The 144,179-nt window shown below is 36.4% G+C and overlaps 1 protein-coding gene, 1 long non-coding RNA gene and 1 pseudogene across 6 annotated transcripts; 1 reads left to right on the top strand and 2 right to left on the bottom strand.

Moving 5' to 3' along the window:
* Positions 1-22,701: 22,701 nt before the first annotated feature.
* LHCGR (luteinizing hormone/choriogonadotropin receptor) lies at positions 22,702-98,237 on the bottom strand. 5 transcript variants are annotated; one of them, XM_074205634.1, is made up of 11 exons: positions 97,879-98,237; positions 70,596-70,667; positions 68,307-68,381; positions 63,559-63,633; positions 59,704-59,778; positions 59,538-59,615; positions 43,453-43,521; positions 37,046-37,120; positions 33,213-33,398; positions 26,116-26,192; positions 22,702-23,664 (listed from the first exon to the last, which is right to left on the bottom strand). In XM_074205634.1, the coding sequence occupies exons 1-11, from the start codon at positions 98,064-98,066 to the stop codon at positions 22,778-22,780; spliced, it is 1,857 nt and encodes a 618-aa protein (XP_074061735.1). In that variant the 5' UTR covers positions 98,067-98,237; the 3' UTR covers positions 22,702-22,777. The 5 variants fall into 5 exon arrangements, with proteins under 5 accessions (XP_074061735.1, XP_074061703.1, XP_074061710.1 ...); XM_074205602.1 differs by having other exon boundaries at positions 22,702-23,930; positions 26,116-26,196; XM_074205609.1 differs by lacking the exon at positions 68,307-68,381 and having other exon boundaries at positions 22,702-23,930; positions 26,116-26,196.
* LOC141501563 (uncharacterized) lies at positions 40,701-75,097 on the top strand. Its single transcript, XR_012472269.1, has 3 exons — positions 40,701-40,834; positions 42,860-42,969; positions 74,600-75,097. It is a non-coding gene; the product is annotated as an uncharacterized LOC141501563 (long non-coding RNA).
* A 9,024-nt stretch (positions 98,238-107,261) lies between the features above and the next one.
* On the bottom strand, positions 107,262-108,217 carry LOC141513674 (protein CutA pseudogene; annotated as a pseudogene).
* Between the last annotated feature and the right edge of the window lie 35,962 nt (positions 108,218-144,179).

Below are 144,179 nucleotides of genomic sequence, written 5' to 3' on the forward strand. Positions count from 1 at the left end.
TTTCAAAAGACTTCATACCTAACTTTTTATTTATCTATTTATTTTTTTAAGGTTTTTTTGCAAGGCAAATGGGGTTAAACTGGCTTGCCCAAGGCCACACAGCTAGGCAATCTTTTAATAGCTCAAGTTAATAGATGGGGGAAAAAAAGAGGCTAAGCATTCATGATTTTCTAAGAGTCATACAGAGGGGAAGTTCAAAGGTGTACAATGAGGCTAAGTCACTTGCCAAAGGATAATTTTTTATTAGTAGCATCAGAGATGAGTTTTTAACCCAGAGCTTTCAATGCGAGTGCCAGTGTTTTTTCTATTTTGCCATGTGTCAGAGGCAGAATTCAGGTCTTACTGACTTTTAAATTTGTTGGCTTTGTTTTATTTAAAATAATATTTAGGGGCAGCTAGGTGGTGTAGTGGATAAAGCACCGGCCCTGGAGTCAGGAGTACCTGGGTTCAAATCGGGTTTCAGACACTTAATAATTACCTAGCTGTGTGGCCTTGGGCAAGCCACTTAACCTCGTTTGCCTCGCAAAATCCCCCCACCCCCAATAAAGTAATATTTAAAATTAAACTGGAAATTGTCTATTAATATTATGTATCTAGAGGAGGATATAGTATATGATGAGTCTGGTAAACTCCATTCAAGTGGGTTTTGTTATTGGAGTATGAAAAGTATTACTTGGAAAAAAAGTCATACCCAGGAAAAATCTCATTTAGGCTTAAAAAAAAATAAAAAAGATCTTGGTGACACTACTAGTAATCATCTGTTTGCCCTCTGTCAGATATATTTTTGGTACCATATTTGTTTGAAATGATTTTTTAGTTGTTTTCACTCATGTCTGACTCTTCTTGACTCCTATTGACAAAGGTCCTAGAGTGATTTGCCATTTGAGATTGGATTTAACTTGGGTCTTCCTGACTTCCAGCCAGCTGTGTGTGTGTGTGTGTTTATAGATATCTATATATCTATAAATACATATTATACAGTATACATATTTAAGTTTATACAGAGTTTGCTATGTTGCATTGAATGTCATTCCTTGAAGACAGACTTATTTTTTTTTAAAAAGTAGATACTAATGGATCTCACTCAAGAACAGCATTTAGGATTCCTTTTTCACATTGTGTAAAATATAGAACCTCATTAGTCAATGGATTGTCTGTCTAGACACTATATAGATTTAAGAAACTAATGAAGGAATCATTTTAGAATAAAAATGATTATATAATCAATATGGTATTGATAATACCTACATATATTTTGGTTTTGAAAATGAGGAATTTGAGCAGGTTTTTATTTTTTTTTTTCCATCTCAATGAAGAATGACTATCTAGATGATGACCACAGACAAGCATTAGTAGCTTCACTTTTGTGGTCTCCATGGTCTCCCAGATTCCCAACCTTGAATTCATTCTCATTTTTCACTCTCTTCACCCACAATATCTAAGAAGATTCTTTCTCCATGGCATCTCTTATCTTTTTTCTCTTTTCTCTATTCACATGAAAACTACCTTCCTTAGAAGTTCAAGTCATAAGTGGACTCATCAAATTATATGTCCCTTCTCCTTCCAACTCATTTTCTGTTCTTCTTAAGGACAAGTCTAGTGATTTTACTATCTTGATGAATACCTTCCAGTGTTCAAGTGATTCCTTGTTACCTTTAAAGTAGTTTCCAATCTGATTCTAGTTACATTTTCACTTTTAAAAACTTACTCCTGCTTTACATTTCAGCCAAACTGATCTACTTGCTATTTCATGTTAATGTCATTGTTTGGATTTTCTCCAATTCCTGGAATTCCACTTTGTTATTATCCTTTCCCTTCTCATCAATTTATCTTCTCTCTAATTTCTGTTTATGGATTATATCTCCAGAGAAAAATGCAAGCGCCTTTAGGACAGGGATGGCATTTCATTTTATCTTATGTATCTTCCACCCATAGCAGAGAATATGTTAAAAATGTTTTTTATATTGGTTTAAATAAATACTATGAAATTTTGATTTCTGAAAGGTGGGCAGGTGACAATTCTAGATAAATGACAAAATTTAATTTTTTAAAAATATTTTTCTTCTGAAATTAACACCAAATAAAATGAACATTTCCATGTATACTGTAGTGTAGGCCAGAGAGGTTATAGATGAAATTTCATCTCTATCATGTATAGCCTGCTTTTCTTTTTAAGTGTGTAATAAACAGCCTGTAATATTCAAAGCTGTGCTGATTATCTGTGCTTCTTTCTGGTCTTTATCCTCTGTATTTTTTTTAAAAGAATCCTTAATTTCTTTTTACTCTATTTCTATAATCCTTTATCTTCAATTTTTTCCTCCGTGGAAAAAAAGAAGAAAAAGAATCAACATTTATTAAATGGTTAAGCAAAACAAATTCCCACACTGATTGTGTCTGAAAAGGTGTTTTATTTTGCATCTTGAGTTTATGATACCTCATTCTATAGGTAGGTAGCATGCTTCTCCAGCAGTCCTCTGGAATGATGGTTGGTCAGATAGATGAAGTTTTCAAAGTGGTTTTTCCATTTGATGTTATTGCACAAATTACATTCCTGATTCTGAACACTTCAACCTGCATCACTTCATAAAGTCCTTTTCTTACGATACTATAAGATGGTAGATTCTATTTGTATTCCTATGCTAGAACTTGTATGGCCATTTTCTCAGTGGATAGGCACTTCTTGTATCACAGGTTCTTTGCAATGAGTACATACGTGTGCACACCCATGAATGTGGATACAAGCATACTGCCCCCCCATGGATATATGTGAATACGGATATGTACCCCCCACCACACACACACACATACACGCACATGTGTGAACATGGATATACATGACTCCACCACACACACACATAAATGCAATACACCCCCCACACATGCAAATGCGGATAGGCACACCCCACACATGCACACATGTGAATGTGGATAGGCACACCCCATACATGCACACATATGAATGTGGATAGGCACACCCCCCCACACACCCTACACACGCACACGTGCAAATGTGGATAGGCACACACCCCACACCCCACATACATGTGAATGTGGATAGGCATACACCTTCCCACCCATGCAACCCACGCACATATATGAATATGAACATACACACATACCAAACACCTGAATGGGAATATATTCACACAAACCACACATATGATTGTGAACATATGCACACAAACCACACATGAACATGAGTACATGCACACATGCATGAATGTGAATACACACATGAATGTGAATATATGCACACACCACACACTAATGTGAATATATGCACACACCCACACACACAAATGTGAATATACGCACACCACACACACACACGAATGTGAATATATACACATACCACACACACACAAATGTGAATATATACACACCACACAACACACACATGAATGAATATATACACACCACATACCACACACACGAATGTGAATATATACACATACCACACCACACAAATGTGAATGCATACATACATCACACACATGAATGTGAATATACACATACAACACACATGAATGTGAATATATACACCACACACATGAATGTGTATGTATACACACACACACACACACACACACACCCCACACATAGGAATGTGAACATATACGCAAACCACACACGCGAATGTGAATATACACATACACCACACACATGAATGTGAATACATACACACACCACACACTAATGTGAATATATACACACCACACACATGAATGTGAACACATGCACACATGAATGTGAATATCCACACACCACACACATGAACACAACTTGAACACAAACATACACACCATACATATGTATGTGAATATGCACACACATATTAGTGTACATACACACCACACACACAAATGTGAACATGCGCATAATACATACAAATGTGAACATGCACACACCACATGCATATGAACACAAATATGCACACACCACACACATGAATGTGAACACGCACACCACACAGATATGAATGTGAGCACGTACACACCACACACATGAATGTGAACATGCACACACCACACACATGAATGTGAACATGCACACCACACAGATATGAATACAAACATGCACACACCACACATATGAATGAGAACATGCACACACCACACAATGAATGTGAATATGCACACATGCATGAATGTGAACATACTACACACATATGACTGTGAACATGCATATACACCACACACAGATATATGTATATATGAATGCTAATATGAACATACCACACACAGATATTTGTGTGTATATATATGAATGTGAATATACACATGCACACACCACACCCACCACATACACACATATACATATATATGTATGTATATATGTATATATACATACATATATGTATGTGTATATATATATGTGTATACATATATACACATATGTATATATACACACACACACACACACATATGAATGTGGATATACACCTGCACACATGAATGCACGAATGTGAATATATATCCCCAAAGGTTTTATAGTTCTAAGCTTTAATAGCTTAAAACAGTTTAAGATTTAATAGCTCTAGACTGCACTAAGACTTTTAGGACACTCTTTGATTTATTTGGGGTATATTTCTTCCTTGATCTAGTTTATGTAACCATTTGTTGCATACCATGTGAGATGATAATCTACATCTAATTTCTTCCATACTGCTTTCTTGTTTAATCCCAGATTTGTAGTCCTTATTCCAGTAGTTGAAGTCATTAGATTTATCAAGCACTCTGATACTGTGTTCATTCTACTTAATCTGTTCTATTGATTGACCCATCTTTTTAAAAATCAAGTATGAAATAGTTTGATGGTTACTACTTTGTAGTATAATTTGAGATTTGATATTTTTAGTTTCTCTTCTTTTTTCATGATTACTCTTGAGATTCTTGACAATTTTTTTCTTCCAAATGAATTTTGTCATTATTTTTTTCTCTTTCTAAAATGTTATACTTTGGTAGTTAGATTGATATGAACTGAATAAGTAAATTAATTTAGGTGGTACTGTAATTTTAATTATATTATCACAGCCACCCATGATAAAATTATTTCTCTGATTATTTATTCTATCTTTATTTGTGAAAGTGTTTTATAGTTATGTGTGATTCCCATTATGTCTTGTCCCAAATATATATTTTATAGTTAATTTGAATATAATTTCTCTATTTCTGTTTACTGTATTTTATATACAAATGCTGATGATTTTTATTTTCTGCAATTTTGTTGAATTTATTTCCAGTTAACTTTTAGTACAGTCTTTGGGGTTTTTAAGAAAGACTATTATGTTTTTTTTTAAAAAGCTATAGTTTCATTAATTAATTCCTTGCCTATGCTTTCTTTGTTTCTTTTTCTTGTCTTGTTATAGCCAGAATTTCTAACATTATTTTAAGTAATAGTAATGGTAATTCTTGTTTGTATTATACTTGATGTTGAAAAAGCCTCCAGCCTTTCCCAATTATATATGATGCTTGATTATAGTTTTAGATAGGTAGTATTTATTGCATTAAAGGAAAACTTTGGTTATGATTTTTAAATATTTTAAAAATAGAAACCTGTGTTGCATTTTTGTTAAAGGCTTTTCAACATCTATTGATATAATCACATTATTTAAAAATATTTTGGGTATTAATATAATCTGTGATGTCTGTAGGTTTTTGGGAATTTTTTTTTTTGGTATTGATCCAAAATTTCATTTCTGGTGTAATTCCAATATATAGTAACACTGGATAATATTTTAAATAATGCTCTTTTTTTAAGGTTTTTGTAAGGCAAACGGGATTAAGTGGCTTTCCCAATGCCACACAGCTAGGTAATTATTAAGTGTCTGAAGCTGGATTTGAACTCAGGTACTCCTGACTTCAGGGCCGGTGCTCTATCCACTGTACCACCTAGCCACCCCAAGTCAGCAAGTTTTTATTAATTATTTTATTGTGCCAGGTGCTCTGTTAAGCAGAAGGAATATAATCTAACAAAAAACAGATGGTTTTTTCCCTCAAGGAGCTGACATTCTAATAGGGAAGGTATCATTGAAAATGAGGGGGAGGAAGCTATGCACATAGAAGTGGATCTAGGGAAAGAATAGCTGTCCTGGGTAAAGAAATCTTCAAAATGAGGATTCTGGGAGGAACTCAACAATAGAAGAAATGGGCTACCAAATTGGAAGGAATCTTCCAGATGAAAAGATTGCAAGGAAGAAGAGATCTGTGCTTTGTCTCTCCCTGATTTAGCCATCAGATTATTTGTATCAAAGAAAGATATTGCAATGACTATTTTTCAATTTTTGCAAACTATATAAAATTGAAATTATTCTTTGAATATTTTAATAGAATTCACTTGAAAAATCCATCTGGCCTCATGTTTTTTCTTTGAGAGTTCATTTATATCTTGTTCAGTTGTTTAATAATGGATTAGTTAATTTATTTCTTCATTTAATCTAGATGCTTTATATTTTTAAGGTATTCATGTTATTGAAATTATTGACTTTGTTGGGCAAAAATTAACTGGGTAGTTTCTGATAATTGTTTTTACTTCCTCTTAAATTGTCATGAATACACGTTTTTCATTTTTAATATCATTTTAAGTCCAGATTAGCTGTTAATTAAAAAAAAAGATTCTAGATTTTTAAAATTGTTTTTGCTTTTAATTTCATTTCTGATTTGTTTTTTAGAACTTCTACTTAGTTTTTTAGTTAAAGAATTTTCATTTATTGCTTTTCTAATATTTTAGTTGTATGTTCACTTCATTTTATTTGTTCATTCTTTTATTAAGAAAGCATTTAGTGATTAAAAATATTTCCCCTAAGGGTAGTTTCAGCTATCTCCTTTAAGTTATGGATTATTATTTCATTATTAAAATTTTCTTTGGTAAAATTTTTTATTGTTTCTATGATTTGTTTTTTGACTCATTTATTTAAGATTAAGTTATTTAGTGGGCAGCTAGGTGGCACAGTGGATAGAGCACCAGCCTTGGAGTCAGGAGGACCTGAGTTCAAATATGACCTCAAACACTTAATTACCTAGAAGTATTTAGTTGCTATGTAATTTGGTGCATTTGTATATTAAGTTCTGATTATTATATATACTGCATTTAATAGTAATGTTAGTTCCCTGTTTTTTAAATTTTCTTTATCATGCTCGTGTTTAACTCTGTCTGAAATCATGATTGTTATTTGTGTTTTTGAGTTCACCTGAAATTTTTTAAATCCAGAACCAGCTCCTCATTTCATTTCTTTGTGACTCTTTAGTTTTTAAGTGTAATTTTTGTAAATCATATATATTGGATTCAGTTTTGTAATCCATTTTGCTATCTTTTTCCATTTTATGAGGAAGATTATCCCATTCACCTTCAACATTATGATTGTTAATTGTAAATTTTTCTTCTCCTCTTAGATTTTTTTTCTCTCTTTGCCTTCTATCTTTACTTCACAAAGTCAATTCAATTCAACAAGCATTAGTTAAACATTTACTATATGCTGGGCATTGTATAAGAAGAAAATGGTAAAAGAATAATTTGCTCAACATTTGTGATTTTTAAATGATATAATGTTTCCATTCCATTTCCCGTCTTCTCTTCCTTTATCCTGTCCTGATCACATTTTTTTTTTACTATTTCTTCTCCTTAAATTTCTCTTTTCAAGGTCTCCTCTCTGATGTTAGTTTGTTTTGCTATGCCTCCTCCCTCACTTATTCTGTTCCTTCTTTTACTTCTTTTCCTTCTCCTTGTATATTTCCATATTGCATTTAATGCATTTTTATACCATGTTCTCTCTGTATGTCAGTGTGTATGCATGTTCAACCTACCTTTGGTTCAAATGAAAGAAAATTATGGTATATCTATTCACCCTACCTCTTTAACCTTATTTGCATATTCTTCATATCATACACTTCTGTTATGTGAAATTATGATATCTCTCTGTCTTCTTTTATTCCTCCCTGGTATAGTTCAATATGTTTTAGTCCCTTCTTCTCCTAAGATACATCAGATTATTCAAGGTCCTCTGCCTTTGTAACTTCCTCTGTGACCATGAAAACTTTAGGATTCTGAGAAGAGTCCTAAAGCACATTTTTTTCTTTCATTATTAGTGTATAAACAATTCATCCTCATGTAATTTTCCCCAATTGATCAAATTTGTGTATCTTTTCATGTCTCTTTTATCCCCTACTTAATTCTGGTCTTTTCAACAAGATTTTTTTTTATAAAAATTCCATTTCATTAGCATTACATTTTTCCACAGTAGAATTATGCTTAATTTTGCCAGACAGGTTATTCTTGGTAGTAAGTTTTTATCCCTTACATTTTGAATAAAGAATTCCTTGTTTTCTTTCTTTCTTTTTTTTTTATTAGTGACAACTGTCAAGTTTTTTGATTCACAAAAAATTTTGGTTGGGTCAGGATAAGGAGAAAGAGAAGGGTGGAAACATGTCATTTTTAAATCACAAACTATTCTTTGACCATTTTCTTGTGTCTTCTTTAGTTAAACTTTTTTTTGAGCTTTCATTATTTTTTCTTTGTTCTGAAAGAGCTATGTATGCCTCTGATAGTCCTAGGAGTTTTCATTTTGGAGTTTCTTATAGAGGTGACCAGTATATTCTTTCTGTTTTTCATCTTGCCCTTTGATTCTAAGAGATCAGGGCAGTTTTCGCTTGGGATTTCTTCAAATGTGGTTTATATTTTTATACTTTTATTCATAATTTTCAGATAGTCTGATGCTTATATCATTTATCTTTGACCTGTTTCTCAGGTAAGTTGTTTTAAATATATGACTTGCATATTTTTCTGTTTTTAAAAATTGTTTAGTTTTACTATAACTTTTCTTTTTATCTTATGCAGTTGCTTTCTCTTTGGCATGTTTTAATTTTGAGAAAATTCACATCTTTGATAAGGTTTGTTTAATCTATTAGAAGTTGTTGTTTCTTCTTTTCTCTAAATATTCCATTTGTATCTTTTATTTCATTTCTTTCAGCTATGTTATATAACCTATGTGACTAAGAAATTCTTTCTTTGAATTTGTTGTAGCATTACTCACTTCTTATGAATTTACCCCTTGGATTTTTCTTAGTATGAAGTATTTATTTCTTTATTGCATTTGGTGTTTTTCTCCAGCCTTAATTTCTGCACTGGGGGCTTGTGCTTGGGTTAAACTTTTCTCCTGTATTTTTAATTGGTATGAATCAGCCTTTGCTTGATTCTGAGTTCATTATTAAGATAAAAGTCCTACTTCCTGAAGAAATTGTCTGGTCTTGCCTCCTGCTATGGATCAGACTTAAAGCAACCCAGATGCTGGCTCAATCACAGGCTTTCAGGACACTGATATGACTCTTATCTCCTACTGTAATTGGTTTCATTGAGTAACCAATGATGAGCATTGATTTGATTTTCTCTCCTACTATGGGATCATATTGCCCTGTACTTTGCTTTCCTTTATCTACCAAGTTTGGCTCTGCTTTATACTTTAGTATTCCCACATTCTTTTGGAATGTTTGTAGGAATTAATGGCTGATTCTCTTTGGTTTTCTTTATTATTATTTCTCTGAATACATTTTTGGAGGTTTACTGGCATTTTTGTTGGTGTTTGGAGATCATCTACTTTCTAATATCACTTTCTCAGTTCTCTCAGGGCTTACCATCAATACATTGAAAGGAAACAACTTTGTAAGTACAAAATATTTATGACTCTTATCTACTTTATATGTTAACAAGTTTTAATAGGGAATTGCCATTAAAGTTCATTTGAAAATATCCCTTATGCTGCTGTTAATTTGAATGATATGGTCATTTCTAGTAATATGTTACTGCATAGTTTATACATGCATCTGGTACTTCATTCTGAAGCTTATCTCTTGTAAAAAGTATGTGCTAGTAAAAGCTTGCACTTGGACAAGTATCATTTATTCTTGAGTTTTCTCTAAGAGTGACTTCCTACCCTTTTTATGTTGCCTCTTTCCCAGAAACTCTTATTTTTCTTGAGAGGATACCTCAGTTAACACTATCAATAGTCTTGGCTACCTAGGTAGCAGGAGCATTCTTCTTGAACTTTTCATTGTCTCCTAAAGAGTTCTTTTAATAGCCAGGGGTTTCTGTGGAGGGAAAATGTATTATTACATAAAAATAAAATAACCCAATTGCAGAGCAGTTTTTTTTCACTTTCACTTTCCCCCAATATCCCCAAGTCCCTTCTCAAGTACTTTTATTATTTCCATACTTTTTTCTCTACTCACCATCTCAACTAGCAAAAATTGTCAGCTTTCGTATACTTGTTTGATTTGCCAGGCAGTGACAACAACATATTCTTTGTGATTGTTCCTTGTATTTGTACAGTACTTCGTACTTTTTGAAGTTTGTTTCATATAATTATTTCCTGTTCTATCTAGGAATGGCTGCAAAGATTTACTTCCAAAAGGGTCCCCAAGTTCCGTGCCTCTACTTGGTCCTTAAGTAATAACTATAAAAATAAAAAGACTGAGGGGATGAAGTTACTGAGTCACAGACACTTGAGAATTGGAAGGAAGCTTGGGGGACATTTAGTTCAGCTAGCATTTAGGAGCTTCCATTAACGTAGAGATTGCTTTAAGATTGGCCAAGTCTTTTACATATGTTTACTTGTTTGATCCTCCATGCCTGGAAGGGAGCTGTTTTATTATCTCCATTTCATAGAGCTAGACAGTTAAGGGTCTTGTCCTTGGTCCTGCCTTGTTGCCTCTAGTATATTCAGAAAAGAAATCCCCATTTTAACATACCCAACAAATGGTCATAGAGTTTCTGATTGAAGACATAAATGGAGGGGGATCTGCCTCTGGTGGAGGCACTCCACTTAGGACAGCTCTGATTGTTGGAATTGTTCCTTATGGCATCCACCTCAAAGGAAACCCCTTTTTACATTCCTCTCATTGATTGTGATTTTACTCTCCAGGCCCAAGTTGTACAACTCTCCTCCTCCTTCTATGATAGCTTTTTATACACTTGGGTTTTCCATGAGTCTTCTCTCTTCTTTAGACTAAATATACCTAATTTTTCATAAGATATGACCTGTAGGCCCTTCATCATCCTGGTTTCAAATTCTAGAAATTCTATTTCTTATCAATGTCTTACTAAAACTGTAGCTTCAAGAACTTCAGAGAACAGGTCTCTACTACCTCCCTATTCTTGGAAGCTGTGCCTTTTCTTAATGCAGTCCTAGACTTCATTTGCTTTTTGGGTGTCAAATCTATTGCTATTAATTCATCTGATCCTCCATACTTGGAAGGTAGGGGCCATGAAAAGGAAAACTCTCAGCTCTTCTTCAAAACCACTGTCTAACCATTCCTTCTACATCCTGTCCTAACAAAGCAGATTGTTTTATACCCCAAAGTCAGACTTTACATTGACCCCTACTGAATTTCATCTCATTAGAATGAAATCCAATGCTGTGACCTCACAAGACAGTTCTGGGCTGACTCTGTAATCCAGTGTGTCCCTCTCAGATTTGTGTCATCTAAGAAACCTAATGATAAATCCATCCTTGTCTTTAGCTAAGTCATAGGCAAAGATCCATTTGCTTCATTCTATGTAAGACTAAAACCAGATATTTTTTGTAAAGAATTAGAAGTTCCAGAATCATCATAACCTCATTGCCAGTAAACTCTTCATATTTAACTAAATATATACAATTTCATTTTATAATTTAGAAAATATGGGCTTTTCATACAAATTTTCCAAGTTGCTTGTTTATTAAATGCTATGTGTCAAGCAACATGTTACTTACTGAGGAGACAAGAGTGTAAAATTAACAGTTTTTGCCCCCAAGAAGCTCACATTCTAAAGGGAGAGACAACATGTAAGTAATAAGTGATACAGAAAATAATATACAGAGTATTTACATCATACTCTGTACATATTTTCTCTTTAACATTATTTATATTATAATCAGTTATAGAGAAAACATATACAGAGTATGTAGGAGGTCATCTTAGAGGGAAGAGGTAGGGAAAATCACCTGAAGAAGACAGAATTGTAGTTTAGACTTCCAGAATGTCAGGGGAAACTGAGAAGTGGAAAGGAGGAAGGAGCCTAATTCAGGCCACTCAGTGTGAGATGGAGGTGGGGTGGAGTGGGTGGGAGATGGAATGTGATTCTGGGAGGAACTGAAAATGGGACTAGAGAGAGTGTGGAGAAGAGTAAGAACATAGCAAGAAACCAGGTTACATAAAGCTTTAATGGAGGTGCTTATATTTGATCCTCTGGAGCTTATTGAGTAGGTGGGTGATAATGTGGTCAGATCTATAATCATTTTGGTTGGAGAATTGATTAGAATGGAAAGAGTCTTGAATCAAGAGTATCTCTTAAAATGTCATTACAGTAATTCAGACAGCAGGTAAAGATGATCCGAATTAAGGTGGTGCCATGAATAAAAGCAGTTATGCAAGATATGTTTGGAAGGTAGGAAAGAGAATTTGGCAACAAGTTAGATATATAGAGCCAGCAAGAGATGGGTGTTAGAGATGGTACTGAGATTATGATCAAGCATATCCATAAGGATGATGGTGGAGTACTTCTAAAGTGAAGTTTGGAAGAAAGATAGATATGAGTTCTACCTTGGATACATTGACTTTGCTATTCCAGTGGGAATTCTAGTTTGATACAGTTCCTGAGATATATCATCATTTGTATGTATCTCAGGAGAGAGACTAGAGCTGGATATAGAGATCTGGAAGTTATCTGCAGAGAGATAGTAATTTGAACACCATGATAGATGATGAGAACACCAAGTATGATTGTATCAAGGAAAAAGGGAAGAGGGCCAAAGTCAGAGACTTGGACAAGAATTCTCATGGTGGGTGGGTGTGGCATGGATGAAGGCCCCACAAAGGAGAGCTAAAAGGAACAGTTAGGAAGAGAACCAGGAGAAAGCAATGGCATGACAAGAGAAGATGAGAATCAATAATGTCTAGGTATCACATTGGTAGTAGGCATATACCCCCATTTTAGAGATGAGTTGAATGGGGCCTGTAAAAGTTGCATTTTTCTCAGTGAGAGACAACATGGCAAATATTCTTTTATCCTAATTATCCCTTCTCTATCTAAAGCTTCCTCTTTTGGACTAGGTTAGCCACCATAGTACTAACACCTGCTTTGCCTATTTTATTTGATATGTAGAATAACTTAGGCTGCAGCTGTAATATTTACACATAATTATGTATGCAGCTCAAATAGTCTTCATAGGGTAATAAGACTCAAATTCCAGTTGATACACTCATTTTCAGAAATTTAAGCTATGTAGAAAACTAATAACTTTCAAGTAAACAGCATCAGTTAATTGGGGTGGTGAGGTGGGAAATTTAGAGGGGGGATTTTATTTTGACTGTCATGTCAGCAGGTTAATTTTATGCTGTTTTTCAGGTAAACACACTCCAAAGCAGGTGGAAAGAGTGATTTATAATTGAGAAGCTAAATTATAAGTAAGATGCCCATGGTGGTACCTTTACTGAAAAATTGAAATACTGTATAATGTTGTATGCCCTGAATACGACAAGATAAACTTCTAATTGCAATGTTTATGAACACTGTTATCTTGGAAATTTGTGGTTTAAAAATTCTTAATTTGTGTGTGTGAACTTAAGAATAGATGTTTTCAGGAACTAAAACAAGTTTTCCAAATTGTTTTACAAGTATTGAGTGCAGGAATTTAGTATCTGTGATATTCCATTTCTATAGCACTTAGTTCAGATTAATAAACTCTTTTGAGTTACATCACATCTTGTCAGGGTTAATATTTTATGAGACAAAATAGTAGTATGAACATTCTTGTGTACCAAACATTGTATACTTTGTATACAGGAACTAATATTTTGTAGAAATTCTATTGTTTGAGAAAATTCATTTTACTTGTTTTAATTCCAACTTGTGGGGATGGTGTTGAGCATAGAGAAATCTTTTTGCAAGGGTTTTTTGATTTTGTTTTTTTGGTATTTTAGAAATTAAAACTCATTTAATTCAAAGATATTAAGCATCAATTGTACACAAGGCACCATGGTAGATATGGAAAAAATATGATACCTACACTGAAAGTTTATTCTCTATTCAGGAAGACAGATATATATATATATATATATATATATATATATATATATATATATATATATATAATTAAATACAAATCAATGTATGACAAATGCCCGTTGATAATATGTTAATTTTAAAGAATTTTAGAGGAGAGATTACTATGACTTGGGGTGTTTAGAGAAGTTTTAATTGGGCTTGATCTAGGCTTTGAGGATGAATGGGATTCATATGGAAAAAAAAGCAGGGGATGGTATGCCAGGTGAAGAGAATGGAATGAATAAAAATATTCAGCATCTAGAAGCTGGATCTGACTGGAAGGGTGGCTTTATTTAGGGGAATAAGTGAAAGTTAATGTTGGGGCTAGATTATGAAGGGCTTGAATGCTAGCATAAAGAGTTGGGGATGGGGTGCCTAGGTGGCGCAGTGGATAAAACACTGGCCCTGGAGTCAGGTGTACCTGGGTTCAAGTCCAGTCTCAAACACTTAATAATGACCTAGCTGTGTGGCCTTGGGCAAGCCACTTAACCCCATTTGCCTTGAAAAAAACTAAAAAAAAATAAAGATTTGGAGACAACTAGGTGAACTGAAGTCAGGAACACCTGAGTTCAAATCCAGCTTCAGACACAAGTTGTCTCTTTGCTTCAGTTTCCTCATCTGAAAAATGAACTGGGGAAGGAAATGACAAACCACTCCAATATCTTTGTCAAGAAATCCCCATGTAGGGGGGTGGAATCAAGATGATGGAGTAAAGACTGGATTTTCTACAAGTTCTCTCCCATACTACTCCAAATTACTTTAAATAATGATTCTAATCAAATTCCAGAGTGGCAGAACCCACAGAAAGACTGGGTGAAGCAACCTTGTCAGTTCAAGACAACCTGGAAGATCTTTGGGAAAGATCTCACTTCTCAGCCCAAGGATTGCCAAAGACAATTGGAAAGGTCAGTGGGAGAGCCCTGCCATACCAGAGTGAGAGTGGAGCCCAGGTCAGTATAGGAATTAGTGCAGACCTGGCCCAGGGGATGAGGGGCAGGCCTGGGGAGCCACCCAGCAGCTGCTTCCAGAGCTCTCAGCCCCATTAGGTGGTCAGAGGAGATCATAGAGGTCTCTTTGCTATCTATCCCTGAGACAGGACTCTGTTGCTTTGCCCATACTCAGATCCAGGTCACAGTTTGGGGCCCCTGTCTCAGGAAAAGGAACCTTACTGTCATAGCTGAGCATGGACTCTCCTCATGGTTCCAGGGCAGAAAGGATGACTTGTGGTCATCCAGGACCAGAACACATGCCAGGAGAGCAGTCACAGCTTCTCATAAGACCTTGGAGGAATTGAGATTCCCTAGGGGCAGTCCCTGAAAAATAGTTGCAAAAATCCTCAAAAACTTGGGACAGTGAGTCCTCCACACTGGAAGCAGAGCTCCACCTTGACAAGAGAGTTAAAATCAGGTCCTGGGATGGGGAAAAGAGCAAATAATAGAAGGAAAAAATCTTATCATAGACAATTACTTTGGTCCCATGGAGGATCAAAATACTTACTTGGAAGATAACAAAGCTTCCATATCCAAAGCCTCTAAGAAAAATATGAATTGGTCTCAGGTTTTGGAAGAGCTCAGAAAAGTTTTGAAAATCAAGTGAGGTAGAGGAAAAATAGGGAAGAGAAATGAGTGATACTGGAAAATCATGAAAACCAAGTTGGCAACTTGGTGAAGGAATTGCAAAAAAAATTGAAGAAAAATAACATTTTAGGGTCAAATGGAAAAAGCAGTCCCAAAGGTCAATGAGAAGAAGAATGCCTTAAAAGCAGAACTGGCCAGATGGAAAAGGAGATACAAAAATCTTTAAAGAAAATGATTCCTGGGGCGGCTAGGTGGCATAGTGGATAAAGCACCAGCCCTGGAGTCAGGAGTTCAAATCCAGTCTCAGATACTTAATAATTACCTAGCTGTGTGGCCTTGGGCAAGCCACTTAACCCTGTTTGCCTTGCAAAAACCTAAAAAAAAGATTCCTTCAAATATAGAATGGAACTTAGGAAAGGGGATGACTGTGAGAAATCAAGGAAAAATTAAACAAAACCAAAAGATTGAAAAACTAGAAGAAAATGTGAAATATGACAACAGATCCAGAAGAGATAATTTAAAAACTGTTGGGCTACCTGAAAGTCATGACCAAAAAAGACCCTAGACTTCATTTTTCAAGAAATTCTCCAAGAAAATTGATCTGATATCCTAGAAGCAGAGGGCAAAACAGAAATTGAAAGTATCCAACAATCACCTCCAGATCCCAAAATGAAAACTGCCAGCAATATTATAGCCAAATTGCAGAAACCCCAAGTTAAGAAGAAAATAATACAAGCAGCCAGAAAGAAACAATTCAGATATCTGCAGTCAGGATAACACATGATTTAACAGCTTCTACATGAAGGGTTTATAGGACTTGGAATATGATATTTGGAAGGCAAAAAAAAAAAGCCTGAATTACAATCAAGAATCTATCCAGCAAAACTGAACATCCTCTTTCAGGGGAAAGATGAATATTAAATGAAATTGGGAACTTTCAAAATTTTCTGATGAAACAACCAGAGCTGAATAGAAAGTTTGATCTTCAAGTATATGACTCAGATGAAGCATATAGAGGATAGATGGGAAGGGCTAATTGTGAGGGATTTAAAGATTTTGAAATATGTGTATTCCTGCATGGGAAGATGATATTGATGATTCATATGAACCTTCTCATTTATTAGCTTGGTAGAAGGGGCATATATAGACAACGCACAGGAGGGAACTGAATATGAAGGTATGATATATTAAATATGGAGTTAACGTGAGAAAGGAATGTATTGAGAGAAAGGGAAGGAAGAGGTAGAATGGGGTAAAATATTTCACATAAGAGGTAAGGAAAAGCTTTTGCAATGGAGTGAAAGAGGAGGGACATTGAGGGGGAAGTAAATGAGCCTCTACTCTTATTGAAAGTGGCTCAGATAGGAAATAAACATAGTCAATTGGGTATAGAAATCTGTCTTTCCATAGAGGAAAATAGGAAAGGGATAGGAGAAAGGGGACAATGGGAGGGGAGGGGAAGTGTAGATTATAGAAGAGAGGGAAGATTGTGGGAGAGGGTTCAGATACAACACACTTTTGAGGGACAGGGTGAAAGAGAGAATAGAATAAATGAAGGAGGGGAATAGGATGGAGGGGAAATACAGCTAGCAATAGCAACTGTGGGAGAAAATACTGAAGCAATTTTTCTGATGGGCTTGTGATAAAGAATGCTCTTCAACCCAAAGAAAGAGCTGTTGGTGTCTGAATACAGACTGGAGTACACTTTTTTGTCATTTTATTTTTCTTGGGGTTTCTTTCTCTTCATTGAGGTGGGAGATTATGTTTACTTTTACAACATGACTAGTGTAGTATTGTGTTTCATGGCCACACATTTTTAACCTAGACTAAGTAACTTGCTTTCTCATTGCAGAGGGTGGGAAGGGAAGAAGGGAGAACATTTGAAACTCAAGGTTTTTGAAGTGTGTTGAAATTTGCATTTACATGTAGCTGTGATTACAAAAAAGAAAAAAGAAAACCCCATATAGGGTCACAAGGAGTTGGACACAACTGAAACAACTAAATGACAACATGCCCTAAAGCTAACCTTCCTATATGTGCTCCCAATCCCATAGGGAACTGGTCATCCTCCCTTTCTTCTGTAACATCAATTTCTCCTTTTCTGGTTTTTCTTTTCTACTTACTAACATGTTCAGTCTTGCCTTTCCTAAAAAAATACAAATCCTCAAATGAACTAATTTTTGAATTATCCTATCATGACCCTTTCATTGCCAATATCCTATAAACTTCAATAAAATACATACTGAAATCACAGCCCTTGCTTCATCTCCTCAGCTCCTTGTAATGTTGTCTTTGACCCAGACATTTTACTGATTATGGACTCTTAGAGGTCACCAGTGACTTTCTCACTACTTCTTCATCAAGGCTAGTAAGACAATTCTTCATTCCTTCTCTTCTAGAATAGCAACAACTATAATGGTGAAGAGTCTTAATTAAGTATATGACTGACTAAAAGTCTAAAACTGATGGAAGGAAATGGAAATATTTAGTCTGGAAAAGAGAAGGTTTGGAGGAAGGGTAATAATGCTGTCTTCAAACATTTGAATGTTCTCATATAGCAGAAGGACCTGGCTTGTTTTATTTTTTCCCCAGAGAATGAACAATGAGGAGGAGAAGCTGCAATGAGATGCAAATCTAGACTTGATATTGGAACACAGACACCACACAACCTTCCTAATAATTATAGCTATGCCAAAGCTATAAAAATGGATTGTCTGGAAGGTAGCGTGTTCTTCCTCATTGGAGGTATCCAAGCAGAGATTGGATGAATATTTCCTTGTAAAGTTGTGGTGGGAATTCTTCAGATATGAGTTAATCTAGAAGGCCATGGAACTAATTTCTAAACTGAATTCCATGATTCCTTGACCTTTCTTCATGGAACAATGTTGATCATTCCTCCATAATGAATATGGGAATACCTCCCATGGTTTTATGACACCATTCCATCTCTCTAATTGCCCTTTCAATGGCTCTTATTCCTCTTCCCTACCCCTTGAATTTGACTTTTGTTGTGACCCTTTCCCCCTCTATGATTTCTTTCTTGGTGGCCTCCTTCATCCAGTAGTTTCAACTTTTGCTCTTAAAGGGATGACTCCCAGATGTTTATCTCTAGCCCTGAATATCTTAGCCATGCTCCCTCTTTTCCCATCTTGTCAAAAAGAGGATATGATCAAGTCATTTTCAGAGAATTTTTTGAGGTATAACTACATCAAAGGACTGGGCAGGAGTGATAAAGGAGTATGTATATAGGAATCTGTCCTGTGTACTGTCCAAAGATGGTAATTGCAGAGCAGCTCAAGATAAAAACACTATGGAAAGAATGAAGCAATGAGGGGAATAACATTCTCATAGAATGGGATGCTATGTTAGTCACACCCCTCCTTTGTTCTGTGGTATGAGATTACTGTGGGTCTAGACTATATAAATGTAATATATCTTGATTTTTACCATAGGGATCTCAAAGAAGAAATTTTTTTTTGTTTTCACTATAACTCCCACAAAAGTATCTTACTCATGGGGGCGGCTAGGTGGTGTAGTGAATAGAGCACTGGCCTTGGAGTCAGGAGTACCTGGGTTCAAATCCGACCTCAGACACTTAATAATTAAGTGTCTCAGACACTAATTACCTAGCTGTGTGGCCTTGGGCAAGCCACTTAACCCCATTGCCTTGAAAAATCTAAAAAAAAAATATTAACTAAAAAATCTTACTCTTCCTCCCAATTGGCTTTTTTTCTCTTAATCATATCATTATTTTCCCAATCACCTTTACTTGGTTGGAAACTTCAGTCATCCTTAATTCTACTCTGTTCCTAAATCTAATTAGTTGCTGAGTTTTTCCAAAATTTTATCTACTTCCACAGTATCTCCTTTAGCCACTCTTCCATTCCATTGCTGCTACTTCTACCTCCATTCTAAATCAGGACCTGCTTGCCTTTTGCAATCAATCCCAATTTCTCTTCCAATCACAGGATCATAGGAACATTGATCTATTTCATTTTACAAATGAGGCCAAGAGAGAGGAATATTTTTTTAGGTTTTTGCAAGGCAAATGGGGTTAAGTGGCTTGCCCAAGGCCACACAGCTAGGTAATTAAGTGTGTGAGAATGGATTTGAACCCAGGTACTCCTGACTCCAGGGCTGGTGCTTTATCCACTGTGCCACCTAGCTACCCCGAGAGGAATTTCTTGATCAAGGTCACACAGGTGGCAAGTGGTAGAGTCAGGATTCGAGCTGCTATTCCCTGATTACAGACCTGGTATTCTTCCCACAGTCCCACCTTGAATCCATCCTATCCAGGTCTTCTGGATCACTCTTTGAAATGCATGCTAGCCACTTCAACTGATGGTTTTAATCTCCAGATCCATTTTGACTCCAGAAGATTTTCTTTCACCCATAATAGATATGAGCTAAACTGAAACACTCTTTCTTAAACATAGTCCAAGTTTTCCCACATCCATCCACTCTTCTCCAGAGTCTATTCTTCACTCTCTGAACTTTAGTCCTGTGCCCAGCAAGAGGGTTTTCTTTTTTTTTTTTCCACCTATGCAAACACTTTGGAAGCTCTGTATCTCTGAGCAGGTCAACCTCCCCCAGTCTTGGTAAAATGGGGATAATATACCAGTGTTAAAGGGTTTTGAGTATTAGACAAAATTTTATATACATATATATATATATATATCACTTGACAAACATCAAAGTTCTATGTTAATGCCATTTGTTATCATCAACATTAATTTTATTGTTATGCTGTTCCTTTCCCAGAATATTGTTCCCAATATCCTTGTGGGTTGAGGTCTTACTAATCCTTCAATTTCCTCCATAAAAACTTCCTTGCACCCTCAGCCAGAAGTGGTCCTTTCAGGGGGTGGCTAGGTGGTGCAGTGGATAAAGCACCAGCCCTGGAGTCAGGAGTACCCGGGTTCAAATCCTGGCTCAGACATTTAGGAATTACCTAGCTGTGTGGTCTTGGGCAAGCTACTTACCCCCATTTGCCTTGCAAAAAAAAAAGTAATAGGACAGAAGTGGTCCTTTCCTCCTTTGAACTTGTACATTTTCTTATCTTTATGTCATAGAAAATTAAGAAGGGAAAGTGTATTTGTGTATATATTAGCGTGTTCCTAGTACACCTTGAGTCTTAGGCATCTCTACATTCTCTTTGATACCTAACTCAGAATCTTGTATATAGCAGATACTCAATAAATGTTTGCTAAATTTAATGAAAGTAGAATTTTACTGAGATTCTGGTAGCAGTGTATAGGATAGATTGAGGGAGAGAGACTAGAGATAACAAGAGTACTTAGAAAGCTTTTGATAACAAAAGTCCAGGGGTGAGGTGAAGGAATGAACAAGGGTGGAATTTGTAGGAAATAAAGGGATATTTTCCAATAAGTACAAAGGAAGAATCTCAAGACTTGATTTGAGAGGGTGAGGAGAAAGAAGATACACACACACACAGAAAAAGACAGAAGAATGGGGTAGTGATGAATCAGATTTTTTTTTTCAGAGATGTGTTGGAGAAAATGATATATTTCTTAGAACTGTTATAATATAGCATAATATAATCAAGATTAATACATGCCAAAGTGTCATCAAAATAATTTTCAGTGCAGGCATACAGATTTCTGACTAAATCCATATGTGTTCAACTTATAGTGAATTGAGACCTATTTCAGGTGGAATACCTAGAGAAGAATAGGTATTATTACATTTTCTACTTTCTTTCTTACTTTGTTGTTTTGGGTCTTGAATTTATAAATGAGTCAAAAAGTTTATATGCACGGTTATAGAGGTCTGAAAAATTAGCATTTTTTCATATTTCAGGGAGAAACTCAAGAATGCTAGCTCATGAGGGAGGCAGATAAATTGAGTAATGTATTTGCTTAAAGGCGATAGATTGTTAAAGAAGCAGAAAATATGAAGAATAATAACAGAAGAGATTTAAAAAATCTCAGTATTGATTTTTTTCAAAAACTATAGCTCTGGGCTCCTTCTTTCCCTTCCACAATAGTAGCTTCTCTTATAAGGAACAATTGCACTTAAGTAAAACAAATCCTTTACATGCTCCCCACCTCTTAGCTGAAGGGCAGCTGTTATTTCACTCTCAGACCTCTAAAAGATTGATTACTGCATCATCCAGAACTCTGAAGTTGCTAAGTTTTATTTTCCTTTATGTTATTGTGGTCATCATGCAAATTGTTCTGGTTCTGCTACTTCATTCCATCTCAGTTACTCTACAAGTCTTCCTGAGGTTCTCAGAATTCATCACATTCAAAATTTTTAAAAACTTTTTTATTGATATCTTTTATTTTTGGATCATTTAAGTTCCTACTGAGTTCCCTCCACCCAGAGGGCCATTCCCCTAACAAAGAATTAAAAGAGGAAGAAAAAATTCAACAAGTTAATCAATATATCAAATCTGAAGATTTTTTTGGGGGGGAATCTCTCAAGACGAGAGATTTTTAATAAGTATACCATGTATATAAAGAAACAATTTTGGTGCAATCAGATAAGGATGGGGGATTAGAATAGATGTTGAGAACTAAATAGTGAAAACTGTAATGTATGTAATGAAAGGTCCAAAGAATCTACAAAAAATATAACATTTCCATTTCCTCAGGGTTCTTAAAAACATACTAAATAAGAGATGTTAGATGGTTACATTATTGGGAACATCTTAGAAAAATAGTATCCTATGGAAGGAGAATGGATATGATGTTCTAGCCTTCTGAGTCTTAAGAACAAGACAGGCAAGAATAGGGACTGGAGCTGTTATTTCAAAAGTAAAGAGATCTCTCAGGTGAAGAAATTCCCTTCCCTAATGTAGGTCAGCCTCCTCTTTGTATCTTACAGCATTGTCCATTGCATTGAGAGGTTAAAAGATTTGTCCAACCTACCAATGCCAAACTGAATCAGAGGCAGAGCTTGACCCCAGATCTTCCAGAAGGCTTCAGGGTCAGATCCTTATCCACAACTCCATGTGACCACTTAAGAGCAAATGATTATGCAATAGAAATCCATTGTGTAAACATCACTGATCACTAATAATAAGTAAAATTGTAGAAGCATACTTTAATTTTAGTAGTATTACACAGCTATAACCCTGTGGATTAACAGTTACATGATGGTTAGCATCCTTTGCTACAAGTTTCTTCCTGGACTGTGGTGTACTGGCATTTGAAAGTGGACAATTTCAGTGTGTTTTGAGGAGCCTTATTTGCTCCATGGGAGCCATTTTTGCAGTTGGAGGTATAAGCTGAAAAGTTCTCCATTCTGTAGAGCTCTGCTCGATTTTTACAGTAGCCAAACTTGCTCAGTAAAAGGAAAAAATCCCTTCGGAAGGCCTTTGTGAAAATTGCATACAGAAATGGATTTGCACAGGAGTTAACTGGATAAAATAACACTAGTAAAATTTTGGAGTTGGTCACTGTGATGAGGGGAACTTTGAATGCAGCTGAGATGGCAAAGAATGAGATGGGGGCCATGCAGGTGAAGTCGGTGAATATGAGGATGGCCATTTTCTTGGCGATCTTTGTATCTTTGTTGGCTGCCACAAGCTCGGGATTCTGGACTGCAAAGTAAATTTTGATATAACAAGCACAAATGACGATGAAAGCAGCCACATTGATTACCAAGATGATGAGTATGTATGCTTGGGAGAGGGTGGTCTCAATGTCCATTGGGAGACAAATGCTGACCTTCATGTAATTGCTAACACCCAAGAGAGGCAGCACCGCAAAGATAGTGGAAAACAGCCAGCCCCCGAGCATAATGAGCACGGCGTGCCTCAGCTGAAGCTTTCGGTCTAGCTGCATGGCGTAGGTAATAGTGTGCCACCTTTCGAGAGTGATTACGGTGAGTGTGTAGACAGAGAGCTCACTCGCAAACACAGTGAAAAAACCTGCAGCGCTGCAGCCACTTCCCGTCTGCCAATCAATGGCGTGGTTATGGTATTGACCTTTGGTTTTAGAATCGACTGAGGCGATAAGCAGCAGATAGAGCCCCATGCAAAAATCTGCAAAGGAGAGATTGCACATGAGAAAGCGGGGTACGGTCATTTTATAATGACTGGTCAGCAGAACAAAGAGGACAATGACGTTTCCCATGATTGCTAGGAGATTTATGAGCCAAATCAGGACTCTAAGGAAGTCATAGCCCATGATATCTTCACAAGGATTAAAGGCATCTGGTTCAGGAGCACATCGAAGTACTTTAGGTGAGCAGAAGCCATAGTCATAATCCCAGATACTTAGTTCAATCTCCGCAAAGATGGCAGAATAGCTGTAAGAAGAATATCTTAATTGGTTGTAAACTTGAGAAATTTTTCTTTGGTTCTCAATATAAAAATGCAAGAATTATCTTTAGTGCTGTTTTTTTAAAGCCAAAGAAACAAAAGGAAGGAAAACCACAACAATCCCTGGTCTCACATTTATTTGTTAAATTCTCTCAGAACTCTGAATTGATGTAGGAGTTCTTTAAGAAAGAAATAAAACACCATTTAGATTTTTTAAAATAGATTGTGCACATTGATGCGAAGACTTAATGAAGCTGTTTACAGAGGATGATTTTCTTTGGAAAACAAATTTAGAGATACAATATATGCTTGCTAAACTCAAAAGAATCCTTTCTTGGCATTTTCTTAGCTATTTATCTCATTTATTTGCCAGCCAAACTACTATCAAACTGTTATTTTATAGTTGAGTACAAGCCTCATTGCAAGGCTTACATTGAAAATCTACAACAGTTCCTGGTAGACTTGTCTTCCCTCAAGACTTCAGACTTGAACCAACAATAGTGTAGTATGTAAAACTAGGGTCAGCAATAGATTGGGAGATATAAGAGGCTTAGGGTTTGAGGGAAGGGGTAAGGGCATAGATGATGAGATATAAGGAAAAGGAATGGTGAAGAATGTGTTAAACAAAGGAACACATTTAAATAGAAGGAAATTTCTCATTTGGACCAGGTAAAGAAGATAGTTTTACCTCTGAAAGAGCTGCTATTACACTCAGTTTCTGGGCAAGATTGTAATACTATGATATACACAGGCCCAAGAAATAATCTTTTTGGTGGGGAGGGATAGATTATTATTAAAATAGCAGGGGCTACAGAAACTTATATTATCCTGTCAAGATCCTTGCAAATATTTTAAATAAGAGTTAATCACTTACACTTTTCTTCTTTCTCCTGCCCCCACCCAGGAATCTGCTTTATGAAATAAGAAAATGATGGGGGGGGGGAGTCTTAAGAATGGACCTTCAAAGAAGTGTTTGATGTGAATAATATAGAGAACAGTTTGGAAAACAGATGTTAACACATGAGAGAAGGGATATGCTCACCAAAGGGATACTGCTTTCTAAATGTAGTTATGAAGATGAAAATAACTTGATATAGGAATCTTTGCCTCTATTAACTGTGTGATGTATCAGTTCCCATCTCATGCATTTCAATTTTAATATGTTTTCTGCCTTTAAAGATGTGAGACAGGGATAAAAAGTGAGATTAAAAAGGTAGAGAAAAATGAACTGAAAGAGAAGAAAATTAACGATATGGAAGAAGAAACAGTAATTCTCTTGGAGGTACTTGATTTTGCATATAATAATTATAAACCTCAGGATGAAGCAATGATGAGTTTTTTTTGAGACACAGCTATATATAAAATTAATCTATTAGAAATAGTTGAGATATGCCAACAAGACAGACATATAGCTAAAATATAGTAAAGGTAAGGTTGGAGGGCACACTTTATTAAACTAAGGGTGCTTTGAAGATATTTCTTCCACATACAGATAACTCTTAGTCTCTCCTTTCTCCCTAAATTTCTTCCTATATGGCACTTAGACTCCCATTTTGATCCATTTTCTCACTGCTTACAATGATTTTTGGGGGATGGGGAGGATGAACCTTTGGTGAATGGGGAAATTTGGTTTTGCATTCAACCATGAAACAAAGGGAAAACATGTTTCTTCTGCTTGTTTTCCTCTGCTTCAAAATATTAAGACCCTAGGATTAGGCACTGTCATGACTTTAAGGATCTTGGTGATTTAGCCAGCCTAAATCACTATTCAAAAAGATGAATCCAGGATGTTTGTATTGATGACTTTGAAAACAGTCTAGAATTCATCAAAAATAACTTAAAAATTATCTGTTATAAACAACAAATGGTGAAAGGTCTCTCTTGTATCAAATAATCACAAATTAAACTTATCTAGCTATAGTAATCAGTTGAAATATATATAACTAAGTTGTAATCATTTAAATACAATGTGCCATTTTTGGGGGTGACACGAGAGGTATCACTTAATAGAACAGGTGACACGAAAAGAGAAATTCCCATTTTGCAACCATTAAAACATTCTTTGTAACATTCTTCCCTCCAAAATGAATCTGATATTTAAAAAAAAACACCTTTGTATCAAAAATAATGAAGTGCATTCAGAATTGTATTTCTTTGCATGCAAATACTTACAATGTTTCATTATTTGGTTTCCTTGCTGTGCTTTCACATTGTTTGGAAAAGTTTTCAGAAATGAAAAGTGAAATATTCTGGCTAAAATAAAAGAAAAAAGGAGTTAAGCTTTTGGTCTTTAAACGAAATCTGATCATGTCTATTTATGCTTTGTTCCTCCAAATTCTTTACCTATTACACCAGCATCTATGTTCTGCATCATTGTCCTAACTGAAATGCTTCCTGGTGGGAGACTAAAGGCTTCTGAATTGTCATTATAGTGTTCTCAGCTTAGATAAAACACTCCTGAATGCTAAGTATTTTGTGTGGGCTCTAGAGAGAAAAAAAATCTTATATTTGTCACAATGAAGCATGGCTCTCTCAATGCTCATTAAAAGCTTCCTTTGTAGTGTATTAAGGCTTGCTGTTCACTGCTGTCCTCTCTACTTTGGCCTTGGTAAGTAGGTAACCTGTAAAACTTCATGACTTTGAATCATATCTTAAGGTCTGTTTCGCAAAACTGAATGAAAGTTGAGGATTTGAGACTGCATTCTAGATTGGATATAGTGCTTTTATATCTATGGACCAAAATGTTTTCACCTCCATCTCCTAAGTTTCTAAATGCATCAGTCAATAAGCATCTGGAAATATGGAAAGAATACAAAAGAATATCAGCATTTTCACACCTAAGGCTAGGGCTAAGCACAAAAGGAAAAATTAACAAAAAAGCACAAAGGATGGTAAGATGTGAGAATATCAGAATTTCCTGCAAGAAGTATGAGACACCTTTACATCTTTTCCAGTCATGTGGACTAGAGAAGTCCTTTATATAAACCTCCTTGTATGAATGTGGGAAGTGGGTTAAGACTCAAGAGCTGGGGACTATCTTTTATAAAACTGAGTGGTTGCCTTTCTATGTTTACTTGCAAGATTAAACTTTTATCGATGCAGAATCACAAAGTTGGTGCAGAGGATGGAACACCAGTCCAGGAGTCAGGAGAACCTGAGTTCAAATCCAGCCTTAGATACTCAATACTTGCTTAGCTGTGTGACCTTGGGCAAATCACTTAACCCCATTGTCTTACAAAAATCCCAAACCAAAAAAAAAAAAAACCCAATCACAGTATCAGTATAGAAATGGATTAAAAATCATATAATCTGATTTCTGGATGTGGACACTGAAACTCAGAGAATAAAGCAATAAATAATAAAACCTCTGCCAAGTACTGTGGTAAGTATTGGGAATTCAAGCACAAAAGGAAAAAAAAATCCAAAAACCCTTTCTCTAGGAACTTAGAGATAAAGGGAGTGTGGGAGTGTGGATACCAATGTTGGGTGAGTTCACAGGAGAAAAGACATATTCCATCCAGGGACAAGAGTTGATTTGCTCATGGTTTATGGTTCCAGAACTGAAGTGGGGGTGGGGGTGGAGCAGCAATAAGATTATCAAAGAAACTGAGGGGGAAGATAGCCAGAAAGGAGACATTGATGTGTAATATCATTGGGAGAACAGTTACCAACAGGTAGGTTGGAGTTCAAGGCCAGAAGTTCCTCCAGAGCATGGAGAGTAATGGGGAGGAGATGCTCCAAACCCAATCTAAAATATGATGCATCTCCCTACTTTAATTCTCTTTCCATTTAGCTGTGATCTTCCTAAAGTGCTGATCTGACCAGATTCCTCCCTATTCGGTAGATCTCTATAAGCTCTAAGATCAAATATAAATTCCTCTGTTTAGCTTTTTAAATCCTTCATAACCAAACTTCATACCTTTCCAGTTTTCTTATATTCTGTTCCCCTCCACATATCTTTTTTTACTTTAAGCCCAAACACCTGAGAACACTTTTCCCTCCTGATTTTCTTGATTTCTCAGCTAAGTGCCACCTTTTGCAAAAAGCTTTTTGCTAATGTCCCTTAGCATTAACTACTTCTTCCTGACAATACTTTTCAATTTACCCTATCTATAGTGACTATGTAGCTATTTGTATGCTATTTCTCCAATTAGAAAGTAAGCCTTTTGAAGAGAGGAACTGTGCTTGCCTTTCAAAGACTGCTGTGTATAATGCGTTAAATGCCTTTTGGGTGACTAGAAATGGGCATAACCACCAAAGTAACAGAGTCAGTGAATGTCAGCATCAGGACTTGAGCCCAGGTTTCCTGATCCCACTTCTGATCTTTTAGCTATATTCACAGCTGCTTCCCCAAACCTTGGACCAATCATATGTATGACTGTATGACGCAGGTATTGTTGTGGAAATGTGAACGTTCTTGACTTTTGCATGCTATCTCTTGGCATCACCCCCCTCTAGCTTCACAAAAACCTCAATAAAAGATACTTTCAGGCCATCTGCTCAAGACAGATGTATGTTATCTAGTCCACTGAAGCCATAGGTCAGGGTTGGGACACTAAATTGCACAAACATTGTTCGGCATCTAACTTCAGCCCTTCAAACCCCATCAACATCTAACAATCTGAGCCTTCAGAAATTGGAATACTAAAGAATTTTTGTCTGAAGCTAGTTTCTTCTCAGTCTGACAATGCATTTTGTATAGTACTTTATTTTGCAGAGCTCTACATATTTGATCCTCACAGCAACCCTGCAAAGTAGGTGCTATTTCCATCTCCATTTTACAGAAGAGGAAATAAGGGCAAAAGGAAGGTTTGAAGCTTGATCAGGGTCTCAGAGTTAATGTTTGAGGCAAGAGTTGAAACTGGAGCTTCCTCACTCCCAGGCTGGTGATCTATTACTGTATCAACCAGCCTCTTAAGGGAATGCTTGTTGATTTGTATCACTAAATCGGTTTCTCCCAGAGATAGCATTTCTGCCCCCCCTCCCCCCATGGAACCCAAAGCACCTGAAATGAATTTTTAGCCTTGTTGCTCAGAAGGTTCATTAACATTCCTTCCATGGCAGTTTAGGTTTGGAAATAAAAGATTATTGGAATCAGCACCATCAAAAAGCAAGTGGTCCTCTGCTAAGTATTGTCTTCCCCATCTCCTTAAGGGCAAAGATTCTTATATTTGTGTTGCCAGCACAAAAACATTCCCTTTTCCACAAAACTGACTCATACAGTTTTCCTTGAAGACCTCAGGTGGAGAATCTAAAACACACTAATGCAGCCCATTCCACTTTTGGATAAGTATGTTTTTAAGTTTTTCCTCATATCAAACATAAATTTACTTTCCACTATTGCTGCTTGATCTGCCAATATGAAATATTTGTTACAGACTTTGTTATAGTCAGGGCCTGGCAAATGTTGGTTCTTTTGTTCTCTACTTATTCTAGAACTCAGAAAAAAATCTAGTCCTACTTTCCCATGACAACACTTCATATATTTGAAAAGAACTTTAGTCTTCTCCAATTTCAACATTATCGTTTCCTTCAATTAATCCTCATGACCATTCATTGTCTAGACTACTCTCCTGTAGTCATATTAATAGGGATAACTAGGTGATGTTATAGTGCTTAGAGGCCCAGGTTCAAATCCAGTCTCAGACATGTAATAGCTGTATAACTTGGGCAAGATATTTAACCCTATTTGCCTCTGTTTTCTCCTGTAAAATGAACTGGAGAAGGAAATAGCAAACTATTTTAGTATTTTCACTAAGAAAACCCTAAATGCAGTCACAGAGAGCCAGACACAACCGAAACAGACAATATTAATATTCTTTCTATAGCGTGATACTCAAAACTGAATATAATCTGATCTGATCAGGACCTAATATGGTACCACTATCACCTATCTAACCCTGGGCACTGTGCCTCTTAATTCTAAAAGAAGGCTAATTTCTTGGATTCCATAATATATTGTTGAGCTTGCAGTCAACTACTCTAACCCTTTTTTTCTTTTTTTTTTTTTTAGGTTTTTCTTTTTTTTTCTTTTTGCAAGGCAAAAGGGGTTAAGTGGCTTGCCCAAGGCCACACAGCTAGGTAATTAGTGTCTGAGACCGGATTTGAACCCAGGTACTCCTGACTCCAAGGCCGGTGCTTTATCCACTACGCCACCTAGCTGCCCCTCTAACCCTTTTTCTTACATCTAGATTTTTTTTTTAAGATGAACACCTTCATCTGATAATTGTCAGACATTGACTAAATGAATATCAGGGGCCAGACACTGCATTTAAAACTGGGGATCTGAAAAAAAAGTCAAAGTCCCTGTTCTCAAGTTGCTCATAGTCTAATGGGCAGGAGGCATGCAAACAACTATAAACAAGTAATTGGTAATACAAATTTGTGAAGTTTTTTTTTTTGAACTAAATGTGAGACTTTCCGTTTATACCTTGTAAATAATTTGCTTTGGTTCACTATTGAGCTCAGATATTTTAAAATCTTAACCCTGCCATCTAATGTGTTGGCAATTGCTCCCAAGTTCGTGTTAACAGATCATTAATACAAATATGAAATAGCTCAAGGCTAAGCCCAGACTCTAAAGACATTCCACTGCAGATTTCTTTCCAAGTTGATACGGAAGCCATCTCTCTAGCTTAATTTTCAAAGACCAACTATTCCACACAATTATACAATCTATACACAGCTCTGCAACTTTCAAAGGAGAACAGACATCCTTAAATACTTCACTAGGTAGATAAACTTTATTTATAGCCCTCCCCTGATCTACCAGTTAAACAACCCTATCAAAAAAGGAAAGAAATTCCTCTTATTGATGAAGCCATGCTGGCTCTTTGCTTCCACCAATTCTTTTTCTATAAGTTCATTAACCCTCCTTTTAATGATATGTTTAATGTTTGTCTATCAAATTCTCAGTGGCCTATAGTTTGCATGCTCTATTCTTTTTTTTAAAAATTGAGACAAATCTTCCCTTTTCCAATCTTACTAACCTTTCCCATTCAACATCTTTCCAAGAACATTGGCATCAACTCATTAATTGCCCTTCACCAGATTACTCAATAAGTGAGATATAATTTATCTGGGTCATATAATTTGCACTCATCAAGGTCAAGTAGGTGCTCTCAGCATTTCTATAATAATCATAAATGTTCATTGGTCATTTTTGTTGGGTCCTTTTTAGTATAGAGATCTTTCTTGGTGGAAAAAAATAGAAGCAAAATGAGAACTGACCATCTTTTGTCTTTTGTATTGTTACCTTTACCCTTTCCAATGATCCTCTTTCTTTTTTATTTCTTCCCTCTTTCTCAATGTGACTAAATTTTTTTCTGACCTACTTATATAATCACAATGATGATCCCATGTGACCAATTATTTTTATGGAAATGACTCCTAAATCTATATCCTTTCCTAATTTCTCTAGTTCCATTTCTACTAATTGTCCCAAAGGCATCTGAAGCCAAATATATACAAAATGGAATTCATTATCTTCTGTCCTAAATCTAACCCTTCTCCAAAATTCCCTATTTCTGTTCAGAGAGTAATCATCTTTCCAATTGCTCAGAATAGCAATTGGAAATCATCCTTGACTGAAAAGTAATTCCATTCATTTCCCTGACCCATTCAATTAGTTGTCACTTCTTGTTGATTTTTCTTTCTGCACCATCTCTTATGTCCTCCCCTTTTGTCTGCTCATAGTTATCACCTTAGTTCAGGTCCTCATTACCTTTTGCCTGGACTATTATAGTTTCTTCATCAATCCATCCACCATACAAAATAATTTTCCTAAGACATTGAAGACCTTTTTCTGATTTCTTAGGCCTACTTCAACAAAGTAGAAACTTCACTGTGGGATTTAAAACCTATGAAGTTATGACTCTAGCCCACATTTCTAGACTTTTTATATCACTTTTTTAATTAAAATTTTTTTTCCAGTTAAACTAGCTGCTTTGCTGTTCCCTGAATACAGCATATCATCTCTTGCCTTGGTGCTGTCCAACATTCAAGGAATCCATGCCTTCATCTTGGCCTGTAAGAAGTCTTAGCTTTCTTCAAGACTCAGCTTAAGTTCACCTCCTCAAGGAAGCCTTTCTTATACTCCCAATTTTTAGTACATTTTAGGAACATATTGTATCCTTTCAGAAAATAAAAGTCCCTTAGGTTAAGGGCAGTTTTCAGTTTTGTTTTTGTATTTCCAGTATCTAGCACTGCTTCAATATTCCTAGAAAGAGCTTAATAAATATTTGTTGATTGGCATTCACTTAAATCTATTTCATTCTCTATATAATTTCTGATTCCCTCCCAATTTGGTCCAGAGTTCTTTCCAGAGTCAAGAAGGAGCAGATCTCAAGTCTAGGGAATTAACATCCCAAGATAGAATTTCTTTCTCATTGTGTTACACATAGGGTAGCAGTAATAGGACAATACAATTCATTCCAAAACCTGTGAACATGTGTTCCATATTATGGATGGAGAGAGAGAGAAAGAGTGAGGGATAACTGATGGCAATGGTGGATTGCTGTAGAAAGTGTGTCATGATCCTGGTCTTTTCCACCCTCCACACTATCATTTTCTTTTGCCTCTCTGAGTCCTGTGTTTGGTCCCTGAGAATGGGGGAAAGAAGCATAGAAACTTCCTTTCCCAAGGGATCTAGAAAGGCCATGGCAGTAAGGGGTCCAAAATTAGAACAAAGTAAGTTGGTGGCTCTTAATTTTTTTTTACTTATTAAGAGAATTAATCATGGGTGAGCTTCTCTAGACTCCTGTCCTAGGGTTTAAAGAAAAAAAAAAGGAAGACCTCACTTAGGCAAGGAATAACTGAGGAAATCCCCTTGCAGTATTATGTGTCTGTTTTACATAGAAGATTAAGACACTGTGTTAATTTAAGCCTCTTTCCCTGCACTCTCCCTGTTCCTCTCCCCTCCATCCCCCTAGGAAATGATGAACTCTTTAGGAGGCATGGGGCTGATTAGACTTTGAGGAGCCAAGTTATGTCCTCAATTTTGCAATGACTAAATTAGGTTATAATTCAATTAGCCTAGAATGGTGACAGAGACATTGCAGATGCAGGGTGAATTAACTATTTGGCTATAGTGTTCCCTTAGGGAAAAAGTTCTTTTCCTTCTCTTATTCTCTCTTTTGAGAGATCCCACTCACATGCAGCTAGCTAACACACTCTAGGGGGTTGACATTGGCTACTCTGAAAATGTGAATTTTTGGAACTGTGGTTGGTGTTCTTTTCTTCTTAAAAAAACAAACAAACAAAAAACTCACTCCTTTGTTGGCAGGTTTATAAATGCACAGCAGTGGCTTGGGTAAGTTAAGGTGGCTTCCTGAAGATTGACAAATTTCTCCCGGGGTGGTAATTTCTTTAGGGAATAGGATGATGTAGCAATTAACACCTGAATGGATTCCAGCCCATAGCTAGGCAGGGCCTCCAGCTTGGTAGAAGAAATATCCCTGTGGAAAAAGAAGATAAAGTGTTTGTTTTATCTCATTAAATTTTCTTATATCTCACACCTTCCCAGGGCAATGACATCATTCTAATTTTTTTTTTAAGTTTGGGAATTTGCCTTTTTTTATTCATATTGTCTCTGACTGGGTATCTAACTTGGTATCAACTCAAAGCAGTGCTATCTTATTTTCAATTGTTGTTAAGGAGCCATTATTCTGTCCTTTAAGCTTTTGTCTCAATCCCTTGTACCTGCCTGTGTCTGTGTCAGCATTTAGGAGAAATGAAATTACTTGTATTCTGAGATGGCTGGTTCCTGCAATGACATCATCTTTTGTATACTACCCTAGGAGAAGTCGTTCAGGGCTTCTGAAGCCTTGTTCCATGATTGATAAAGCTCAGTGGGATAGGTTTTCATGAAGTACAGTTTTGTTATTCTATTAAGAACCATTGTGTGGCATTAGCCATCTTCTACCCAGGAAGCAAGATGCAGTCTCCAAAGCAACGGCTCCCCTAAACTCTCTTTTCTCAACCAATGCTTCCCTCCCAGCTGAGCTATGTGAAAGGTTCCTAAATAGGAAAAAAACAGACTATATAATCAGGTTTCTGATTCTCAAAATTTGTTAGACTTGTGAAAATATCTAAATTTCAGATATTCAAGTCAAACAGATTTCAAATCCTATCCATACTTAAAAACGCAATTGAGTTTCCATCTTCTATATTGATGGCCTTCAATATTAACCGGCCTAGCTCAGAAGAATCTCTCCCTCATCTGAATTCAAATCCTGAATGTCCATACCATCTGCATTAACTTAATCACATACCCCACTGTGGCTTCTTATGTTTTTTGTTTATATGTGATTAGTGGGTAGGATGCTGGGCATGGAGTCAGGAAGATCTGAATTCAAATCAAACCTTAGGAATTTAGTAGCAGTATGACCTTGGGCCAATTATCTAATCTCTCTGCCTCAGTTTCCTCAATTATAAAATATGGATCATAATAACACATACCTAAAAATTTGGATCAGATAAGATTTGCAAAATTCTTAGCATGTTGAACACAGTAGGTATTAATTTTTTCCTTGCATGTCCAACTAGATAACAAATTGCTTATGGATAGCATACTTTCTTGAAATGTATATCAAATTTCAAAAAACCTTAAAATGTTATATAAATGTCAATAATTTTATTGTCTAATTTATATTCCCTCATGATTACCTTTATAGTGTAACAGATGTGGATGAGAGAATTTCAGAGACAATTTGACTAATTCCTTAACTTTACAGAGGAGGAAACTAAGGCCTAGGAAGGTTAAGTGACTTGCCTATGCAGGTAGTACTGGGTAGAGGTGGGGTTGGAACTGTCAAAGTATTTTGGAGATACCCTGTTTTCTAGAACTAAAATCCAATAAGAAGGCTATACTTTTGCTCTCTGGATGCTCTCTCCCTCTGGCAAAGTGTATTGGTGTTCACTGTGAGATTTATGATTTTAGCTCCCCCTATTTCCCAGGGATCTGAGAGCCAATATCCATCAGATCTGTTGTCATGCTCATAATCCCTGTTCTTTGTAAGTGCCAAGCAAACTGAATCACGGACACTACTCCTAACTGAATCATGTATTGTACTCCTGTTCCCATCATAGAACTCTGGTTCTGTACCCCACAGAGCAATCATGACCCCCTAAGCCCTGAGACAATCAACTTAAGAACGGTTTCCATGAGACCCAGGCATGTCTTACATGAGCCTGTCATGTGAATACCAACTGAAGATGGTCCAGACCACTTGTGATTTTTATGAATATAAACTCTATCTTTTCCCCAACAAGATAAGCCCTCTGTGAGGAAGACTTCCACTTGCAAACATCATTTTCCTCACTCTGAAATTAATTAACCTTCTACTTGTGTCCTAACTCTCCTGTCTCCAACCTGCTTTGTGCAGCTCTGGTCACCCACAGGTTCTAGACTGGTTCTGGTCCAGTTGACAGAACCCACCTTCTCTGACTCCAGAACCAGGTTCTCTTCACTGTACCTTGAATGAAGAGGGGTCAGAGTCTCTCAAATATAAGAAGTTTGACTGATTTGAATTAGGGAAAACATGCAATTCAAATCTGAGAGAAGGCATTAGATTATTGGAAGCAGAAATCTTAAAAATGATTATTGTAGTTTTCACAAAAATAACAAGTCTTATACAACTACTCACTTTTTAAAAATTTCATGAGTTGCTAGTGCTATTTTTCATTCAGTGTTCTAGAATTATCATGAGCAAGTCCAGGATCTTAAATAGATAGGACCTTGGCTGATGTCATTGTTAACATTTTTGGGGACCAAGTTATCCATTTGTGTTTTAAAGAAGATAACATGTTTTCCACTGACAGTTTTTTCACTAATTCTCATCAGTCACAACCAAGAATGAACATATAGAAGAACCAAGATCATGTCAGTATGCATTTCATTTCCTGCAACTTGGTTACATTTAGTACCAGGACCAGGCTGGTGGACCTCCATTTCTTAGCAGGCACTTCCAGGATGCTGTAATGGAGAAGATATGGAGAAAAGTGGCAGAAGAGAAGTAGGTCCAATGTCTGCTTTGTACACAGGAAGAGGAGGAAGCTGTTCATGTGATGTGGTTTGAGGATATTTCCTTTGCTGACATCATATTTAAATGTTTCACCATTGGGATCATTCCTTTGTTAAAATCTTGTATTTTGCTAAAATATGGAAGCCTCTGGAAATGGTACCATATGAAACTATTAGACACTAACACTTTAGGAGAGCTAAGTTTATTGTGAGCCTTATCAGCTTTTAAAGTTCAAAAAATTTTAGATGATTTGGATAGGGAGATTTAGACATTGGAATGGGGTTTCCTGGGCAACAAGAAGCCTTGAGTACCTAGAATCGGTCATTCAGCATTTATTAATGTACCAGGCTGAGAGCTAGGGTTATAAAGAAAGAAAAAATTTGGTCATTACCCTTAAGGATCTTACATACTAATGGGAGAGACAACATGTAGACAGCTATGTACATACAAGATATAGGCAGAGTTGATGGAAAGTTAATATTATATTGAAGGTGCAAGTGGGATTTGGGAGACTTAGTGGAGGAAAGTAACAGAACATGGAATGGAGAAAAATAGCCTAAAGAGAGGCAAGACCAGATTTTCCAACTCCACAATTTAAGAGATTTTCTACTTTTTTTACTTTTTGCCTTCCCAAGTGTTTTTTCTAGTCTCTATTCCAGCTCGCTCTCTCTCTCTCTCTCTCTCTCTCTCTCTCTCTCTCTCGTACATGAAAAGAAAACAGAATGTTCCAAATGTAATGAGTGACCTACATCTGGTCCCGTCTAGTGGTGGAGATAATTTTGGACAGGAGGAAGGTGGTCTTGATGTTTCTCAAATGTTCTCTGTCTACTCCAGTGATGTGTATTAGATGATGCACTAGAAATATTCTTATGCTTCCATGACACATTCCTAATAGAGTTGACTTTGTCAACAGTTGCATGTTTAAATTATATATTGACAATTGTGAAGATAGTTTCATCAACAACTTCAGGGCAAAATGATGGGGATGGGAAGGGGAAATATTAACAGCATCTCTCTTGGTGTGGGAGCAACCAAACCTTGATAGAGAATGTGTGGGAGTGATATTCCACCATACTCACAAAACATTGGGTCCTGTGGCCCCTCTCAAGGCATCATTGTGCATTTTCCTCAGGTTCTTATTCTCCTTTAATTCCCTATGGAAGAGAATGGTGTTTCCTTAAGACTTAAACTTTTTTTGGTATTCTTGAGAAATGCTAGGTGTTTGTTGGGCCAACAACAGAATGTGAATATATGTACTCATACCCCAAATTATGCTTGCTTTTAAATATAAATATAGAAATAGAATAGAATAGAATTATCACCACAGTTATCACTTTAATAGTTGATATCTCCTCAATATCATAAATAAGTAGTTAATACCAATGAACAAATTGCTTGTGAACAGCATACCTTCTTGAAATGTGTGTAAAATTTCTAAAACCTTAAAATGTTACATAAATGTCAATAATAGAATAGAACAGAAAGAAAAAAAAATCAACCAGTACAATAAAACTCTTCCTCTGCCTGTTTCACTTTCTCAGAAAGGGGACGGTCTGATTTAGCATTCAATATAAACTAGTAGATGCCTAGAAAAGCAGATGATGCTAGGGAAAGCAGTAGGGCCTAGACTGAGATACTCAGTTACTTGTTTTGGACAGACAAGACCATTCTCCTTCACCATTTTTTTCCCTTCTTCATCCTGCTTGACTTATCTTGAACTTCTGGTTCGTGGACTAGAATGATGGCATGGGACAGGATCTTTTTCCATCATGTCAAGAATTAACCAAGAGCAAGCATGATGTAATGGAAAGAACACAAGATCTGAAATCAGAGCCCTTGATTTTGAATTCTGTCTTTCCCACTGAATACCTGAGTAAACTTGGGCAAGTCTTACAATTTCTCTGAGGCTCAGTTACCATATCTCTAAAATGGGAAAATATCATTTGTGTTACCTACCTCTCTAGCTCACTGGATCAAATAATAATCTATAAAAGTCACTAAACATGTAAGTTATTAGTATTACTAATACTAATTTGAAAAATTAGGAAGCCCTTTGAGATAAATCTTCTATACCCCTAGTCTCCCTCCAATCTTTTCAATAGTCTGATCCCTTGGAAAACATTTCTTACAATGTCAGGCCCCAAGTTTCTCCTTTCCTTATTCTCCAACTTTGTTTATACTTTATTGAAATTTTCTTTCTGCCTTTCCTTTCTCATGACAAGAGGAAATTTGCATTATAAACCTGATCACTCTTTAGGAACCTAAAAGCTTAGTCCTCTGTTAAAGATATCTCAAACACCATAAAGATCTTTTTGAGGCAAGGGTTTTTTTTCCTGAACCCTTGAAATATGTATATGCAAATAGTTGCCTTTTTGTCATTGGCTAGGAGAAATCTTCAAGTTACTCCTGATAAGGGAAAGATCGAGAAATGAATAATAGAAACCAGATTTTTTTTTCTTGATGCTGCTCTTTTAGTGTTTTGTGTCAACAAACTGGGGCAACAGGGCCCAGTCTTTCAAGTATACAGAATCTGCTCTGTCTGGTGCCAACTCACATGGATGCCTGGGGAACTTGTTTGGAAATACATGATGGCACATAACTGGGGACCACTTCCCCATGTTAGAGCATGCACTTAGACATTCTGTGACTGTTTTTTTATCTACTTACTGAGAGGTAAAAAAAAATTGCCTGCTAAACTGGAACGTATACAAAAGGCACCAATGGAAGAAGTCAAACTCAATCTCTGTCCACTCTGACGAGAGACCCTTATTTCCCCCACTTTGACCACCATGTGGCCTTGAACACATGGTAATTTTATATTTTCTCTCTCCTTTGCATTTCATCTTTCCCCTAATCAAAAATGAATGAAGGTAAGAGATAAATAGAGTCAGAAGAACCAATAGAAATTAAAGAACTAAGTTTTTCAGTTCTGCCTGGTAACGTACAAGACTGGAAGTTAATTTATTTCACCCAGTAGAGCAATGAATCAATCTCACTTCCCCAGCACCATATTCTGTAAGCAAGGGAGCAACTCAACTTTTGACTATAAAATACTGAGAAGGGCATTAGGTGGGGGGAAATATTTGTACCAGTTATATTAAGTTTGAGCCTGATCTCTCAAGGGTCAAAGATGGTAGAGGGAGAATGTGATTTTAAGGGGGAAATATTTTTTTTGTTTTGTTTTTTGCAAGGCAAATGGGGTTAAGTGGCTTGCCCAAGGCCACACAGCTAGGTCATTATTAAGTGTCTGAGACCGGATTTGAACCCAGGTACTCCTGACTCCAGGGCCGGTGCTTTATCCACTGCACCACCTAGCCGCTCCAGGGGGAAATATTTATGTTTCTTCTTCCTATATCTTCTAAGTAAATATTCCTTTGTAAAAATTAATTGGTATTAGCTACTTATTTATGATATTGAGGAAATATCAGTTATTTAAATGATACTGTAGTGATAATAATGGCATGACAAATAATATTGGGATAAAAATTGGTTTTGGATTTGGGGAAAATGGCCCAATAGTCTAGCTCTGGTGATTGGACCTGTTGGCGTCAAGGTAGAATTGGGAGATTGAGCCCAGAGCCTATAACAGCTTCTTCTGGTGGTTTTATCTCATCTTTTTTCTAATCTCTTAATGTTTTAGGAGGTCACATCAGAAGAAATATTAAGATCATAAGTCATTATTCCTTAGTGGCTGCTCCTGTGCCTCAATGGTTAGTCTATCTGAATGAGATCACTCAGTAAATCTTGAGGCATCAATTGGGAGGTGAGATATCATGAGGAGGAAAAAAAACAAAACCCAGAGTCCCATATCTCTTCTTTCTGGGTCATCTAGTGAATTCAGGGAACTCCTTGAAAGTATAGATTGATTGATTAGACAGTTTTATTGCACCTGTGTAATTTTTTGAGCAAATTCACTTAAGTGACAATTATGTATCCCAGATTGCAGATAAAAGTTGTTTAAAAACACAAATCAAGGGAGATCAGTTGGGTAAAGAAAGATGTCTAGATGAACCATAATTCTGTCTTTTGTATCAGGACCAGCCTTGAAAAGCAATGCTATTACACAACTCCTATGTTGTTCCAGGGTCAGCTGATGAGTACTGCTGCTTGAGGACTACCCAGGTTCAAGATGTCTGGGCAAAGTGGTCTGGGCTAGTCATGATAAATCGAGTCAACCAGGCAAGAGGAAAGTCCTGTTCTGAGGTTCCAGGGCAGTGTCCAGTAGGTGTAGAGGACAGCATCAGGAGCTGAGAGAGGAGTGCCAATAGCCAATGGAGGTCTATGGCAGTAGCTATTTGGGATAACTGCTTGAGGATTTTTATTGCCTTTTAAATTAAACCTTTTACTCTTAACTTCTTAGTGTTGACTTGTCTAAATTGGCCTTGTGAGTTTAAAAGGCCTTTTTGCTATCAGCATATCTTCTATGAAGCATTAGCAAATGGGAATCTGACTACCCTAGTAGTTCAAGCCTGAGCTCTCCAATCTTATAGATGGCAGAGAGGATGAAGTGCTAGGCCTGGAGTTAGGATGACCTGAGTTCAAATCTGTCTTCAGACACTTACTAGCTATGTCACTCTGGGTAAGTCACTTCATCTTGTTTGTCTTAGTTTCCTCATCTGTAAAATGGGGATAATACCACCTACATCCCAGGTTTGTTGTGAGAATCAAATGAGGTAATAATTGTAGAGCACAGTGCCCAGCAACAGTAAGTTCTGTATAAATGTTAACAGCTATTCTACTTCTCCATACTAAAGTCATATTTCCAGAGTAGGAAAGGGGACAGAATCCCCTGGATCCTGATTATATAATCCAAGGTCCCTCAGGAAGACAACTGACAGCCTTCGAGTAATTCTACCCATTATCATTAGGTGATCAGCTCTCATCTAAAACCTTTCTTTCGTTCTTTCTTTGTTTCTTTGTTTCTTTCTTTCTTTCTGGAAATGGGGTTAAGTGACTTGCCCAAGATCATACAGATAGGCAATTATTAAGAGTCTGAGTCTGGATTTGGACTCAGGTCCTTCTGGCCACCTAAGCTGTCCCCTAAAGCCTTTCTATGATATCTCAATACAGCAAGAAACAAGTTGAAATGACTTTTAAATAATTGTCCTCATGATGACTCTAGTATTTTTCCTATGAGAACCAATGTGGTGAAATTCCCAAAGATTGGGTTATTGATCAGATATCAAATCAAGTCATTAAGATCCTCTATAAGTGTGCAGAAGAGGGTTGAGGAAGTTATATTGTTGGAGGGTAAGAAACCAGGGGGCTTTGGAAGGCTTGAAGTAATTCTAGGCTATTTAACTGGGCATTAGTCTTAAATCTTATCTCTTCTTCCCTGTCCTTCTGATGGTCTTCAAATCATTTTTGTCATCTTAAAATCATCAATACCATGGCAGCCCACTCCCCCAGGGACTGTTTTTTGGAATGCCTTTCCTAAGTGGGTTACTGTGAAAACCTTCAGTCTTTTCATACGTATCTCAAACGCACACATTTTGCACATTTCCATCCCTTGAGTATATTTTGACTTTCAAAGAGATCAGGTTGTCAGAGTCAATTGCTATTTGAAATCTAAATCAAATGGAGTTTCCTTTCCTAAGCTGCCACAGTTCTTCCTCAGGTTTCAGTTTGTTTTAATTATGTTCAGTGATGATCGTAAATCTTTCAAATTGGGCTATGTGAGTAAATAATACCCGTGACAACCAGTTCAAATTAATTGTTCACATTTTCACAGGAGAGAACTTTGCATGGTTTATTAAAGCCCAGTTCTCTTCCATCTACCATAATCTTTTTTTATCTACACATTTTGTAATCCAGTCAAAAACCAAATAAATCGACTATATTTTCCCTGCTTTTTGGCTTTGGGGAACTATTCTGAATGGAGGGGTTTTCAATATGCCAGCACACACCCATGTGACTACCTTTTAAAATTTAATGGAGAGGCTAAAAGAAAAAAGTCAGAGTCACAAAAACCGGCAAAATGCTAGGAATAGTAGATTCTGGTTACCTGAATTCTCTAGATAACAATACCACCACTAAAGAGTAACAACACCAATAGACATCACAGTGCTTGGCATGTAGTAAATTTAGCAAATGCTTCTTGACTGACTAATAATAATACATTTCTACAAAACTAAGATTTATAAAGTTTTCTCTTTTTAAAATTTTTAAACTTTTCTAGTGAAAATGTTCTTAAAAGCTTCTTTCTTCTAGTGAACTCAACTGAGCACATACTTGCTGGCCTCAGTTCTTACTTAGGTTCATTGTCATTGGTTCCAAATGTTACTGATTATTAGAAAACTAGAAACTGAATTGAAGAAGGTTTTTTTCCTTTCTTTTTTTTAAAACAAAATCCTTACTATTAACTTTCTTCTTTCTCTTCTACCTGTGATACAGGTGGAAATTAAATTCTGATTGAGATTTTGTTAAACAAAATATTAGACAGGGCCTGAGTATTTATGCCTATTTATGGCAGAAAATGATCTAAAGAACCCAATTGGACTATGACTTAGGCATGTCAACTGAACTGCTGCATAAGTATCTCTATATATTCAAAGTATATTATCTGTAGATTCATCCAAATAGAGCATGAGACAAAAGTTATCATTAGATATGGAAAATCACATAAAGAGATATTTGATTTACATCTGAGAACAAACTAAATTGCTTCTTTTAAGGAAGTTTAACTTGTCTTGAGGTCAAGAGCTGCATGATTTGTTTAGTAATATAGTTTCCTTAATTTGTTTTATTTTTGTTTTTGAAAATAGTCAAGCTCTTTTATGAATATACTTGCTACAAGACAGATTTTTAAAAATACCTTCCTGTAGACATTCAGTAAGGAACTGCTATTTTTAAACAGCTTTTGTTTAACCTACCCTTCATCTCTGGGTCTTCAGCTGTACATGAGATCTATCACTGCATTTGACATGAGGCCATGGGACCAAAATAACAGTGAAAAAGAAGTAGGAAGCATGGTTGGGGCAATGAGTCTCCTACTGAGTTAAAGGTGAGTGAGCTCTCTCAAAGCAAGGGTTGTTCGAGGAACAAAGTACTAGGGTGGGAACTTGGAATTGAACGTTAGGACCCTTGGCCAGCAGGAAGACCAGTTTTTGAATTCTCTATAGTGGGATCTATAAAGTAAGCTTTTAAGAATTTTTTTCCCCTTTAAAACTGTGTCTTCTTTGAAGTGCTATTTGAAAATGGGGTTATAAAGGGAAGTTTGAGATGAAGAAGGTATGAAGTGGGGTTGCTGAATATTTAGCAAACTGTCAACCTCTGTGTGGGGAGGCAGCCTGCTCTGTCTTTGAAAGTAGGGTGCTTTGGGGTTTCCAGCCAGTCAGTTGCTTGGTAACATATTGAAGTGCTGATGACTAACCACTTGAAAGTTTATTTTTACCTAGAGTTAGTTGTTGAAGATTGAATTTGATCTGGTCGCCAGATTAATGTTTCATTTTTATTCATGAGCTGTGGGAATAAGGAGAATACTTACAGTGAAATCAGTGTTGTCCCATTGAACGCGTGGCTTTGTATTTCTTCAAATCCATTTCCATATAGTTTTCTGCAGAACAGGGGGAGGCAAGATGGGGAACAGGGACAGAATAAAACTCAAAGAAATGAGATTAAGAAGTGGAAAATGATTCTTCCTTTGGGCATTTGGTACTAAGGAAAATTTCTATAATTCACACATCTCTTGCTATATGTCTTACTGATGGGGTGAATTTTTTAAGATTGTCAGCTTCCAGAGGCCAAGGAATATCTTGTACTTTATTTAAGTTTCTCTGTGTTGTGGGAATGTGGAGATAGGTGAGAATCATTTTGAGATAATTCAATGAATTGGAATCAAATAAGCTTTCAAAGATAAAAAAAAATGAGACATCAACATAGTTCCCCAGTGGAAAGACTTGGAGACAGAGGACCGACCCTGTGATCAAATCTTCGTTTTTCTTTACTTTGTAACTTTGGGGAAAGTAACATGCTAGGCCTCAATTTCCTTATCTATAAAACAAGTGTTCTGAAGATGAGGTACATAGATTTTCTAAGGGGTTCCTAGATAGATTTCAAAGGTCCATGAACTTAGAAGGGGAAAAATTACATCCTTATTTTAATTACCTGAGATTTGCATTTCCTTAAAATATTGAAAGACAATTTTCTTAGAAAAGATTTATAGGCTTCACTAGGTTGCCAAGGGTTCATGATGCAAAAAAGGTTAAGAACTCTAGCTATAAAATTTGAGGCTTGGACTTGATGACCTCAAAGATTTTTTCCAACCCCAAATGATAACTCTAATTCTTTTATTTTACAGATAGGAAAATTGAAACCCAGAAGAAGGAAGTGACACAGCTAAGTTTTTGAAAAAAAAAGTTTCCAAAATAGATAAATTATGAAGGAGTTATTTGCATTACAAAATATTTCATGATTATCAGTTAGAGTTATGAAAAGGTTGCTGACTATCATAGGAAACTTCCAGAAGGAGGTGCAGCTAAACCATATATATGTGTGTTAGGGGTATTCTTTAAATCACCTGGCTGGTTTCCCTATTCATCACAAGTTCAAGTCCCATCCATCATCCCTAGGGAACTTCCCCTGCTTCCACCAGTTCTCCATGTGTTCTCCTATGAACTCCTATAGAACTGTGCTACAGAACAGCCCTTAGATAGTATTCTGAGTTGAGTTCCCTGTTAGCTTATTTGAGCTATTTTCTCCCCTCAATTAGACTGTAGGACTCTTGAGAGGAAGATCCATGTCTTTCTGTAATTCCAAAGGACCAGGCTGATGGCTGACTTGATAGTCAAGAAATATAAGCTGCTGACTCAGGCTGCCATGGGTCAGATATCTCATCACTGAGGTGATGATGGTGATGAATCTTGGTGAATTTGACTTGACTGATCCTGGGAAGGCATAAATAATCTGACCCTGTTTAAAGTACTATTTAAAGATTTTCCAGTCCATTCCTCTAGTGGAACAGATGTTCTTTGAGGATAGGGACTATTTTTATTTTTAAATATCCATGTTTTATGTATCCTAGGACAGTGCTTGTTACCTAGTTAGTGCTTAATATTGTAAATGCTTATTGATAGGTCAGACTGATTAGGTGGACCTCCTATGGAAGATTTATGGGAGAATATAGATAAGAGTGGCCCAGAAGGTGATCAGAGAGATCCATCTAAGTTGTTTAAGGTTCATTAGATATTTGGTAAAGAGGATGCAGGAGAAATATAAATCTAAAGCATTTAGGAATTAGTTGGAAATTAGAATTACAGAAATGATGAGCTTCCTGAGAATAGGGATTATTTTTTCCCTTCTTTGATTCTTTACCACTTGGTATAGTGCCAGGTTCATAATGAGCACTTAATATACTAGCATGAGTTTGTTGGGGTAGTTTTTGGCTAGGCTGTAGGGTTAAGTGAATTGCCCAAGGTCACAAAAATAGGTAATTATTAAATATTTGAGGTAAGATTCGAATTCATGATCTCCTGACTCCAAGGCTGGTGCTCTATCCACTGTGCCACCTAGCTGACTCCACATTTTTTTTTTATATAAGCGATGCTACCATGTTCATAGAATTCATAAGATCATTGATTTAGACATGAGGAGACCTTAAAGCTTATTTATTCCACTTTTCACCCCCACTCGTTTACAGATAAAGACACTGAGGACCTGAGTACTGAAAACTATATGAAGATATGAACCCTGAGTGGTTCATATAGTTTTCAGTACATAAAACCTTGGTCTGTTCCCATGTAAATTTCTAACTAAGCCTTTCCCTTTCTGAAAGGTAGAATAGATTTTTTTGAGACTTAAAGGAAAGATTTGACATTTATCTTTGTTTAAATGTTTTTAGTTCTAGGCTGTCATTTCTGAGCTGCCATAATCTGACATCCAGTATAACTATCTCTTCCAACTTTATATCATCTGAAAGACTAAATGAATATTTAGAAGAAATGAAGTAAGAGATTGAATATTGAAACAAAAGAGCTGGTATTAATATTTGTAAGAATAAATAGCTTAATTTCTGAGGTACCACATCACACCTCTCAGACTGGCCAATTTGACCAGAAAGGACAATGATCAATATTAGAAGGGATGTGGGAAATCTGGGACACTAATACATTGTTGGTGGAGCTGTGAACTCATCCAGCCTTTCTGGAGAGTGACTTGGAATCATGCCCAAAGGGCAACAAAAATGTTTTTTGATTCTTTGATTCAACAATGCCACTACTGAGTCTATACCCTGAAGAGATGATGAAAAAGGGTAAAAACATCACTTGTACAAAAATATTCATAGCAGCCCTGTTTGTAGTGGCAAAGAATTGGAAATCAAGTAAATATCCTTCAGTTGGGAAATGGCTTAACTGTGGTATATGTATATCATGGAACATCATTGTTCTATTAGAAACCAGGAGGCATGGGAATTCAGGGAAGCCTGGAGGGATTTGCATGAACTGATACTGAGCAAGATGAGCAGAACCAGAAAAACATTGTACACCCTAACAGCAACATGGAGGTGATGATCAACTTTGATGGATTTGCTCATTCCATCAGTGCAACAATCAGGGACAATCTGGGGCTATGTGCAATGGAGAATACCATCTGTATCCAGAGAATTGTGGAGTTTGAACAAAGACCAAGGACTATTACCTTTAATTTAGAAAAAAAAAACCTAATATTATATAATCTTACTATCTCTTATACCTTATTTTTCTTCCTTAAGGATATGATTTCTCTCTCATTACATTCATTTTGGATCAATGTATACCAGGGAAACAATGTAAAGACTGGAAAATTGCTTTCTGTGAGGGGTGGGGGAGGGAAGCAAGATTAGGGGAAAATTGTAAAACTCAAAATAAATAAAATCTTTAAAATGGGAAAAAAAGAATAAATAGTTTAGAAGAGAAAATAGTAAAGCTTAACCAAATGATGGACTCCCTGAACACTAGAAGAGTTCAATTAGAATTCAATGATTCCATGAGATATCAAGAAATATTGGAACAAAACAAGAAGAAAAGTAAGTTATCTGATGACAAAATTGAAGATGATGACTAAGTTGCAAGCCTGGGTAACTAAGAGAATGGTGGAACTTTCAACAGTAATAGAAAAGTTAAGAAAGGAGTTCTGTTTTTAGGATATTTTAGACGTGTCCATTAGGCAATTGTAGATATAAGAATAGATGTCACCAGAGAAGTAAGGGCTGGATAAGTAGATCTGAGAATCATTTAAAAAAAAGAGACAATCAGGGGGGCGGCTAGGTGGTGCAGTGGATAGAGTGGATAGAGTACTGGCCCTGAAGTCAGGAGTACCTGAGTTCAAAGCTGGCCTCAGTCACTTACTAATTACCTAGCTGTGTGGCCTTGGGCAAGCCACTTAACCCCATTGCCTTGCAAAAAAAAAAAAAAAGACAATTAGGGGCAGCTAGGTGGCACAGTGGATAGTGCACTGGCCCTGGAGTAAGGAGGATCTGAGTTCAAGTCAATTAACCCTATTGTCTTGCAAAAAAAATTGAAAAAGAGATAATTGAATTCATGGGAACTTATGGGACCACCAAATGAAGTAGTACATAGAGAGAAGAGAAGATGACACAGGACAGAGCCCTGGATGAAGTTTGAACAAAGGAGACTGAGATGAAGCAGTCAGACAGATAGGAGAAGATCCATAAGGGAGCAGAGTTGCAAAAATCTAAAGAGACAAGAGATACTATGGAGAAGAGTATTCTTAACAGGTCAAAGGCTTCAGAGAGGTCAAGAAAGATATAGATAAAGAAAAAATCATTTGATCTGGTAATTAAGAGACGGATAGTAACTTTGGAGTCATTTCAATTGAACGATGAAATCAGAAGGCAGACTGAAGAGTAGGAGTGAGAGGAAGGGCAGTGGAGGCACTTATTGTAGATGCCTTCTCAAGGAATATAGCCACAAGAAAGGAGCAATATGGGAGAACAGCTAGCAGGGAATGGATGGACCAAATGACATCTTTTTTTTTTCATTAAAGATATTATTTGACTTTTACAATTTTCTCCCCTTACTCCCCCCCCCACTGAAAGCAATCTGTCTGTCTTTACTTTGTTTCCATGTTGTACATTGATCCAAATAGAGTGTGATGAGAGAGAAATCATATCCTTAAGGAAGAGACAAAAAGTCTAAGAGATAACAAGATCTGACAATAAGATATGTTTTTTTCCCCTAAATTAAAGGGAATAGTCCTTGAACTTTGTTCAAAATCTACAGCTCTTTATCTGGATACAGATGGCACTCTCCTTTGCAGACAGCCCCAAATTGTTCCCGATTGTTGCACTGATGGAATGAGTGAGTCCTTCAAGGTTGAACAGCACCCCCCATGTTGCTGTTAGGGTATACAGTGTTTTTCTGGTTCTGCTCATCTCACTCAGCATCAGCTCATGAAAATCCCTCCAGGCTTCCCTGAAATCCCATCCCTCCTGGTTTCTAATAGAACAGTAGTGTTCCATGACATACATATACCACAGTTTGCTAAGCCATTCACCAATTTGAGGACATTTACTTGATTTCCAATTCTTTGCCACCACAAACAGGGCTGCTATAAATATTTTTGCACAAGTGATGTTTTTACCCTTTTTCATCATCTCTTCAAGGTATAGACCCAGTAGTGGTATTGCTGGGTCAAAGGGCATGCTCATTTTTGTTGCCCTTTGGGTATAGTTCCAAATTTCTCTCCAGAAAGGTTGGATGAGTTCACAGCTCCACCAACAGTGTAATATTGCAAATGACATCTTTTTTGGAGACAAGGGAGACTTACACATCACAGTAACATTCTATTCCATTAATTTGTTTAGCCCTTCCTCAAAAGATGAACAACCTACTTTGTTTTCAATTCTTTGCTTCAAGAGAAAATATTGCTTTAAGTATTTGTGTGTACATAGACTCTTTTTGGAGTAGATTTTTAAATAGCTCAATATTTTGGTCACACATTATTTACATATTTCCAAATTGCTTTCCAGAATGATTATACACAATTGCATCAACAATGAATGAGTGTGCTTATCTTCCCAAAACTTCCTCAACACTGACTATTCAGATTTTTTGTTATTTTTTCCAATTTTATGGATATGGAGTAAAACTTCAAGGCTATTTTGATTTGAATTTCTTTTATTGATGATTTGGAGCATTCTTTCATATAGCTGTCAAGAGTTTGCAATTCTTCTTTTGAAGATTATTCATATATTTTGATTACTTATCTATTGGGTAGTACCTTTTTTGACTAATATATTTCTCTTTGTTGTCTATTTATTTTGGTTACAAGATCTTATCTGAGGAATTTAGAAATTTTTTTGTCTATGTGAATTCTTTTCCCATTTTACATGCACTAATTTTATTTGTAAAAAAGGCTTTCAATTTCATGGAATTAAATTACTTAATTTATCTTTTGTAGTTGCTTTTATCTTTTTTGGGAGAGTTAAAAATTCAGTTCTCCTAGCTGCTTGTCTTTCAATTTTTTTCATAATATGACTTTTAATATGCAGGTTGTATATCATTTTGAATTTATTGTGGCATATGGTGTAAGGTATTGGTATAAGCCAAATTTCTGCCAGACTGATTTCTCATTTCTTCTTAACAGTTCTTAACAGATAAGAATTTCTTTTCTAAGAAATTGATGTTTTCAGGTTCATCAAACATTGAGTTACTGAGTTCAATGATTTCCTCTTCTCTCTTGTCTAGTCTGTTCCACCAAATTATTTTTCAAATTTTTAACCAATAACAAAGTATTTTGATAACTGTTACTTTCTAATTCACTCCTCCTTCATTTCTACCTTTTTTCATTATTTCCAGTGATGGCCTAGATCTTTTGCTTCTCTAAATGAATTTTCCTCTCATTTTATTGAATTTTATAAAGTATCCCTTTGATTGATTGATATAGTATTAAAATTATAAATTAATCTTGGTAGTATTATTATTTTTTTTATTTTCCAGTCATGAGTGATGAATATTCCTCTAAACTATTTAGATTGTTTTTTATTTCTTTATGAACATTTTTTTAGGTTTTTTGCAAGGCAAATGGGGTTAAGTGGCTTGCCCAAGGCCACACAGCTAGGTAATTATTAAGTGTCTGAGACCGGATTTGAACCCAGGTATTTCTGACTTCAAGGCCAGTGCTTTATCCATTATGCCACCTAGCCACCCCTCTTTATCTATATAAATCTATATAAATGTTAAGTATGTGTTGGTAGATTGACTGGAAAATATCTCATGCATTGTATACTTATTTTGAATGGGATTTCCCTTTCCATGATTTCCTTCTGGATTTTGCTATTATTATGCAAAAATGCTATTAGTTTTTGTGGGTTTATTTTGTATGTTGTAGACAGGATTCAAAGTTTTAGCATCAGGCTAAATTTGATAAAATGCCATTCAATAGAAATAAATATAAAATTCCTCATAGGAGTTCAAGAAATATAAATATAAGATGGAAGAAGCACAGCTGGACAAGAGCTGAAAAGAAAATCTAAGGGTTTAAGTGGACTTCACTCTCAGGGGGAATCAGAAGTGTGATGTGGTGGCCAACATGGGCAACCCACTCTTTAGCAGCATTAAGAGAGACATTACTTTCAGGAATAGAGAAGTGACAATCCTGCTAGCCTTTGCCCTTGTTAGATCAACTCCATAATTTGTTTGATTCTGGTTGCCTCACTTGAGGAAGAATATTCTGAAGAGGGAGGGGGGGCCTTCAGTACACCACCTATGAAGATGGGATATGTAGCTTAGAGAAGACCAAGGGGAGATATCATGGTTGTGTTCAAGTATTTGAAGGAATCTTATGTTGAAGAGGGTTTAAACTTGTCTGTTTAGTCCCAAAGAACAGAATCAGAAACAATGGGTAGATATTATTATGATGAAAGCTTCAGTTTGATGCCAGATAACCCTTCCTAACAATAAGAGCTCTCTTGTTCCAAAGTATAATGGGTCACTTCAGGGATGAGGACTCCCTAAACTGGAAGGCTTCATTGATAGGCTGTATAACTATTTATCAGCTATATTATAGTGGGAATCCCTTTTTGTGAATGCAATGGACTAGATGACCTCTGATCTTCTTTATAACTCTAAACTTCTCTCATTCATGTTTACAATTCTCCAGGGCCTCCAAAAGTGACCTGATAGCTGGAATAACATGACACACTGGTTTAGATATTAAAGCCTAGATTATATTTTTGTAAATATATTTTCATACTTGACACAAATATATTTTTCATACTTGCACACATTTATAAACAATGAGGAGCTAGAATTAACTCTTCTTGTTTATGTATAACATTGCTTAAGTTTCCCAACACATCAGGGCTCTCTTTAGACAGACCCAACTTCTTAAATGAATAAGCTGATAATGTCTGTGGGTTTGTGATAAGTCCTCTCACCCTTGCTCCCCCTTTCTTCCAGAATGTATTCCTTTTTCCCTTCTCCCTCTACATAACAAGAGCATTTCCAAGACTTTGTTTTGTTTAATCATCCCCTCTGTCTCCCAGAGACTTTTGGAAAACCACTACAAATTCAATTAGAATATTTATCTATGAAAGGTCCTTGCTTTTTCACATTAACTATGGGTATGAAAAGTTGTGGTTAAGTCATATTTTTATCATCCTGAAATTATATATATAGACTGTGGGTCTTCAAGTTAGGAAGACCTAAATTTCAAACTTGCCCTGAAAATTTCCTAAACATGTGATCCTTGGAAAGTCACTTAAGCTTTCTCAGTATCAGTTCCTTAATCTACAAAATGAGGAAATAATATTTAAAGTACTTATTTCAATGTTGTTGGATCAGATAAAACATGTATTTAAAGTGCTTTTCAAACATCAAAGTGCTATAGAAATTTAAATGCCCAGGGGTATTTAATTTTAGGAAATCCTAGAAGGACTCTTGCATCATTATTGCTCAACCAATCCAGTGGGCAAGTATAGTGCTTTGCACACAGTAGGAACTTTATACTTGTTTACTGAATTGATTTAAACTTTATAAATCCAGATTTTCATATATCAGAGCTGCTTTCAATGAAGCTTAGCTATTTGTATTGAAGGTAGGGAGAAATAGGGCTTCTGACCAAATGCAACTATTTACTTGCAGGTATATATTGAAATGAAAAACTTGATTTTGTTAAATTAACTTGAGTGAAACAAACATCTTTTATGCTTGCTTGAAGCTCCTTTAGAGGATGAAGGACAAACATAATCATCATCATCAATGGTAAAGGATTCTTTTCCCCACCCCCTCACTCTTGACCCTTGGTAAATGCTTTCTTCTTCACCTTGGGCCTCATTGAGTTCAACACTGGAATGTCCTTGGTCACTCTTTAAACAGTGATAATAATAATGCTTCAAGTTCTTTTAGCAACTATTCTTATGATCTGCATGGCTCTGAGAGGATCAAGGACAAATTCTGGTTAGGCTTGCCCAGAATTACATAGTTATCAAGAAGAGTCAGAAAACTTCAAACTTTAACATGAAGCAAGGGAAAACTGTCTCAAAATTTAAGCTATCCAAAGTTCAGCTTGGGCTGCTTTGAGAGACAGAGATTAATTATCCTAGGAGGGTTTCAAGCAAAGGATGGATGATCACTTCTCTGCACCACAAAGGATTTTTGTTCAAGACTAGGTTGGACTAAATGGACTCTGTGGTCTACTCCAAGATATTGTGATTCATAACTAAAACCCAGATTTCCTGACCTTTTTGTCTGGTCTCATTTGCTTCTTACAGAACTGTAAAACGATATTAAAAAAAAACCCTCAGAGTTCTTAAGATGCTCCAAGTCAAGTTTCTTGGAACCAGAACTCTAAGTAGGGGTTCCTTTCATGTGGGACAAATACAATTGAGAAGAATGGGGTGAATAGGCTTCTCTGTGATTGACATAGTTTGGGGACAGAGGTCCTAGTTTGGAGAGGCTGAGGAAGTAGAAGGTCAAAGTATTTGAAGGTGTAAGAGCTTGAGGGCTAGAAGAGAAAAGAGTCAGGTACTGAACTTGTTTGGAAGGAAGAAGAATGACTTGGAAGTCCTTAGATGACCACAAATAAGATCCTGGAAAGGATGAAGTAAGCCTAAAAGGAGATGAGGCGGTGGCTTAGTGCCAGTCACTAGGGAAGGCATGTTTAAAAGGAGAGAAGGAATAAAGAATATGTTGATACTGAAATGTTGTATCTCGAGTCAGGAAGATGAGTTCAAATCTGACTTCAGACACTTAGCTGTGTGACCTTGGGAAAAATCACTTCATCCCTATTTATCTGTTTCCTCATCTATAAAATGAGCATCATAGCATCTCATTCCCCAGATTGCTAATAGGATTATTGTATTTGTAATGTGCTTAGCACAGGATATTATATAAATGCTAGGTATTCATAACCATCATTCCTAGTTGTTTATTGGAGAAAAGGGGCATCCAGACTCCAAGAGTATACCATGAAATGCAGTAACTTCAGGTGAAGTCTAGTGAACAGCAGGAAATGGAGGGAACTGATGTGCGAGGAAAAGGTCTAGGGTAAAGGAGGAAAGTATTGGAGTGGATGCCATATGGGACAATTGACAATAATGGTCTAGGATTGGGGAGAGTTAGGGAGGGCTGAGCCTGCAACTGATTATCTAGTCCATCCCCCTTATTTTACAGAAGAAGAAACTGATTCCTAGGGTACCTACATTACACAGCCAATCAGTGGCAGAGCCAGGACTCAAATCCCTGTCTCTTGGCTCCCAGTCCCGAGCATCTCAGGCTCAGGGCAGATGGCTTTAGTGGTGATGCGGCTCAGTGACTCCTGATTAGTCTAGGAGATCATTTAAAGGAATCCTCTTGAGATGGCTGAATGAAGAGCAAACATGGCCATATAGGAGCTTTAGCACCGACTTGCACAGCTCTGGCATCCATCCTACAGGGCTACTCAAGCATTCAGTGAAATGTTTTGTTTTTAGCAAATGAGCTTGGCGTTGGTATGGATTTGGGTGAAGGGAGGGGAAGAGGGGCCACATAGAGTGCACAATCTCAAATACCACTAATAATGAAACGAGAAGGTTTGCTCTTATTATTTTCTAATTATGGAGTTGAACTTTAGAGCTGAGAAACCCATGCTTTTCTCCTTAAGTATAATACCATTACTTCACTGGGGTGCACTGCATGATCCTTCACTCACAGAAGGGCTCATTCAGCTTAGAACAAGAGGACTGGCTAGGTAAATGACTAATCTCTCCCATTCCAATTGATTTGCTAACCTCCGAGGAAAATGGGAGCCACAGTGCCACTGTGAGCCATGATGAATATGGCGGAGTTCTCATTAATTTCTGAGGCAGGGCAATTACATCCCATAGGGCACACTGATAGCCTTAAAATAATAACAATAACAAGTTAATGGCACTACAATAAGAATATTGTGCAGTGTTTATATGGAAGTGGGGAATTTTATCATAAAAATAATTTCCCATCACCCCTTAGGTCTGTAGGATTGGCTATTCTGATGAGCTGATCCAATTCCCCTGGGTTTCTTTAATTTGTGCTAGTGCCTTTCCCCTCAATTATCTTGGTCACATATCTATATCTGTACATGTTGTCTCCTCATGCTATCCTGTAAACTCCTTGAGAGCAGGGACCATTTCATTTTTGTTTTGTAATCCCAATACAGAACTTGGGACATATTAGGTACTTACTAGATGCTTACTGATTGAATTAATCTCTGACAATCTACTACTATCTTCCCTTTCTTTCATTTTCTCCTTCCCTTTTCTCCCTCTCTTCTTCCACCCCTGCATCAAACACTAATCTCCTTAAGTTGCATTTTATTAACTTGCACTATATCCCCCCTTTTACTGTTATCCCTTTCACATTGTGGGGTTAGGGGTGCAGTGACTCAGTCATCTAGAAAACCTGTGCAAAATTTTTTGACCCTCTCTCTATACCAAAGAAGTCTGAACTTTTTTCCTTTTCTTTCATAATAGTGTTTACAGATCCTATTGTAAAATTTGGGTTAAGAATTTTGTCATAGGCTCTGTGTCCACAAAACTTCCCCCCAAATTTCATGCTGACCTGCAATATGTTGAAACCACAATGGGGAAAGTCATAGTCTGTAAAGGATAGCTGTATACTTTATATCCCTTTCTTACTTTTTTAAAGTTTTTATTCAAAATCAGATGGGCTAACATAATCAGTGGGACTGGGTTGTTTTGCTGGGAGAACAAGAAGGGAGCAGTTGTTTCCAATAGAATCAAAGCGAGCTTTAACCTTTTTTGCATGAAAGCTGTTTGTAGATAGTTAATTAAAAATAAAGGGATGAGGAATTTCTGATCTAATATCCTTAAACTGACCCATATCCTCTGAGTATTGAGCTAGTTGTATTGATAGATAAGTGAGAGAGAAAGCAAGAGAGACATATGAAAACTCTATATTCAGTAATATGTGTGTCTTTCAAGACAACTTGTGTCCTGGACTGTGGTAAAAGCAGCCTGAGGTCTTGTGAATGAAGACAGTGTATTACAAAGCTAGTGACAGCTGAGCCCTGGATGAAGCTTCCTGAGAATTTCTCTATTCTCTATGGCAGTAGTATTAAATTCAAATAGAAACAAACAGGGACCTCTAAGTTGTACAAAAGGATCCTTAGAGGCTTCATATTGACTAAGAAAAGTACATATTAACATTTTTATTGTTGTTGTTCAGTAAATTCAATCATGTCTGACTCTTTGTGACCCCTTTGGGGGTTTTTCTGGCAAAGATACTGTGTGGTTTATGATTTCCTTCTCCAGTTCATTTTGCATATGAAGAAACTGAGGCAAACAGGATTAGTAGATTTGCCCAGGGTTAGATAACTAATAAGTGCCTGAAGTCAGATTTAAATTCAGATGATGACTCTTCCTGATTTCTAGCCTGGCATTCTGAACACATTATCTATATTTTATTGTATTTTAAAATTTGTTTTGTTAAATATTTCCTGATTACATTTTGATCTGATTTGGGTCACATTCAGGAGTATCCCATATAGTCTGCATGTGTTGGACACCTCTGCCCCAGTCAGAGTTAATGAGACCTGGTAAAAGGTGGATGGAAGGCATTTTTGAGGTTTGAGCTGGAAAAGCTTTGAATGTTATCCCAGTGAAAACTTGTATTCGATTGAGAATTAGAAGGTCTCTTATAGGCAATATAGGTGAAGTCTCTTTAAAGTTGAGGAAACTGTGGTGCATAAAAGTCAAATGATTTGCCCAAGATTATGGATAGGACCTAGGTGTGCTTTCTACCAAACCATTTCCCCTGAACTACGTGTATTGGACCAGTTTACTTAAGTATGAAAGGTTTATCATTACCAAGCTAGCCATTTGGTGACAGATTATTTGGCTATATAAAAATTCAACCTAGTCCTTAACTTTGTACAATTACTGTCTGCTTATGCAATGATGATGTAGAATGGTGGAAAAGGAGAAAGAGATAGTTTATTAAAATTGTCTTTGGGTACTGACCTAATTCTTGATTCCCTAAATATGAGATCCATGTCCAGGGAACAATGAGTGGACATACTGTTGAAGGAGTTTATTCAAATTAATCTTGATAGTCTTGCTATAAATGAAACCAGAAGTCATAATGGAAAGATGGAGCTTAATGGATGACTCATAAGTCTTTCTTGGAGAGGCAAAAAAGGAGCTGGAGGAGTTATATCATATGTCCAAAGACAACAAGAGGCATCGTTTCACAAGATACTTCACTATTTTAGTTGGAGTACTTATGATGAGCACTTATAAAAAGACCACCAAGAAGATAATTGTAGCTTATATGCTAACATTTAATGTAGATCATGAGGAGGTAGAATTCTAAGACTTTACAAATTGAATCCACATTTCAAAATTTAATGACTTCAATGCAAAAATGGTAATGAAGAAAAATGGAAAATAAGCTGGAAAATGTGGCTTAAAATAAGTAACAAAAACACATATATTCATCATAACTGTTTTCTTCAAGAGGAGTTGGAAGTCTTTAGACTTTATAGGTATTACATCACAAAAATGAAATTGATTATATCTTAATGGACAGGAAATTACTAGTTTCTGATGTAGGAATTATTTCTGAATGATCAATGAACATACAATCAGATATAGACTTATTAGCACAAAGACAAAAATAATGCAAAATTAGAAGGATTAAAAATTAAAAGAAAATAAGATATATAAATGAAAGAACTATACTTAGCCTCTTTGAATAAACTTTTAATACCACAAAATGGGAGGTAGTGAAAAAAAACAGACACAGAACCATACTATCACCATTCTCTAAAAAGTTTTAATTGTTAACCCATCACCATACTAAGGAGGCCATAAGGGAGCCCAAACTGTCTCAACTAGCAAAGAATGACTTTTGTGCCAAGTAGAAATCTATGGTATTCAAAGACAGGACTACTTTAGAATATAAACTTATTTACAATGTTTTGTGGAAGAAGACACTGGAAGATTATATGCAATATAGTATCAAATAATAGCCATAAATACTGTAGAAGTAGATTTTCAGAGGTAGGATGTGAACTTAGCTTCTTAAACTCTAAAATCCATGGCCTCACTGTACCATGTAGCCTCTTTCTCAAGAAGCTAAAACATAAGTATGGATTCTTTTGAACTCTTTGGAAAGGGTCTATACCCTAGACTTCTCTTGTCTTCACTTTAGTGCTTACTTAATACAGAATACATGTAACTGATAATCAAGAATTTCATTTCATGGATCTTCATTGTGAAGCTCTCATAAAAGGCATTATAGAATCTAGGTTAGATCTGAAAATCTCTATCCCCACAAGTTCCCTGTCTTAACTGTTCACAAGTTGCTTTGACCTTTCATTGAAATGCATGCAACTTGACTTATTTCAAAAACAAAACAAAAGTACGTTCCATGGTGAATATAATTAGTTCTCTCATTAAACATATGCTCACTCCTGAAAAGTAATATTTAAGTAACCCTTGTTTTACTCTTCCAACATATTGTCCCTAGAAAGTAATCCAACTTGTCTATTCCTACTACCATTCTGGACATGCAGTTCTATTCAATTAAAGACCTAGAGGTGGTAAATAGAAAGCTGTGAACTGGGAAAAGCTAGAAGTCCATTTTGATTTGAAATGGATTATGTGTGATTGGAAGTAATATGAAGTAAAATTGTAAGGAGAGTTGGAACCCTGATAATGTAGGGTCTTAAATGCCAGGCTGAGGATTTTGTATTTTTGTCTTCAAGGTAATAAGGAACTGTTGCAGATATTTGTTTGGGGAGTGGGAATAGGAATACAATGATCAGATGTGTTTTAGGAATATTGTTTTGCCAAATCTGTGGAAAATGGGTTGGAGAAAGGGAGAGATTGAAAGCAGGGAGATTATTGGGAGGCAAAGTCCAGATGAGAGGTGATCCAGGCTTAAATTATACTTGTGTGAGAGAAGAGAAGGGAATAAAAGTCACATATGCGGAGGATATTGAATCTGTAATATTTGTCAACTGATTGGATCTGGATGATTTAGAAAAGGAAAGTTCAAAGCTGAGTTAGGAAAACTGGTTCTCTGAGGATAATATTGCACTCAAGAGAAATAATGAAATTGGAGAAAATATAAGTTCTATTTTGAATTTATTGAGTTTGAAATTCCTATAGAATGTCCAGGTAAAGATGGCCAATAGGCAGTTTATGATACAAGATAGTTCAGGGTATATAGAAAAAGAAATGAACATATAGATCTGTGACATCTACAAAGACATCATTACTGAACCCTTGGGAATGCATAAAATCTCTAAGAGAGAGAGAGAGAGAGAGAGAGAGAGAGAGAGAGAGAGAGAGAGAGAGAGAGAGAGAGAGAGAGAGAGAGAGACAGGCCAGGATAGAGATTTGAGGATGCTTTTGTTTAGTAGGTGTGTGAATGATGATGTTCCAATATAAGAAACTGAGAAAGGGTTGGTCATATAGGTAGGAGAACCAGTTGAGAGAATTGTGAAAGAAATGGGATTTAAGATTGACAGAATTTAGGTAAAAATAATATTCAAAGAATAAGAGAATTGTCTGTGATTACTTTAGTGTGGGGAAACTACTAGATTTCTGCAGTATTAGGTACTGCAATGACTTTCATGAATATAAATATCAATTCATATTTATTTAGTAGATAATTTATAATAATAGAATATTAGGTGGCATGGTTGATAAAATGGTAGACCTGGAGTCAGGAAGATCTGAGTTTAAATCCTACCATTACTAGTTGAGTGATCTTGGGTAAATCATTTAACTACCTTAGTTTGTTTATCTCCATCCTAGTTAAACGTGAATACACAAGGTTGAAGCTGTGCCTATTCAGTATCCAAACACCTCTCCAGTGAAACAGAAAAAAAAGTCAATGAGCCAAATCACTCCTTTGACTAAAATTCACACAACCCATTATCTTGGGATCATTTGACATTGTGCACAGTTTGAAAAAATCATTATTCCTATCCTTTGTTCTTAACTTCATGTGAGGGCAATGTCAATAGTGATTGTGAACTTTAGTTAAGGAACAGAAATCTTCCAACTAGTGAAATTCTTTGAGCTAGAGGTGAGAAAAGTACTTATAATTGCCCAAGAAGTACTAGGTTTTGGAGTTTACTTACAGTGTTGCAGATTCATTATTCATCCCTTGAAAAGCATTTCCTGGGATGGTGGTTATGTGTAAGTTATCACAAATTTCCCTTGAGGAAAGAAATGAGAAATATTTACTTTCCAAATTTTGACGATAAATGTGAATCTGTTATGCATAGCAATTAGCCTAGTACTTACAAAATAAAATTAAATTCAACTGAGAAAATCTTTGTAACATCTGGGAGCTTTTGTATGCCTGTGTTACAGATGCTCCTGCAAGAGAAAGGTGAAAGGGTGGGGGAATAAGGCACAAATGTGAGAAAATGAAAAGAAAACCCCACAAAAGACAACTTCACATGAAGTAAAAGGGAAAACCAGACTATGGAATTTGGTTTTTGTTACTACATTTGTTTTATGAGATTCTCTGAGCCTAAAAGCACCAGAGCATTGATGGAAGGTAATGATCAGATAGACACTGCAGAAATGAAATTTCATCCTGGATTTTCTGGCTTAGAATGATTGTAAATAGAAATTATTTCTGTTTTCTTTCTGTATTGGTCAGAAATTCTGAGGGTCTTCTGTGTCCCCCATATCCACTGACTTTTCTTTTTGGACTAGGTAAAAGAAGTTATCCTTTGCCTCATTTCTTACCTAGCCTTAATCTTTGAATGGGTGTTGCCTCAGTCAGCTTGAGAAATAGGAAAGACCTTAGTTTAAAAAGATCAAGGTCTCTTGTTGCATACAGCCAACTCCAGTCATCCTGATCTATATTTTACCACTGGACTGAGATGGCTCTAGAGAAGGTGAGGCTGGTGACTTTGCACAGCCTTAACTCATTTAAATCCAATTCACTTGCTAGTCCCTAGTGTCAAGGTCTTCTTTGAGTACAAAGGACAAACAACTGGCCTACTTCAGAGGAAAGTAGATTATAAATGGTCATATACTATATAAATCTGAACTATTACTATGAATAACAATAATCATTGTGATGTACTATTCAAACAAGTTTTGCCTAGTGCAGAGTGTAACTGAGAGATTACTTTTTTTTCCCCTTTCCCTTACCACCCAGAAGGAAAAGTGCTTTGTCTGGTTTTAGCTCACACAGAGCTATAATTTTACAGGTCTGCTACATAATTTGCATTTATGTTTAGCTAGACTTTTCCCACCTATCTATATTATAATGCCCTCCTTCATTTTCAGTTTACTTATATATCTACTTATATATCTACTGCTCATGGAACCACAGATCATTAAATAGGTGTCATTGATATCAAGGCCCTGTGTCAATAATCCCTTATCAGATCACAAATGTAAGAAAAACATGGGTTCCCAGAAGTCATTAGAAATCTCCCCTAAATCATACTAGAGATGAAGTTCCTTCTCCAATAGTAAACTGCTTTTGTGCTTATTTCTGCAAATTTCCATTCTTTTCTCCTTTACTTGCTCTCTTCATTGCTAAATCCAAGGACTTTTCTTAATCTTCATTCTTTTTGTCCCATATCTCCTCTGAGATTTTTTCCCCCCCTGGAATTTCATGACTTCTTTCTTCTGGTTCTCTTTCTAACTAACTAGTTAATTGTTCTTCTCGGTCTCTTTTGCTGGATTATCATCCACATCCTACTCCCTTTGTCCAGATAGGAATAGCCTTTCTCAGGCCCTCTTACCTCTTTATGTATACTCTCTCAGGGATCTTATCTTCCTATTGGTTGGATTCAATTATCAAGATGATTTCAAAATGAGATAATCTAAAAATCCTTATTCTCCTGTAATCTCATCCCAAATTGTCTATTACCTAACAGCTCTCTCCAAGCTCTCCCAAATTCCTTATCTTCCTTTCAAAGCTATCCCTTCTCCAAAAGTTGTTCTTCCTAGTTATTTAGATTTACAACCTTGGAATAGCTGTTGCCTTTTTTACTCTCTATTGCCCTTATCTAATCAGTGGCCAGATTCTGTTTATTCTACATTTATGACACATTTTTTTATCCATCCTTTTCTCTCCATATATGTGGTCACTATCCCAGTTCAGGTCATTATCATCTCTCACCTAGATAATTGCAATAGCCTTTTGATTGGTCTCCCTGTTTCAAACTCTTAACTGTTCAATTCACCACCCACAGCTACAAGATATTTTTGAGACATTCTCTGAACATGTCACTTCACAACTCAAGAAGCTTTAGTGACTTATTACTCCTAGGATGAAATGATAATTTAAAGCACTTTATAATTTGGCTTCAACCTAGTTCTCTAATTTGTCTCAAACCCCCTTTTGTGGTCTTTATGTTAGCCAGACTGGTCTAGTTATTGTGCCTAGCATTATGTTGTTTTTCACATCCATGACTTTGGAAAGACTGTCCTCTAAGGCTGTAATTCTGCCCCTCCTCATCTTCAGTTATTGAAATCCCTGCTCCCTTCAAAGTTAAACTCACTCAATCTTATCAATAAGACCTTCTCTGTTGCCCCTGGATATTACTACTCTCTTCCTTACATATATTACTCAGGTATATCTTGTATTTACTTTCTGTGTAGGTGTTTTCTCCAGTAGAATATAAGTTCCCTTTGGGCAGGGATAATTTTGGTTTTTGAATTTATATCCCTGGAACCTAGCACAAGGTAAAGAGCAAATGCTTAATAAATGTTTCCTGAATAAGTGAAATCTTGCAATGATTGAGAATATGCTTGAAAAATTTTAAGTGAAGCTAGGCGGTACAGTGACTGGAGTACTAAACCTGAAGCCAGGAAGACTCATCTTCATGAGTTTAAATACACCCTAAGACTTCACTAGTTGTATGACCCTGGGAAAGTCACTTAATTCTGTCTTCCTTAGTTTCCTTATCTGTAAAATGAACTGATGAAGGAAATGGCAAATCATTCCACTATCTCTGCCAAGAAAATTCCAACTGGGGTCATGAAGAGTTGGACATGACTAAACAAACAACCCAGTGTTCTAAAGAGGTCAAAGTGACTCTTTTTTTTCTTCTGCAATGCCTTTGCTCAGTGCTTCTCTACATTTAGAATGTACACCCTAACTAGCAAGAATTTGTTGAGTGTCTATTCAGTCGGTGCCAGGAGCTAGAGAATATTCATATTCCTTTGAAGACTATTTTCTTTCAAATACAACTCCAATGTTATCCTTCTTCATGCTAGGTTTTCCCTGATTCCCCTATCTCTTAAAGCTTTTACCATTCCCCTAAACCCCCAATTATTTTCTTTTATATTTTATCCATATAATTTGTATTAACCTACTTATATACACCTTATATCCCTTGAGAAGAGCATAAGCTCCTTGAGGGCAAGGATTATTTCATTTTTTACCTTGGCATCCTGACAAAATACAGACAGTAAATGCTTGTTGAATTGAAATGAAGAAAATCTAACATTAAAAAAATTGAACTTAACAAAAAAATAGGGAGTGATTATCCACATAGCAAAAACATTATTCTCTTTAACCAAAGGATTCAACATAGATCTTTTTTATCCCTTTTCCTCAACCATAAAATGAGAACCATAACAGAATCTATCTCACATAATTATGTTGAAATCCAGTGAAATCATATTTGTAAAAAGGCTAAAAATTAGCACAATAGTAGGTCCTGTACAAATGTGGTTAATCTTATTTTCACATAACTGGCTTCTGTAGTGAATTGAAGATAGTCTTGAATTGACATCCAGCTTTTTAGGACCAGGTATATGAATTAAATTACAGTATACCTGTCTAATATTATAGGGTAATAGAAAAAAGGACTAAATTTGGAGTCAGATGACTTAATTTCTAGTCACTTTGGCTCTGTCATTAATTACCTGTAAGACTTTTTGTTAAATCATTTTAAATTCTTTGGTCTCATTCTCTTTTCTTACAATATGGGAATGGGACTCAATAATCTTTCAAATCTTTTCCAGTGCCAACATTCTGTGACCATGAGCCTATAAATAAAGGTCAAACTTACAAGCAATTATTATCATTATGAAATAGCTTCTTTTCAACTTTTTAAAATGATTTAATCTTTATTGAAAAGCTAAACAAATCCTATTTCTGAGAAAATGAAAATTCCTTACAGATATTTTAAACGTGGAAGATTTGTAAATGCTCCAGGTCCAATATACACCAGATTTTTGGTATTCTGGATCAATCTGTGAAGAGAGAGGGAAAAGGCACCATTACCTAATTGACACTTGAATACCTGAGACTCCAGAGTACCCAAGGCAGCTGGCTAAAAAGTACAGGGAATAATTTAGCATTTTTTTCATATGTCTAAGAGGAAATGAGATTCTGGAGATAGCAAAAGACATTAATTAACACATTTTCCAGTAAACTCTCCTCCCATTTTCTTTACAAGGCAGGTGGAATCTCCAGTGCTTTGCTATGCTGTGGAGGGAGATGTTGCCCAAAATTTCAGCAGGTAATTTGTTTTGTGGGAAATAGTTCCAGCCCAAAGGATGACAGGAATTAGTTAAAAGATTGGGGCAATTCCAGGGCTCTGTAACAGAATAAGTGTTGTTTATGTTGTATTGAGCCTGCACACTGAGGGTTATAGGAAATTCAATGAGTCCCGGAGGGACCCACATGTTAACCATTTTCTTTTCCAAGGCAGGATGCTTAAGGGATTTATATGACATGATGAATCCCCTCTAGCAGCAGCTTTCAAAGACTGGTGGTCAGGGACCTCTGAGAGGCACCAAGATCTTTTCATGGGGTGCATAAAATCAAAATTATTTTCATAATAATAGTAAGAATTTTACTTTGTAGTCCAGTAAATATCCATAGGTAAATCCTACATAAACAAGGTGGTGATAGGGGATTCCTTAGTAATTTTTAGGAATTTAAAGGAGTCCTGAGACCAAATAGTTTGAGAATGTCTAGGCTAGAGGAAAGGAATCTGTATTGATATTCTATAAACCTGGTTCTTAATTAATTGTGACTTTGCAATTAATTAGCTTCATGTCTCCTGGTAAAGTCACCCATCCTTTCTATTGATGACACAAACTATCACTCATGTTTCAGAGAGTTGTGAAAGCCAAAGGCAGCTGGGACATAATGGATTTGGAATCAGGAAAAACCTGATTTTGAATTCTACTTTAGACACTGGAGTCAGTGTGTCACAGAGGCAACTAAGTGGTGCAGTGGCTAGAGCTCCTTGAGACAGGACATTCAAATTTAGCCTAAAAAACTTAATAGCTCTAAGACCAGGAGCAAATCATTTAACTTTTGTTTGCTTCAGTTTCATTATCTGTAAAAATGAGAATAATAATAATAGCAGTTATCTCATGGGCAGCTTAGTGACACAGTGGACAGAGCACCAAGGCTGGAGTCAGTTATTTTTCTGAGTTTAAATTCAACTTGGACACTTATTAGCTGTATGACCCTGGGCAAGTCACTTAATCCTGTTTGTCTCAGTTTCCTCAACTATAAAATGAGCTGGAAAAGAAAATGACAACCACCCCCATATCTCTGGCAAGAAAACCTCAACTTGGGAGGGGTGGTCCCAGAGTCAGACTGGACTAAAATGAATGAACAGCAAAACATAGAGTTGTTGTGAAGATCAAATAAGATCATATTTGTAAAGAATTATATACATGCTAACTAATTTTATTATAATGCCTGTAAAAACGTGCCTTGGAATTTAAAAGAATTTAAAGAATTTAATAAATAAATCTAATAAATTAATTAATAAATGAATTTAAATGTGTAGGATATTGGATTATTTTGCCTACCTTGGACTGGTACTCCCAGAATGACTCTTCTCTGTGAAAAGTAGTCAAAGTCACCAGATATGGCCTTTCTATTTCTCTGTGCCTTCTTTCAGATACAATTATTCCATTCTAAGATTTCTCATCAATGTGAATCCTCTCATGTTGATTAAGGTTTGAACCATACTGAAGTCTTTCCACAATCATTCCCTTTATAAGGTTTCTCTCTGGTATGGAACCTCTGTTGCATAATAAATTGTGACCATTGACAGAAGACTTTTTAATATTCATTACATTTCCACACTGAGCAGATTAATCTGACCTTGACCTTCTACAGGATCCAAGTGATCTCACTGTTGAGGACCCTTCTATGATTATATTTTGTGAACCTGAGCTTAGACTGCTTTCAAGAGTGATACTCTTCAAGCTTTTTTGATCATATATTTCATCAATAAAATGTATGTGTAATATGTATATTTACTCATTTATAAATGATATGTGTTTACACACATCTATATGTATACTACTACTACTACTACTACTACTACTACTACTACTATACTAACAGATATGTACATGTTGAGAGACACATTTCTCATCTAACTGTTCTGCTTTGAGGCTTCTCAAATGATTTCTTTACCATCACCCTTTCCCCATATCTTGTTTTCCAATTTCCTCATTCTTCTTAGCTTTCTTTTCTGTTTGTCTCCCACATTAGATTAAAAGCAATTTGAAGGCAGGAAATGTCTTATTCTCCCCATATTTGTAACTCCAGTTCTCAGCACTTTGCCTGGCACATTACTTAATAAAAGATTATTGATTGATTGACAGATACAAAAAGTGGTATATTTAAAGGATACAATAAAGATGAAATAATAAGTAAGGAAGGAACCTTTGGAGTCTATTAAGTAAGAGAATGTTATGGCTAGATATGTGCTTTAATAAAATCATGTTCACCTTTGCTCAGGGGATAGTTTGGCTAGTGGAGAGATATGGCAGGAAGAACAATTAGGAGAAATAGTTGACTTATAAAAAGTACTGAATTATATTGGTGGCTATGAAAGTAAAATAATTCTGTTCAGTCAAATGGCCTGAGAGACAAAGATAAAACTTGACTTTGAACATGTAGTAATTCAGCATCTGTGTGGTCATGTCTTATCTGCTAAGGTCTAAACTCCCCAAATTCATAATGAATGAGCTCTTGTTAAGATGCAGTGGTTACAAGTTGGAAGCTCTAGGGGTATTTAGTCCAGAAAAGAGATGGTGAGGTTGAAGGGTGAGGGGAGGAAAATGAAAACTGACTTCAAGTATTTGAAGAACTGTCATGTGGAAAAGGGGACAGACTCATCCTGACAGAAGTGGGAACAACAGGTGGAAGTTATTAAGAAATTAATAAAGGAAAGATGTCAAGGAAAATTTCCTACCAATTACAGCTATCCCAAAGTAGATGAGTGATGGTGAGATCCTGTTCAATATAAGACTTCAAGGATGAATTAATTCATGGTAGTTAACTTTATGTAGTTCTTTAGGATTTGTGATTGTCTCATTTACTCTTCACACCAACCTTGAAACACAAGTGCAATCATTCTCCCCATTTTATAGAAGAGGCTGAGAGGTTAAATATCCAGGATCATAACTAGGGGATATTTGAAGGCATAATTCATATTCAGATCTTTTTGACTCCATGTCTAGCACTTTGTTTATTGTGTAGTCAGATGCTAGATGATGTCCTGTTGAGTGTGTTTTGTATTATAGAAGGACTTCATTTTCTGGTATGGTTTGGACTAGTTGGCCATTGAATTTCCTTCTTAGTTTTGATATGCTATGATTTTATGACAGCAACTTACCCTTCTCTCCAGTCCCTCACAGTCTGGCAGCCAGTTAACTAAGTATTTATTAAGCACGTGCCAAACTCTGTCCAACAACCAACTGACTCTCATAGAGCTTATAATAAAACTGGAAGCATACAGTCATTTATGAAACATCTGTGAGATGACTGATCTGATCATTTTTTAAAAACGAATGTCTAAATTTTCACAAATGTTAGTGGAGAAGGATCATAGATATAGAGCTGGAAAGGACTTTAGCAATATCCCCAAAAGGTAGGACCAAGATGCCATTTAAGGTTTGGATTCATGAACAAGAGAGTAGAAAGATCAGAATTCTTGGAGTCAGAGGACTTGAATTCTTATCCTGACTTTTCTACCAATTAGCTGTTTGACCTAAGGTCTCTGGACCCTAGTTTTCAAAACTATAAAGCATGAGATATCAATGAGATTATCTCTAGGGTCATTTTTTATGCTACATTTCTTTTGTTCTCTTTAGGTTTTTACAAGGCAAATGGGGTTAAGTAGCTTGCCCAAGGCCACACAGTTGGGAATTATTAAATGTCTGAGGCTGGATTTGAACCTAGGTACTCCTGATTCCAGGGCCAGTGCTCTATCCACTGCACCACCTAGCCACCCCCTATGCTCCAAGTTTCAATATGAATCTATGATTTTGGAATACAAAGATTTCATTCAATATTACCCATAAGACAGGAAGAAAACCAGAAAGTGACCCTTAGTTAAAATTCCACATTGTCTGTAGCATTCCAGACCTAGAAGGAGAGGCAGCATGGCATACTAGATATGGCACTAGACTTGAAGTTAGGAAACTGTGGGTTCAAATCCTGCTTCAGACATTATCTTTGGGCTGCTGGGCAAGTCATTTTACATCTCTATATGCCTCTGTTTCTTCATATATAAAATGAGGTTTTGTTTTTGATGGTCTCTAAGATTCTTTCCAGATCTAAATCTGTTCTCTATTCTATGACCCCTTCACAAAGAGATGAAAGCTGCAGGCTGGACTCTGACATGCCAATTTTAATTTCCAACTTTGTGTTGTGATGTTTCAGAGTTTCTACAGCACCTAGGGAGAAGCAGTTGTCACCATAGCAACCTCTAGGCCACTGTGGTGAGAGAAATTAGTGCTTGCCCAAATCTAGTAATTGTGCTAGTTTCTTTTTTTCCCCTTTCTCCTGGATCCTTGCAGCCTGTGCCTGAATACAAATATGGAGTGGGCTCTAGTGAGGCTACTAGTGTACAGCAATAAACTATCTGTTAGCCGATGCTTACATTTCAGACAAATTGAGGAGGCTGTCAAAGGCATTAGCTTCTATCCTTTCCAGCGAGTCACTCTGAGAGATTTCACTGGGGGGAAGAAACAAAAGAATACAACATGAAATAGATAATCATGTCTACATGAGAATGAGCTGTGCGTGACATGTAACAATTGGGGTAAAAGAAGCAAAAATGTAGTGTGGTTTTTTTTTTTTGAAAACAGAAAATTCGTGGCATCATAAAAGTGCTAATGTCTCCCTTTAGGAGCTTGGCTGAATGAGAGCCTGCAGTACAGGTATAGTTAAAATGCACATTTTTCAGCTCCCATTGCAGCTGTCAACAGCCCGGCTTTATAGGTGATTGTGTTTTTGGCTCTGCTATAAATGAGTGAGTATTAAAATTTTGTCCAAATTAATCAGGACACAACTTAGGACTGAGTCTTTTAAAATGAAGCCCTGATATGCATTTAGATGACAATGTAGGAATAAGATGGTTGTTCCTCAGATACAGAGATTGATGAAACTGGCAAAGTGCTTCAAAACCTGTGTTTAGGCATTTCTTATGAATAAAGACCAAAGGCAGGATCATTTCTGCAGCCAGAGAGAAAATAGCAAACTGATGTAATTATACTTTTGTATATCTTTGTATTCCTAAAGCTAATGGCTCTGGTAAAGGCTTGTGCTCTGACCAGAATCAGCTAAGGTCCACTGTGAACAAGAGAGTCTGCACTGAACCGTTCTCAGACTGTTGGTTCATTTATGGAACTAATGGCTGCTCTTCTGATTAAGAATTTTGTTTTTGTATTTCCAGCGCCTAGTTCAGTGCCTGGCTTACAGTAGGTAGACAATAAATGTTTGTTGATTAAATGACTAAAAAAGAGTGATTAAAGTGTCATTGGCAGCTTTGGGTGTGGGTGTGGGGGTCATTGCCTGCCTTAATACAAAACTTCAATCTATGCTTACTCCTTCCAATTTGTACGCTTTCTAATAGTTGGCATTTCTTTGTGGAGATATTAAAAAATAATTAAGTATTACTGGAATAGTAGAAAGACAGCTCTTAGATTTGGGATCCCTGAGTTTGAATCCAAGTCACTTAAACTCTAAACTCAGTTTCTTCATCTAACATATGGCAATAACTTTGCTTGTGTTATACATTTGTATGGTCATTATTAATGACCTCCATGTTTTAAAACTACTTTTCAAAGGAAGATAGACATTTCTACTGAGGCTGCCAATGTGGGATTTTCATTTTCTATGGATATGCCTTCTTTACTTCCTCTATATTAATCACATATACTACCTTATGGAGATGAATTCTAGATTGCTCTGATTGATCGTTGTCCTGAATTGATGTCATGAAGACCTGACATTAGATGAATGCTGCTGCTGCTAAAACTATCATTAAGAGGGGAGGTAGAAAAGTTTACTTCTCAAGAAGACTCCATCTACAGCAGTCACTTGAACCACATTATAATGTAGTTTATTATTATTATGAATATCAACAAGGTGCCTGCCTAGACCAGCAATTGAAGAATCCTTTTCTTTTGAATTAGCCTAGTCAGTTTACAACTTTCTGTTTCTTGCAATATTTCTTCCCGATCCCATACAAGGACAAAATATGGAGTTTGACTCTTTTCAAAATTCTAAACCATTGGCTGTGCCATTGCTTGGGAGGACACTTTGGTCCTAGAAGGCCTTTATATGTGGATGAAGGCTTGAGCCTAGAAAGATGAGGCACAGGGGACAGAGGAAGAAAGGTCAGATCTGAGAGGATACCAGATAACATGGCATTATCAGGCTGTATTACACTTTTGATAAATTTCTTTCATCAATATGGCTATAAATATTGTGTTTTTGTCATAAACTTATTATATTTTAGATACAAAGATTATCCTCAGATGCACAATAAAATACCAGACACATTTTCTCTGATGTGGGTGTTATCTAAAAATGTGTCATGGGGGAATAGCTGTTCTATTGCAAGAGAAGAATTTTTATGATTGGAATCTATCTCTTTTTCCGCTTGGGAAGTTTATCATCACTTATCAAAATGCATTCAGTTCTCTGAAGCGAGGTTAATTATCTGGATTTTAATGACTCCTGAAAATCATACCTTTCTTTCAAAGGTCCCTAGATGCTAGCAAGATGGATATAGACAGAAATAATAAGGCTTACTTTCCTTAAACACATTCCCTCCCCCCAAAAAAAAATTATCCCCTTTCATCTATGATCTCTTATTGCTTTAAAAGAAAACAAAAGAAATAATTTTTGCAATATATCATTTCACATAAGGGAGCCAACTTACATTATTAAGACATCACTAAGTCCTCTGAATGCTTGTGAAGGGATGACTTTGACGGGGAGATAGGTAAGTGATCTGGAAAAGGAAAAAAAAGCAGGAATTTCAAGATTGGGTGCTTTTAGATTTTTATGTAAATGTGTGGCTTTGTGTTACTTCCTTCCATTTACCATTACCCCCATCAGACTTCATTGGTCTGATTTGCCATTACAAAGCTGATCTTCCCCTTTAGAGTAGCAGTTGAGACTCTAGACTGCTGTTTAGATACTGCTCTCTATAGGGACCATGAGTCTAGCTCAATCTCTTTTGAAGAACCTGACATTAGGTTACTTCAGGGAGGGAAGGGTGATTGGGAGGGGATGGTGATTTTTGATTTCTTAGAGGGAAGGTTGGAGAAAGGCAGGCAAGAGTATAGAGGAACCAGGGATTTTGGACAAAATTTCTCCTATATTTGAGACTTTTTATATACCTCTAGGAACCCATATTATCACCTAAAGTGACCTTAGGTCATTTTGACCCTGGAACACCTTCATGGAGGTGACACTCAAGAGCTATATACATTTGTATTGTCATTATTGACGACCTTAGTATTTTGAAACTACTCAAAGGAAACTAAAAATTCCCACCAAGATTACCAATGGGGGCTCATCTTCCACAGATATGCCTTGGAAGACAAAATGAGAGGCAGTATGCTGTAGGGACAAGGATGCTGGCCTTGCAGAAGACAGTGACTAGGTCTGTAACCTGTATCTGATACTAACTGGTTTTGTGTCCCTGGGTAAGTAAATTAACCTCTCTGATGTTATTGTTTCATTTGCAAACAAGCATAAGTCTACCTGAAGCATCTATCTCACAGGAATGGTAATAGAATGACTTTAATAAAGAACAAACTTTCCCATCCTCCAAATTAGTCTTATCATACAAAAAAAAAATTAGCAGTAAGAGGACCATCTCAGTGGAATCATAGAATTTAAAGCCAAAAGTGTCCTTAGATAGCATTTAGTACAACTGCTTCAATGATCAAATCCTAAACTGCGGGATGCCTGCTATTGACTGGCTGCTGACCCGAAGATCCCTGGGAGTCCCATTCTAACCGTTGCACCCACTGTCCCAAGATTCTGGTAACCTTGTAATTTTCTCTTTTACTTTCCTTGCTCACGTACTATCTGACCTGCCATGAAGTAAACAAAAACATGACCTCTCCAATGTGATCTGTCCCATTAGATTTGAGAGCAAGGAATATCAAGATTTTTCTGCTTCTCACACTTGAAATCTCTTCAATGTTTTTGTTCCCCTAGGCCCAAATTAGAATGTGAGCTCCGTGAGAGAAGGGAGTATCATTTTTTTTGGATCTACGTGCTTAGCTTAATGTGGAGCACATGATAAGCACTTCATAAATTCTCTCCTAGTTCATAGAGGCTAAGTAAGTTTTTCAAGGTTATACATCTATAGTATCTGGCTCAAGGAAGAACTATGGCTAGAAATCTGAATCTCCCAACTACATCCCATTACCTGCACTTAAGGGCCGGCTCATCAGATGCTTCTGTCTAAACACAAAGCATGACACAGGTGTGTTAGTTCTTCTGAATAGCCTTTGAGGGAATAGGACCCACCAACAAGAGGCGAGCAAGGCTTTGTACTCTAATTCCTTTCCTGAAAATGGCCCCATTAAATATGTCTTTCAACACTTGGAAATATTTAACGTGGATTATAGTAAGAACAGTGACGACGGGGAAGAAAAAAGTCTCCTTGTTATGGCATGTTTGCTTCCTATATTTCTTCTGAATCATGTCCGCTTGGCTTCCTGATTAAAAACATGGTTTTATTGCTCTCTGCACTGCCAAGCCAATAAATTTCCAGAAGAGAAAGCTATATTCTGCTGTACCCCCTGCACCATCAATAAAATTGACAGCCAAGTTCTGATCCCAGAATCTTTATTACTAAGGGATAATGCAGAACAGAACATATTTTGGAGAGTTTACATAAAAGCTTCAGCCAAACTCTTCAGAGGTGTTTATTCATGCAAACGGGAGCAAAGCAGTCCCAGCCTCTCCAGAGGCAGTCTAGGGAAGGATGGCAGTGGTGTAGGGTGTGATTCCCAGGAGGGTTGAGCAGTTCGGGTTTGAACAGGGGGGCTGCTGGAGGGTGTTGGTAGATGGAAGCCAAGAGGGTTGGAAGGCAGGACAAAGGTCAGGAAAAGTGGGAGAAATGCTAGACCACTAGGAACTGGGCTGTAGAGCTTTCCTGATGTCAGCCAACATGAAACTGGCTTCAGGTAATACTGATGCTAAGGGGCAGAAACAGCAGCAGAGGGATGGAGGGTAAAGATGAAGAGACTAGGAGGAAGAGAAACTGAGCTAACAGCAAAACCAAAAGGGCAGGTGACTATGACCCAACAGGAGTCAGGGGCCATAGGGGTGGAAAGGTGAATATTACAATCCTTAAGCAGGGCTACAATGAATGATATTTACCTGCATTCACTTGACTCTGTACGTGCGTTTCTTAGGAGGCTGTGTGCAAACTAAATTTTTAAAAAATGAATCCTGTGCGTATATTGTATTTTTGAAATTTCTGTGAATTAAATGAGTGGGGGTGGGGGTGGGCAAAGTTCTTCTGTTTAAGATTCATTACAGAAAGAGCTCCTTGAAGACAGGAAATATCTTTTGCCTTTCTCTGACTAAAATCAGAGAAGACATAAGGAAAATAAGACAAAGGGAGAGAAGGAGGGAAACTGCCTAAGGGGCCAAAGAGGTTCTATAAAAATAAAAACAAAGAGAAACAATTTGGAGGGGAGTTGTTTGGGGGCCAGACATGGAGATATTCACAATTCTATGCCACCTAGTACCCAGAGGAAAGAACTGGGTCTGATGCCCAAAAAGTATGATGACTGAATTAAGATGAGTATGAAAGCTTTTAAGACTATAAATGGGGGTTACAGATTTGTGTTTCCCCCTTTAAAGTTTTAAGCACCTATTTTTCTTTTTTTGGAAGTAGGTGGGTTTGGAGGCACTCAGGGTTAAGTGACTTGCCCAAGGTCACACAAGTGAATGTTTGAGGCCAGATTTAATCTCAGGTCCTCCTGACTCTAGGGCTATCTAACTACCCTCAAACACCTACTTTACAAAAGGAAGGCCAAAGGAAGAGGAACCTGATCCTTTCTTAGGTTATATATCTTGGGGCATGAGAGGCACCTCAAAAAGACCCCACCAAATTTGACAAATGTTTATGAATAAGATTCCAAGGTTGGAAATTACAGAATTAAAAAGTACAATCTTTAGAGAAGTCTGACTAATTCAGATGAAATAAGGTCATTTTTATCACTCAGAGATTTAAAAATCATTTATTGTATCACTTAGTTCAATTTCCTCCAATTGCTTCAAAATTTCCATTACTTAGCCTATTTCTATTGCTTAATTGGATGTGATTTAGGAAAGAGTATGAGAATACTGTTGAAGGAGTTAGTGGATGTGGGATTGAGCTTCAGTTCGGCCTCAAACTAGCTGTGTGACCTTCAGCAAGTCATTTTTCTCTAGGTTTGTTTCCTCATCTGTAAAGGACTTGGTTGAACTAAAAAATTTCTAACATTTTTCTAATTCTTCCAGCTCTAATGTTCTCATTTTCCTATTCTTCTCTGTCTTCCTCTTTTCCTTTCTTTATGTGTGTGTGTGTGTGTGTGTGTGTGTGTGTATGTATATAAGTAATCATGGTAGTTTCACTTGTTTATCTCAATGTAAATAAAGGTCAGAACTTCTTGAATGAACCAAGGAACTGTAAACTGATGCAAACAAGGCCTTAATCAGCTTTGAAGAAGTGTTTTGATCATTGGTTGAAGATGGCCAATGTCATACAGGAAATGCCTCCACTGGGCTCTTCTATAACCCAGCAGGCTATTTTAGCAACCAACATTCTGATCTAATGATGGACTAACTTTAACCAAGCCTCTAAGAAGCAATTATTTGGGGGGGAGAGGAAGAAAGGATCTCTCCATGTCCTTTCTTGTCTATCCCCAGGTAATTCTGCTGAGCAGTGTTCTTGGAGGACAGCAGTTGATGGAAGCATCTACACTGGGTGCCAAGAAACATCCAATCGAGATGAAGACAAATGAGTGCATCAAGGAAAGACAACTTTAAGACCCTACAAGGTTATCAGTCCTTAGAGCCCAGCAGAATGCTCTATTCATCTAAGGGGGGAACTTCATGAAGAATTCACAATGATAGAGGATTTCCAGAAACCAGTTCCAGGACTTTGAGTTATCTCTTTACCACATGCATTATTTTTTTAAAAATTAATCTTTCCAATTGCATGTTAAAAACAATTTGTAACATAATTTTTAAAATTTAAAATTTTGAATTCCAGGTTCCCTTCCTCTTTCCCCTCCCCTTTCTCCTTATTGAGAAAGCAAGTAATTCGATATAGGCTATCCATGTGCAGTCATGTAAAACACATTTTCTTATAAATCATGTTATAAAAAACAGACCTCCCCCAAAATAAGAAAAATAAAATTTTAAAAAGTATTCATCACTCTGCATTCAGATTCTAAGAATTTTTTCTCTTGAGGTAGAGAACATTTTCATCATTAATCCTTTGGAATTGTTTTGGATCTTTGTATTGCTGGGATTAGCTAGATTATTCACAGTTGATTACCATACACTATTGCTGCTACTGTGTGTACACAGTTCTCCTGGTTCTGCTTGCTTACTTTAGTAATGTAGGTCTTTCCAGGTTTTTCTGAAAGCATCCTGAACATTTCTTTTGGCACAATTATATCACATCACAATCATATGCCACAATTTGTTCAGCAATTCTCCAATTGACAGGCATCCCTTCAATTTCCAATTCTTTGTCAGCACAAAATTGATATAATTATTTTGTATATATTGGTCCTTTTCCTTTTTTTAAAAAATCTATTTGGGATAGAGACCTAGTAGTGGTATTGCTGGGTCAAAGAGTATACTCAGTTTTATAGCCCTTTGGACATAGTTCTCAATTACTTTCCAGAATGATTGCATCAGTTCACAACTCCACCAACAGTGCTTTTGTACCACATGTGCCCCACCACCTTTGTACTTCAAATTTATGCCTGCTTTCCTAATGAACTAAGTATATATTTGTTGGACTTTTGGGGGATTGCCTTTTTATGCCATTTTTCTTAGGATATTATCTCAGGAAATATTCTTTCCTAAAAGTTTTCAAGATACTGATTTAATAATTAATCAGAAATACAATGAAGGAAGGTATTTGTGTATGACAATCCAGTAATAGAAACCCAGTCCCTCAGTGTAACTAACACTGAAAAAAACCCCCGAGGAGAAAAATAGTTTTCTACCTTCTGGGAATCCAGTCATCCAACCTGCACATGTGAATAAGAATTGGAAAAAGTAGAAATTTCCAAAAGAATCTCTGTTTTTCTTTCTTCTGTCTTAAATTGCTTTCTGCCCTGCCCCATGGCCACCCCCCCTCCCAATGACATAGAGACACACAGATTCTTTGAGAAGGAATCTATTCACTGACTTTTAAAAAAAAATACTGTTTCATACTAGACTTACAACTATACATCTTCCAAGCAGATAAGGCATCCATGCCCCTCTGCAAGAAAATCTGTGCTATGAAAAATACTTACAGATCAGCCCAATAAATTAGAGTGTTCAACTGTATTTAGAAAGTAATCTTTTGTAAAACAAAGATTTATTACAGGTTTTCTTTAAATAGCAAGCTTTTCACTTGAAAAATATGACTCAACTTTCAAAATCTGTCTTATACTAACCTTTTTAGGAAGGTGCCCATTAAATAATGCAAGTTATAACTGTGGGTTTGGAACTAGAAGGGATCTTAGTAGTCTCCTCAATGAGTCCAATAGCTTCTTTTTTTTTTATAGGGGAGGAAACTGAAGCCCACAGAGGTAAAGAAACTTGCTCATATCATGCAAGCCATATTAAAGCCTTAAATTTAACACTCAGCTCTCCAGTTCTTTTGTTTATATTAACAAATATTTCCTCTCTTGTGCTTGCACCCTACTGCTTGAGGACATTCCACAAAAATGTCAAGAAAATACAATTCCTAGAATTTATAGCTAGCTGGAAGGAACCTCGGAAATAGGATTATAGATTCAGAACCTAGAAAGGACCTTATAGACCATCCAGTCTCCTTGTTATTCACATAAGGAAACTGAAACTCAGAAAAGGAAACAAGATTAAACACCTATTGTGCCCCACACTTTATGCTAAATACTTTACAAATATATTTGATTCTCACAATAAAACTGGTAGATAGTTAGAGAGTTGCTTCTTTACAGTTGAGGAAACTGGGTCAGGCAGAGGTTAAGTGGCAAACCCTAGAGTTGGTAAAAGAAAATGTAAAAGTGAATTATCTGAGATCAAATCTGAACTCAGATCTTATCCATTGTACCACCTAATGGCCAGAAAGGTGAAGTTATCTGACCCCAGGTCACTAGGTATCACTAATTGGTAGGTGTCAGTTCCTACATTAGAACTCTGCCTCCAAATCCAGTGCTTTTCTCACAGTATTATACTTCTTCCACAGAGTCACATTTTTAAAATTATTGAAATGTGACTGATTTGACCTCATTTTTCATGCTAAATGTTGTTCCCTTGCTGTGCATTTTAGCATATCTAGTATATATATCTTTGATCTAAACCCTCATACAGGTCACTGCATATGAGAGACAAGGCAAAAAGTTTACTTCTATAAAGGATTGACTTGATAATATGACAAGATAGTATCTAGTCAGCTGACACTCATCAACAGTACGTTTAGTTCTATTAAAGTATCAGATCTGAAAAGGTATTTAAAGTTCAGATTTCTAGCATTTAAAAGAGCTGACTTCCAGAATTTCTCTCCCAAGGCCAACCAGGAGGAGTTTATTAAATGAATGCTATATCTTGCCATTATTCTAGAAGGAATCATAATGAATCCAACCCTTAGGTGCTGAACCCACCACCTTCTCACCTTGTTGTAGGGCTCAGTATTGAACTGCAAGGAAGTTTACTTTTACACATCTATAAATTTGTGCTTCTAGGTAATTTTTTTATTAGCTAAGACATTATTAGGTGACAAATTATCTATGTCTTAATGTTCTCATAGATCAGTAGAAGTCATCCTAAGGGTTGAGAATTCTCAAGCCCAAATGATCATTATATAAGGACAAATAAAAGTGCTATGAGTAAATGGGAAAAACAGAATAGAAATGTAGATCTTGGGTGCTGGAAGGTACCAAGGGATCATCTAGCAATTCTCTTATTTTATGGGAGCAGCTATTGGCACAGTTGCTTGACCTGTAGTCAGGAAGAACTGAATTCAAATTTAGACTCAGAAGCTTACTAGCTGGGTGGTGTTGGGCAGCTCATGTCATCTCTTTGCCTCAGTTTCTCCATCTGTAAAATGGGGACAGTCAAACCACTTACCTCTCAAGGTTGTTTTGAGGATGAGATGATATTTTTGTAATGTTTGTAAGTGCCTGACATGCGCCATATAAACTTTTGCTATCATTATTATTATTACAGATGAGGAAACAGATGCCTACAGATTTGAGGTGGCTCTCAAGATCAATCAGTCAATCAATATGCATTTTTAAGAGTCATAACCTCCGTGGTGCAAGGTGTTGGTAATGCAAATACAAAAATAAAACATCCCTGACATCAAGAAATATTCATTTAAGTAGGGTACACAACATGTTAAAATATAAGTAGACACAAAATGAAGGTAATATAATTTTGGGGAGAAAGGCCCTAGGACTTGGGGGATAGGTAAAGCCTCCATATGGAAGGTATTTATTTAGCTGAACTTTGAATCAAACTAGAGATTTGAAAGAAGCTGTGATGAGGAAGGAGGACACTGGAAATAAAAAGAGTAGTCTGTGCGGGATGGATTTGAAATTTAATACATGAAGAAGAACAAGAAGGCTGTTTGACTTGTCCTTATATTGGGGCATGATGTATAATGCTGGAAAGGTAAGTTGGGACTAAATTTTGAAGGATTTTAAATACTTGATACAAATTTTAATTTAATCCTAGTCATAATGGTGAACAGCTGGAGCTTACTGAATAGAAGAGGGACATGGTCTATACTTTAGGAAAATCACTTTGACAGCTGTGTGGACAATGGATTAGAGATGAGAGATATTTAAGTCAGGGAGACCAATTAAGAGACTATGGCAATAGTTCAGACAAAAAAGGGGGAAAACAGACTGATGTTGGGTGGAAGTCATGTGAATAAAGAAAGAGGATTGATATGAGAAATCTTGAACATATGGAAATGAGAAAATTTGGCAACTGAGTGGATACATGGATTATGGGAAAGGCGGGGAGTACAGTGTAATGCTGAGATTGCAAACTTGGGTGATTGGAAGGATGGTGGTACCCTTGATAGAAATAGGGAAATTCAGGAGAAGAGTGAGTTTTTTTGGGGGAAGATAAGTTCTGATTTGCATATGCTGAATTTAAGATGTTTCTGGGATAGCCAATTTGAAATGTTTATTTTGCAATTGATGATAAAGGACCGAGAAATGAGACTTTTATTGTTGTTCAGTCATTTTTCAACTCTTTGGGACCTCATTTGGAGTTTTCTTGGCAAACTTATTAGAATTATTTGATATATTCTTCTTCAGCTTGCTTTACAGATGAGAAAACTGATGTAAACTGGGTTAAGTGACTTCCCCGGGATCACCTGCTTAGTGACTGTCAAAGGCTGACTTGGAACTCAGAAAGATGAGTCTTCCTCACTTCAGGTCCCTCACTCTATCCACTGCACCATTTACCAGCCCAGCAGAGAGACTAGGGCATAGAATAAAAAAATCTAGTGGTCATTTGCATAACAGATGATTGTTTCACTCAGGGGAGCAGATGAGATCAACAATAGAGAGTCTCTAGAGAGAAGAGAAGCTCCAAGACAGACTTTTAGTCTTCTCCCACATTTGGGGACTGTGGTATGGATGCTAATCCAGAAAAGGAGACCGAGAAGGAGCATTCAAACTGGTAGGAAGAGAACTGAGAGAGAGCAATGTCATGGGAAGCCAGACAGGACAGTGTCCAGGAGGAGGAGATAGTCAACAGTATTGAATATTGCAGGGAAGTCAAAAAGGATGAGGAGTTGAGACAAGGCTATTGGATTTCACAGTTATGAAATCAATATTAGCAGCAGAGAGATATGGTTAAGTCCCAATTACAACCTTCTAAATTCCAGTTGTGATTTGGGATTCTATTCCAGAAGCAGATAATTACCAAGCTTCAGCTTTTAAGGGAACTTAAAATCCATCCAATATAACCTGAACCTAAACAAGATGATCTTAAAATATCAACAAGTGTTCACCCATCCCCACCCCAACACCCAGTGGCAGTGAAGTATTTTTATTCACTATACTGTAATTGTTTTAAAAAGTCATCTATATTATCGATTTAAGGAAGCTAAACAGATTCATCCATCTTTCACAGGCAATTAGTTTATTGGTATTTTTACAACCCCTGAATTCTAAAAAGTACTCCTAAAACAAGGGGAAAAAAGAGAAGAAACAGAAAAGGGATCAGGTATGTACAAAGCATTTTTTGTTTAATGAATATGGTGATAAAGCTGGGAGAAAATCTTCTTTTATTTTGATTCACAGGAATAAGATTTTCATATTTATTGTATAAGATTTTGTTCTATATTTAAAAATGTCTCAAGAATTTTTGTACTCTTTTTTCAAATCTGCTCATATCTAGAACTTAGTCAGAAAATGACTTTCAATTCTTCAAATGATGTGAAATCTCCATGTTTTTTAAATAGATGAGGCCCATTAAGCAGATACCAACTGCTATCAAGGTGAATTGTATTCATTTGCCAGTCTTTAGTAACCTATAGTAGAGGAGTTGAGGTATTAGTGTTAATCAGTTAGTGTTATAAAGCATTCAGTATGTACCAGACATTGTGCTAAGCACTGAGAATGCAAAGAAAAAGCAAAAAAAAAAAAAAAAAAATGAAAGTGCCAGTCCTCAAGGAGATGATCTGATAAGGGGAACAAAGAATATTTGATAGGTTTATACAAAATATGAATAGAGCAGTTAAAATATTATCTGAGATGAGAAGCCTCTAACCAACTAGTTGGATTAGGAAAGATCAAGATGGTACTTGAACTGAATCTTGAAGAAAACCAGGGATTTTAAGAGGTGGAGGTGACAAAGGAGAGAATTCCATGCATGGGGGACACACAGGGTAAAATCCTGGAGACAGGAGATGGAACATTGGGGATGAGAATTACCAAGTAGGTCAGTTTGGGTAGATTGTGTGGAGGAGAGTAATATGTGAAAATATGGGCAAGGAGAGGACCTGATGTGAAGAGTTTAAATGACAAAAGAATGAGTTTATATTTTATCCCATAAGTTAGGCAAACTGATACCTACTTAGTAGACAGAGCTTTGGACTTGGAGTCAGGAAAACTTGAGTTCAAAATTGACCTCACTTATTTACTATCTGTGTAACCCAGGACAAATTACTTAACCCTGTTTGTCTCAGTTCCCTCATCTATAAAATGAAATGGAGAAGGAAATGGCAAACCACTTCAGTATCTTTTCCAAGAAAATCCTAATGGAATCATGAAGTCAGACATCACTGAAATGACTGAATCACAAAAATTGCTATCTCTTATTATATGTAAACAGGTAAATAGACATTATATAACATCATGGGTTTTATTGCCAATGCTTATCTCAGATTTTGTTTGATATAAATTTTTGCAATTCTTTTTCCTAAAACATAGCTCTTACTTTTTTTTAGTATCTCTCTTGGTGGATATATTTAAATAAATTTTGTTCCCCAACCCCTTTCTTTTCAGTGTAGGGTGTTCTTGATTAGATTTCTATGAATCTAAGCAAATACATTTTTACCAGTCATTATTTGGTGGACTCCGTCCTTGTCCAAGAGCTTAACATTCCTTAATTTTGAATGATATTCCAGATATCAAAATCAAGCTCTTTGTTATCATCCTAATTTAGAGTCAGAGGATGTGTATTCAAATTCCATTGCTGCCCCTTATAGTGGATGACTTTAAATAAGTCATTTTATTTCTCAAGATCTTAATTTTATCTTATGTAAAATTAAGTCATTGAACTAAAATATCTCTGTAGTCTCTGTCACCCCTGTGATCCTCTGAGCCTATGAACTTCCCAACCAGCAGTTTAATGACCAAATTTGTTTTTCTTTACTGAAGTCCTTGCCTTTCATCAGAAGCAGGAGTGAGAAGAATGCTTGCGCTACTATGGATGTCAGTTTCTTGCCCAAGATTTCATAATCCTCACGGATGTTGAATAGTTTCCTTCTGGCACTACTTTTTTATGCCCAAGTTAATCACCAGCAGTGATTAGTAGTTGTGTTTGTCAAGTCTTGGGACAATTTATGCTTGTCCTAAATGCATATCTTAGGGTGGAAACTCAATCTGAGGTACATAGGTCTTTAGGTGTTCTGAAATTTTTAAAAAAAATTTTACTGTGAGGAGTGGATAGGATTTACCAGATTGACAAAGGGGTCTATGAAATACACATAAAATGTTAAGAACCCCTGCTCTAGGAAATGTCCAATCCTCTTTACTATTTATTGGTTTCTAAGTGATCAATAGGCTGGTGCTATGTATTTTTCCTCCTCTTTCCCCTTCTCCTTTCCCTTCCTCTCCTCTTTCTCCTTCTCTACTTCCTCTTTCTTTCCTTCCTATAACCAGATGATCTTTCACCTGATAGCATCTGTAGTTCCTTATTCTTTTTTCCTTTGAGATTAAGCAAGGTGGGTAATCTTCTTAGAGAGTCTCTGGTCCCCCTTTCTCAGGAAGGACTTCAAGAGCTTGCCTAGAAGGTTTTCATATTCAAAGGAATTGTAAAAATAAGATTAAAATTTTAATCCTTAGAGTATTTGAAACTGCTCTCTCCAGAGTTACCGTGACTTTTTAATTACTGAATCTAATGGTCTTTCTTAGTATCTCATTGTTCTTAACTTCTCTGTAGCATTTGGCTGCAATAGTCATCCCCTTCTCCTGAACTCCATTTATTTGGTGTTTTCATTATACTACTCTCTCTAGGTTCTCCTCCTATCTGCCAGACCACTTTTTCCTCAGTCTGGATCTAAATTCATATTGCCCCTCCCCCCACCCCCAACAAACTTTGGGTTCAAGACTGTTGTAGGCCCATCTCCCTTTTCTCCCTACATTCTCTCACATGGTGATTATCAGCCCTTATGAGTTCAATGATCATCTCTATGGAGATAACTCATAGCTCTATAAATTCCCATCTCTCCCTTCTGAGCGTTGATCTGACATTTCTAACTATCCATTGGATATTTCAAGTTGAATGTCCTATAGCATCTCAGACTCAACATGTCCAAAATAAAATTCATTCTTCTTCTTCTTCCCTCCCCTCTTCCAGATTTCTCTCTATTACTATTGAGAGCAATAGCCTCTTAATTTATTGCCTTGTCTCAAGTCTGTCTCCACTGCAATCTACCCTTCACATAGTAGCCAAAATGATTTTCCTGAAGTATAGGTGATCACTCTCCCCCACTCAATGAATACTGGTGGTTCCCTATCACTCATATTGGTAATTAAAATAAAATTTTATTTTATTCCAAAATGACAAACCTTTCTTAGCTTAGTCACATAAAAACAATTCTAATGAAAAGATTTATTTAGAGCTAAGAAAAGCAAGCAATGGCTTGGATTTATCTCCAAGGCTATAGTTTGCCTTGTTGTTTAGTTATGTTCAATTCTTTGTAACCTCATTTGGGATTTTCTTGGCAAAGAAAACCTTCTCTAACTCATTTTACAGCTGATGAAATTGAGGCAAACAGGGTTAAGTGACTTGCTTATGGTCACCCCACCCAGTGTCTAAGTCAGGATTTGAATTCAGAGTCTTCCTGACCACATTGATATCAGTTTGCCTAGGGGCTCAATTATTCTCAACTTATGGGATCAAATATAAATTCATCTTTTCAAAGTACTTTATAAATATTGTCTCTTTTGATCTTCACAATAGCCCTGGGTGGATGCCATTGTTATCTCCATCTTACATATATAGAAACTGAGACAGATGGAGGTTAAATGATTTGCTTGGGGTCACACAAGCCTTCTTGAATATAAGTGTAGCCCTACTAAAAGTACTATAAGAACTGCCCTGGATAATAAATATACTGTATGAATAATATACTAAAAGTACCATAAGAACTGCCCCAAATATGGGAAATTGGGAATGTGATCTACAGCTACTAATGTAAGAGACAAATTCGATTTCATAAGAATGACTAAGATTTGTTTAAGAGAAATAATGATTGTAATATGACTCCTCAAGGTAATATTTTATGCAAAAAACTCAAAACATGACAAGTAAATGGGTAGAATAGATCAGAGGGGAAGTAGTAGTGATGTAGATTAAGAAACTAAACTTGTATGAAGAAATCTAGGAACCTGAGTGGGAAGCATTAGAATAGAGCATTTGAGTAAAGTCCAGTGAAGGCAGAAAGAGAAGTGTTATTGTTATCAGGGTATATATACTATGTACTACCTGGATAGGCAGAAGAAAAAGTTTACTAATTTGAAAAATAGATCATATACTTACTATAGAGGGATAGGAGAGCAGTATGATGAGAGATTTCAGTTACTTTTTGTAATTTGTAATTTTGTAATTTTGCTACATTTGTTAAAACATCTTCTTTGCCTAAAGTGGAGAAGCTAATAACTTTCTGGTTTTCCTTTATGATAATTTTTTTCTCTGAGAGGTAAAGAAGTAAAGAGGAACTGCTATTCTGGATGTCTTTACTAAAAGGAGAAATCATAGTTGCAAATCTTTACTTTTAATTTTCCTTCTTTTTAAAATTTAATTTATTTTTTCCTATGAACAAAAATCCATTTTGTTTCCCTCTCTCATTCGTTTCATCCGGAATAAAAAAGAAAACCAAATCCTTATCACAAATGTACACAGTCAAGCAAAACTAATTTTCACATTGTCCATCTCCAAAAATTATGTTTCATTCTGCACCCTAGTTCTGTCATCTCTCTCTCTCTTAGAAGATGGGTAGTATGCTTCATCATCCATTGTCTGGAATCAGGATTAGTCATTACTTTAATAGGAGTTCTTAAGTCTTTAAATTTGTGTGTGTGTGTGTGTGTGTGTGTGTGTGTGTGTGTTTGTGTCTGTTTATAATGTTACTGTATAAATATTTATCTTGGTCCTCTTCACTTCATTCTGTATCAGCTTATTCAAGTTTTTCACAGGTTTTTTTTCTGAAACCATCTTTTCTAGAAATGATGAGAACCTTGAGTAGAAAGGCATTCTATTTTAGAATTTGTGATTGAAGAGAAGAAATACAGGCTTGATCTGATAAGCCCTGGAGATTTCAGAGAGAATGAATTAAAAAAAGTTTCAGAGCAAAGATGGGTAGGATTCTCATGGAATAAAATTTTTCAGGAGATATCAATTTCAGGAAGAAATGTAAGCTCTTATGAATAAGATTCTCTTCTTTTCTTTTCTTTTTTTTAGGTTTTTTTTTGGTAAGGCAAATGGGGTTAAGTGGCTTGTCCAAGGCCACACAGCTAGGTAATTATTAAGTGTCTAAGACCGGATTTGAACCCCAGGTACTCCTGACTCCAGGGCTGGTGCTTTATCTACTGTGTCACCTAGCCGCCCCAAGAATAAGATTCTCAAAGAGAATTGATTGAAATTTATAAAAATAAGAGCCATTTCCCAAATGATAAATGGTCAAAGAATACAAACATGCAGCTTTCAGAAAGAAGAAATCAAAGCTATCAATAGTCACGTGAAAAACTGATCAAAATCATTATTAAGTAGAAAAATACAAATTAAAACAACTCTGAGGTATCACCCACACCTATTAGATTGGATAAAACAACTTAAAAGAAAAAATGACAGATAATAGAGGGAAAATAGGTCACTAATAAACTGCTGGTGGAGTTGTGAACTGCTTGTGAACTAGTCTAGTTCCAAACTAGAATCTGAAACTCTCTATTTTATTTTATTTTTTTATTATTTTAGATTTTGCAAGTCAATGGGGTTAAGTGGCTTGCCCAAGGTCACATGGCTAGGTAATTATTAAGTGTCTGAGGTCGGATTTGAACCCAGGTACTCTTGACTCCAAGGCCGGTGTTCTATCCACTGCGCCACCTAGCCACCCCAAACTTTCTATTTTTAAAAAAAGAATGTTTATACCTAAATTAAAAATAAATTTAACAAAGAATAAGACCTCAAAGACACAGAAAAACAATCCCAATGAAGGGGGAAAAGAATTCTCTTGGGAACCTGTTGTTAGGCAAATGGAATTTAGATTTTAAAGACATGTGGAAGGTATATTAAAGAGCAGGCAATGAAATGAATACATAATAGTCACATGGTCCTCTAAGACTAATGTCTGAATGACTCTCAATATTAATTGAATTGAAGGTGGGAAAGGTTTCCCCCCTTTCTATATTAGAGAAAAGAAGAGAATCAAAATGCCAATAAAATTGCTTATTATTCAGTGTAAATGGGACAAAGATTACTTTTAATCATGAGAAACCTGAACAGCTCAGCTCTCATTTTGGTTCTGGATTTTTTTTTTCTGCCAACACATTCTTTTTATGCTGGAGAGGACAGAACAAAAATGTCGAATGGGTAGGTGAAACCCAAGAAAGTAAGAATGTAAAAGAAAATTTGACTTCTTTTGGTAAGTTCAAACCTCTATGCACTACATTTCAAGATGAAAGAATTGGCTGTTTCTTTTTTTTTTTTTAGGTTTTTTGCAAGGCAAATGGGTTAAGTGGCTTGCCCAAGGCCACACAGCTAGGTGTCTGAGTGTCTGAGGCCAGATTTGAACTCAGGTACTTCTGACTCCAGGGCCGGTGCTCTATCCACTGTGCCACCTTAGCTGCCCTGGCCACCTAGCCGCCCCTAGCTGTTTCTTGAATACAAGATATCATCTACTGACTCCCCAAATAATCTTTGGTTTTTCATCAGCTGCCCTCACCCCATGCCTGAAATGTTCTTCCCTCTCTTGTCTTTGCCTCTAGCTTCCCTGCCTTTTTTCAAGTCTTCATCTCAAAGTTTACATTCTGCAAGAGGTCTTTCCTGGTCCTCCCTGAAGGCTAATGGCTTTCATTGAGAAGACCTATATATACATTGAGAAGACCTATGTATACATCACCTATGCACATATGTTGTTTGCCTGTTGTCTCTTTGTAATTTTGAACTCTTTGAAGGCAAGGGGTCTTTTTATCCTTCTTTGTAGTTCTAGCTGTTAGCATCATGTCTGGCACATAGAAAGTGTTCAAAAGAAATTTCATGAATTGAATGAGACTCAAGAGAAAAGAATGGAGTCTGCAAATTCTAGGATCTTTGATTAATTTTAATTCCTGGTAAGTTTTAAGAGCCCATCACTTAAAGGAATAGTTAGTGAAGATCTAAAAGAGGATGTGATACCCACAAAAGGTTAACATGCTTCATCAAGAATGGGTCTATTTGGACCATCCAACTTGTCAACCAATTGCAAGTTGGCATGGATCATTTTTCAGTAGTTTCACGTGTGTACATTTTGACACTCCAAGAGCACTACACACTTCCAGAGTGTGGAAACAGTATTTTATTTTTTATGACTCAGCTCATATTATTTCTCCTCTAAGGAACTTATTCAGCTTACTCTAGTCCACAGTGATCTCTTCTCCTAATATTTAACATGGTAAATGTCCATGGTCTTGACATATTCTCGATGTCAGAGCCTTTGACTTTTAATTTTAGGGAAGTTACTTAACCTTTCTGAGTCTGTTTCTTGTCTGTGAAATGGGGAAAATAAGTGCCACATGGTACATAGGTTACTGTGAGGGAAAAGTACTTTGCAAATTTTCTAGTACTTTATTAAAATTGAGAGTGAGAAGTTATAATGCTAAGTTAGGGAATTGAGTGTCAATAAATTCATTCTTAAAACATTCATTGGGTGATTAATCATGTACCATCTGGGGACATTTCTTCCATTTCTGTATTGACCTGTCATTTATCACTTATGTAATTATGTAACATTTCACATGTTTATATTCCATCACCCATGTTGAATTGTAAAATTCATGAGGCATGAATCAATCAATCAATTAATCAACAAGGATTTGTTCAGCATCTACAATGATTGCTTTATGTTCCCTCACCATAGTACTATGTTATTTGTTATAGGTACTCAGCCAATATTTGTTTATTGTAATTTAACAAAAATAAGTTATAATATTAGAAATGATATTTTATATAGTACTTAAGGGTTTGAAAAGACTTTACAAATATCTTGTTTTATCTTCATAACTCTGGGAAGTAGGAGCTAAAATCATCCTCATTTTACAGATGAGGTAACTGAAGCAAACAAGGGTCAAGTAGCTTGACCAGGGACACATGGCTAATAAGATCTGAATTCACATTTTCCTCAGATGTGAGGAGCTCAGATCTTCCTGATTTGAGTCAAGCATTCTTATCTACATGACTTCCCCATAACCTTTTTTATACCTTTTTTCCCCCTCAGGAATGGAAACTCTAATCAATGTTACCTTTGCCTCAGTGAAGGGCATGACATTTTACTACCCTATGACTCAATTCAGAAACCCTGAAATTCTGAGTTATAGGCTGCCTACATTGAAGTTCCTTTCTCTGATTATTACTCTATTTCTTTCTGCCCCTCCACAATAGACCCTTCCTTCTGGTTTTTTATATTCTTTCTAATCATTCTATCAGACTTTCTTGAATCCTTATCTTTTTGTTAATGTTTCAGGGGATTGACCACTGAGAATTCCATCTTCAGAGCATGGGCAGTGTGATCAACCTATCTGGTTAGTCCATTGGGGAGCCTGTTTTCTGGAGAGTGTAGCCTGTATAGACATTCTATAACTGGTTTCAGTCATCTCATCATGTGGTAAAGGATCTGATTCTTGATTGTTTAAACCTACTATAACCAGGATGGAGATAGAATAATTGTAAATGTGCCACAAGGTGTTTGGGGTGGTGGTTTCTATTCTTGCTATATATTCCTTTGTAAAATATAATTGAAATTAGTTGGTTAAATTAAAACTGGGGTACTAATCACCAGCATTTAACATTGATAAGAACACCCTGGAATGAGGGCTTGAGCCATCAGCATTAGAGAATAGACATCTCCAATCTCTCAGGGGGTTCTGGCATTGTAATTTGCCTTTTTATCTTTAGGACTTAATACAGTTTTTAGTATATAGTAGGGGGTTAATAAATACTTGTTGAATTGAATTGAATTAATGAATAGTTTTATTATTATTTTTGCACCTTTCCTTTTCTCTCAGTACCCAGTCAGTGTGAGCAGACACAGAGAAAGTGCTGAAATGAAAACTTGTTGTAGTGAATTGAATTAGATTTGGGGCTGCTTACCCTGAGGCTGTCCAGTCTACCTCTAGTCACAGAATTTTCTCCTCTCTCCTCCCTCATTCTCCCCAAGAAGGGAAACCTTAGTAGGGTTACTTCTGGAGTAGAATTCCCATTAATTGGGGATGAATTTTCTCACTGGGCATGTTCCTGGTTTCCACACATAAGGCACAGCACTACTAACAGCTGTTGTGGCCACATAATTAACCATTAACTCTACTCTCAGTGACAGGCACATACTTTTAGTCATTAGTAAAGCTGTCAAGAGTTGGTAGAAGACCTTCTTTCTCCTCTTCCTTCCTGAGTCTTTCCTGGGTAGCTAAGAAACAATGCCTCACTAATACCTGTGAAACAGGAAGAAATATAAAGTCAAGAAAAGAAAACTTTTACCCTTAGTCTTTCATGAAAGTACTTGGGAAATCATCTTGGTGCTGTGGGAAAGAACTGGTTTGAGTCTCAGCTCTGCCTGTATAATCTTGATCAACTCACTGGACCTCTCTGAGACCTAAGTTTCCTCAACTGTAAAATAGGACTAATCACACACAATTCATCTCTGAGGAGCCAATCAGACAGCAGGGGCTTGTGTAAGCTCCCTGTTTACAAAGAATTGAGCCAATCAGAGCCCTTTCATTGGCTTTTATATTCGGTTGACTGAGTTGACTATCAACCATGGATAGTCTTTCTACAGTACCTCAGAAGGTAAAGATAATTCCCTATAATATGAACAAAAAATTATATCAAGATCTCTTCCATAATAGCTTTTCCAAGTCATTTTTACAACATCTAAATAAAAAAAAAGTCTGGAAGAAAAATGGTAAATAAATTCAACCATTCACAGAGCCATTTAATGTCTAATTTTTAAAGAAACAAAACATTCCAACCCTTCTCTCCTGCAAACCAGAGCTCTTCCAGCAATAATATGACATGACAAGAATAACTCTGGTAAATAGAACTATATGTTGAATTCTCCCTGGGGAACATCTGCATCAACTGTAATGATTTCTCAAAAGTATTTTTCAGGAGCAGAGAATATCATTATGTTGTCACGTCAGTGACACTGAAGATATGCTTCAGGATGCTCTTTCATTACATGCCTCTGTTTCTAGACACTTAAAACTTTTGCAGAGTTGTATTTTGTAAAAGTTAGCTCCAACTTAGTGCATCACAAGTTATTAATAAGTTTGAAGCTGAATTTGGAAAGGAATTACCATTATGCATCCAGTACCTGAAGATGATTACCTTTTTTTTTAATTGAATCATTAGCAGAACATCTCTGTCTATGTTTTCTGGGTCAATGTTATCTAATATATCTCCAGCTGGTGAAAAAAATGGATAATATGATCAGAAGCTGTTTGTTTCTGAACTTTTTAGGGAATATCATTCAGCACTCCTACTTTATATTTTAATTTATCCAGAAATATTTGCTTAGTTTTTATAATATTCAAGACAGTGGAGTGGGCAGGTGATGAAGCTACAAAGAATATGATCTGGTTCTTACACTTTAGGAACTTATAGTTCTGAAAAACTGGTTTTCTGGACTAAGACTAACACTACTCTTAGCAAATAATTGTTATCAGGATGTCACTATGAGACTTTTATCCTTGAAAGCCCAGTTCTTTTGCTCCTACCCATCTGGTAACTTCTCTTTTCTCTGAATACCTATAGCACTTTAGATGTAAAACATTTGTAAACCTCGAAGTACTACATGAATGTCAAGAGTTTTTATTCTTATCTATACCATTCATATAGTGCTTGGCACAAATTACTTTGCAAGGTAGCAGGGCATAACTGAATATAGTCAAAAGACCTGAATGGTATTGGCTTTCTGATGGTGTTGGGCAATTCATTGAAATTGTTTCTTTCTCTATTGAATGTATAGAATAATAGTTGTACCCAGTTCACAGACCTGTTGTGAGAAAAGGACTTGGTAAATCTGCTATAAAAATGTTATTAAATATGAGTCATATATAGACAAGGCCCACTCAAAATAATAATGCTATACCCCAATATAATTAAGCCTTCCAGGTATAAAAGTCAACCACTCCCCAGCTGTCAAGGTGACTGTGTTGGTTTGTTGTTGGATCCTTGTTGAATCCTAATTTTGAGATATTTATGAAACACAAATGAAGAAAAATCCTTGTGTGGTTACCCTGGCAGATTAGTGTTTTGAAGGTTACCATTTGTCTGTTTTCAAGGAAGAGAAGGAGTCTAAAGAGATAAAGTGGGAGGAGGGGTAAGAACATGGACTTAAAACAATCCCTCTGGCTTTTCAGCTTTGGGATTCAGGAAAAAAATAACCAGAAAAGAAAAGAGTGATCACAGAATGTTAGATCCAAGAAGGACTTTAGAGATGATATATAATCCAGCTCCCTATTTTACAGATGAAACCTTGCTAAATTTACATGGGGATCTGGGTCAGAATGGTTTAGTAACTTGCTTCAGGGTCACACAGCCACAAGAGGGTCAAAGGTGTCCCTACAACCTCAGTCTTCTAACTGCAAAGCATTATTGCCATCCTTCTGGGTTGACAAAGGATCTAAAACTGAAAAGCAATTTTGTAGTATTATGATTATTGCATTTTCTGTGAGATTTTTTGGAAGTCTGACTGGGGCTTTCAAATGTCCTGTTAATGGGCCACAGTATAGACTCTCAGAATCTTAGAGAAGAAGTCCATCAAGCACAGCCTATAATCCCTTCTACAGAATCCTGGGGAAGTGTGTGTGGGGGTGGGGTGGGGGGTGGGAGAGTTTGGAGTGTTAGGGTGTGTGTCTCCTGTCTCCTTTTTGGACAATTGTAGTTTTTAAGAAGGGTTTTTTTTTTAAGTTTCCTTCCAACAACATTTAAACCTGCCTTTTTTACAATGACTACTTCTTGCTCTTGGTCTACCTGCTGGGACCAGTAGAGGCCATGATCTTATTACCCTTGTCATGACTTTGGACCTGAATTTAGTCCCTGCCTTTCCAAAAATGTGGTGACCTTCATATGTTGGTCCGATCGAAACAGATACAACAAATCTGTTATGTCTCTTCATCAGGGCACTATTCCTCTTTCTCTTATTTTGTGGGGCTAGGAAGGGGATTTTGGAGGAGTGGAACAGGAAGAGGTTTGGATGATTTTATTCACCTGAATTTGTGATTCCATTCAGATAGAGAATTTTCATTGTAGATACTCTTTCCACTATCACAGATGACACAATTCTTTCTCTGTGGATGAGAACTTTTTTGTACCATGGAATCTTGGAATAGCTGGGGCTACTAAGATTAAGTGAGTTGCTCTGTGGTCACAGAGTTAGTACAGGAAGGCTTTAACCTAGGTCTTCCTCTCTCCCAGACCAGCTTTCTATCCATCTGTCATGTTTTTTTTCATGCATTTCTTAATGCAGTCTAAATTTGCCATTCACATAGTGACTCCTATTTAGTATGTAAGCCACTACAACCTTTGATCTGTTTCACAAGTTTTCTTGTCATTCTTCTCCCATTTTGTATTTGTGAAGTTGTTTTGAACTTATGAGACTATAATTATCTTTATTAAGTTTTATCTTATTGGATTCAGTCCCTTTCTTTGCTTTTCCTCCCCCTAAAGGCTATCAAGTACCTTATGAAATAGACCCATGAGAAGTATTACAAAGAGGTCTATCTCTTTGTTTGACTTCCTGTGTTTTGATTTTTTGGGGGTTTGCTTTTCTCCAAAATGCTGGACTTTGCTAGTTCAAGTCTAGGATCCAAGAAAAGAAATACCATTTGTTCTAGACAAAAAGTGACAAATTTTGACTTCCTTCTTCCTCCTCTCTTCCTCATCCCAGGACCTTTTGTTTTGGGGGCTTGTTTTTTTGGCAAGGCAATGGGGTTAAGTGACTTACCCAAGGTCCCACAGCTGAGGCAGCATTTGAACTCAGGTCCTCCTGACTCCAGGGCCGGTGCTGGTGCTCTATTCACTATGCCACCTAGCTGCCTCTATCATCCCAGGACCTTTTGATAGAGAACTCCACTATCAGTTTGCCTGGAGTTTATGTTACTAAGAAATGTAAATGGTGATGGGAGTGATGGGAGATAGAAAGAAAAACTGATTGATGCAAAAAACTGAGAGCTTGATGTCACGTTAAGGAGACACTAAAAGTTTTTGATTAAGAGGGTAAAATGATCAGAACTGTACTACATAGAATTAATATGATAGAAAACAGGATCTGATTAGAGGAGTAAGACACAGAAAATCGTGGTTAGGTAGGAGGTTCTTGTGATATGCTAAATATATTGAGGTCCTAGAGTGGTAGAATTGTGGGTTGAAAGTCGGGGAACAGACTCAAGATATTGAATAGGATTGATGCAATGTGGGCAATAAGTGAGGGCATAAAACTTGTTAATATTTTTTCATCTTGTGTATGTATCTGTGTGAACTCTCAACATAGAAACTTATTTCACAGATACAGATATCAGTTTCTCCTTAATTCATCTTCTTGGGAAGTTAGCTGGGGAAAATGGGAATTTCTGTGACTTGCCTATGGCCACACAGCTAATATGTGCTAGACTGGATGCAAGTCTTGAATCCAGGTTTCCTAGCACATCCTAAGCACTTAACCTTCTAAAAATTCATCATATTGTGTTCTAATAAATAAACACATACTGATGATTGGTTGGAGAAACTTTTAGTCATTTCTCTTTGGTTTTTTTTTTAATTGTTCCTTTTGGTACACTTTTGAACTTTGTTATTCAGTTGTGTTCAATTCTCTGTGATCCCATTTCAGGTTTTCTTGGAAAAGTTTGCCATTTCCTTCTCCAGCTTTTTTACAGATGAGGAAATGAGTAAATAGGGTCAAGCTCCTTGCCTAGGGTCACACAGCTAGTATCTAAAGCCAGATTTGAGCTCAGGAAGATGAGTCTTCCTGACTCCAGAGCTGATACTCTATCCCCTACAACAACTAGTTGCTCACTTTCAGACCTTTTCTAGGCTGTTTTGGGAGAATCTGGGCTTCTCAAGGTCTTAACAGACTGCCATCTTCCCACAATTCTATGGTACTGGCACATCTATTTTTTTTTTTTTATCAAAAACCTGTTAGGGAGAGATAATAACTATGGTACAATTCTGGGTTAGTAAGTGCTTAAGACTTTTCAAATATAAGCTTGCTTTGGATCATGAACTTGTGGTAATAATATTTGGGGGCTAGAATAACCAATAATCTACTTGTCTTCCTTCTTCCTCTTTCCTCCCAAGAATTATTAATCAATTATTAAATAATGTATTAAAGATGCTACAATGATCTGTCTGTGACATTTTTACTTTTACCTCTATAACTTCTTCTATTCCAGTTCTTAAAATGCCCCACTTCCATCCACTCAGCCTATCAGAAGCCTGTCAGTCTTTTCAGGTTAACTTTGTTCCCTGAAGAGGAACCTTGAAGCCTTCCCTGATTTCTCTTGCCCAAAAGCTGACCTTTCCTTTCCCCAAATTCATTTAATACTTTGCATTAGCAACATCTCCCTTGGCTTTCTACTACTTTTTTTAAAATGCATTTTTTTAATCACAGCATCCAAAATAAACTCTACTTAGTTTTATCCAGAGTACCCAGTACAGGTCTAGGAACAGAGAAGTTGCTAAGTTAATGAAATGAATTGAAAGTAAAAGAAGAGAAAAGAATTCAGTAACGATGTCAGGAGGCTGACATCATTCCATTACTGTGGAGCAGTGCATACAGGGTACCTTTTATCCTTCTAAAAATTCATCATATTGTCTTCTAATAAAGTCAAGAGTTTAATCTTTCAATAGGTACAACATGCAAAGAATAAAGTGCCATAATTATTATTAGCATTTTTCTACTAACAGATTTTAGAAGCTGTTTCCATATCAAGTAGATCAACCTTTCTGTTGTCATAGAGACAAAGATCTTTATATAACTATGGGCAAGGTGAGAGTTTTTTTCTTTCTCTCTAGTTGCCTGGAACTAATGAGGAAAAAAAAGGAAAAATTTAAAATCAAATCTCTTATGGTCTACAATTTCACTTTTCTTTCCCTAATTAAAATAAACCAGAATGTGGGAGGCCATTTCTTGGTATCACACTGGAGAAGTCTCTAAACTCTATTTTTGTGTTTCAAATACCTAGAACTTAAATAAAATATGAAAAGGGAAGCAAAAAAAAACTTGAAAGCTACCATTTAAAGTATTTGTAAGCAATAAGCTTATCTCAGTAATGATAGGCAATTCTGATCTGAATACATTTTTAGTACCTCATTGTTGTCAACTTTTGGGGTCCTTTGATTCTACTGAATCTGTCTGAGGTGTTTAGGACACTTAAAATTTATTGACTGCATTTACCTTCTAAGGAACTTTCCCCTCCCTTCCAATAGCTTTCAACGTAATAATTGTTCTGTCCAAATGCATAGTACCTTGGTTTGGAAATTAGGATACCTGGACCATGATACTTGTTTTGTGAACCTGGATAACAATAAAAATAGTTCATATATTCATACTGTAGACTTTACAGTACATTTTGTCACTGTGAGAAATTCAACAGCCCCAGTGATGCTACAAAGAAAATTGAGTCCACAGGACATTAAAAAGCAGAACTGAATTGCTAGCAGAATGGGAAAATATGACCCACTGATAGCATGGAAGAAGTGGATGGAATAGAGGACAGACAGTCTGAATAGAAACAATCACCATCCAGAAGATCTTCCCAAGGGCAAAGCCAGGTACAGGCCAGATGGAGGAAGGACTGGGTAGTCTCACTCTGTTCCAACCTCCACCCAAATCTTCTGCAGACTTTGTGTGCATTTCCATCCATGCTCAGATTTTGACATTTTGGCTTCTGATGCCCACTGTATTTAGCTTCCCCAGGGGCCTGGATACTCTCAAATTCACATACACATAAAACTTTCCTCTGTATAGACCAATCAATCAATCAATCAATCAATATAGATACCTAGATTTATATATTTATAGTTTTAACTAGATATCTATACCTATATCCCTTAAAAGATTATAATGGGTTTTAGTTACAAGGCTAAGTGTGATTAGTTTCATTTTACAGGTAAAAAAGGTTTAAAGGATTTGAGAGAGCTTCAATTGATAAAACAGCTCAAATGAACTATTTCCTTGCTACTTTCTGTCCCCATCAATTACCTTGTTTATATTTATGTGTGTATATAAATGCCAATGTAAAATAGTGGACAGAAAACTGGTTCCAAGTCTGAGTTTTAATATAGAATGGCTGTGGACCCTAAGCAAGTCAATTAACATCTTAATGCTCTAGGCAATGCTCTCTTAAGAGAAGTATTTTTTTTTTAATTTTCTGTTCATAAGTTTCCTTTACAGAGGAAATCACAAATCTAGGACCTATTCCAATTTATCTAGGTTCTACTATTCCTATATATGTGCGCTTTGTCTCTGCTGTTCCCCCCTCCCCTAATGTAAACAGAACACATAGTAGTCACTTTAAACTTGTATCAACCAAATTGATTGATAAATGAGAAATTGTCCAGAGTGGGCAAAATAGGAGGCAGAAGGACCTTGAGTTAATAATGCCAAATAAGAATCATTTGAAAGAACAAGAGATGTTTAGCCTGGAGAAGTCTTAAGGGGAAGAAATGTTAGCAGTCCTCAAGGATTTAAAGGGTTGTCACCTGGAAAAAAGGATTAGACTAGTTCTGTTTGGCCCTAGAGGGCACAATTACTTGCAAAGGTTGGAAGCTGCAAACCTGTAGATAAAGGTTTTAGACAATTAGAGTTAACATAGAATAGGCTGGGCTGCCTCTGGACTGGGTAGGTTCTTCAAGCAAAGACGGATGCTTATTTATTGGCTAGGTGGAAGAGGGCATTTCTTTTTTCAGATTTGTCTTGACCAAGGTGATTTCTGAGGCCCCTTCAAGTTTTAGATTATATTTATGATATATGAACTGGAAGAAGTGAGAGAGCGTTTTCCAAAGGGCATTCACTAGGTATTTCTCCCTTACTTTATCAGAAGATGTAAATAATTTAAAAATTAAAAATTAAACTTAAAACACACTGTGCCTTCTCCCATTTTTTTGGGGGGGGGAATAGATCATTTAATACAGTTGTGCCTCCACCCCTCTAAAATACCTTTACACATGTACCCCGAATTCTATCAATAGGGACAAAATCTTTCAGTGTTGCTAGTTGAGACTAAGCTATAAAATATATCTGGGAAAAGTTACCTTCTAGTGACTTAAAGTCACTCTAAAAAGGTGAATGAATGCTATAAAAATGCATTTCAAAGACCAGGCTTGAATAGGGAAATGGAAAAGAAATCACAAAGTCACTGAGGAAAGGGTGCATTAAAATGAGTTTGAATTGAAGTGGAAGGGAGCTGAGGACAAACAGAATACGCGAACATCTGGCCTTGGGGAAAGTGGATGCTTAAGTGTGACCAGCCTTGCTCTGATTTTTTTCAGTCAACAGTATCCGCTCCAATCTCCGTTTCTTGCCCCACAATTCCTTTCCAGCTAGGAGGAAGGATTGAATTTAGTGTTCTGAGAAGCACAGAAACCCCTGATGTCCTGGCACACAAAGTTGGAGGAGGTTGTAGTGAAGCTTAGATTCTCTCCTGAAAAATAAAGGCTGAACAAGCAAAGGGGATCGGAAGGATTGTGGGGTTCGCATTGTTGGGAAGGGACCTACCCTTGGGCTTGGTGTCCCCCAAAGAGAAGAAACCAGTGCACATAGTAAACCTGGGAATTAGAGCAGGATCATCTGGTCTTAATCTAGCCTTTATTTTACCCGGGAAGAAACTAAGGTCCAAGGAGGGCTGGGTGACTTTCTTGCCCGTGAGTGGCAGTAGGTCCTCTGAAGTCAAATCTACCTGTGCTTCCTTCTGGGAAGCTGATGCAGGGCTGCAGCCCACCTTTGAGGCACGTCCTCATCTCCCCTCTCCCTTCCCTCCGCTCCCTAGGATACTCACAGCCTGGTGAAGCCGGGGCCCGCGTCGGGGCAGCGCAGGGCGCCGTCGGGGCTGCAGCTGCAGAAGTCGGGGCAGCGCGTGCTGGTTGGCAGAGGGCACAGAAGCAGCAGCAGCAGCAGCAGCCGCAGCCGCCGCCGCCTCCCTTGGGGCATCCCGGGCAGCCCTGCCCCGGTCAGCGGCCGCCCCATTGTCCGGCTCAGAGCCGTGCGCCCATGGTCCGGGATGCGTGAGCGGCGCCTCCAGCCTGGGACCTTCCTGGGTCAGGGCAGCGGAGGCCTCTACCTCCTGGGCTCGGGACTTGTCTGGGCCCGGTGAGTCTTCTCTCAGTCAAGTCTCCCTCCAGTCTCCCTCCGGGCCGAGGGATCGCGGGTGTGGGACCTCAGCCGCTGGCCCAGCTCCTTCCCTCTCAGCCCCGCCCCGCTTCGTTCCACCCCCCGCCCCCAGCAGGTTCCTGGCATCCCAGGGTGGTCCTGGTCCTAGGGTCAGGGGCTGGGAACTGGAGTAAATCTGGAAACTTTTTCCTGCTTACTTGTTCCTGCCTTCATATTGGCTAGTTTTGAGAAAAAGCCCAAAGTTCCATTCCAAAATGAGTTCCACTCAGTTTCCTCATCTATGGATTGAATAGGGCTGGTAACATCCTCCAATCCTAAAGTTTATTGTAAAGATTAAAGAAGGTTATGGATTTGAAAACACTTTTGAAAAAGCACCTGGGACCTTGAATGGGAGCAAGTTCTCCCCGAGTCAAATCTAAAAGATAGCACTCTCACTAATCTTGAATGTATTGCCTTTCTTTCCCCCCTTCCTTTTCTCAAGCGTTACAGACTTGTAAATGGGGGGATCCATAACCCCTGGGAATCCTATAAGGTTGAGAAAAGGAGGCAGTCTTTGAAGCCTTAGGACTGGAGAAGTTTTTTAATATGCTTAAAGCACAGATTCCTAGATGACAGAAGAAAGTGAATGGTAAAGGTAAAGGAGACTCAGGTATCTTGTTAGGAGAAATGCGAGGAGGGAGATAATAACAATGTCTTCGATTTCTTTGATATTAAGTAATTTTCAAATCACTTGATTCTCTTGACAAATGGTAGTGAGGCTAGGAATCCCCATTTTACAGATGCAGAAACTGAGACTCAGGGATTTGAAACCTAAGGTTATGGATCCATTAAACGAGAAAACCACAGAACTCTCAATTCCTAATCCAATATTTTAGACATTATACCACCCACAGTGGATTTCTTACTCCAGTGCAAAGAGATTTTTTGCCGTGGTTTAATTGTACTGTGTATGCTAGGTCATGTAGTCCTTTAATGTCTAAGTATACAAACGCTTATGGCAGCTAGATGGCTCAGTAGATAGAGCACTGCCTTTGGAGTCAGGAGGATAGAAGTTGGAATCTAGCCTCAGATTCTTGATACTTATTAGCTGTGTGACCTTGGGCAAGTTACTTAAGCCATCTCCAGTTGTCCTGATTCATTCTGACCATTGGATCAGATAATTCTGAAGGAGAAAATCAGGCTGGTGACTTAGCACAGCATTTCCTCACTCAAAACCAATTCGTGTGCTTGTCATGGCATTCCCTCCCTGTTGTCATGGTCTTCTTCAAGAAAGAAGGACCAACATTATCATCATATAAATGCTTATGCATAGATCTGGCTGTGGTTTTATTGCTTTTAGTATGCTCCCCTCCTTTCCATTCTGTGTCTGGTGTCTTGGAATAGTCTTTTTTACTTTTCTTCATTGATTGTTGTTCATGTTGTTTAATTGGTAGATTAGAGGAATTCTGCAGATGTTTACAACGATTTTAGCAAAATATTTGATAAAAGTACAATAGATAAAAGTATAAGAAGATGAATTTGGAATTGCCATAATGACCAGACTCAAGAATAGTCACAAATGACTTAATGTCAATTTGAAAGGAGGTCTATGGTGCAATGCATCAGGGATCTGTGCTTGGGTTGTGCTATTTCACATTGTTATCAATCTCTCAGCTAAAATTTTATGATTCTGTTAATGCTGCATAAAATTGCCTTAGCTTTTTTTTGCCTGTGATATCATTTTGAACTCATATTAAGCTTTAATCTGCTAAAGTTCCAATATTCTTTTCAGAGGAATTGATGTCTAACCAATGACCCTCTCCCTCTCTTTTGTATAGTAGAATTGGATTTTTTTAAACTCAAGTGTAAGACTTGATATTAATCTCTATAACACTTCATCTTATTATATTTGACCTGAGGTTCTATTCTGCCAAGACCTTTTTGAATTCTAACTATCATCCAAAGAATTAGTTTTGTGTCATCCGCAAATTTGACAAGCATGAATGCTCTGCCTTGATCTAAATCATTGATAAAAATGGTAATGGTATAAAGTCAAGCACATGTACCTGGAGAACTCTACTAGAGATCTTTTTTTCAAGTCGACATGAAATCTTTAAATGATTGCTCTTTGGATTAGAACACTTAAAAATTCTAAATATGGTTAATGGAATATTTAGCTAATCCACATTTTTTCATCTTGTTCTTAAGACTCAACTCAAATATTGCTTTTTTTTAGGTTTTTTTTTTTTTTGCAAGGCAAATGGGGTTAAGTCAAATATTGCTTTTTGCATTTCTTGGTTATCTTAACTTCTAGTCATAACTCTTTAAGTTGTTACTTCCTACTCTGTGAATATCTTGAAGGTACCTTCTTATTTCCATTTTTTCTTTCTCATTAAGTAAGCTCTTTGAAGGCAAAGAGTTTTTTGCTGAGCAAAAGTCCTGACATATGGTAAGTATTTTCACACTAGACTCAGCCCATTTGCATCATGGACTACAAAGATCAGATCCTTTGCACCTCCATATCAGACTGAAGTCTCTATTTTGACTTCTGTCAGCAACATAGCCATTTCCTTGGTCTTCTTTTTTTTTTTTAACTGAGGAATTTCCCTTTTTTCCTCACTAGAAGTCCAGAATCCAGGACTCTCAAACTTGGTTACCTAAGAGTCAGGGGATGAGAACCTTTAGGATTAGGCCACTTCTTTGATTCAATTCTAGGATCCTGCCACCTGATGAAACCACCCTTCTCTAACCCAGTGATAAAGAACAACACTGTTTAAGAGCTTTCTTTTCATATCACATGGGCCAGTGAATACATGTACTTTTTCTTCAAAGTCATGATAAATAGCAAGTTAGGAGAGGGAGGGAAGGTGGTATTCTCCCCTCCTTACCTACATTGGTTTTTTCTCTCAGCATCTCTTAGGAGAAAGCCTGATTGAAAGGACAAAGTGAAAAGTTCCAAAAGTGCTCTTTTGGTTTTCTTTATAAGACATCACAAGGAATAGCTTCTTCCACAAGAGATTGAGCCAATCATCTGAGTCAATTCATCCTTAAGACAGCTTTAGTTACTGAGATTTAATTAGATATCTTTAGTCCTCCCATAAAGGTAATAGTGGGCCTATCCATTCCCTTACACTAAGGTTCTTCCAAAAGTTCCAAAGACTCACTGTCCTGTGAGTTCATCAAATTAATCAAGAAATTCCTTTGTTCAATTTCCTATAAAAGCAAATGAGACTTTATAAAACATTTGTTATAATTTAGGTAAACTCTACCCACATAATTCCATTTATGTCTAGCCCAACAAACTACAAGACTTGCAACTCTGTCAAAAAATGAAGTGAAGTTAGACTGTGATCATCTGTTCTTCAAGAAGCTATACTGACTCTAAAGTGAATGAATGAAATCATGGGGGGTGGGGGGAAGAGCAGAATAACTATTGATTTGACTGCATTTTCCAAAAAAAAAAAGTGGTTGTATGGTCATAGTCTCAGGGGGAGATGATGGCAAGATGTTCTGAGATGTCTGAGGTTAAATGGATGCAAATCATGGTCTGAGGTCAGCTAAATGTACTTGATAGATGTCTTTACTCACATTTGACTATCATGAATAGCTCCAGGAAAGAGTTTCAAATGGAATGCATGGTTAATTTATCCTGGTTTTTTGGTCCAAAGAAGGATTCTCTTCCTGGTGGATAAGGAGGGGCATCAGCAGAAAGTAGATGCCAGAATGTCCTAATATATCTAATTAAATGAGTAGAGTAGTGATCATTATTTTCTTTTCTTGATATTTACCATCTCTTGAATAACATTTTCTTGAATGTTGTTGGAAACTGAAATCAATTTCATTAGACATTAGCTTTCAAACTCCATTATCTTCCATTTTTTTGCAAATTGGAGCAACGTTTGCCCCCTTCAACCTTGAGATAACTCTTCCACTCTGTATGATCTTTCAACAATCTCTGCTATAGTTTAGCAATCATATCCCATAGTTCTTTCAACATCCTAAAATGTAGTTCATCAGACATGGTGACTGAAACTCACCAAGGGTATAGATCTCTTACTATCTTGTGACCTCACTCACTATGTTATTGTTTACTTTTGGTTTCAACTCCTTTTTAGCCATTTCATGCAAAGGTCATCTCTTCACTTAAAAACAGATGGTAAGCAGCTTTGCCTTCTCTCCATCAGTTGTTAATGGCTGTCTCATCTGCCCTGAGCAATAGTGCTATCCTTTCTTTGACCATTCTCTTCTCTTGAAAACACCCAGCTTCCTCTTAAAATTTTTTTAAGCATTCTTGGGCTGCCTTGGTAATTGTGGCCTTTTATAATATTGAAACTATTTTTACAGGACAGGCTCTGTAAAAATATATTTTTGCATTCACTCACCATATTCTGTATATGTATTTTTTTAAACTTTAAATTCATAAATAATTTCTCTGTGCATCTAGCTTGGTCTCTTTAGCCAGTTCTCACCCTTATTCCTCCACATTGAAATAGTTTCTTTTATACCTTTAGAATTTAATTCTCAAGACCTCCCTATCCTTTCTGGACTGACATCCCTTGTAGAATTTTGAGGCAATGGTTCATACCTATCTGAATCTTTTGAAATTGATCTTTCCCAAATATATGGCATTTTCAGGCTATTTTCAACCTTTCTCTTTTCTGTAACAAATTCTAAAATATAATGTTCACTTCAAACTAAAGTTCAACTATTTCTATTGACAAGGAATATGATTCTCAAAATTATAATCTTGGTAAAAATATTGATTTTCTTAGAGAGTACTCAGCCTTCATATCAATCATCTTGCTAACTTCGTAAGAAATTAAGACTCCTAGGTATCTCCTATGTTAATTGCAAACTCAGAAGGACAATAATAAAGATGCTAGGAGACATGCCCTGCCAGGAACAGACAAAATAGTATTATTGTACAAGGGTGATAATCTTTGAGGAGTAATTTTGGGCAGAGATACTGTACAACTTTGATGATTAGGTCACAAAGGAGGTTAATGATTTTTTCCCCTATTCTCTGTTTTTGAACTTTCCTAGTTCACATGTGATCATTTTCTGATATGGCTTCTATTTTAAGATTTAAAGGTAAGTACTTGGAGAATAAAACTTAAAATTGTCTAACCTATATTTTCTGTCATTTTATTTTAACCCTATATTTTTTCAAGGTTTTCACAGTTTGAGGTTTAACACTATCATAGCAAGCTATTCTCCTAGTTGCTGAGAATTTTTTTCTCCTTGCTTCCTTTACCTTTTGAAGCATTACATTCTCATTAAAGGAAACTAGGGAATTTTCAGTTCCTTGGCCAGGGAGAGAATTAGCAGATGTTCAGAAAAGTGAGGTCCTCTATCTCTGCTTTATCACCTGCCATCTCTTTACTGTACTTTCTGAACTCTGACTTTGAACTTTAATTCTCTGTCTCCTCTTGGCCCCCTCTAGCCTGCCCTTCCTCCATTCTCCTCTCTCCTTTCCCTCTTCCCCACTCCCTTGGATTTCAACCTTTGGTTTCCCAGTTCAGAAAGATGAGTTTTTGCTTTATCATCCTTTGATATATATTAACTTACCCCAGCAAGTGTCCCATTGTGTGTTGTCTTCCTCCATTAGAAAGTAAACTCTTTGAAAGTAGCATCTGGTTTGCTCCTTGTATCCTCAGAGCTCACTCCAGTCTCTGACTTGATTCTCTGTCTCTGACTCTCCTATCTCTCTAACCAGCTATCCATTTATTTTGTTTTCACTCTAGACTCATGATTTATTTTCCAAGTTCATCATCTTTCTATCTAGGTTGTCTATGATTTACTCTGTTGACAATAATTCTTTTTTTCTGCCCTTGTTGATCTTTTTTTTAAAAACCCAACTATTCTGAACTATGTTTTTCTTGAATTTCCTTATCTGAAAATATATTCTTTAAATAAAATATAGTTTCTCTTCCACCCCCCAATAAAGTCCTACTTTTACTTATTCTGTCCCTTTTGAATAAGTTATTACCTTCCAAAGTTGTATTACCATTATGGGTCTCATCCTACGAAATCATATTGATACATATAAAGTGAAAATTGCATCTTTATGTTATGATTTCTAGTTAACGTTACTTGTTCCTAAAAGGTGGGTCTGATGTCAACCCTCTGCTCAGTAAATTTCAATGTATTCCTATTATTTCCAGGACTCGATATAAAGTCCTTTGATTGACATCTAGAGCTTTTCTCAACCTGGCCTCTTCCTACCTTTCCTATATTCTCCTATTCAAATCTCTGAATACTCTATGATTCAGTCACAGTGTTGACAGGGTTTGCTGATTTCTTGTGATAAACTCACAGTTCTTACCCTGGAATGCAGGTCTAAAAAGAAGAGAGGTTTATTGAAAGTCATGTCAACACAAAAGAGTAAGTAAGAGTTAAGGTTCTTTAAAGGTTATGTGGGTTTGGGCCGTGTCAGTTTAACTAGGCAGGCTAGCTGCTTATGCATAGGAAGTCAGGGCTGTAAGAGAGTGAGTAACCCTCTAGATTCTCCTTAAGTGTCCTTCTCAGGGTCCATGGGAGGTGTGAAATTTTTTTTTGGGGGGGGGCAGTTGTCCATGCCTTGTATTGGAGAGTTTTTTTTTACAAGGCAATAGGGTCAAGTGCCTTGCCCAAAGTCATACTCTAGGTAATTATTAAGGGTCTGAGGCTGGATTTGAACTCAGGTCTGACTCCAGGGTCAGTGCTCTATCCATTGCCTCACCTAGCTGCCCCTTTATATTGGAGAGTTTGCTCTAGGAAGTGTGACTGTAGGATGAGTCCCTATTTGGTTTAATGTCATACTATCAAGCAAGCATAATCTAGCATCTAGCTTGATCCATTGATGAGCACATGACCAGGGTCAAAGTAAAGATCAAGGTTTTTTAATAGTGCAGGGATCAGTTCCAGATATACATACATACATACATACATACATACATATATATATATATATATATATATGTAAGGTTATAGGATTTAAATATTTTAACAATGCAGAAAAATTATAAAATTTGTTTCCAATTACAATATTTCTCTGTGCCCATAATTCCCTGCATCAACAGGACACTTCACCTTTTCCTATCTGCCTTTTTACTGGATCTTCCCTATGCCTGGAATGCTCTCCCTCCCATCCTTTGACTCTTCCACACTTTGACTTTTTTTAAAGACCCAGTTAAGGGTCCATTTCCTCCAAGGAGACCTTTTTGGTCTCTCCAACTGCTAGACCAGCTCCTCCAAGACTACTTTCCACATTCATTGTATTTATTTTGCAGATTATGATTTATATATGTTGTCTTTTACTTTAGAGGGCTGGACTTTTAAAACAATTATTTGTATTACAAGCACTCAGCACACTATCTGACAGATGGTAAGTGCTAAATAGTTTGTTGATTGAGTGATACTCTGTGCATTTCCATATAGCTGTTGATCAGTCCACAAGTATTTCTTAACCACCTGTTCTATGCCAGGCAGTGTTAGACACTAAAGATTTAAATACAATGAATGCAATAATTCAGTCTTACCATGAGTTAACAATCTTAATGGGAGACAACAAATAATATACAATCTATATATATACATGCATATACAGAATAAATGTAAATAATCATAAAATAGTTAAGTATAAGGTGTTTGGAAATTGAGAATAATTTTTAGGAAGAGACTAGGAATGGGTTCAAGTAGAAGGTAGTGCTTGCACTTCATAGGGAAGAGGCAGAGTCTATCAGAATTAAGTGCATTCCAGACAGGGAGGATTGTCAGTTTAGGGGAACAGGGAGAAAACCAGGTTTGGCTGGATTGAGGAATGCCTGGAGAGGGGAATAATCTAGGAGGCTGGGAAGATACTTTGGAGTTCAACTGTAGGAAACTTTAAAGACTAAACAGAGGACTTCTTATTTTATCCTAGAAGCAATAAGGAGACAATGGAAGGTATTGAGTAGGAAGGAAAATCACTTTGTTATGATTATGGAGTATGTACTAGAGTGAGGAGAGATCTGAGTCAGGGAGATCAGTTAGGAAGCAATAATCTAGCTGAGAGGTAATGAAAATCTGAACTAATGTGGTAGCTGGAGCAATGGAGAGAAGGGATCAACTTGGGAAAGATGAGGAGAAAGACTTGACAACTAATTGTATGTGGTTTGTAAGGAAGGAGTTTAGCAGGACCCTGAGACTTTGAACCTCGTTAGTGAAAAGGATGGGAATGCCCTGGACAATAATAAAGAGGTAAAGAAGAGGGGGGGACTTGGAATGGGGAAGATGAGTTCTATTTGTGATCTTTTTGAGTTTGAGATATCTTCCTGATGTCCACTTCATGAATAAAAGGATTTGGGAATCATCTACCTATGGGTAAAATTGAACTTCTAGAAGCTGCTGAAATTACCAAGTGAGAGAGTGTAGAGAAAGCAAAGGGACTGAGATAAAGCCTGAGGGATAGCCATACTAATAACTAGAAGGAGATAGAAGCTAGATGAAGATGAGAACCTGAGTGAAGAAGGTGTCAGAAGAAAATGAGGGCTAAACCTATAGAATTAAAAAACTGCCAGTATACAATTCAATTGCAGGCTTTTCTGGAATTATTTGGTTGGAGAAAAGTGTTATTATTTCTGGAAGCTATTGGGAGGAAAGAAGATTAGTCTTCCCTTGTGAAGAGCTGATCTTTAGTACCATGTACACTTGAGAGGGGGAAACCCCTCAGTTGTTTGCCTATTTATTGTTTTTTTATGGCTTGAGAGAAAGATGTACAAGTAGAAAGACTGACTTTTCTATCTCTACCAGTCAATTTTTGCTAAAAGAATGAATATTTTCTCAATTCCCTGCTAAGGGAGACTGTGATAAAAAGGTTGACATTTCTTCAGCAGCCCAAGAGTATTAGGAAAGTAGTCTTGCCTAGCAGGCCATCCCATTTCTCTATCTTTTAGAATCACTCCATTCAAGAGGCAGTTCAAGCACCTCCTTCTTCACAAAGTCATTTCTTTTTTTTCCCCTGGGGATGGAATTTATTAGAGAAAATGAAAGAATGCAGGTAAGTTGGCCTAAGGTATCAGAGTAGGCTTAGAAGTCATCAAAATTGGGTCATCATTGTGGAGGAGTGGTGCTATCTTTTACCCAGTGAAGGTATGGGAAGTTCCCCTGTTGCACAGGCAATGTAATGACTTCAACCACTTCATGTGGGTGAAGAGAATGAATATATTCTGTCAAGGATGGTGCCAAGGTAGTTTGAGTCTTCATCATCATCATCATCATCATTATAATCATCATCATCATCACTTTACTATCTTCCTGAATCCTTCCTTTTCATTCATAGACAGACGTAATTTGAGGTACTAGATTAACACAGGCAGCTAGTTGCTTCTCCACCACAGCCCTGGCAATAATTTTGACAATCTTGTCACTGGGACAAATAACAAAGATGACTTGAGATGGAGCCATCAATATAGTCCAAGTCATTGGAGATTGAGGTTTTGGGAGGCTGTGAGGTCATGGAGAAGGCTTGGGGGGAGCAGCTGTAGGTAGGAGTACAAGGAGAGCATCTAATGCATTGACAGGAAGGCCAGGAACAAAGCAGCCTGTATGGCGACCACATGATTAGCCACAAAGTCATTTCTGATCTCTCCCAAAATACCAGCAAGATTGTTGAGATGACTGGAAGGGGAGTAGTTAACAGAGAACTGATTTTTCCAGCAGGTAATGTGTATTATTAATTGCTCCTTAAAGAAATCAAAGATATAAATATCTGAAGTCTAGAATTGTGAGGGGGCCTTTGGCACATGGATTTCTTTACTCATGTGCCTCAATGGAAGCTGAATTGGTGGGAGAATCTACATAGATTTTATGATGTTTTGATTCTTACTATTTTTCCCTTCTCTTCCATAAATGTTATGACTTTCTTTGTTTATTTTACGAGTTAGTAAATATTTCACATTTAGTGATTGCCCCTTCCCTCTCACTCTGGGGAAAGCCCCCAGACCTGCCAAGTGAGTGTAGGTTGGGGGTGTCCCAGTGAATTCAGAGAAGAGGAAGTGGGGGTGCATGTGCCATGTCAAAGTTACAGTTAGATTAGTAAGGCTTCTTACTAGCCCTTGTTAGGTGTGCTCCGTCCCTGACTTGGAGCTCATCATTTTCAGCCCTGTCTCAGAAATCCAAACCTTACTCTTGGATATCATCTCTAGATAATTTCCCACCTGTGCCTTTCTCTTCTGAGAATTTTTCATTTGACTGAAAGCAGGGAGTAAAAAAAAGAGAGACACTTGTGCCCTTAGACTTTGTGATGATGAAGATGCTGAGGTGTTGAGTAATATTTCCTAGATATCTTGGACAAGAATCATTCATCTCAGAGGAAATCAATAGAAATAGTTAGGAGTCATTTCACTTGACAAGTCTAAGGAGATTTTCTGTTATGAACTGTATGTGTATGTATGTATATATCTATAATATAAAATGTATATTTATATATATATATATATATATTAGGAATATAACATACCTCTTCACTGTGATAAATCAGCAGTAGCTGCTTTTTTCCTTACTGTATGGTATCTATTCCTTCATAGTGATGTAGGGAAGATGGACTCCATTCTGGGATGAGAATGGTCTTGGAATGTTCAACTTTTCTCCAGCTTTCTCCTTGCCCCAGCTTCTGATTTCAGCTACTTGACCTTGCCCATTGACACTGGCATGACAGGAAATGGTATGTTGAACTTAGAGGTCATACACCTTGGGACAGAAAGGACCAATATGTAGCTTACCCATTGGAGAATACTTGAACAAGATGCTAGACCATTCCCTAAGTGCCACCTTTTTTCCAACTCACTATAGAAGTGCATTTAAGAAGAAGCACTGCCCCTCCTCCAGCTCTCTCTCTCTCTCTCTCTCTCTCTCTCTCTCTCTCTCTCTCTGTCTCTCTTTCTCTCTCTCTCTCCTGAACTCTACCTACAAGGATATCTGCACCTCTCTCCCTTCCTAGATCATGTGCTCCATGTTCCCCCCTCACTCAAATTTTGCCTAGCCTCAAAGTGCTTACTGCTTTTCTATGAGTTTTAATCTGTATACTTTGTAAGCCTTCTATAATAAATCCTGAGAAGTTTAAAAATCCCAGAGTTTATGTGAATTCATTCACTATTCAAGGCCCCTCTCTCTCTATTGGAGACCCCAATTCTCATCCACAACAACAGCACCTATGAAAATGCATTATAATTCCTTAGAAGGCAAGCATCTCTTTCCTCTTTGGGAAGAGTCTCATTTCTATTGCTAAATTCCCAAAACTCAGTAGTTCTTTTTTTTTCCCCTTTATCCTTTGTGTGACTTTCTTCTAACCCCCATCCCCCTTCCTAATGCAGGTCAATATTTTCCTTTGTATTTCCAGATCCTTTTTCTTTTCTGTTTTCACATCAAAGTTCTTCTGTTTTTATAATTTTTATAAGGAACAATTTGTTCTCCTGATAACTTGAGAGTGAAGTGGCAAGTCTCTGCCTTCTATCTAGAAGGGAGACCAGTTTGTACTTGGAGTGTAGATAGCAATCAGTCTTTGGGAATGAAAAAAATACAAACATTCCATAATCTATACAGAACACTGCAAAATTTTGCCTTTTACTCCTTACTCAGCACATTGGACTCACCACTGTTAATCCTTTGTCATTCTTGGTCAAGGTCATAGAGATAGTAAATAACAGAACCTGAATTCAAATCCAAGTCCAAATCCAGCCCTCCTTTTAGTATCCCATTATGTTTTTGGATGGGAGGAAATGATTCTATTTAAATAGTTTGGAATCAAATTCCTTCTTTTCCATTGCTCAACTTTAAGTAGTGTGCATTAATAAAAATTTAGAGATCCAACTTTGCTCTCACCTTTCTTTGTGCATCAGTTTTTCTTTGCAAAATGAAGGGATGGAATTTGATCATTTGTTAGATTCTCTAATGTCATATTGCTGACTCCAAGAGTTAGAATTCTGTTTACTCTCTCCTTATTTATAGTTCCTATCAGACTACATTTTAAATCTTTTTTTCTAAGGAATTTCTTTTCTCTTAAAAGGAAGATAGCAATTAGATGGGATTTTCATAATCCTTTTTGTTACTAAGTATACCAGGTATGTTAATTAACACTATTGTTCTGGTTATTATTATAACATTGTTATATAGTGTTATAACATCATTGTTATAATGAATGGACTGTTTATTATAGCAATATCCACCTAAAATCAAATAATACCCTACTTCAAAAGTAACATTAGGATCCAATCTTACCATTTGTGACCTGTCCAACTTGTTATTATCTGCCTGGTTTGAATCAAACTGTTCAAAATGGGCCCATTATATAATCCTTGTTTACTTTCTTTTCTTTTTCTCTTGTCTCCCATCTTCATAGTCTTCCCTTTCCATTCTCACTGGCTCCTACTACAGGAATAGTGACTGCTGCACATATTTTAAATTCTACCAACCTGCTAATTTTATTTAGCATGACAATAAATTGGCAACTCCTTCAGAGGATTATGGCCACATAAGTAATGGTTCCTTCCATTTTCCTGACAATGAAATGCAGAGAGCTTGCCATAGACTCAAATTCATTACCAGATAATAACAAAAATGTAGAATAGAATAAGGATATTCAAGTAGCACCTCTCTTTGGCTATTTCAGAATGTTCTTGAATGTAGGTTACTGAATGATATCAGTCTCCTGGGGAGAGAAAACCAAAGGAGGAATTGTTAGGACCCCAATTAAAATCTAATGTGCTTGTGGGTTCATCTACAAGATGGTAAAATTAATGAAGAGCTTTTGTAAAATAGAAAATCATTGTTCCAGGAGCAATTTCAGAAGACCAAGGATTTTTTTTTTTTATCATTATGCTCCATGAGACCCAAATCAATTTAAAGAGTATTTGATATCACACCAAGACCTGGAATTCAAGAGGAGGGAAGAAATGAAATTAAAATAAACAAATAACCAGACTCAAAGAAAATAAGCAAAGAGATTTTTGTCCCTTGCAGGAAGTGCTCTGGTAGACCTGGTACTGAGATCACTCTATCTTTCCCAGCACATATTTTTTGCATTTTCATTGGAAGAGAAGGTGGAGTATAGAAATAGGAGGGAGATGAAAAACACCCTTCTGCCCTCACTTAATCACACCTACCCAGCTTGCTTCCTAGAACCAAAGGGAGTGTTGAAAAAAAAATGTCTCTTTGAAAGTTAGGCTCTATGAAATTTCATAAAATCTTTTTATTTTTTTGTCTGGAATTTCATACTCACACCTAGCTACCTATCCACAGGTATCCTGTAGATTCCTACAGTCTTGTTACGTCCCAAACTTTGCAACTAGGGCTACCTTAGGCCCCAGGATAAACTGGGAAGCAGTGGCTTTGTTAATGGCACTAGTTTAAGTGACTTTGTATTGCTTCTAGAATAAAATACTCCTCTATTTAGCTTTTAAATACCTTCACAATCTAACCTTAATCTACTTTTCTAACCTCATTGAATTTTAGTCCTCTTTTTTATCCACCCCCTTGCCCCTACCCTGCTTACATTGAAATCTAGCCAAACTGACCTTTTCTGTTTTTCTTACACTTGGCAATCCATCTCTCATCTCCATATAGGTACACACCTCTGGACCTTTGGAAAACATTCCTTCCTCATATCTGCCTAATTGAATCCTTTCCTGGTCCTCCAACAGCTAGTGTTCTTCTTCCCAAAGTATCTTATAGTTGACTAATTTTTATCTATTTGTATTTATTATTTATACTTGTTCTGTATACATACTTATATACATATGTTTGAATGTATACAGATGATATGGTTGAATATATATATATGGGTATATGTGTTCTATTTAGACAGCTAGGTAATGCAGTGGTTAGTTTACCAGCTCTGGAGTCAGGAGGACCATGATAGTTACTAGTTGTGCGATCTTGGGCAAGTCATTTAACCCTGATTGCCTCACACCAAGGCCATTTTTAGTTGTCCTGATTCATATCTGACCCCTGCACCCAGGTGGCTCCAGAGGAGAAAGTGAGGCACAGCACCCTCTTCCTCAAATCCAATCCATGTGCTTGTCATGAAATCATCTTCCTGAAGTCTTGGTCTTTTTTGAGAACAAAGGATAAAGTGTATGTGCCTACATATGTGTGTATGTGATATGTATATTCTTGACTCCTCATAACTTCTTGCAGGTAGGGATTATTTCAATAACTGTTTTTATCTCCTGAGTATCTACAACAGTGCCAGATATAATAAATGATAATTGATGGATAAATACATGATAGGTTATTTTGATAGTTTATTTGTGTTCCTTCTGAATGAGTGATTGGTTGCACTTACCTCACTTTCCAGTCAGTCAAGAAGCCTTTATTAAACTATGACGTGTCAGACTCTGCTAAGTCATGGCGATACAAAGAAGGGAAAAAAACCCAGTTCTAGCTCTTAAGATTTTACAGTCTAATGAAGGAGATAAAAAGTAAGTAGCTATATACAAACAAGATATATGTTATTATATATTGTAAAGATATACATTAAATATAAAGATATATATATAATAAACATATTATATATGTATATATACATATATATATGCATATATATATATATATATATCACATCTCAGAAGGAAAGCAGTAAGATTAAGGAAGACTGGAGAAAACTTCTTACAGAAGATGGAATTTTAGTTGATATTTGAAAAAGTCAGGAAGAAGAAATAAGGAGGGACAGTGTTCCAGCCATGAGGGACAGCTAGTGAAAATACCCAGAGTTTGGAGATAGAATGTTTTGTGAGAAGAACAGCAAGAAGCTCAATGTCACTGATTGCTGAGTATGTGGAAAGGAATAAGGTGTAATAAGACTAGAAAGAAAGGAAAAGCCAGCTTAAGAGGAGCTTATGTTGGATTCTGTGAGTAAGAGAGAACCACAAGTGTTTAAAGGAATGGGGAGGATGCTGTGTGACATGGTCAGATCTTCACTTTAGGATGGACCACTGAATGGAGAATGGACTAGTGTGGAGAAAGATCAAAGGCAGGGAGGCTAACAAGTGGGTTATAACAATGGTCCAGGTATGAGGTGGTAGAGACCTGTACCTGGATGTTTCAGTGACGGGGGGGGGGGGGGGGGTATTCAATAACTTAGTGAGAAGATAATGAATTCATTTTGGACAAGTTGAGTTTAAGATTTTTTCAGAACATTCAGTACAATATATCCAATAGGCAGTTGGAGAATTGAAGATAACTGATATCCTTTACTATCGTTGAGATGTAGCATAGCATTATGGGAAGGACTCTGGAACTGACTCAGAAAACCTCAGTTTCCTTAACTAAAAAATGAGAACATTGGAGTAGATTCTTGTCCAAGATCTCTAAGATTCCTTCCAGCTCTAAATCCTATGATCCCAGGTAAAAAATCTTCCATCTAGATCCAGCTCTGCCATCTACTTAGTTTTGTCACGTTGGACAAGTCATTTTGATCCTCTGTTTTATCATCTATAAAATAGGAATAATAAATCACTGCCTACTTTATAGGTTTATTGTGAGAATCAAATGCTACAATGTTCATACTATAAAGCTCTATATAAACGTAAGTTATTGTTATTATTATTTCTTATTAAACACCTGGAATTTCTGCAATTGCAGATGGGTACTGCTTCAAGAAAACTAGATATATGAATATCCAATTATGATTCTTATTATGACTCACAATATAAACCTCAGAATTCAATGGGTTTGCAAACTAACCATAAAAATAAATTAGAGGGTAGAACAATAAAATTATAATTACTGCTACTGCTAGGAAATTTAATTTTATTAAAGAACTTGCTGAAACTTTTTTTAATTAGCTAGGGAGTTTTTAAGTGAATAGGTTTTGAAACCTGGCTTTGCCACTTGCTAACTGGACAACTTGGAAAACTCAACCTTACTGATTCAGGGCCTTGGTTTACTGAAATGTTAAATGAGTGATTCAGCTCTAAAGTTTCTTCTTTTACCCTTAACTTTCTTTTTCCAGTTTAGTTGCCTGAGGGCTATGGAACTCAGCATTAATTTTTTTTTCAGAAATCAGCTGCCAGGTTTATTAATCTACCTGAAAACAAAACAAAACCAAAGTGGAATAAAAACAAAACTTTAAATAAATCTTTAGGTACATTTTTAAAAGAGTTGAAAATTCGATGAAGTATATATCTCTATCTATTTTTCCTTCTTTTGCTGGGAAATGACTTAACATTGGACTGGTTTCTTGTTTCATTCAGTGAGTCACTACCTTATATAGCATAACATATTTTATCCTTAAATATTAATTAATTACATAATGGATGCAGATACTTTGTTTGATCCCCTTATGCTCCAGATTAGAGATGCTCTCTCTACATTGACATAAAGAACCCAAACTCTAGGCAGACTTCCTTGGATGGACTTTCCAGTGAAGCTCTTCCAAGTGTATTTCCTTTGTGGACCCAAATTTCCATCCCAACAAAGTGCATGCTGAGTCTTCTTTCTTTATTTTATTTTAAGTGAAGTTAATAGCCACAAGAGCTCAGGGTAGGAGGGACAAAAAATATGCACATATAGAACTAAGTTTCAGGATATCCCCATTAACCCATTATTCCAATTCCCATGCACATAAGAACACATGCCTATAATATGTTGCTTATAGGATTGAAGTTCATTGAGCATTAAATTGTTTAGGGAATATGGTCTATCGAAGAATTATCAGAAATGAGGAGAGACAAAAATCTTTGAAATGATGATACAAGTCAATATAAAATATGATTTTATTTGAAGGAGAAAGATTTATAAACAGCTTACCAGGAGCACACATGTTCTTTGGGTCAAAGTGCTCCTTTAATTTTCTGTACCCCTTGGCTTAGCACAGTTCCTATAACACAGTAGGAACTCATTAAATTCTATTTGACTGATTAACTGCTCACAGTTAATGATGTGGTATAATTTAAACCGATTTTTAAAAGATTTGGGAAGGAATTTCCTACTTCCCAAATATCTTTACTACTCTGCTGATTCTGTGATTTGATATTCTTCCTATAGTAATTCATTTTTTTTTTTCTGGTTAAGTTTTGCTGCCTCCGGGTACCTTTTTATAAAACCTACCTATCTCTGGGATAAAAGCAAGAGTCATAGAGTGAACTAATAACTTGGTATGAATGATTTCTATGGTTTTTTTTTTTTTGGTCTAGGCAGCTGTGATTTTATTCTAGGAAAGTGTCTGTTCCAATGCTGTTCACCAACAATTCTGCAATTTGTTGTCTTTGAGATAGTGGCCTTGGGAATAGCAAGGACCAGGACTGGCCCAGGATCACACAGTTATCATTTGTTGCAGGTGCATTTATAAGATACATTTTTTAAGGAACTTTGGACCTTGAAGGCAATGAGTATGTGGGTAGAAAAAGAAAACTAGCTAAAGGATATGGGGGATGTAGGGACAAATTTTGTGCTTGACCATCACTGGTAATAGCAATTAATTGAGGAATTTCATTGGATCCTGGAATCCTAGAGTTAGAGGTGACCTCTGAAGTCTTCTGATCAAATGCTGCCATTATCATGTGGAATGCAAAGAACATGGAGAAAGAACACTGGGTTTTCCATTTACTACAGAGGAGTTCTCAACATGTTCCAATTCTCAAAATTCAAGAACTCCAAGGCATTCCACTTATTTTCAGTGCAGCTCCATTATAGATGTATAATCCATTCTCCCATTGATGGCAACATCTGTCACATTGAATTATGCCTCCTGGACTTTAGGCTTCACCAAGTAGACACATAGACTTATGACAGCAGAGAGATAATTTATAACTCCAGGGCTCACAAGTCACTCATAAGTGACTAGATCCCTTATCTTTAGGGTAAGTCTCTTTCAAGGTAGATTTTTAGAAGTGACAGCTATTACAGAATGGCAGATACTGAAGGATGGGTTGTCTGGAGTGAACACAGCTAACTATTCCCAATTGGGTTGGTCTTAGGCAGAGCAAGTAGCCACTTATTTAGTATGAGAAATCCCCTCTATTTTCTGGATTCTTCTTCTTCTTCTTCTTCTTCTTCTTCTTATTTGATAAGGCAATGGGGTTAAATGACTTGCCCAAGGTCATACAGCTAGGTAATTGTCTGAGGCTGGATTTGAATTCATCTTCCTAACTCCAAGGCTGGTGCTCTAGCCACTGCACCACCAAGCTTCCCCTAGATTATTTTCTTTATGTCTGTAATTGATGCTTGAAATTATTTTAACAGACATAGGGAGGACTTTCCCCCTGGGAGTATCATCATGTGGCTGGAAAGAAGGCAGAATAAACATATTTAGTGTCTTCTCCCCTCAACCTTCTCCAAGGGAGACTGCCATTCTTGCCAGGTTGGGGAACCAGGAACTTGGGGTCAGAAGTCATTCTGTTCTCTTCAGAGAGAATTTGTTCTATCTTTTCCCTTAAATATTACTAGTCTATGGGATGAGGTTTTAGTTTCAATCTAGCTTCTAATCAGTTTCTTTATAGGAAGGGGTTGACCCCAAGCTTTATATTCAAAGTTTGACCTCTTCCCTTCAAATACCACAGTGACCACTCCTAGCAATTATTATAGAAAATCCATACATCCAAATTGGTGGCAAAACAAAAATCAGAGAAGACACACGTAGATACAGAATGATAGAATTCTCCTATTGAGAGATGAATGTAACTCTGCTTAAAGTAAGAACCCTAGATCTCATCCAAGGGTAAGTTCTTGGGTTGTCTAGTATAATAAGTTTTCCTAGTCTTTTTTTTTTCCAGCAACCTGAGGCAGGGTTATACATCATCTCTCTTGAAGCTGGAAGGCAGAAGCATTTAAAGAGATTGTAGGCCCTGAAGTGACTTGAAAAGACCTAAAGAGTTCACTTCTCTTCTATTCTCACCAACTCTAATCTGCCCCCATGTAGGGCAGAACATTCATATCTACCAAATTGGAGAGAATCACATACCAAGGGGCTAGGGTTACATTACTCCCTTAGACCAAAATTCTTTTTCAATCCCTTGCAAAGATTAGCTGAAGAAAGCTGAAAACCTGTGAACACAGAGTATGAAAACAAACACCAGTGCTTTAAAACCACAAGCGTGATTTTCCTGAGATAATCAAACAATGACTTTTATTACATAATGAGAAATGAAGCTTAGAATTTTTCTGTCCCATCTTCTCTAGTTTTTCCTTCCCTTACCTATAATTACTACAACAGTGAGTCCAGGAACATCTAAATTGGACTATTGTAATAGTTTCTCTCAATTATTTATTCATTTATTTTGTACTCAGCACAAAGTGGAAAGTGTTGACCTTTGAAATGAAGAAAATCTAGATTTAAGTCCTACCTCTGACATACTAATTGTGGACTAATTATGGACAAAGCATCTAATCTCTCAGTGTTCTACATCTGAGGTATTAAACATAAGGTTGCTGAAAGCATGTGACTCACTATAATACTGAGTGTGGCCTGAACCAGATTAAAATGCAGTTTGGAAATATTTAGCAAAATAAATAAAATACAAAAAATATATAAATTATATTATGTAAATTATATAAAATAAAATAATAATTTAAATTTTAAATAATAACTTTAAAATTAAATCGTTGTGTAGCCCACAGGTATCCTTATGTAGGCACCTGTTTCTATTTGAATTTGCAACTTTTTAAATCTATAGGTTGGGGTGGGTAAGTGGTGCAGTGGATAAAGCACCGGCCCTGTAGTCAGGAGTACCTGGGTTCAAATCTGGTCTCAGACACTTAATAATTACCTAGTTGTGTGGCCTTGGGCAAGCCACTTAACCCCATTTGCCTTGCAAAAACCTAAAACAAACACACAAATAAATAAATCTATAGGTTGCAGAGAAAGTGACAGCTTTCATTGGTAGAGAGGATTGCCATATTCTCCAATTCCTTATTTCAATAAAATCATAGGTCCAGTCTCTTTCTTTGTGTGTCAGACTCTATTCTAAGGCATCTTCCCTATTCTCCATTATATTTCTAAGAGCTTTCAATGCCCCAGGAAGTTCTTTGATACATAGAGGGAGTTTCTACAAAGGGAATTCTACATGGAGGAAATCACAAATCTGGACTCCTCCTTCCCTTTTCCCAGTTCCTCAAGAGGAGGAAAAATGTCTGGTGCTGAAGGAAATAGAAAGATGTAGATGATATATTCCCTTAGGGAGCATAGCTAAGTCATGTCTCCTCCCCACCTCCATACCTGACAATCTGTCCTATAGAGACCCCAGGAATCACTTTTATAAAACATTATCTTAACCCAATTCTTTAATAGCTCTCATTGTCCTAGAGTTGAGTTCAGACTCATGAGCCTGAGTTTAAGGTCCATTCTCAATGGCTTCCATAATATATTATTTTTAATTGATATTTTATTTTTCCAAATACAGGTTATGAAATATTTTTCAACATTCATCCATATGTATATATATTTTTATGTTACAAAATTTCCTTCCATCCCCCCCCAGCAGCAAACAATTCGGTTAACATTATACAAACCTATTTTTGATAAACATGTTTGTAGATTAGTCATTTTTGGTATGAGGAATTAGGATTAAGGGAAAGAAATACAAAAGAGATAATTTTTGTAAAGCGTTCATCAGATTCTAAAGGTTTTTTGTTTTGCTTTGTTTTGTTTTTCTTCCTCTGGATGGGCATAACATTGTCCATAGCCAGTCTAATACAGTTGTCCAGGCTGTCTGAACTGCTCAGAGGAGCTACTTCCATAAAGGTTGATCATCTCACAATGTTCTTGTTAATATGTTCATTGTTCTCTTGGTTCCTCCCCCTTTACTCAGCATCGGATCCTGTAACTCATTCCATGCCTCTTTAGAGTCTGCCCATTTATGATTTCTTATAAAATAAAATATTATATTCCATAATATTCATGTACCATAACTTGTTAGGTCATTCCCCAATTGATGGGCATCCACTCAATTTCCAGTTTGTAACCACTACAAAAAGAGCTGATATGAATATTTTGGAACATGTGGGACTTTTCCCATTTTTTTATGATTTCTTCTGGATATGGGTCTTGAATTGTAATTGGTGGTCAAAGGGAATAAACAGTTTTATTTCTCTTTGGGCATAGTTCCATATTGCTCTCCAGAATGGTTGGATCCATTCACAACTTTACCAGCAATGCATCAATGTCCCAATCCTCCTGCAAGCTCTCCAACATTTATCATTTTCCCTTTTTCTCATCTCAGCTAATCTGATAGGAGGGAGGTGATACTTCATAGTTGTTTTAATTTGCACTTACTTCTCACATCAATAATGATTTGGAACATTTTCTCATATGATTATATATAGCTTTACTTTCTTCATTTGAAAACTGTTTATTCATATCCTTTGACAATTTATCAATTGGGGAATGAACTGTAACCTTATAAATTCAATGCAATTCTCTCTAGATTTTAGAAATGACCTTTATCAGAACTCTTAGTTATGAAGATTGTTTCCCAGCTATCTGCTTTCCTTCTAATTTTGGCAGTTTTGATTTTATTAGAGCAAAACCTTTTTTTAATTTAATATTGTCAAAATCATTCATTTTGCAGTTTATAATGTACTCTATTTCTTGTTTGGTCATAAATTTTCCCCCTTTCCATAACTCTGCTAGATAAGAGTATTTCTTGGTCTATTAATTTTTAACTATGGTATCACCCTTTATGTCTAAATCTTGTACACATTTTGACCTTATTTTGGTATAGGGTGTGAGATGTGGGTCTAGGCCTAGGTTTTGCCATATTATTTTCCAGTTTTCCCAACAATTTTTGTCAAATACTGAATTCTTATTCCAGAAGCTGACGTCTTTGGGTTTGTCAAGCACAAGATTAATGTAGTCATTTACTGCAGTTTCTTTTGAACCTAACCTAACCTACTGATCTGTTACTCTATTTCTTAACCAGTACAGGCAATTTTGATGACTGCTGCTTTATAGTATAGTTTTAGATCTGGTAGAGCTATGCCACTTTCCTTTACATTTTTTTTCCCATCAGTTCCATTGCTGTTCTTGACCTTTTGTTGATCTAGATGAATTTTGTTATATTTTTCCTAGCTTGGTAAAATAGTTATTTGGTAGTTTGATTAGTATGGCATTGAATAAGTTATTTAATTTGGATAGAATTGTCATTATCAATGGTGCCTTTTAAGAAGATGTGTTTTCCTTCCTTATCCCTTTAAATGAGATTGATTTTTTTACTTTATCTGATATCAGAATCACTACTCCTGATGTTTTTACTTCAATTGAGGTATAATATATTTTACTCCATCCTCTTAACTTTACCCTGTGTGTATCTCTGCTTCAAATGTACTTCTTTTAAATAACATATTGTAGGATTTTGGTTTTTTAATCCATTTTGCTATCTACTTCTGTTTAATGGTACAATTCATTCCATTCACATTGACAGTTGAGATTGCTAATTCTGTATTTCCCTCTGTGCTATCTTTCTCCATTTATATTTTTCTCTTTTCTTTCCTCTTATTCCTCCTCACCAAAATTTTACTCCCTTTCCTCTTTAACTTTTCTTTTTCAATTTAACTCTGTTTATTTTCACTTAGATCTTCACCTCCCTTTTATCAGTCCCCTTTTCCCTTATATTTCCCTTCCCCAGTCCCCCCCCCCCCCCCATGTAGATGAGGATAGGTTTTAAAACCCAAGTCAGAATGTACCTTATTCTCTCTCTGGGTCAAAGCTACCAAATAGAATCTACTCAGTGTTTACATACTCCCTTCTTTTCCTTTAAAATTATAAATTTTTGTGCCTCTTCACCTGGTGTTTTTTTTTTATCACTCAAGTACTATCAATTTGGTTTCATCTATCACAGTTTAATTATTTGATTGCTAGAAAAAATTGTCATCAAAGTGTCATCACAGATTGATTGCTTGATTAACTGCATTGTTTCAAATTACATCAAATTATAATTATAATCAATTTTTACCTTACGCCCTTTCTAAGTACCTTCCAAAGACACAAAATCCTCCTCAAAGGGAAGATATAACATTTCTAATTCTTGAGAACTGTACTTCTCAGGACAATTAAAGGGTTGAACATAACTGAAGAGATTGGATTTAAAGGATATGGGTATATTTGGATCTTGTCTCTCCATTGAAGAGGTCCACGATGACATCACTATGTTTGAGACAAAAAACTCTGATGAAAAGCAGGGGTGTTAACTTTAAACTTAAATGCCTCATTATCCTTTGACCCACTTTAATTCTGCTGTGCTTAGCACCTTGTCTAGTGAGGGCATAATTAATTGGGTGGTCCTGAGTCAGTCTCTGTAATTTATAATCATTTGTAAAAGTCTCAGGTGAGACCTTGAAAGTCTCTCAGTACTTAGAGATCTTTAAGATTCTTGCAGTTAATTAGATTTGACTTAATCTATGCTTCACTTAACAAGGGGTGGGGTGGGAGGGTAAAGTGCATGAGAAAATAGGCCAGGGGGAAGGGGTTCAAATAGTTCAAGAAATGATTTACTTTGGATGATACTTTGGCTCAAGATGACAGTTTGATAACAATTTGAGTTTATCTAGCAATTAAATAATTAAACTTGCCTTTTTATGCAACTCTTGAAACCTGTATTTGGTTATTGAATTCTCTGTTCAGTTCTGGTCTTTGTTTCAGGAAATTCTGGAAGTCCTCTATTTCATTGAACATTCATCTTTTCCCCTGACAGTATATGCTGGATTTTGCAGGGTAGTAAATTCTGGGTTGTAATCCCAGGTCCTTTGCTTTCCGATATATGGTGTTCCAGGTCTTCAGATCCTTCAGTGTTTTGGCAGATAGATTTTGTGTGGATCTGATTGTGTTTCCATTGCATTCAAATTGTTTTCTTTTTGCTGCTTGCAGAATCTCTCCTTTATTTGAGAGTTCTGGAATTTGGCTATAACAGTCCTTGGTCTTTTTATCCTGGGGCTATCTTTCTGGAGGGGATTCCTGTATTCTTTCAATGTTTATATTGTCTTCTTGTTCTAGCAGATTTGGACAGTTCTCCCTAAAATTTCCTGTATAATGTTTTCCAGATTTTTTTTTTTTGATCTAGGCTTTCTAGCAATCCAGTGATTCCTAGATTATCTCTCCTGGATTTATTTTCTAGGTTTTTTATTTTTCATAAAATATACTTTATGTTTCCTTCAGTTTTTCAGCCTTTTTATTTTGTTTTATGGACTCTTGTAGCCTCATATATTCATTGGTTTCATTTGTTCAATTCTAATTTTTAGGCTTTTATTTTAATTACCTTTTGAGATTCCTTTTTAAAAGGTGTTAAAAATTCTCTGGTCAATTTTTCATAATTTTCCTGCATGACTCCTATTTCTTTTTTCCATTTTTCTTCTTCCTCTCTTCTTTGATTTTTAAACTGTTTTTTAATGCTTTTTTATGAGCTTTTGGATTTGAGTCCAATTCATAGACAGTAATGAAACTTCCTCTGGGAGTGATTTTTCACTTATTTTTTTTTCTGACATGGCATTGTTATCATCTTTGTCTGTAAAGTTGTTTTCTATAGTGAGAACTTTTTTTTTTAACTTTTTTGCTCATCTTTGTTATTTCAGCTTTGTTCCTGGGGTATAGGGAGTATAGTTCCAAACTTTTTATGCTGGGACTAGGTCTGATCCTTGGTTTGTAGTTGGCCAAGATGTGACCTATACAGTCCAGACCTTCCCTTTGCAGAGCTTCATTTCCTCCTTTATATGCAGTTTCTGACTTAGCAGTGCTTTGTTCCTCACTCAGTCTTGTTTTTTTTTTTTTCCCAGTGTTCCCAATGTTCAGACTTTGTTTGGGGTTGGGACCCTCCCTGCTGGATTGCTATTTAGCTGTCTTCTGCTGTTGTTAAGCAGTCAGGACCTGGACTGAATTATGGCTAAAAACTTCCCACTGCCTATCCTCTCTCACCTCACTTGGTTTTACTTCCCTTTCCCCCCAAAAAAGACATACCTTCAATGAAGATCCTCCATGATGTTTTACCATTGAAAACTTCTATGGCTCTCCTCTTTTTCTAGGTGGGATCTGTAGCTTTAATGTCAGTGCAGAGGCTTTATTTATCTTTGATAGGGAAAAGCTCTGGGAGCATGTTAGCTTCATGTACCATCTTGGCTCCATCATGGAACCATTATATTTTTTAAACCTAATTTCCAATATTTTAGTCATGTCCATTGTACTTTAGTCAAAATGGAAGACCCATCATTTCCTAAGCCTGTCCTTTACTTTCTTCCTTTTGGTTTTTATTCATATTCTTCTCTCCTGGTATATTTTCCTTTTTAAATTAAAATCCCTTCTGACTTTCTAGGTGCATTTACTCCAAGATGTCTTCCTCCTGGATTCATATGTTCAGAGTAACCATTATCACTTCTGAACACCTACCAGATTTTTGTTTGTAGTTCTACAAAAACATTTATTTCATTTCCCTTTGTTTCATAGTAATTTGTGTATGTGAAGGGAATGACTCTTTAAGTGTGGAACCAGAATCTTAGGAAATGCATTCTAGCAATCACCACTAATGGGATATTTGGTGTCAGCATGGCCCAGGTTTTTTGGTTGGGTAGAGCCCAGAGGAGGAGGTACAATGTTTAGTTGTAAATATGAGAAAAAAGATGTGAGAAATATTAGTGACCTCTAGGACATAGAAGGCACTCATTGTCCATGACACCTCCTCTGGCTTCAGCTTGATGACCTTGAGGATTTATGATCCTTGTTCAGCCCATTTCATTAACCTTGAGGAAAAGCTTACTCTTTTCCACTCCATGTACCCTAACTCCTCCACTTCCCATCTAGTCCTCTTTCTTGAAGCAAATTCTTTTTATATTGTGTGGTCTTCTGGAATAAATGATCTTTATTGGATTCTGTGAATGTATGTGTGTCTATTTATGCATGTACCCATTTGAATTTGGTGTGGAATAATATTTACCAGCATTTCCCCACAACAAAGGTTTTGGTCCATACTTTCTCCTTCCCTCAGGTAACAGCGGTTATTTTTTGCTAAATGAAATAAATTAGTTCATGAGACCTTATTGGTCCCTGCTTCCCTGATATGACTTCCTGATTACCTAAAACTATAAAAAGTTCCATCCATATTGAGTCAGGGTCTTTTAAACTTGTGTATCTGAGACCATGGAAGTCACCAGATCCTATTCTGATGACTTTTAAATAAGAAAATAAGGGAAGTCATATCTATCAAAGATAAAACCAAGTGACACTGTATCCTTATTGTATACCCTTGCTGTATTAGGGCAAAGTAAGCAATTGCTTGATGATTTAAGAGTGCCTCATATCTACCCAAATTGTACTTGAACTAAGAAAGTTCTGGCATCAGGTTCATCTCTGGAATCTAGAGTCCAAGATTTTTTCAAAATATTTTAAATATAGTTAGTTTCCTTTGTAATTATATATATATATATAAAATGCATTTAAAAACATTATCTTGAGAAGGGATCAATAAGCTTCATAGGCTGTCACAAAAGGAATTCATATTACAAAAAAGGTTAAGCACTCCTACATGACCTAGGGTTAGGCTGGATCCACTAAACATTTTGCATGTTCCTTACTTTTCTCTAAATTTTAATGGTAGTCTGCAAGACTCTTGTTGTTGCTGCATTCTGTCTTTCATTCTTTGGTATGTCATATGCCAATTTGGTACATATAGTACCTTATATGCTATTTTAGTATTGTCAGTATTTAAAATGATCAACTTACTGGGGTATGTGTGATTAGTAGTGATTAAGTGATTAAGACACAATGGTATATTTCAGCTTTCACAGAGAAATGCTTTCTCTGACCTGTCAAGCAGTTATTAAACACCTACTGTATGACAACCATTGTTCTATGTGATGGGACAACAAGGAACTTATATTTCATCTGGGGAAACAACATGTATGCATAAAAATAGGAAAATATATCCAAAGAAAATACAACCTAACTTGGGAAAGGGATGTAGAGAGGTTAATACTAAGCACTAAGGGGATGAATCAAAAAAAACCTCATGGAGGAAATACCACTTGATCTGAGTTTCAAACAAAGTTAGGGATGCTTGCACATCTAACTAACTAATCATCTCTTTAAAAATATGGTCTAGAATTTTTCCAAGAATCCAAATCAAGCTCATTAGTCAATGGTTTGAAGATTTCTCTACCATCTATTCTCTTTTTAAAAATTTCCCACATATCCTTCTCTGATCATATGGTACCTTTTCTTTTTCTGCAATCTTTGAAATATGTGGTGGATTTGTGATCATATCCAGTGATTTTTCAAGTATCCAAAAGGATATAATTCCTCTGAGGTGGTGACAAAGTTATCAAGAATGTTAGGTATTTTCTTACCATCTTTTTAACTCACAATGGGTATCAACTCCCTATCAGTCATTTTTGTTCTGTTCTTTCCATTTCCACAAAGGCCATTCTTTTTGGCAGGGAAAAATAGGAGCTCAACAAAACTAACATTTCTGCCTTCTCTCTGTTGTCTATTATCTCATCTACCTTGAACTACTGTGCTATCCCTTCTTTGATACTTCACTTTTCTCCAGTAGAACTATAAAAAAATCCCTTTTCTTGTCCTTAGCTTTTCTTGCCAGCCTGACTCAGTTCATTTCAAGCTTCTGCCATGATTATTATAGAATTGTGCTGTGTTTTATATTCTGTTGTCTTCTCTTGCTTCCTACTTCTTTTTGTATCCTTTAAAAAGTTTAAGTTGTTTGAGGAGTCATCTGAGAATATCCTTTGGAAAGTTATAAGGGTCTAAACAGATAGAAGATACTTGAATATTTCAGTCAATATGGATTGCATTGATATGTACCATTCAACATGCTGAATGCCTACCTCTCATTCTGCTGATGTGTATATTCTATCAGAATATGTAACCTATAGATTATCGATCCCTCATTCTCATTATTTGAATGACTCATTGTTTTTCTGGTTAACCATATCTGAAATAATATTGTTTAAAATACTTCTTTGGTGTGATTTTTTCTGCTGTTGAGGTACTATATCCTACTCATTTCTGTCATATGTGTCTCAGTGGTCCTTTGTAAGATACTATATTGGTTTTTTTGACAAAATAATCAGAATGAAGTGACTTACACCTGCTAATAAGTGTCACTAGGGTGCTCAAATTTGAATTTGGGGCCTCCTTACTTCAGGATCAGTTACTCTATCCATTATGCCACTTAGTGACCTTTAACTTTAATTCTTGAGACTATAGCATTACATGACTTGTAAGCACACATAATTTTTGGGAGAGTATTAATAATAATATCTAGCTTTATGTGGTTGCTAAGGTGCTTTACTTATGTTATTTCATTTAATCCTCACAGTAACCCTATTGTCATTCTTGTTTTTATGCTTGGTTTTTCTCTATGAACATAATGTATATCCCTGCATGGGATATCCTCTGGTGGACCCCTTCCTCCTTGCTTTTCAGCTTTCTTTCGAATATTGTCTTCCTCCTTTAGATTACAAACTTTTTGAGGTCAGGGACTGTTTTTGTTTTTCTTACTTGTAGTCTCAGAGCTTGTCACAATGCCTGTTAAACATCAAATGCCTAATAAATGTTTATTGGTAGACTGACAGAGAGAGGTTAAGTGACTTGTCCAGAAAATATCTGAGTAAAAATTGGAAGGCTAGTCCTGTATCCATTACACTAAAAACTGCCTTTCATGTTATTTTTAAAAGCATAGGCTTCTGTTTTAGAGAAAAGCTTGAACTCATTCTAAGTACTGTTTTGTATATACTGTCTTGTATGTAAGTACTGTATGATTTCCCAAAGGTAAACCAGTCAATTTTCCTCTTCTAAGTTCAGCCTGAGGCCTGACTCAATGTACATTTATAGAATCTATCAAAAATGCAATCTGATTCACCAACTTTACAGTTGTCTAACTGAACATATTGATCTGCTTTGAAAATGAAGGACAAAAAACCAACATGATATGGACAGTCATACACCAAACTCTTTTGAGAGATTATAGATCTCATTTTAGAGGATGTTTCAGTGTTTCAGGGCTTGATATAACCAGCACAATATCACCTGCAAGCAAGAACATGTGTAGGACCTCATCAACTAAAAGGAAATCTCTCTTCCCTTTGGACTCTGCTCTCCATGTCCTCTATGACAATGGAAAATGAACTTGGCATGTATATGTCTCTCAATTTTAAGGCTTGATTTATATTGATGCTAAGAAGTTTGTAGAAAAATGCTATCTTTCTATCTTTTGAGCTCTTGTTTTCTACAGCTAGATTATTAGAGATCCTGCCAGAGAAGAATTAAGCCATATAACTTTTCATTCCCTTTTTTTCCTTGTATCTTCATTTTCATCTTGGTTATTTTCTACTCTGTTGTTGTTCCATCTTCTAAACCAGAGACTGTTCTTGGGAGCAATAGTTTCTGAACTTCCTGTACTATGCACCATCCCTTCCCTCTTTTTCCTTTCTACTTCTTAACACGGATCTGTAATCAAATCAACACCATCTTTGCCTCTGGATGACTCTTTTGTTCCACTTGTCATCTCTATAACCTATCTGACTAAATCAGCCTTCTCTTGATACCCACTCCCCTTTGTGGTTGTTACTCATCACCTTCAAGGTCTGGGACCATCTCATTTTTGTATTTTTGAGCCTTGCACTCATCATAGTGTTTGGCATGTAGCACGGAAAATGCTTAATAGATTTTTTTAATTCATTTAAAGATTCTAGTATAGTTTGTTATTATGTATAAGATACATGGTATTGAAAGGGAATATTTTGCTTGTTTAAGTACAAGGTATTATGGTTAAATCTCCCCTCAGGCTGAACAATTATAGTTTTTTTTTTTTTGCTTTTTCTCAAAGGGCTTGATTTCCAGTCTTCTAACTTCCTCTCATTCTCTATTATTTATCAAATTCTCTCTATTCTATTATTAGTTGTAGATCTCAGAACTAGGGTCAGGAATCCATATGACCAATATTGCGTTAGACCTCTTCCATAATGTTCTCCTATTCTTGAACTTCAGTTAATCTGTATCATTCAGGGTCAGCCTGTGTCCAAATCCCTTACCAGATGTGACTTTTCAGCCTTTTGTTTTCTTTCATACCTAGCAAAACGCTTTTGCATTAGATCTGAAGGGATAACTTATCTTCAACTAAGAAAATTAATTCTATGATTAAAATTAAAGATGTTTATCTTCTAATATTCAGATATTTGGTCACTAGATGATTACTATTTGCCAAAATTTTCTGTACTTCCATTTCCTCATATTCAAATTGATGGGACTGGATTAGAAGAAGGCTAAGATCTTTTCTAGGTTTATTATTTTTTCTCTTTAAAAATTTCAAATGACAAGTATTTTAAAACATTAATCATTTTTTTCCATCTCCATAGAACAAACTAAAAAAATTCCTTACACAGTCTGGCAAAGTCTCTCCCATATTAGCTATGGCTGAAAATGTATATCTCTTTTTGCATTTTATTATCAACATGTTCAGCATGTTTATCATTTTCATTCTTTTGTATGTGTGATTTATCATTGAGTTGATCAGTCTTTCCAATGTTATTTCTCTCTCTAGAGTTATCATTGACAGATTATTTTAGTTCTACTCACATCATTCTATATTAATTTTTAAAAGTCTTCCCAGTTTCTTCTGAAAATTTCCCTTTCATCATTTCTTATGGCACAATAATATTCCATTGCATCTGCAGAGTACAATTTGTCTAATCATTCTCACGATAGCATGCCAAGTTCTCAGTTTCTAGTTTTTGGCCACCACAAAAAGAATGATATATTTTTAGCTGGGTTAAATGGTTTGCACAATTTTGATACATTTTGCTTTTCAGAATGGTTAAACCAATTCAAAGCCCCATCAAGAGTACATTAGTGTACCTATTTTCCAGCAGACCCTCCAACATTTGTTATTTTCCTCTTTTATTGTCTTTGTGACTCTGATAGATAATAGAATCTCAAAATTGTTTTAATATAAATTTCTTATTTTTTTCCCCTTATAATTGCTGATAGTTTGGATTTATTCCTTTGAAAACTGCCAGTTTATATCCTTTGACCAGTTATATTCTGGGGGTTACCATGTAGTCTTGAATAAGTTTTTTATAAATCTTGGAAGTGAGACCTTTATCAAGAGAAACTGGTTGCAAAGATTTTCCCCTCCCTTCCTTGTTTCCCTTCTAAATTTTACTTTTAGGTTTGTTTCAACTTTATTTAATCAAAATTTTGCATTTTGTCCAGTGTGGGCATCTCCATCACTTATTTGGTCATGAATTCCTATACTTTTCATAAATCTGAAACGTGATTTCTTCCTCTCAAAGAAAGAAAAAATGGATCTATAATACATACATATCCATACATACACATAAATAGCAACTTTTTTGTGATAACCAAATCTGGAAATGGAGAAGCAGACATGCTTTTGTGAGAATGACCAGAAAAATTTTATTCTACAGATGCAGTGGAATATTATTATACCATAAGAAATGATGAAAGGGTAAATTTCAGAAGAAACTGGGAAGACTTTTAAAAATTAATAATTATAACCTTTAAAATTCAGAATATGTATTCATTTGGACTAAATCTTGGTTTATAGTTTGAGGTATTAATCTAAACCTAATTTCTGCCAGACTACTATCCAGTTTTTTGATCAGTTTTTGTTAAATAGTCTTTCTTCTATTTTCTGGAGCATTTGGGTTTGTCAATTACTAAGCTACTGTTTTGGGGGGAATTTTTTTAATGGTATATATAATGTTGCTACTTAATATTGAATACCCAATTTGTTCAAAAAAATAACTCATTTTAGTGATTACGTCTTTGCGGAATAGTTTGAGATATGATCTTAGTTTTAATGATTACAGTTTTGGAGTAATAGTCATAGTGTGAGATCTGGTACCAAATCACCTTCGTTTCTATTTTTCCCCTTCAGATTTTTGACCTTTAGTTTTTTCATATGAATTTTGCTCTATAAAATACTCCTTTTATTGATATATAGTGAATAAATGAATTAATTTAGGGAATATTATAATTCTATTATATTGACTTGATCTATCCATAACCAATTAATGCTTTCTGCATATTAGGTCAATATTTCTGTAAGTCTTTAGGTGAATATTAAAATGTATTGTCAAGTATAATTATAGTTTTATAATTTTATAATTTTGAGTGGAATTTCTTTTTTTAGTTATTGATAGATTTTGTTGGTTATATATGGGAATACTAATCATCTATGTGATTTTTCCAACTATGATGAAATTATTTATTATTTATTTCAAATAATTTTGAAATTAACTCTCCTGAATTCCCTCAGTACACTTTCAATAACTTGTCAGAAAGTCATAATTTTGTTTTCTGTTTGATGTACTTATTTCCTTAATTCCTTTTTCTTGTCTTACTGCTGTACCTTGCATTACCAACACCGTGTTACAAAGAAGTGGTGATAAAAGCATCTTTGCTTTACTTTTGATCTGATTAGAAAGGACTCTAACTTTTCTCAATTACATTTTTTTGTGCTTGATACTACTTCCTATGTTAAGGAAAAGTTCACTTATTTCTGTGATTTTGAGAGTTTCAAGTTGGATTTTATCAAAAGAATTTTTGGAATCAATTGATAGAATTTTTATTATTATTTATATTATTAACATTGTTTATTATAATTATAGTGTTCTTTATGTTGAATTGCACATTCAATTGTTCAATTGAACAATGGCTCTATTCATCCTGATCCTAGTGTCATTTCTAATATGTCATTTTAACCTATTTTAGTATATTTTATTTATTTTATTTCATTTAGAATTTTATTTATTTACATTTTTATTTCTACATTTTACTTAAAATTTTCTCATAAACGTTTATTATGAGTATTGGTTACAGTTTTCTTTCTTTTTATTGTATTCCTGTGGTTGAGAAATCAAGATCATATTTGAGTGACTTGAATGGGTCAATTGTTTTCCTCTTATTACAAATAAGAATTAGCATTCATCATTCTTTGATTGTTTGATATAATTTTCATTTGACTCCTTTTTTTCTGGAGTTTTCCTTTGGAAGTTTATTTATGGTACCACATCTATGATTCAATGAAACAAAAGTTCATTAAACACTATGTGCCTGATGTTAGGGATGTGATCTTATTTGGTCCTTACAATAGTCCTGGGAGATAGGTACTATCATTTCCCCCATTTTATGGATGAAGAATCTGAGGCAGACAGAGGATAAGTGATTTTCTAAGGGTCACAAGCTCCTAAGTGTCTGAGTCTGGATTTGAATTCAATTCTTCTTGATTCCAGTTCCAATGCTATATCCACCGAGCCATCTTGCTGCTCACTTCAGGTGGTTTTGTTGGATCTCCCTTTAGTACTAATGAAGGGTGGACCCCCAGCAACTCCTTGCTACATTACCCCTTTGCTGTCCACCCCTTCCTCTCCTCCTCTGCTCTGCAGAAGCTTCTCTCCTCCATTTCTACGCTGCATCTCTCAATCACTCTAGGCATCTTGGATCTTTCTGATTGCTTCCTTGTCTCTTTGGTTGACCACACCTTCACTCTTGTACTTCCACAGAGAGGTTTTTCCATCCTTAAAACTGTGGAAGGAATAACTCCAAATTCTGACTGGTTGTGAGACAGTTCTTTGCTTCTGAGGTCACTATGCCCCTGGCCTTTTAAAAAGTTCTATTTTATTTACATTCAGATCTGTGGATCTGTGGCACTATCCTCTCACACAAAGGGTAATAAAAGAAAGATATGAACCATGCTGTATTGCTTTACTGAATCTTTTATTGTTCCACTCTGTGTTTCTTCTGTGAAAAATACCTCTATTTGGGGGAAAAATCAGCTATATTGAAGGAGAAAAGGTTACTTTTAGGACATGATAATAAGACACAGATAATAATAATCTCTATCATTTATGTCCAGCACTATGCTAAATGCTTCATAAAAAATATCACATTTGTGTCTTACAACAACCCTGGAAGGTGCTTTGTTATCACCATTTTACAGATGAGGAAACTGAAGCAAACATTGGTTAAATGACTTGAACACAGCATGTAAGTGTCTGGGACCGGATTTGAGTTCCTGTTTTTCTGTCTCCAAGTCTGATCCACTGTACCATCTAGTTTCCTTCTAGAACATTTATTATACGAATCTGTAGAGTACCCCAAGAATTGGTGGGAGGCTATATGATGATGATGATGATTATAAGTAATAGCGCAAATAGTACTTTTTAAAAGGCAGCAATGTAGCTATTGTGAGCTCCTAGGTATGCCCTTATCATTTGTTAGTGTGATAGAAATATTCTGAGGACATGGTGGGAGTCTTTTGAATTGTCATTATTCCATCTCAATATTCACAACATTCCAGTGATGTTCTTCAGATCTCATTATGTCTGTTCAAATTAAACCTCTGAATTTCAAGATGTTCTTGGGACCCTCAATGAAATTCTGCTCTGACTATATGCTCACAGATAGATTTTTTCCTATTGTGGACTCATGATATGAGTTTATAGCTCAATTTCTTCCTCTAAACAGGCTTTATTGAAAATGAGTCCACTGTATCAATTCTCAAAGCTTTGTTTTTTTTAAACTAGCTTTGCTTCCCCCAGCCCCTGTAAATCCATGCTCCTTATTTTCTGCATTTTGGATCATAAATTTACATATGCCTCTAATAGTATAATCCTATTATTTTCATTTTTACCCTCTTGATTTGACTTTAATGAAACACATGGTATAAACCCAGTAGCCTCAGATTGCCAATTTAGTACACATCAATGAACTAAAATGGTGTTCTCAGCATATGCACCTGTTTAAAAGGGGTTCATCTTTTGAATGCTTTAAGTGCCAAGTGATATAATTTGCCAATTTATAATGTACCTTTTCAATGTAATTTGGAAAACTCACAGGTTTTAAAAAAAATGAAGAATTAATCCACTGGGTTTTTTGTCTACACAGTTCCAGATCATTGCCTCCCTCACAGGGTTGTTGTGAAAAGAGCATTATGTAAATGCAAGTTAATGTTATTATTATTACATATACAATTTAAAAATTCATCCTAGGTAAGAAACTATCAAAAATCACCATTTTTAAAACTCCATTAATAAAACAGACCATTCTAGAACTACAGTTTTAAATTACACAAAATTAAAAATGTTCCCTTTAACTGTCTTATTTAAGTTTAGTGTATGTAAGGGGGGTTCAGTATGAGTGTGTGAGTGTGTGTGTATGTATAAAATAGTTCCTAGGATTTTTCTAATGATTATGATTTTGTCCTAAGGAGGAAGCTAAGATTCTAGGAACCAACAGATCTTCCTCTCCCAATAAAAGCTGATTTTCCTTAGTTCCAATGACTGAAAATATGGATGTCCTACCTCTTAAAACTAGCTCAGGTTTAGACTTTGGGATTTAAGCTAAAACAAAGGTGCAGAGCACATTTCTCTTGTGAAGAATCACAGTACCTTAGCTGAGGATTCCAGTTGAAGCCCACTAAGAGGCAAACAGAGACAGGTAGCAGAAGTAGTTATTATTTAAGCAGAACCAACTCAAGCTAAATTATATGGTCTTCCTGAGTGACCTTGTTTCACTGGTCTTAAATGATTCCTAAAACTCATTCCTGGTGCTATGGCTGAATAATTTCTACCAACAGAGATGAGACTAACAAACCAGGTGAAGTTGTTGTTACTTATTGCTAAGAAAGCAAGTACAATTTCTATTTTGGGAGACATCTTGTTTATGGGGAAGATAATGGTGATGATGATGATGATGATGATGATGATGATGATGATGATGATGATGATGATGTTTGTCCTTCATTCTTGAAGAAGACCATGACATTAGGGAGGTGATACCATGACTAGCACATGAACTGGATTTGAGTGAAGGGGGTTGTGCCAAAATCACCAACCTCACTTTCTCCTCCAGAATCATCTGGGTTCAATGGCAAGTTATGAATCAGGATGACATAGATGGCCCTGAATGTGAGGCAGTTATGATTAAATGACTTGCCCAAGGTCACACATCTAGAAGTGTCAAGTATCTGTGGCCACATTTGAACTCAGATCCTACTGACTCTGCATCACCTAGCTGCCCTTATGATTTAATGTAATCCTTTTTGTTTACATGTTAAGAGTTTGCTTTTAAGCATAATAACTTGTAATCTCATAAATTTGCATGCCAAAAAATGAAGTTTTTTTTAATCTTCTTTGCTACTTTGCATCCCCTCTTCCTCACTTCCCCAGATAGGTTTTGTTAAGGTCATTCTTAGGATTGACTGAGAAGCTGAGAAGATTAAGTATCGTGAGATAATTGCCACCTCTCAATGTCTCAGATGTATCATCTTTAGGTTAATTTTGAGAGCTGTTCCATTATAGTTTCTTCCCAGATAGTGGGTACCTACATCTAAGGCATCTGAAGGGCTTGGTGAGGCTGAGATGCCTCAAAATCACTCATGACTTTGAAAAAGACTGTCCATGTGCTGAAGCACACTAACCAATTAGCACCCTCAAATCTAAGAAAACGTGTTTGGTGAAAGTCTTACTGATAAAGAATGAAACAAGAACAAGCCCAACTTTAATGATCCTGCTGCAGGTATGGAGAAGGTTTATAGAGGAATAGTAATTCTGCAGACCTGAAGGAATTTGCCCTCATCCTGAAGCATATGAGGAGTTTCAGTATCTTCTGTACTCCCTGAATTTCTTATTTTTCTGAAATTTGTTCTACTGTGACTAAACACCTTTGTAATATCTGTGAGTTGTATGTCGAGTTTTATTTTAATCCTTTAGTGGTTTAGAGGAAATGCTTGCCACATAAATATTCATTTAGGGAGCACTTACTGTTAAATCTTGAGGAATGAGAATGAGATTGTCACCATTCCAATTCTTGGGGTCAGCTCCACAAATCTAAGACAGTGCCATGTCCCTAGAAGAGATTACATGCTATGTTCCATGGGGAGCAATAGAGCTTGGTACTTTTTGGGAAGTAGACCTTATGAGAATAGGGCAATTCTATCACCATAAGATATCAGAGACCAAACAATTAGGGACTTCCTTTGCATGTACTCTCTGAAAATGAGCATATTTTATAAGAGAGTGAGTCTTAGGTTTATGGAAAGAATATACTGTATTGCTACTTTTTAAAGAAAGATTTTATTTATTTTGAGTTTTACAATTTCACCCCAATTCTTGCTTCCCTCCTCCCACTCCCACAGAAGTCAGTCTGTTAGTCTTTACATTGTTTTCATGGTATACATTGATCTCAGTTGAATGTGATGAGAGAGGAAACATATCATTAAGGAAGAAAAATAAAGTATAAGAGATAGCAAAATTACATAAGAAGATAAATTTTTTTTTTCTAAGTTAAAGGTAATAGTCCTTGGTCTTTGTTTAAACTCCACAATTCTTTCTCTGGATACAGAATCTGTGATTCTCCATCACAGACAGCCCAAAATTGTCCCTGATTGTTACACTGATGGAATGAATAAGTCCATCAAGGTTGATCATCACCCCCATGTTGCTGTTAGCGTGTACAATGTTTTTCTGGTTCTGTTCATCTCACTCAGCATCAGTTCCTGCAAATCCTTCCAGGCTTCCCTGAATTCCCAGCCCTCCTGGTTTCTAATAGAGCAATAATATTCCATGACATTCATATACCAGAGTTTGTTAAGCCATTCCCCAATTGAAGGACATCTACTTAATTTCCAATTCTTTTCCACCACAAACAGGGCTGCTCTGATTATTTTTGTGCAAGTGATGTTTTTACCCTTTTTTCATCATCTCTTCAGGGTATAGACCTAGTAGTGGTATTGCTGGATCAAACAGTATGCACAATGCTCCTTTGGGTGCAATTCCAAACTGCTCTCCAGAGAGGCTGGATGAGTTCACAGCTCCACCAACAATGTACTAGTGTCCCAGATTTCTCACATCCCTTCCAACATTGATTCTTTCTGGTCATATTGGCCAGTCTGAGAGGTGTGAGGTGGTACCTCAGAGATGGTTTAATTTGCATTTCTCTAACAAGTAATTGTTTAGAGCAATTTTTCATATGACTATGGATCACTTTGATTTCCTCACCTGTAAATTGCCTTCGCATATCCTTTGAGCATTTGTCAATTGGGGAATAGCTTTTTTAAAAAAAATTGACTCAGTTCTCTGTATATTTTAGAAATGAGTCCTTTGTCAGAAATACTAGTTGTAAAAATTGTTTCCCAATTTACTACATTTCTTTTGATCTTGGTTACAGTGGTTTTGTCTGTGCAAAATTCTTAATTTAATGTAATCAAATTTAATATAATCAAATTTGCAATCAAAATTTATAATTTAATGTAATTAAAATTATCTAGTTTGTTTTTAATGATGTTCTCCATCTCTTCCTTGGTCATAAACTGCTTCCCTTTCCATAAATCTGACAGGTAAACTACTCCTTGATCTTCTAGTTTGCTTATAGTATTGTTTTTTATGTCTAGATCCTGTATCCATTTTGATCTTATCTTCGTAAAGGGTGTGAGGTGTTGCTCTAATCTAAGTTTCTTCCTTACTAACTTCCAATTTTCCCAGCAGTTTTTATTGAAGAGAGAGTTTTTATCCCAATAACTGGACTCCTTGGGTTTATCAAACAGCAGATCACTATAATCATTTCCTGCTTTTGCACCTAGTCTATTCCACTGATCACCACTCTATTTCTTAGCCAATACCAGACAGTTTTGATGACTGATGCTTTAATAATATAATTTTAGATCTGTTAAGGCTAAGCCACCTTCTTTTGCATGGTTTTTTCATTGAATCTCTGGAAATTCTTGACTTTTTATCTCTCCATATATATTTACTTACAACTTTTTCTAACTCATTAAAGTAATTTTTTGGATTTTTGATTGGTAGGGTGTATTGCTACTTTTCTTAATGTTCTATTTTATTAATTACATTTGTTTTGAATTAATTGCATTTTCTGGCTAACTAATAAAACACATACTGGAATCATGGTTTTGAGTTGACTTTAGTCTCCTTGAAAAATTTTGAATCTGCACAAATACAAATAAAGGTGCCTTTCCCATGGTCCTTATAGACAGCAAGAGGCAGAATCTTGGTGGCCAAAGAAACTTCCTGGAGGTAGAATTCAGGTAATTGCTGGTTGCTTATCAGAAAATGTGAGTGGATTTAAGAAAGCTTTCAACATGTTCTTTGCCCCTGTTTTTCAGCTTCTGAGATTATGCCTAAATCAATTGTCAAAAAAGCTTTGCTCCTATTAATAAACAATAAACCCAGTAGGCAAAGGATTGCCCAGAGATTAGGAGCACCATGAGATAGCAAATGGCTGGAGATGTAAAGGTACTTTCCATGTTGGGAAAGGCTGGTCCCCTTTTTACTGCAGTACTAGAAATTGATCTAGTGCTTGGAGATCTTAATATTATACCTACTTGGGAACTGATTGCGGCAGTCATGAAAGAAATCTCTTCCATTTGGAAAATGGAATTCTCACATTTTGTCTGTTCCTCAGAAAGGGCAGCAGGGTGATAGGTGAAGCAGTGAGCTCAGAAGCAGGAGACTGGGGTCAGGGAGAGATGGATTAAAAGGGGAGGGGTAGAACCCTGGGTGATCATCATAACTTCCACTTAGATATTCATGTTTAGAGAAATTGTGAAGAAAATACTTACATGGTATTTAATAGTTCTATATGTAGAACTTCACAGTGCTTTAACTGCCTATTATCTCAGTCTTTGCCTCTTATGACCTTCTCTCCTCATCAGGTTTCAGATACTTACTAACTGTGTGACCTTGGGTAAGTCATTTAACTTCTGTCTGCCTCAGTTTCCTCACCTGTAAAATGGGGATAATAATAGCATCTACCTTCAGTGTTGATGTGAGCATTCAATGCAATCATAACTATAAGTTCTTAGTGCAGTGTTCATCTCATGGTAGGTGTTAAATAAATAATTAAAAAGATAAAGGTAGAGTGGGCAATAATAATATTTTTGTTTAGCAATTTCAGTCATTTCTGACTCTACATGACCCCTGCTAGGGTTTTCTTGGGAAAGATTTTAAGGTGTTTTGTCATTTTCTTCTCTAGCTCATATTACAAATAGGGAAACTGAGGCAAACAGGTTTTTAACAGATGAGGAAACTGAGGCAAACAGTGACTTACCCAGGGTCACACAGCTAATAAATGTCTGAAGCCAGATTTGAATTTAGGAAGATGAACCTCTTGGCTTCAGGACTAGCATTCTATCCACTGTGTCCCCCCCAACTGTCCCCAAGATAGTAATGATAACAGCATTTTTATAGCACTTTCAGACTTATGAAATGTTTTACAAATATTATTTCATTTGATCCTCACTGACAACTCAAGGAAGTAGCTACTATTATTATTATTCTTGTTTTACAGATTAGGAAGCCAAGACAGAAAGAGGTTAAGTGACTATCTCAGTTTGCACACCAGTAAATGTCTGAGATCAGTTCTGAGTTGTCTTCCTGACTAAATTGCACCAACGATCTCCCTAGATGAAAGGAATCTAATAGAACTGGATAGTCCTCCTGCAGAAGGTACTCTGCCACATGATTTAAGGGGGATCAGAGAAGGTCCCATCCCTTCCATTTATATCCCTTTTACTTGATGCATATTGAATACATGAGAGGTATAAAGCCTCTCAAATTATAATTAGAGAAAGGCTCAAAATGCAAATCCTTTTGAGTAAGGAAGCAGAGTGACCTAAATTCATATGGAAGCATAAATGATTGAAACCAAATACTTTCCTCAGAAGTTTTTCCTAGCAGGGAGGAAGAAAGAGTAGGACAATAGTGGGTGGGTGAAGAGAGAGGAAATGCCACTTGTTGAGGATGGGATGGGAAAGGGATCAATGATATATTTGTTGAATTGAGTGGCAATCACCAATGAAAAGCTTATCAATGACATTTAGAGTCAGTTTCTTCCAGAACCTTCTCTCTTTTCATTTGCTCACAGGGATAACTTTGAGAATTTTCAGTATTTTACTATCCTTGAAAAAACCCTATGAATTTCTACAGAAATCCTGGTTCTTCACTCATAAATCATATAAGAGATTGATCTGAGCTGTATGCACATAGTCTTACCTTAAACTTTTTTGAAGAACTAAAATAAATATGCTTGGTGACTTTCCCCACTATTTGAGGTCAGTATTTGTGTATCATTTCCTAGTTTTGTTTTACCATTTTTTTTTCATAAAATTCCATTTATCCAAATTTCAAGGCCAGATTGTAGGGAGGCTTGGCTGAAAACCCATCTGTGAAGCAGGAGGTCTTTATCTGAGGCGGGGTAGGTTGGGGTCCTTGCAACTAGGGCTCTCTTGATAAAGCAGGATTGGAAGCAGGTGGAGCATTTCTTTGCCTGTGATGACCCATGCTTCTTGTCTTTTCTTTAGAAGACTCCAGCCTCAGGCTTTATTGTTTTCTCTCTGGAAAGGGGGTGATGAAGGTAGGTTTGGAGTTTGGAGTTTGGAGTTTAATTATTTGCTGCTTTCTCAAACCTCCAAGGTTACAAGAAAACAAACAACAACAAAACTGCCCTAAATATTACTTGGAAAAGAACCTAGAGCACCTATAATTGAGTAAAGACTTTAGAGAGCCAAGATGTATGATTGGATATCATCAACCCCATATAGGCAGTTCTGCTATAGTAAATATGCGTGTTCCTGAGAATCAACTTGATCCAACTTGCAGAATTGCTTATAGGGAAAATGGGGTTAGGACACAAAATTAAAAAAAAAAAGTTGGCAATGACTCATTGAAAATGATAGGAACCTAATAAAAAGTATAATTTTATATGAGCTTAAATGATTAAAAATGCATGAATACATAAAATAAATATGGTAGTGTCACTGACTTTGGGATAATGATCTTCACTTCCCACAGGGTCTAGGCTGATTGTTGTAAGTCGTCTGCAAGTAAAAAGGCAGAGTCCAGATTTGGGGTGGGGAGTCTCAACTTGGCAGGGAGGTGTTTCATCCTTGGTGGAAAATGGGAGATGGAAGAGTCCAACAGTCTTCTTAGCCCACAGAATTTGCTACACTAAAAGATACACAATAAATATGGCACTTTACCCTGAAAATGATATGAAGTTTGCTCGTGGAAATGGGCATGAGAAGAGTTGCATCTTGTGAGTGATGGTGAACTGGTGTTATTAAACCTTGCAGGACAACACTCGGGGTGCATTGAGATAACTGGATGATGTTTGAGTTGAGTTCTTATTTGTAGTTTGTGCTTGGTTCAGTTAGGCACTGTTTTTTGTCTTTAGCTGATGAAATCATACATAAGTAAATGTGAAATTTACTAAAATTGTTCCTTAATATATCAATTGTGTTGGAACAAATTTGTGTTTTCAGAACAGGCATTATAGCAAAATTAACTGTACTTCAATATTTTGATGGACTCATCTCCTCATGAGTTTATTTATTTAGTTCTTTAAAGTTTTCAAAGTGCTTTAAAGACATTTCATTTGATTCTCACATGGAACCTGTAAGGTTGGTGCTATTATTCCCATTCTACAGTTGAGGAAGGGAAGCTCAGAGGAATTAAGGGGTTATATGGCCAATAAATGTTAGTGGAGGAACTTGACCTCTGTTTTTTTTTTTTGATTCTAAGACTAGCTCCAACCATTATACTATGCCATCTCTCAGTATGGGAATGCTTTGCTATGCAATTCTTTCCCATATCTTTCTACAACCTCCTCCCTCTTCCCTCTTTCTCAGAATGATATCCCAAAATATTGAAGGTCTTCTGCCTTTTTCCCCCCAAATAGCTTGAGGGTTGCTGTACAAAGCAGCTGCTTCTCTGCTAACCCTTACTCTCACTTTATGACCAATCTTCATTGTTTTCTTTTCTTACAGGATTGTAAGTTTATCTTTTACATTTTGCATCTTGTACAAACTGATTCTTTTAAGATCATCATGTGTCATGATTCATAGCCATGGAATAGGAGAATATCAGTGCTAAAAAGATTGATTTAATATTGATGCTAAAAAGATTGGTTGGGGGGCACTGAGTTGCTTGGGAACCCTGAAAGCACCATGTTCCTTCAAACTCCTATTCAATTCTGGACCTGGTTGATTGTCTATTTGTAATACCTGTTTAAGATTCAAATATACGTACATACATACATACACACACACACACATCCACACACCCACATATAGACACACACACACACACACATGCATGCACAGACTTTCTATATCCATCCCACAAAAGCCTTTTGACCCTATGAATTCACCCTACCCCTTGATTTCTTAGTACTTGAAGACCCTCCAGTTTAGCCTCTTCCTCTGACTGACCAGAGCTTCCATTTTTAAGGAGGACACCCAGGCCAACTCTGTCTTCCATTCTCTCTAGGCTGTCCTAGGCTGTCCTATCTTTTAGCTTCTTTTTATGTGCTGTCTTCCTCCAGGGCAGGAATTGTCTTTTGTTCACTTTTATCTTTAATCCCAGAGTTTTCACATAGTAAATGATCACATACACTGATAAACCAACTTAATGGGCTACCCTTCCAACTTTATGAGTAAAATGTATTTTACTAGTATGATGATTAGGCTAATCTCTTTCAGATGATCATAGAACTCACTGAGGTATCTACTTTCTAGATGTTCTTGAGTTCATTATAGTTAGCATTTTCTGCTTATATTCCATGTAGGACATCCTCCAATATGCTCACAAACACCTTAGGTTAGCATTGGTTTCCCTGTTTTATGTAGGTAGTGATACTGATACTGAGTGAATCATGGAACAATTTAAAAAATGCATACAATTCAAATTATTCTTATTAAAATTCAATATACATTAGTGGCAGTATAGCATAGTGGATTGCATCCAGGATCATCTCCTGGTCCATATCTGATCCCCAGCCCTGATGGCTCTGAAGGAGAAAGAGAAGCTGTCAACTTTCCATGTTGTCCCCCACTTAAATTCAATTCACTTACTCGTCATGGCATCACTTCCCTGATGTATTGGTACTTATCAAGAACAAAGGACAAGCAACAATAACAACACTGTGGACAGAAATCTAGTCTTTGTGTCAAGAGACATGAGTTCAAATACTGCCTTGGATCATTTGATACCAGGTAAGAAATTTAATCTCTTAGTGACTTAGGCAACTCTTTAAGACAGTACCTTCCACTCTGCTCAAAGGCTTATACAGCAAACAGTATATACCTGTCTGAATCCCAAAGAAACCATAAAAAAGGGAAAAGGACCTACATGTACAAAAATATTTTGTAGCAGCTCTTTTTGTGTTGATAAAGAATTGAAGGGATACTGGTCAATTCGGGAATGGCTGAATAATTTGTGGATATATGAATGTAATGGAATATTATTGCATTATAAGAAATGATGAGCGGGCAAATTACAGAAAACCCTGTGAACTGATGTTGGGTGAACTGTGCAGAACGAGGAAAACATTGTACATAGCAACAGTAACTTTGACTGACTTGGCTCTTTCATTGTACTTAGCAGGACAATGATCCAAAATGATTCCAAAAGCCTCATGATGGAAAATGCTATCCACATCCAGAGAAAGAACAGTTGGAATATTGAATGCAGATCAAAGCATACTTTTTCATTTTTTGTTTTTGTTTTCATTTTTTCTTTTGTTCTGTTTTTTCCCTTTATAACATGACTAAAAGTGGAAATGTTTTACATGATTGCATATGTATAATATATTAGATTGCTGTTTTTGAGAGGGATATGGGAAACAAAAGAGGTAAAATTTTGAAACTCAAAATTTTAAAAAAATGAATGTTGAAAAATTGTCTTTACATATAATTAGAAAAACTAAAATACTATTAAATATTTAAAAGATAGAAATCAAGTAACTCACTCAGAGCCACACAGCTAAAAAAAAAGACTTCATGTACAGTTATCTATCTGCCTTGATAGAGGCAGAAGTAGATAAAGGAAATCTTTATCCATGTAATCACATGTCTAGACTCATAGAAAGCAACATGTACAATTGTATAAATCAATGAACAGAAATATATATTGCAAATTTCTAAACAAGGTCCTATAATAAGTAACTTTTGATGTACAGTAAAATGAAAAGAAAAATCTATTAACAGACTTTGGTCCCTTCTCTCTCTGTGACATCTCCAGTAACTTAAATCTGCCATTCAGAAGACAAAGCATCCTGGAATATGGAGACTGTAACCCTATAGGTTAACCCTACAAGAGTATGTCAGGAACTCAGTTCCAAGTCTAGTCCTTTATTGTATCTACTCTGTTTTTCAAACAAAGCTCTATCAGGATCTTTTCAAATTACTGTTGCTGTTATTTTTTCTGGTGGTATGGATGTAGGGTGGTCAGCCTATTCAGGCAGGCCTAGACACAAGTACACTAAATTAAAAATGGGGGACTACATGTGTGTATGAAAGATGGTACAACAGTGTATTTTTATGTCATGAATTCAAAGACCAACAAGTTAGAATTGGAAGACATGGATTGTATTTTATTCTGTTTAGTCATTTTTCAGTTTTGTCCAGCTCTCTGTGACCCCTTTTGAGATTTTCTTGACATAGATACTGGAATTGCTTACCATTTTCTTCTCCAATTTATTTTGCAGAAGAGGGAACTGAGGCAAGCATAGCTAAGGGACTTTCCCAGGTTCATATGACTATTCAGTGTCAAAAGCCAGATTTGAATTCAAGAATATGAGATTTATGGACTCCAGATCCAGTACTGTGCTACTTCATTACCTACATAGATTTGTATATTGACGTTTTCTTTTTCTGTTACTTCATCTGCACAATGAAAGAGTTGAGCTACCTGACCTTTGAATTTCCTTCAAATTCCAAACATTGTGATTCTATGAGTTTATTGAATGACTCTGAGATGTAGGACTTAAAGGGGAATTGTAGAGAGAGAGAGTCTGTCCTGTGAACCTGAGTTAGGGAATGTTAATTAGAACTGAAATAATCTGTAAGCCTGAAAATTTCATATAGATATCAGTAATTGTTATTATTCCTTCTTAGTTGGCTAGTACAACGGAGTAAGGAAGACCTGAGTTCAAATGCTACCTCAAATACTAGCTGTGACACTGGAAAAGTCACTTAACCCTGTTTGGCTCAGTAAAATAAA

The sequence above is a fragment of the Macrotis lagotis genome, chromosome 1 (genome assembly GCF_037893015.1).
Source record: "Macrotis lagotis isolate mMagLag1 chromosome 1, bilby.v1.9.chrom.fasta, whole genome shotgun sequence".
In the NCBI taxonomy this organism is placed as follows: domain Eukaryota; kingdom Metazoa; phylum Chordata; class Mammalia; order Peramelemorphia; family Peramelidae; genus Macrotis; species Macrotis lagotis.

Excerpts from the sequence above, each read along its gene's own strand:
- LHCGR (XM_074205602.1), bottom strand. The coding sequence starts at position 98,066 with ATGGGGCGGCCGCTGACCGGGGCAGGGCTGCCCGGGATGCCCCAAGGG. Across the intron at positions 59,779-63,558 it reads CTTCCACGTTTAAAATATCT|GAGCATCTGTAACACAGGCA; the intron begins GTAAGGAATTTT and ends TTTCTCTTGCAG. Across the intron at positions 37,121-43,452 it reads GGGACAACACTGATTTCACT|GGAATTAAAGGAGAATAAGA; the intron begins GTAAGTATTCTC and ends TCTCTTCCATAG.